At 49.4% G+C, this 144,179-nt stretch overlaps 1 protein-coding gene across 1 annotated transcript; it reads right to left on the bottom strand.

Annotated features, from left to right (window-relative positions):
• Positions 1-131,895: 131,895 nt before the first annotated feature.
• On the bottom strand, positions 131,896-132,816 carry LOC146808512 (vomeronasal type-2 receptor 26-like). Its single transcript, XM_085623967.1, has one exon. The coding sequence runs from the start codon at positions 132,814-132,816 to the stop codon at positions 131,896-131,898; it is 921 nt and encodes a 306-aa protein (XP_085480093.1).
• Positions 132,817-144,179: the final 11,363 nt, after the last annotated feature.

Raw genomic sequence — 144,179 nt, 5'->3', positions numbered from 1 at the left:
GTTTTCTCTGCCCTCTGTGCCCCATTTTCTCTGCCTTCTGTGACCCGGTTTTTTCCTTCTGTGCCCTGTTTTTTTCTGCCTTCTGTGCCCTGAACCTCACCACTCCCGATCCCTGCCGCTGCATCCCCTGCGACCCCGCTCCCCTCACTGACCATTCGCTGCTGCCCCTGCCTCCCGCCTCCCAGCGGCTCCTCCCTCCCACCTCCCCATATATGGCAGCCTAAGGCATGCCCGTCTGCACCCGTCCACGCCTGGACCGTGCCCAGCACCAGAACCCCTGGTCCTCACGCCCCCCGCGCCCACCACGGCGACCGCCACCATTACGATGACAGCACACTCCACGCACTCAACCCCGGACGGACCCACACCTGCTTCAAGGCCGCCCTAAAACGCACCCATGGCCCCTTCACCTGCAGGAACTGCAGCTACACCAGCCTCAGACCCATCGAAGCACCCACCAAGAAGGACCTCAACCACCTCCGATGCATCCTACTGAACACCCGCTCCACACGCAAACACGCCATTGAGCTCTGGGACCTGCTCGACACATCATCACCGGACGTCACCTTCCTGACAGAGACCAGGATGAACGACTCCTCCGCACCCGACATCGCCATAGCCATCCCAGACAGCTATAAGATCACCCGCAGAGACCGCACCAACGGAGTAGGAGGAGGAATCACCATCGTCCACAAGAACACCATCAGGGTCTCGACCAGCACCGATGACACTCTCTGCACCGCCGAACACTTGCAATTCCAGATCCACACGGACCCCAACACCACCTTTAGAGTCACCCTCGTCTACAGACCCCCCGGGCCCCGACCCCAGTTCAGCGACTCCATTGCTGACTTCATCAGCGCGCACCCCCTGACCTCCACCTACTACATCCTCCTCGGAGACCTGAATTTTCACCTGGAAGACAACAAAGACAGCAACTCCACCACTCTGATCGACAACCTCGCCAACCTCGGACTAAGACAGCTCGTCACAACGCCGACCCATTCAGCCGGCCACACGCTAGACCCCGTCTTCTTCTCAAGCTCCCACATCTCCTTCAGCCACACCACCGAACTCCCCTGGACCAACCACTGCTGCATCCACTTCACCTTCCAGAAACCCACAACACACCACCGCACCCAACAGATCCCACGCCGCTGTTGGAATAAAGTCCCCAAAGACCAACTACAGGCAAACCTCGCTCTCAGCCCACCCGCTGACCCCTCCAACACCGACGACGCTGCCCAAAACCTCAGACGATGGATAGACGACTGCGCCAACACCCTCGCCCCGCTGAAAAAATCCACCCACAGAGACACCAGCAAGAGAGCCAGCTGGTTCACCCCGGAACTCCTAGCACCCAAGCGTATCTGCCGGAAACTAGAGAAAAAATGGCACAGCGAAAAGATACCGGACAGCCACACAGCCCACAAAGACGCCGTCCGCAAACACCATCACCTCATCAGGTCCGCCAAGAGGATCTCCTTCAAAGACCGCCTTGACAACAACGCACACAACAGCAAGGAGCTCTTCGAAATCATGAAGGAACTCTCCAACACCAGCTCCAATAGCAACGACATCCCGCAGTCGCAAGCCCTGTGCGACTCCCTCGCCACCTTCTTCCACCGCAAGATCGTCGACATCCACGACAGCTTCAACACCTGGACAGTCCCAACAAACACCGACACACTGGACTCGCTGCCCACCATCGACCTTGACCCCCTGACAGCATGGACCAGCGTGAACATCGATGACACCATCAAGACCATGAGCACAATCCACTCCGGATCCCTGTCAGACCCTTTCCCGGAACACATCTTCAACAAAGCCAGCAACTCCATCGCTCCTCACCTACACAACGTCATCAACCTTTCCTTCGAGACCGCGACCTTCCCAGAGAGCTGGAAGCAAGCCGAGATCAACGCCCTACTCAAGAAACCCAAGGAGGACCCGAGGGACCTCAAGAACTTCCAGCCCATCTCCCTGCTCCCGTTCCCAGCCAAGGTCATCGAGAAGATCGTCAACAGAAAGATAACCCGATACCTCAAAGAAAACAGCATCCTGGACCCATACCAGTCAGGGTTACGCAGCAACCACAGCACAGAGACTGCCCTCATCGCGGCCACCGACGACATCAGGACCCTGATGGACAATGGCGAGACCGCAGCCCTCATCCTGCTGGACCTCTCCGCCGCCTTTGACACGGTCTGCTACCGTACCCTATGCACAGGCCTCCATGATGCAGGGATCCAAGACAAGGCCCTGGAATGGACTACCTCCTTCTTATCCGGCAGAACAAAGAGAGTCCTCCTCCCCCCATTCCAATCCGAAGCCGCCGAGATCATCTGCGGCGTACCCCAGGGTTCTTCCCTCAGCCCGACACTGTTCAACATTTACATGGCCCCGCTCGCACGCATCGCCCAACAGCACGAGCTCAACATAATCTCCTATGCCGACGACACTCAACTGATCCTCTCCCTCACCAAGGACCCCCTCACCGCCAAACCCAACCTCCACGAAGGAATGAAGGCCGTCGCCGACTGGATGAAGAGCAGCCGACTAAAACTGAACACAGACAAGACGGAGGTCCTCATCCTTGGCTCCAACCCATCAGCCTGGGACGACTCCTGGTGGCCAACGACACCGGGGGCAGCCTCGACACCCACCAACCACGCACGCAACCTAGGAGTCATCCTCAACTCAACGCTCTCCATGACCAAGCAAGGCAACGTTCGTCTCCTCCTGCTTCAACACCCTCTGCATGCTCCACAGGATCTACAGGTGGATCCCAACAGATACAAGAAGAACAGTCACCCAGGCCCTCGTCAGCAGCAAACTCGACTATGGAAACGCCCTCTACACGGGAGCCCCGGCCAAGCTCACCATACGACTGCAACGCATTCAAACGACTCTGCAAGCCTCATCCTGGACGTACCACTCTACAGCCACATCACCCCCACCTGAGAAGCCTGCACTGGCTCCCCGTCGACAGGAGAATCTCCTTCAAACTCCTCATCCACGCACACAAGGCATTTCACAAGACCGGCCCAGCCAACTTCAACAGACAACTCCTATTCTACGTCCCTAACCGCCAGCTCCGCTCCGCCAACCTCTCCCTCACCACCGTCCCGCGCATCTGAAGAACAACCACCGGCGGCAGATCCTTCTCCCACCTCGCCGCCAAGACCTGGAACACCCTACCACTCAGCCTGCGACAGACCCAAGACCTGCTGACCTTCAGGAGGCTACTCAAGACCTGGCTGTTCGACCAGTAGCGGCCCCCCCCCCCCATTTTTCTCCCCAGCGCCTTGAGACCCTCGCGAGTAAGTAGTGCGCTCTGCAAATTCTATTATTGGTTGATTCATGAAAAGTGTTGTATCGCTGTGACAAAACAGCGCTGCAACACTTTTCACTACGCCCTTCTTGCAACACCATGAATGCGTGGTATTCACTGTATCCTGACGTATCTTTTAGCGTGAAAGTTGCATGACACAACTCCTGCAATGCATGGGGCCAGCCTATCCCTGTGGCACTGTGTCACCCTTATGCATGCCATGAGACAGGCATAAGGTACTGACGCAGTGGTGTGCTACAATTGTTTGATTGAACTTGAATATCTGGCTCACAGACCAGAATATATTCAGTAGTAGAGGCAATTGGCAGCCAGGTGTGAACAAACTGGCCACCAAAGTTAAGATGCACTTAAACCCTTTGGAGGAACCAAAGAGCATCAAGAGCATCTTACTGTAGATTTTATCCAAATCTTTGATAAGCAGATCCGCAAAAGGAGCATGGTCACATTGGTTTCCATTGTAATGGCAAATGGAAATTGAAAACTGATTAGCTGTGAAGGGGATTGAGGCAATAAACGACATCACTTACCCTAGCAGTAGGGACAGTTACATGCTTGCTCTGGTGCACAGAACCTGAAGTTCAAACCCCTCAAACTTCCAAAGGGAAAACTTCCCAACTTTAAACCAATCTACAATGGTTCAGCACCCTAAGATATGCAAATCATGTCACTTATGTTAAATGAAAGTTCAACAAAATTGCTACAGATTTGGGTTGTGGGTTAACTGGGGTGTGAGCCCTAGTCAAGCAGCAACCAGAATCCTTGTCAGGTTGAGGCACAAGCCAGCCTTAAACCAACCTTTGCTCAACCCTCTGATAGCTTGGCAGAGAGCAGTCAGGCTCAACTTAGAGGTCATGTGTTAAGCATTTGTGCAATACTACAAACAGACGATAACGTGAAAACTAGTAGGACAATACATATGCAATTTTAAAGATTTTAGTGAAAATACCTCCAAAAAGAATAAAAAAACAACTGCGGGTCTGGTTGTGTCGTACTGGGACAAAGTCATAATTTCAGGCAGGCTGTAATGGAGTGTGGGGCTGCTACAGGGACTCAGGCATGCTGAACAAAGTACCTTAAATCCTGGTTTGTGGAACATTGTGAGGATCGTATTGAAGATGTATCTCACAGCCAAAGTGATGCGTCCGGCCCGAGATGCAGCGTGGTTGCAATGCGGGGGCCTGTGTGGTCATTGAGGATCCTGTTGATTAAATTTGACGTCGATGATGCAGCACGCAGTTGGGGTGATGCATCATTGGGACTGCCATGGCGGTTCTGATGGGCTGCTACAGCCATGCAAGTCTTTGTGACGGATCCAAACCATGCAGCAGCAGAGATTTGTCATTTCTTCTCGGGGTTGCTCTGACAGCAGAGAAGATTCATCAGTTCTGCTTGATCCACAGAGGATGGCTGAGCACCTTAAGCCCACTTCCAGTGGTCCAGGATTTGGGTGGCTCCCCTTGGCAGGGTAGACTCACAGATGGCAGAGTCCAGGTGCAGGGGCAAGGTTGTTGGGAGCCTGTTGTGCCCCAGAGGCTTCAGATCAGGAGGTCTAGCCCATGGAGTCAGTCTGGGGTTTGAGTCAAGAGATGCAGGTCCAGTCATTTTCACTAAGGCAAGAGGGCAGCAGGTAGCAAGTCAACGTAGCATAGAAGCAATGCTTCTGAGCAGCAGTCCAGCAGAGTGGTAGTCCTGGCAGAGTATCCACAGGTCCAGAAGTGTACTGAAGCGTTTGTATCTGAGGTCCAACATTTATACCCAGATGTGCCTTTGAAGTGGGGAGAAGCTTCTAAAGGCATGCCTTTGAAGTGCATAGGTACCCTACCTTTCTCACCCGGGATCCAGACTAGCTACAGGGGGTATACATCCCTTTGTGTGGAGACAGGACACTGTCTATTCAAGTGTAAGTGGGGCTGGGCCCAGCTCCTTCCTCTCATTCTCCCATTGATGGCCCATCCAGTCACACCTAAGCTCCCCACTGTGTGTGGCTGTCTAGGGGGAATTCACAAAGCCAATCTGTCAACTATCCCAGTCATGTGAGTCAGAGACAGGCTGTAGGCACCAAATGGCTAAGGCAAGTAAATGTCAAATAAAAGTAGCATTTTCAAAATTGTAATTTAAAATCTGACTTCACCATCAGTTAGGATTTTTCATTGCAAGTCCAGAGACACCTAACATGAACTGCTTACCTGTTTCCATTTGTAAAGTACACTTGCACCCTGACCTAGAGGTATCTTATATGTAATACAGGCCTGAGACTTGTTTAAGGTTCTCCTTAAGTGGGTGACACAAATTAGTGCTGAATGCCCACAAGTAACATTTAATTTACCCAGGGGTACCTGGGGCCGGAGATCACGCCCATCGACACCTGGAGGCGATATCAACGCGAGGACACTCTCGGCAGAGCGGGGGAAGTTTCCTGTGTCCGCTAGCCTGCCGGGGGACATTGCTTGACCTGGCTGCTGCACCGAGGGCTCCTGGCATTTGCCCCTACACCGCTTATCCCCCACACGCCGCCACATTCATCAGCTTTGCGGCCGCGTATTGAACGGGGACTACGTCTCCCAGTACCACCTGGGGTACCTGGGGCCGGAGATCACGCCCATCGACACCTGGAGGCGATATCAACGCGAGGACACTCTCGGCAGAGCGGGGGAAGTTTCCTGTGTCCGCTAGCCTGCCGGAGGACATTGCTTGACCTGGCTGCTGCACCGAGGGCTCCTGGCATTTGCCCCTACACCGCTTATCCACCACACGCCGCCGCATTCATCAGCTTTGCGGCCGCGTATTGAACGGGGACTACGTCTCCCAGTACCACCTGGGGTACCTGGGGCCGGAGATCACGCCCATCGACACCTGGAGGCGATATCAACGCGAGGACACTCTCGGCAGAGCGGGGGAAGTTTCCTGTGTCCGCTAGCCTGCCGGAGGACATTGCTTGACCTGGCTGCTGCACCGAGGGCTCCTGGCATTTGCCCCTACACCGCTTATCCCCCACATGCCGCCGCATTCATCAGCTTTGCGGCCGCGTATTGAACGGGGACTACGTCTCCCAGTACCACCTGGGGTACCTGGGGCAGGAGATCACGCCCATCGACACCTGGAGGCGATATCAACGCGAGGACACTCTCGGCAGAGCGGGGGAAGTTTCCTGTGTCCGCTAGCCTGCCGGAGGACATTGCTTGACCTGGCTGCTGCACCGAGGGCTCCTGGCATTTGCCCCTACACCGCTTATCCCCCACACGCCGCCACATTCATCAGCTTTGCGGCCGCATATTGAACGGGGACTACGTCTCCCAGTACCACCTGGGGTACCTGGGGCCGGAGATCACGCCCATCGACACCTGGAGGCGATATCAACGCGAGGACACTCTCGGCAGAGCGTGGGAAGTTTCCTGTGTCCGCTAGCCTGCCGGAGGACATTGCTTGACCTGGCTGCTGCACCGAGGGCTCCTGGCATTTGCCCCTACACCGCTTATCCCCCACACGCCGCCGCATTCATCAGCTTTGCGGCCGCGTATTGAACGGGGACTACGTCTCCCAGTACCACCTGGGGTACCTGGGGCCGGAGATCACGCCCATCGACACCTGGAGGCGATATCAACGCGAGGACACTCCCGCGTCGCGGGACGAGCGCGGGCGGCGCCGGGCTGAGCCCGGGCAGAGGGCGGGCCGTCTGTGGCCGTCAGGGGCTGCAGGAGGCTGGGCTGGGCCTCCCCCCTTGCATCGCCAGGCTGTACAGGTATTTATACAAACTATGGGGAAACGTACGATGAAGCCCACATCTGCCATTACTGCTATCCCTATCGAACAGCCCACATCGATTGATACATTATTGGATAATGCCCTTACTATGGTTACCAACGAGATTGCTGATACCGAACGCAGGATGTCCTTTGGATTTCCTACTACTACCCTGCTATGTTCCCAGTCTCCTAATGTTTTACCTACTTTGGGTCTCCCTCTCTCCCCTACAGTAACGGTCATCAAACCATCAGCCCAAGCTGACACTGTAACTCCCATTACTGACACAACCAGTTTGGTGACTGTACCTGTAACTGACCGACTAGTGGAATCCGCACTAGATAAAACACCATGTCCCAACACAACAACAAGGGAGAAACGTAAGAGAGGCCCAGTGAAATGTACCATAAACAAAAGGAAACAATCAAGACACTGTAGAAACCAACCTACCCCACAAAGTTTATGGAACAAAAACAAAGGAAATGACTGTGAAATAGTGATATCAGGTACCACTGAGGACTTATCATCGCAACTTTCACCATTGGATGAAGGAACGGGAAGACTCACTGTCTCTGTTTGTAGACCAGAGTCTTCAGCCCTGGATAAAGGTACTTGTGGGGTCCCTATATCATGTGATGAGAGTACTGACAATTCGGTCAGTACCCAGACTGAGCCCATTGACCGAAATATCCAACCCAAAGTCAATGGCAATTTGATTGAAACTATCGTTGATACCATTTTTAAGCAAGTTGAAATTCAAATAGCTAAACAATTTAATGTTGTTTTTAAGAGATTGGACAAAATTGAAAACCTTGTCAAAAAAGAGGAAATTAAAAGGAAAGGTATTATTAGTGTGGATGTAGCCCGGGGTGAAAAAATTATGAATAAGTTAGAATCATTATGTAATGGTCTGAGGGAGGGGGGTTTGGCCACTGCTGATGATTCTGGCTATAGTAACACTAAAAGCTTAACAGCTGTTAAAGCTGTCTCATCTAGCAGCACTTTAGCTAATACCCCACCCGCACTGACCATGGGCCCAAATCATGACTCTTTTGGAGTAGCAGGAAGAGCTACTACTAATATTGTGAGCTCGGATGCTAATCCCACTATTACTCCATCAGTAACCCTAAAAGATAGGACAGGCAACACATCGGATAGTGTAAGCACAAGCAGAGGTGCGTTAGTAAGAAATAGTACCACTAATAATTTAGGGCCATCACTTCACTTACCCCCAGAAGCCTGCCCATATGTTCTAGTGTTAGCAGGCGTACCAGCCCTTAATGAAAACCAAAGCGAGTCATGGCCACAATTGCATAACAAATGCATTGATTGGCTGACTAAACATAAAGGGGCAAGATGGAACATATCAAATGAGATTATATCAACCCGTCGGGTAAGCTGGGTGGGCCCACAACACAAAAATATTAGTGGGGACTGTATAGTGATCAACTTCCGACACCCGAGCTCTGTAAGATTCTTTTTAGACACACATAACACCTATGCCAGTACATCTACTGCCATAACTCTTCACCCATTGGGCCACTTTTACAGGCCCCCACACAGAATATTTAAAACGGCCTCTAATACCATTCCTTTATCCAACAGATTTTCTGCTCTATCCGAATTAGGAAGCCTAGATTGACCACTATTAACATCTACTATTACACTTGATAAGGTTATTAGCACAATGCCTTTGGAAATGGCAAAATCTATAAATACTCATAAGTCCTGTCCAGATGGATTAATTCCACCCTATGTAGCACGCCCCGACTCTTCCATTGCCCTTCCTTCTCCCACCACTATTCCACTAACTGATACTCTTAGTGTCATTAGTTGGAATATTGCTGGGCTTTCAAGTAAGATGAAAATTAAAGAATGGGTTACCTGGATAAGTAACTTTGATGTGGTAATGTTGCAGGAAACGTGGTGCACATGCGCCCAATTATTGGAGGGTTTTTTCTGTCATAATCTTACTGCTTTGCCCTCCGTTTCGGGGCGACCAAGTGGTGGTCTATCCATCTGGGCAAAAATCTCTAAGGACGTGAAAATTGAACCTTTACATGTGGTCAGTAAACATCTGATAGCCGTGAAATATGTTGCAAGGTTAAGAATTTGTCTCATAAACTTTTATAATAATGATTTTATTAACCATCCAAATCCTATCTTCTTGGAATTGTTCAATTTTATTGATGAAGTTGCGAATGGAGAAAAGTTTGGCCAATTTGATGGCATTTGTGTCGGCGGAGATTTTAATGCCCACATTCACTATACATCCCCGCCTTGTAGACGAGGTGCTGAATTATTGGATTTATTACATAGCAGGGATTTAGACGATGTAATGAGCTATTGTGGATCCCCTGAGGGAATTGAGCCGGCCCCTACTTACATTGGCCGTGGTAGTTCAACTACGATTGATTATATGTTTACCTCTTCCCTCCTTAGCGAAGTGTTACTTAGTTCCGAGGTTGTTAGTAGCTCATATAGCGATCATCTGCCCATAGTAATCCAACTTAAATCTATTAAAAAACCTATAGGCCCACATGAGACAGGGGCCCAAAATATTACTGTCTCCACAGACGGGCTCAGGATTGTCTGGAGAGGGATCGACAACCAAGAGATCCTATCTACTGTGATTAGGAATAATCCTCTGTTGATCTCTAAATGTTTAGCATTTGGTGGCCCCGATATAATTAAGTCTTTCTGTGATTTATGCATAGTTATAAAAAGGGCAATATCCAGACCGTCAAAAGAACATAATGTAACCAACCAAAGATGGTTCGACACTAATTGTTCGAGGGCCAATAGAGAACTTAGAAAGGCCTTGGCAGTTAAACCCCGAGATGTGTCCCTTGTCAGTTCACTACGCTCCAAATATAAACATGCACTAAAAGTTAGAACTGAGGAGCTTTTAATAAGTCACTGGGATAATCTCACGAAATCCGCTGCCTTAAAAGATTCAACTGGGTTTTGGAGAGATGTAAAGAACTTGAGAGCCCTGGGAAGTAACATCACCCCGATCAATTGCAACATCACAGGAGACTCATGGGTCACCCACTTCTCAAAACTTTATGCGGAAGTTGGAGATCACACCGAGGATAATTTCCCCGACAGTACCATAGTCATAACATTAGAGGAGGTAGAGGAAGCCATTGCAAATAGTGCTGGTAACAAGGCACCAGGCCCGGATGGCTTGTCTATTGACCAGATTAAATCCAACACAAGCTTCTGGGCCCCCTTACTCTGTAACCTTTTTAACAATCTGAGTAAGAAATCTATCCCCTCGACATGGTCCAGTAGTACCATCGTACCTATTTTCAAAAAGGGAAATAGGTTGGACCCGGGGTGTTATCGACCAATATCATTGATCGATAATACCCTGAAGGTCCTTGGTAGGGTCCTATTTGATAGAATTAGCACATGGGCAGATGATAATTCTATTATCCACCGTTGCCAGCTAGGCTTTATGAGCAAACTTGGCACGGTGGAACAATGTCTGAACCTCAACCTTATAATGGCTAAATACACAAGAGCCAAACAATCCCCTCTGTATTTTGGGTTTATGGACCTAAGCTCAGCATTTGATTTTGTTAACCGTTCTCGCTTATGGTCCATTCTTTTAAACTACGGTTTAGACGAACCACTAGTCCACTTTTTGGCCAACCTCCATCGCAACCTGAAGGCCCGCGTCCGAATAAATAATGAAGGCGAGGTCTCAAACGAAATTTTAATAGGCAAGGGGGTGAGACAGGGCTGCGTTCTGGCCCCCTTGCTTTTTATATTATACATCAATGAATTAACCCATTCTTTATGTAACTTGACAAAAGACGTCCCTATCATTAATAAGAAACCAATCCCGGCGCTACTCTACGCGGATGATGCGGTACTCATGGGCCGCACTCCGAATGCCCTGCGTATTTTAATATCGGGATTTGTTGATTACATGTCTGACTTAGGTTTTGCACTAATTTTAGTAAATCCTTTATAATGACCTGCGGCCCTAAAAATTATAAAATCCCAAAGATTGTGATAGGTCAAAATTCCTTAAAAAGCACTTGCACTTTCCCATATTTGGGTCTGCTATTTTCCAATAGCGGCTCGTGGCAACCCCACGTTGCAATGGGGAGAAATAAACTCTCCAAATCGATTAACTCTGTTACCTCTCTCCGTCAACCGCGCCAGGCGGACGTGGTTTCCAGTTTATTACAAATTTACCGGACCCAATGCCTCCCAACTGGTACATACGGTGCTGAAGTCTGGGGGTTCTCGAACTGTTCCGAATTACAGAGAGAAGAGAATAGATTTTGTCGGAAAATCTTGGGGGGAGTCATTAGTGCACCAACCACCGTATGCCATAACGAATTAAAACTACACTATGTTGAGGATTTTATAAGAGCCAGACCCGCATTGTTCTGGTTAAGGGTCTGGAAAAACCCGGCAGCTTCCTTGTCCCGTGAGATTATTATGGACTGTCTGAATAGTGAGAATGTCGGCTTAATTCCATGGATTAATGCGGTAGAAAAGAGCCTCGTGAGTGTTAACTATGGTCATCTTTTCACACACCCCGATCAGATCGATGGCTCCCACAAAAATTTAGTGAGAAGGGCACTCTATCAGCATTTCCACAAAGAGAGGGAAAGAGTAGATTCTGCGAAACAATCTACAACCAATTACTTACAAATCCAGGAACCATCCCCCGAATTCCCGATGTTACCACAGCCCTATTTACGTAAAAAACTGGGCAGGTGGAACAGGACCTTACTATTCAGATTTAGGGACCGGAGTATTGTAAATCTTATCTGCTTTCCACTGGGTTACATTAAAAATCTGGAAAAATTAAATTGCCCTTGTGACCATGGTGGAACCCAGAGTATGTTACACTTTATTTTTGGCTGTGGTTTCTACAAGAAATTTACAAGGCATTACTTAATCCCCTATTGTAGAAAGCACGACTTGACCGATCACAATTATGCTTATAGACACTTTTTAATGTTGGGATCAGATGAATTAATTTTTAGAGTCAGTAATTTTCTTAATGCTATCGTACGCTCACGCAGGTCTTTGAGAATTGATTAATTTTATATTGAGATATGCACTTTGCACTTTAATACACGATTTGCACTAACCTAATGTGTTGTAACGCATTTGTCTTGTTTTCATAATACCCATAGTTATCCTTTTTCTATATACTGCCATATATTGTATCTAAGGTGGTTTTGTGCACTGTATAGTATAAAGGTCATTTGAGTTTTCATTGTTGTTTTTTATAAATTATATTTGTAAATGATAAGTTGTGGCCCAAAACTGTAGTATTATATGTGTATTTTAAAATTCATTTTGTGCTTTTATGGATGGTTTTTGAAATCCGAATAAAGTCTATTTGAATTGAATTTGAATTGAATTTAAAAACAATGGGCACAGGTTATGCCACTTTACTAAGTACATTAAATATGGAAATTGAAGTATAAGCCAATTTAACATTTTTTAAGGAGAGAGAACAAGCGCTTAAGGAACAAAAAATGTGTGCTGAGTCCAAAGGCCAGCGAAAACTACACCAGCAAACACTGGAGGTCTCAAGGCAAAATATTAGGAGTACAGCGATCAGTTGGAGAACTTGATTTCTAAGCCTTCCGAATTTTAAGGATGCTAGATAAATCTACTGTGCAAGGAGTGGACAAGGTACCACCCATGCACCTTCCTCAACTTACCAGGACATAATGTGCATTGGGAATGTGCCAATGTCAGGGGCTGTGTAATAGTTGTTTAAGATATTTTGACACGAGTGTGCACACACAGGGAATCCATAAAGTTATTGTAAAAGGCTTTAGTTCAAGCCATTTATAATGAAGAATAAATTTAACTATTTAATTGCAGAAATGTAAAATATTGTAGCAAGGGCAAAGCACAGAAAGTAAATATTCAGAAAGCTCACAACATATCATACAGTGCATTTGTAAGGATCCCTACATGCCAAAATATTAAGCACTGACTTATGTCAGCTCCCCTGTGCCACCTAACTCTAAATGACCCCCTAAGTATCTCATAAATGCTGGCCATTGGAGGGTAAGTAAAATAACACATGAGGTTTTATTTAAAGGTGAGCAGAGCTCCCGGAGTTTCAGTTTGCAGAATTCCACAGAGTTACATAAAAACTCTGCGAGATTCTGCAGAGTTCCACAAGCAGACCGATTTTGGCAAGTTGTCCTGCTAGTGCTGACTTTTAGCACCAGGAACTTGTTCTGTGCTGTAAGATCAGCGCAAATGTCATCGTGTGGCACGCCAGAGGGCGCAGCTTCTTTCTGCTGCTCGAGTAGATGTTCTACTCAAGCCACAGTTTTCTCAAAATGAACATTCACGCCAGGAGGCGTTCTAGATCCAGAAAACTGAACTAGGGGACACTAATTCTGTCTCACATTCGCCAACTTAACACTGGTAAGCCATGCCCAAGAAAAAACTCTGCCGCACGGTACTTGGTGGAGATTTGCTGTAACTCAGCTGTACTCTCGTAGAGTAGAGTGGGCAAAACTCAGTGAACTCCGCCGGTGGAGCAGAATTTTCAGCGCACCCCTGTTTTTTATTAGGCCCAGGTGTAATTTTAAATACGCTGGAGTAAATAGAGTACTTTCACTAGTTCTGCGTTACTCTTTGACACGGAATTACCAGTAATATTGTGATTATTTTTGCTCCCGTAATTAAGAGGAATTGGGGGGGAGGGAACAATTCTACTCAAGAGCACATTTAGCAACTGTGAGTGACCGCTCACTGCTCGCTATTCATGGTGTGCTGTAGTTAGCTCCATTTCTTATTGCAAAAATCATTGCTCCGATTTTGTACATGGGAGGGGGGCATTATCCCAGAAGGACACCTAGCGAGTGCGTCCTCCCATTTTATATTTGTGTTCTGTTGAATATATTGCTATTTCTTAGCGCAAAATGTACTCTCGCGCCCATTCTGATGGGACAATCTGCTATTAAGAAATAGCCTTAAATGCAGTATTACTCTTCCCACATAATTATTCATAATCTCACCACATTTTGAAGTAATTCTGTGTGATTACGCTACACTGAACTATGCAAGTTACGCCCACCCCTAGATTTTACGTGATAGTTGTGTCCGTTGGTACTAACATATAACTCTAGGGCCCTCATTAATTAATGGTTACTGCCGACCCCCACGCAAAAACATATTTGCACAGGGGTCAGAATTACAAGTTGTGTGATAATTAACAAACACTCATAGTTCTCCCCAGATGAATTCCTGCAGTTAAAACCTTTTGAAGTTTGTTAGAAAAGGTAGACGGACCGGGAGGGTCGGCCGGGGTCAGGAGGAGAGGTCTCCGGGGAGAGCCGTCTCCAGCGATCGTACAGACAAGTAACTTCCCCCCCACAGACAGATATCACACAGTGTTATTTAAGGTACGGTTAAATGGTACAAGGAGGTCTGGACTCAGGGGTCCCCTCGATTAGAGTCTCGCAAGGTAGGGACGGGGGTAGCGGGACAGTCTATTTACCAATCAGGTAGTTCGGATGAGATGATGATGAGCTCACAATCCTCGAGCTTGGTGGTTAGGTGGTATGGGCCGCGGCAGCGCCAGCAGGTCCCGGTGAGGATGGTCGTTACAACGGGCCGCGGCAGCGCCAGCAGGTCCCAGGAAGATGAATGTTGCAGAAGGCCGCGGCAGCGCCAGCAGGCAGGACGATGGTTCACAAGAGCGGGCTACGGCAGCGCCAGTAGACCGTCAGGGTTGAGTTCACTCGGTGTCTCTCGACTCCAGGATACAACTGCCTTCCTGCTCCGGAGCTGCCTCAGTTATAGGGCTGGTGCCCTTTGATGTCCGGACCCTCGCACTGGGAGGTCGGGGGGTCCGGGATGAAGGTGTCCAGACACCCAGCAGGGGGTGGAGCCAGTGCCTGGGGGAGCTGGGGGCGATCGGCACCTGGCGGGGGAGAGCCCTTGACACTTCGGTCTCCCATTGACCTGCCAAGTGGTCCGCTCACCTCCTGGGTGGATGGTGGTGCCGGGATGTCGGGGCCGGCCAGGCCCGGGGTTAGGGTCGAGGGGAGGCCATGCGGCCGCGTGGTGCAGGGCCCAAGATGGCGGCTCGACCCGGCCGGGAGAGCCGGTGGGGTTGGACCCCGGGATGAGTAGGGGTCCGAGGGCAGAGGGTCCGTCGGGAGACGGAGTACAGGTGCTTGTCGCGGGGAAATGCCAGGTGGGCCGGAGTTCGGGCCCTGTCGAGCGGGGAGGGAGCGAGCCGTCTGTGAGGCCTGTCCAACATGCGTCCCCCCCAGCTGAAGGCGGGGAGAGTCACCCATCTCCTTGGGGACTCTCTTCGTCGAGGCGGAAAAAGCGGGACAGGCCATCCGCGTTGGCGTGGTCTTGGCCTGGTCGGTGCTCCACAGTGAAGTCCATTCCCTGCAGGGAAATGGACCAGCGCAAGAGTTTTGGGTTCTCCCCCCGCATCTGCATCAGCCATTGCAGGGGTCGATGGTCGGTTTGTACCCGGAAGTGGGTACCGAAGAGATAGGGTCGGAGCTTTTTGAGGGCCCACACTACTGCAAATGCCTCCCTCTCGATGGTGCTCCAACGCTGTTCTCGGGCCAGGAGACGTCGACCGATGAAGGCCACCGGCTGGTCATGACCTTCGGGGTTCAACTGAGAGAGGACGGCTCCGATGCCGTGGTCGGAGGCGTCGGTCTGCACCACAAATTCCCGACTGTAATCGGGGGCCTGGAGCACCGGGGCGGTGCACAGGGCGGCCTTCAGCTCCTCGAAGGCAGCTTGACAATCAGGAGTCCAGTTGACCCGCTTCGGCTGGTTCTTGGATGTGAGACCCGTGAGGGGCCCCACGATGCTGCCGTAGTCCTTCACGAACCGCCGGTAGTAGCCGGTGAGCCCCAAGAAGGCTCGGACCTCGGTCTGGGTGACGGGGGGCTGCCAGGACTGGATGGCAGCAATCTTAAGTTGTAGTGGGGCCACCAGCCCGCTCCCCACTTGGTGCCCAAGGTAGGTCACAGACCCTTGGCCAATCTGGCACTTGCCGGCCTTAATGGTGAGGCCGGCCCGCTGGAGGGCTTGTAGGACCTCTTGGAGGTGACGGAGGTGGTCGGACCAGTGGTGGCTGTATACAGCGATATCGTCCAGGTAGGCAGCGCTGAATTCTTCAAGCCCCGCCAAGACCTGGTTCACAAGGCGTTGGAACGTGGCGGGGGCATTCTTCATGCCAAAGGGCATGACCTTAAATTGATAGTGGCCATCGGGGGTAGAGAAGGCTGACCGTTCCTGAGCCCTGGGTGTGAGGCCGATCTGCCAGTAGCCCGCCGTTAGGTCGAAGATACTAAGGTAGCGGGCGGCCCCCAGCCGGTCGATCAGCTCGTCTGCTCGGGGGATGGGATGAGCGTCGGTCCGGGTGACAGCGTTCAAGCCCCGGTAGTCGACGCAGAATCTCAGTTCAGGGGCGGAGCCGGGGGCAGCGGCCTTGGGAACTAATACGACCGGACTGGCCCAGGGACTGTCCGAGGGCTCGATGACCCCGATCGTGAGCATCTTGGCCACTTCCTCCTGTATGCAGGCCCGTACCCGATCTGGTACGCGGTAGGCCCGGTGCCGGACAGGGGGACTGTCCCCGGTGTCTACGTCGTGCAAACACCAGGGGGTGACCCCGGGGGTGAGGGAGAACAGGGCAGCGAACTGCAGCAGGAGGTCCCGGCAGTCCTGGCGTTGCTCCGAAGTGAGGGCGTCATAGAGCCGGACCCCGTCCACGGAGCCGTCCTTCTCCTGAGTCTTCAGGAGATCCGGGAGGGGCTCGGAGTCTTCTTCTGTGCCACTGTCCGTAGCCATCAAGAGGCTTAGTTCGGAGCGCACAAAGTGCGGTTTGAGCCGGTTGGTGTGGAGGACCCGAAGGGGGTTCCGGGAGGACCCCATGTCGATGAGGTAAGTGACGGGGCTTTTGCGCTCGACCACTTTGAAGGGCCCCGTCCACTTATCTTGCAGGGCACATGGTTCGGTGGGGGACATCACCCATACTTGCTGCCCAGGTTCGAATTCAACGGAGGAGGCATTGTGATCATACCACCTCTTCATGTCCTCCTGGCTGGCCTCGAGGTTCGCCTTGGCCATCTCCCTGAAGCGCCGGGTCTGGTTTCGTAAGGCCAGGATGTATTTGAAGACGTCTGGAGGGGTCGTTAGGGGGGCCATCTCCCAACCTTCCTTGACTAGGCTGAGGGGCCCTCGCACAGGGTGTCCGTATAGGAGTTCAAAGGGGCTAAAACCGAGGGACTTCTGGGGAACTTCCCGGTAGGCGAAGAGAAGGCACGGGAGCAGTACATCCCACTGGCGACGGAGAGGCTCTTCCAATCCCCCAATCATCCCTTTGAGAGTGCGGTTAAAACGCTCCACCAGTCCGTTCCCTTGGGGGTGATAGGGGGTCGTGAATCTGTAGGTGACCCCGCATTGTTGCCAGAGGGACTTCATGTATTTTGATATGAAATTCGTACCTCGGTCGCTGACGACTTCTCGGGGGAAGCCTACTCGGGAGAAGATCCCCATCAGGGCCCGGCCAACCACTGGAGCGGTCACTGTCCGTAGGGGCACCGCCTCGGGGTAGCGGGTGGCATGGTCCACTAGTACCAAGATGAACCTGTGTCCTTGTGCCGTGCGGGGGTCCAGAGGTCCCACAATGTCTATCCCCACCCTCTCGAACGGGGTGGTGACCACCGGGAAGGGTTGTAGAGGGGCCTTCAGCTTCCGGCCACTCTTCCCGCTGGCTTGGCATGTGGGGCACGATCGGCAGTGGTTCAGGACGTCATTCCTCATTTTCGGCCAGAAAAAGTGGGTCACCAGGCGACTGTACGTTTTATCCTGGCCCAGGTGTCCAGCCAGGGGGACATCGTGGGCTAGGTTGAGCAGAAAGTCTCGGAAGCGGAGCGGTACCACCAGAACTCGACCGGCCCCTAGCTCGGCGATTCTTTGCTCGCTGTAGAGCAGGTCGTTATCCCAGTAGACCCAGTGGGTTCCGGTGGTGTCCCCGGCGTTTTGGGTGCTGGCTTGCTGGCGGAGTCCCTCGAGGGAGGGACAGGTCTTTTGTTCCTGGCGGAACTGTTCTTGGGTGGGCCCCCCTTCTTGCCGCCACTGAGCCAGATCCGGAAGGTCCTGGGGTTGCGCGTCTTCTTCGGTAGTCGGGTCCGGGAGGTCGGACTCGCCGTTATCCTCTACGGGGGCAACCGGGGGCGGAGGTGCTGGCCATTCGGTTTCTTCTGATCGGGGGGCGGCACGGGCGGCCATGGATCGGGTGGTTATGCAAGCCCAGTCCGGGAGGCCCAGCATCCCCAAGTGCTCTCTCCTCTCGACGGTGGCCCACGGGGAACTCTCGAGGTCATTCCCCAGGAGGCAGTCCACGGGGGCATCGTCCCGGACCGTCACCTTCAGTAGGCCGGAGACCCCTCCCCATTCAAACGGGACGCAGGCCATCTTACACATGCTTTCAGAGTTGTCTGCCGAGCGGACGGGGCAGAGAATGTTCGGCAGGATCTGCTCGGGCTTCACCAGGTGACAGCGGACGGCCGTCACGCTGGCGCCGGTGTCACGCAAGGCCTCGGCTCTCTGTCCATTAATGGTCACCCACTGACCGTATTTTCTGGTGTTGGCGGGTAGGGGAGCCCGCGGAACCATGTCTCTTCCCCCTAAGCATGCCAGGACCATGGCGGCCGGTTCCCACCCTTGCTGGTCCGGCTCATACTCCTCGGGTCCCCCCGATGACTGCTCTTCCCCCAGGGCAGCGGCAGCTACCTGGCGGGGCTTGGGTGTTTGGTTTAGCGGGCAGTTCGGATCGTTGGCGTAGTGGCCTAGTCGCTGGCACCGGTGGCACGTGACGTTGGCTCGGTACCCAGGTCGCAACGGGGGTTTGCCCCGGCCGGCCGGAGGCGGGGTGCTGGCCACGGGTGTTGCTGGTAAGGCGTCTCTCCCCCTCCCCTGGCCCCCTCCTCCTCCCCGAGGACGGTGCTGGCCTTGGTTGCTTCTGTTCTGGTCGTGTGGCCCCTTCCGGCCCACTCGGGTGCTTTCCCACCGGTCAGCTTCGGCGGCGAGCTGCCGGGGGTCAGTCAGCTTACTGTCGAGTAGGTGCTGCCTGAGCTCGACGAAACAGTTGTTTGACAGGTGCTCCCATACCATAAGGTTGAAGAGTTGTTCGTAGGTGGTGACCTGACTTCCCTTGATCCAACCCTCGAAGGCCCGGCTGAAATAGTTCACGTATTCCACCCAAGTTGTACCTGGGATCCGGGTGCAATCTCTGAACCTCTGGCGGTACATCTCGGGCGTGAGGCCGTAGCGGGTGAGGAGGGCAGCCTTCATGTGGTCGTAGGACGACATTTGGTGATCGGGGAGCTGCAGCAGGGCATCGCGACCCTCGTTGATAAATCTCCCCCAAAGTCCGGCCCCCCAATCACTCCGGTCGATCCGGTGGGAGGTCATTGCGATCTCATAGGCTTTAAACCACTGTTGTATGTCCTCTTCTCGGACATACTCGCGGACCACATCCTTGGGGATGTGAACTTTTTTCTCAATTGGCCCCGGGGTGTGTGGTCGCTCAGGCACCCCCAGTTCTTTATTCTGTTTGCGCAGTTCTATTTCCGCCAGTTGGCACTCGTGCTCGAGCGTTATTTTTTTCTCTTCCAGCTCTCTCTGTCTCTGCTTTTCTTCTCGTTCCTCTCGAAGCCGCATATGCTCGAGGTTGAGTTTCTGTTCAGCTAACTTGAGCTCCCCATCCATCTTGAGTCGTGCCATCTCTAATTCGTGTAGTCTGACTCTGTCTCTCTCTCGTATCTCCTCCTGTGAGAGGCCCGTTCCCCGCTCCTCGGGAGCCGTGGCGTTCCCCTCTGGTGTGATGCTGTTTTGGTCTGGTGTGACGCTGCTTTGGTCGGGGGGTCCTGCGACCCCAGTTTCTGTCCACGACTCAAGAGCGCGCTTCAGATCATCCTTGGTGCTCAGGCCGGTGGTAGCAATGCCAAGTTCTATGCAAAATTGTCTCAGTTCGCGGTGGTTGTATTCTTCTAATTTTTCCATTTGGAACTTCTCGGTGGAGCTGCTATCTTTGGTCGACATCGTGCTTTGTCGTGGGGTGAGCTACTCTCTGTACGATTACGCGTTGATTCGGATCGCGCCGCTGGCCACCAATGTTAGAAAAGGTAGACGGACCGGGAGGGTCGGCCGGGGTCAGGAGGAGAGGTCTCCGGGGAGAGCCGTCTCCAGCGATCGTACAGACAAGTAACTTCCCCCCCACAGACAGATATCACACACGGATAAGGTTCAGTGTTCTTTATAAGCACTTATTTAAGGTACGGTTAAATGGTACAAGGAGGTCTGGACTCAGGGGTCCCCTCGATTAGAGTCTCGCAAGGTAGGGACGGGGGTAGCGGGACAGTCTATTTACCAATCAGGTAGTTCGGATGAGATGATGATGAGCTCACAATCCTCGAGCTTGGTGGTTAGGTGGTATGGGCCGCGGCAGCGCCAGCAGGTCCCGGTGAGGATGGTCGTTACAACGGGCCGCGGCAGCGCCAGCAGGTCCCAGGAAGATGAATGTTGCAGAAGGCCGCGGCAGCGCCAGCAGGCAGGACGATGGTTCACAAGAGCGGGCTACGGCAGCGCCAGTAGACCGTCAGGGTTGAGTTCACTCGGTGTCTCTCGACTCCAGGATACAACTGCCTTCCTGCTCCGGAGCTGCCTCAGTTATAGGGCTGGTGCCCTTTGATGTCCAGACCCTCGCACTGGGAGGTCGGGGGGTCCGGGATGAAGGTGTCCAGACACCCAGCAGGGGGTGGAGCCAGTGCCTGGGGGAGCTGGGGGCGATCGGCACCTGGCGGGGGAGAGCCCTTGACACTTCGGTCTCCCATTGACCTGCCAAGTGGTCCGCTCACCTCCTGGGTGGATGGTGGTGCCGGGATGTCGGGGCCGGCCAGGCCCGGGGTTAGGGTCGAGGGGAGGCCATGCGGCCGCGTGGTGCAGGGCCCAAGATGGCGGCTCGACCCGGCCGGGAGAGCCGGTGGGGTTGGACCCCGGGATGAGTAGGGGTCCGAGGGCAGAGGGTCCGTCGGGAGACGGAGTACAGGTGCTTGTCGCGGGGAAATGCCAGGTGGGCCGGAGTTCGGGCCCTGTCGAGCGGGGAGGGAGCGAGCCGTCTGTGAGGCCTGTCCAACATGCGTCCCCCCCAGCTGAAGGCGGGGAGAGTCACCCATCTCCTTGGGGACTCTCTTCGTCGAGGCGGAAAAAGCGGGACAGGCCATCCGCGTTGGCGTGGTCTTGGCCTGGTCGGTGCTCCACAGTGAAGTCCATTCCCTGCAGGGAAATGGACCAGCGCAAGAGTTTTGGGTTCTCCCCCCGCATCTGCATCAGCCATTGCAGGGGTCGATGGTCGGTTTGTACCCGGAAGTGGGTACCGAAGAGATAGGGTCGGAGCTTTTTGAGGGCCCACACTACTGCAAATGCCTCCCTCTCGATGGTGCTCCAACGCTGTTCTCGGGCCAGGAGACGTCGACCGATGAAGGCCACCGGCTGGTCATGACCTTCGGGGTTCAACTGAGAGAGGACGGCTCCGATGCCGTGGTCGGAGGCGTCGGTCTGCACCACAAATTCCCGACTGTAATCGGGGGCCTGGAGCACCGGGGCGGTGCACAGGGCGGCCTTCAGCTCCTCGAAGGCAGCTTGACAATCAGGAGTCCAGTTGACCCGCTTCGGCTGGTTCTTGGATGTGAGACCCGTGAGGGGCCCCACGATGCTGCCGTAGTCCTTCACGAACCGCCGGTAGTAGCCGGTGAGCCCCAAGAAGGCTCGGACCTCGGTCTGGGTGACGGGGGGCTGCCAGGACTGGATGGCAGCAATCTTAAGTTGTAGTGGGGCCACCAGCCCGCTCCCCACTTGGTGCCCAAGGTAGGTCACAGACCCTTGGCCAATCTGGCACTTGCCAGCCTTAATGGTGAGGCCGGCCCGCTGGAGGGCTTGTAGGACCTCTTGGAGGTGACGGAGGTGGTCGGACCAGTGGTGGCTGTATACAGCGATATCGTCCAGGTAGGCAGCGCTGAATTCTTCAAGCCCCGCCAAGACCTGGTTCACAAGGCGTTGGAACGTGGCGGGGGCATTCTTCATGCCAAAGGGCATGACCTTAAATTGATAGTGGCCATCGGGGGTAGAGAAGGCTGACCGTTCCTGAGCCCTGGGTGTGAGGCCGATCTGCCAGTAGCCCGCCGTTAGGTCGAAGATACTAAGGTAGCGGGCGGCCCCCAGCCGGTCGATCAGCTCGTCTGCTCGGGGGATGGGATGAGCGTCGGTCCGGGTGACAGCGTTCAAGCCCCGGTAGTCGACGCAGAATCTCAGTTCAGGGGCGGAGCCGGGGCAGCGGACTTGGGAACTAATACGACCGGACTGGCCCAGGGACTGTCCGAGGGCTCGATGACCCCGATCGTGAGCATCTTGGCCACTTCCTCCTGTATGCAGGCCCGTACCCGATCTGGTACGCGGTAGGCCCGGTGCCGGACAGGGGGACTGTCCCCGGTGTCTACGTCGTGCAAACACCAGGGGGTGACCCCGGGGGTGAGGGAGAACAGGGCAGCGAACTGCAGCAGGAGGTCCCGGCAGTCCTGGCGTTGCTCCGAAGTGAGGGCGTCAGAGAGCCGGACCCCGTCCACGGAGCCGTCCTTCTCCTGAGTCTTCAGGAGATCCGGGAGGGGCTCGGAGTCTTCTTCTGTGCCACTGTCCGTAGCCATCAAGAGGCTTAGTTCGGAGCGCACAAAGTGCGGTTTGAGCCGGTTGGTGTGGAGGACCCGAAGGGGGTTCCGGGAGGACCCCATGTCGATGAGGTAAGTGACGGGGCTTTTGCGCTCGACCACTTTGAAGGGCCCCGTCCACTTATCTTGCAGGGCACATGGTTCGGTGGGGGACATCACCCATACTTGCTGCCCAGGTTCGAATTCAACGGAGGAGGCATTGTGATCATACCACCTCTTCATGTCCTCCTGGCTGGCCTCGAGGTTCGCCTTGGCCATCTCCCTGAAGCGCCGGGTCTGGTTTCGTAAGGCCAGGATGTATTTGAAGACGTCTGGAGGGGTCGTTAGGGGGGCCATCTCCCAACCTTCCTTGACTAGGCTGAGGGGCCCTCGCACAGGGTGTCCGTATAGGAGTTCAAAGGGGCTAAAACCGAGGGACTTCTGGGGAACTTCCCGGTAGGCGAAGAGAAGGCACGGGAGCAGTACATCCCACTGGCGACGGAGAGGCTCTTCCAATCCCCCAATCATCCCTTTGAGAGTGCGGTTAAAACGCTCCACCAGTCCGTTCCCTTGGGGGTGATAGGGGGTCGTGAATCTGTAGGTGACCCCGCATTGTTGCCAGAGGGACTTCATGTATTTTGATATGAAATTCGTACCTCGGTCGCTGAGGACTTCTCGGGGGAAGCCTACTCGGGAGAAGATCCCCATCAGGGCCCGGCCAACCACTGGAGCGGTCACTGTCCATAGGGGCACCGCCTCGGGGTAGCGGGTGGCATGGTCCACTAGTACCAAGATGAACCTGTGTCCTTGTGCCGTGCGGGGGTCCAGAGGTCCCACAATGTCTATCCCCACCCTCTCGAACGGGGTGGTGACCACCGGGAAGGGTTGTAGAGGGGCCTTCAGCTTCCGGCCACTCTTCCCGCTGGCTTGGCATGTGGGGCACGATCGGCAGTGGTTCAGGACGTCATTCCTCATTTTCGGCCAGAAAAAGTGGGTCACCAGGCGACTGTACGTTTTATCCTGGCCCAGGTGTCCAGCCAGGGGGACATCGTGGGCTAGGTTGAGCAGAAAGTCTCGGAAGCGGAGCGGTACCACCAGAACTCGACCGGCCCCTAGCTCGGCGATTCTTTGCTCGCTGTAGAGCAGGTCGTTATCCCAGTAGACCCAGTGGGTTCCGGTGGTGTCCCCGGCGTTTTGGGTGCTGGCTTGCTGGCGGAGTCCCTCGAGGGAGGGACAGGTCTTTTGTTCCTGGCGGAACTGTTCTTGGGTGGGCCCCCCTTCTTGCCGCCACTGAGCCAGATCCGGAAGGTCCTGGGGTTGCGCGTCTTCTTCGGTAGTCGGGTCCGGGAGGTCGGACTCGCCGTTATCCTCTACGGGGGCAACCGGGGGCGGAGGTGCTGGCCATTCGGTTTCTTCTGATCGGGGGGCGGCACGGGCGGCCATGGATCGGGTGGTTATGCAAGCCCAGTCCGGGAGGCCCAGCATCCCCAAGTGCTCTCTCCTCTCGACGGTGGCCCACGGGGAACTCTCGAGGTCATTCCCCAGGAGGCAGTCCACGGGGGCATCGTCCCGGACCGTCACCTTCAGTAGGCCGGAGACCCCTCCCCATTCAAACGGGACGCAGGCCATCTTACACATGCTTTCAGAGTTGTCTGCCGAGCGGACGGGGCAGAGAATGTTCGGCAGGATCTGCTCGGGCTTCACCAGGTGACAGCGGACGGCCGTCACGCTGGCGCCGGTGTCACGCAAGGCCTCGGCTCTCTGTCCATTAATGGTCACCCACTGACCGTATTTTCTGGTGTTGGCGGGTAGGGGAGCCCGCGGAACCATGTCTCTTCCCCCTAAGCATGCCAGGACCATGGCGGCCGGTTCCCACCCTTGCTGGTCCGGCTCATACTCCTCGGGTCCCCCCGATGACTGCTCTTCCCCCAGGGCAGCGGCAGCTACCTGGCGGGGCTTGGGTGTTTGGTTTAGCGGGCAGTTCGGATCGTTGGCGTAGTGGCCTAGTCGCTGGCACCGGTGGCACGTGACGTTGGCTCGGTACCCAGGTCGCAACGGGGGTTTGCCCCGGCCGGCCGGAGGCGGGGTGCTGGCCACGGGTGTTGCTGGTAAGGCGTCTCTCCCCCTCCCCTGGCCCCCTCCTCCTCCCCGAGGACGGTGCTGGCCTTGGTTGCTTCTGTTCTGGTCGTGTGGCCCCTTCCGGCCCACTCGGGTGCTTTCCCACCGGTCAGCTTCGGCGGCAAGCTGCCGGGGGTCAGTCAGCTTACTGTCGAGTAGGTGCTGCCTGAGCTCGACGAAACAGTTGTTTGACAGGTGCTCCCATACCATAAGGTTGAAGAGTTGTTCGTAGGTGGTGACCTGACTTCCCTTGATCCAACCCTCGAAGGCCCGGCTGAAATAGTTCACGTATTCCACCCAAGTTGTACCTGGGATCCGGGTGCAATCTCTGAACCTCTGGCGGTACATCTCGGGCGTGAGGCCGTAGCGGGTGAGGAGGGCAGCCTTCATGTGGTCGTAGGACGACATTTGGTGATCGGGGAGCTGCAGCAGGGCATCGCGACCCTCGTTGATAAATCTCCCCCAAAGTCCGGCCCCCCAATCACTCCGGTCGATCCGGTGGGAGGTCATTGCGATCTCATAGGCTTTAAACCACTGTTGTATGTCCTCTTCTCGGACATACTCGCGGACCACATCCTTGGGGATGTGAACTTTTTTCTCAATTGGCCCCGGGGTGTGTGGTCGCTCAGGCACCCCCAGTTCTTTATTCTGTTTGCGCAGTTCTATTTCCGCCAGTTGGCGCTCGTGCTCGAGCGTTATTTTTTTCTCTTCCAGCTCTCTCTGTCTCTGCTTTTCTTCTCGTTCCTCTCGAAGCCGCATATGCTCGAGGTTGAGTTTCTGTTCAGCTAACTTGAGCTCCCCATCCATCTTGAGTCGTGCCATCTCTAATTCGTGTAGTCTGACTCTGTCTCTCTCTCGTATCTCCTCCTGTGAGAGGCCCGTTCCCCGCTCCTCGGGAGCCGTGGCGTTCCCCTCTGGTGTGATGCTGTTTTGGTCTGGTGTGACGCTGCTTTGGTCGGGGGGTCCTGCGACCCCAGTTTCTGTCCACGACTCAAGAGCGCGCTTCAGATCATCCTTGGTGCTCAGGCCGGTGGTAGCAATGCCAAGTTCTATGCAAAATTGTCTCAGTTCGCGGTGGTTGTATTCTTCTAATTTTTCCATTTGGAACTTCTCGGTGGAGCTGCTATCTTTGGTCGACATCGTGCTTTGTCGTGGGGTGAGCTACTCTCTGTACGATTACGCGTTGATTCGGATCGCGCCGCTGGCCACCAATGTTAGAAAAGGTAGACGGACCGGGAGGGTCGGCCGGGGTCAGGAGGAGAGGTCTCCGGGGAGAGCCGTCTCCAGCGATCGTACAGACAAGTAACTTCCCCCCCACAGACAGATATCACACACGGATAAGGTTCAGTGTTCTTTATAAGCACTTATTTAAGGTACGGTTAAATGGTACAAGGAGGTCTGGACTCAGGGGTCCCCTCGATTAGAGTCTCGCAAGGTAGGGACGGGGGTAGCGGGACAGTCTATTTACCAATCAGGTAGTTCGGATGAGATGATGATGAGCTCACAATCCTCGAGCTTGGTGGTTAGGTGGTATGGGCCGCGGCAGCGCCAGCAGGTCCCGGTGAGGATGGTCGTTACAACGGGCCGCGGCAGCGCCAGCAGGTCCCAGGAAGATGAATGTTGCAGAAGGCCGCGGCAGCGCCAGCAGGCAGGACGATGGTTCACAAGAGCGGGCTACGGCAGCGCCAGTAGACCGTCAGGGTTGAGTTCACTCGGTGTCTCTCGACTCCAGGATACAACTGCCTTCCTGCTCCGGAGCTGCCTCAGTTATAGGGCTGGTGCCCTTTGATGTCCGGACCCTCGCACTGGGAGGTCGGGGGGTCCGGGATGAAGGTGTCCAGACACCCAGCAGGGGGTGGAGCCAGTGCCTGGGGGAGCTGGGGGCGATCGGCACCTGGCGGGGGAGAGCCCTTGACACTTCGGTCTCCCATTGACCTGCCAAGTGGTCCGCTCACCTCCTGGGTGGATGGTGGTGCCGGGATGTCGGGGCCGGCCAGGCCCGGGGTTAGGGTCGAGGGGAGGCCATGCGGCCGCGTGGTGCAGGGCCCAAGATGGCGGCTCGACCCGGCCGGGAGAGCCGGTGGGGTTGGACCCCGGGATGAGTAGGGGTCCGAGGGCAGAGGGTCCGTCGGGAGACGGAGTACAGGTGCTTGTCGCGGGGAAATGCCAGGTGGGCCGGAGTTCGGGCCCTGTCGAGCGGGGAGGGAGCGAGCCGTCTGTGAGGCCTGTCCAACAAAGTTTATCAAGGGAAAAGGCCCAGGAAAAGGGCAATATGTGCAGAATTTAGTGTGTTAAAAACTATTCCTAATATTGTGCACCATTTTCCTTCTACCAACAGGAAGCATTTACCACAAGTGGCAAATACCTCAACGTATTCAGAGAAACTCGTAATGAGGGCATCGGTAGGAGTCCCGCCTTACTATTCCCGGGTTCTGGAAATCTTTTGCCACATGTGCAACACAAGCCATCCACATGGTTGTTTTTAAATGCTCGAGCCAATTTCAGTGCAGAATACATGAGACAAAATAATTGCAGAAATCAATAATATCATAGTGAAAGTGCAGGCAAAGAAAATAAATATTATGAAAGCCGACAGCATAGTATATGCTGCATTTTTAAGGTTTCTTATATTGTATGCTTAATACATGGGCAACACCGCCCTTGATAGAATCAGCAGGCGTTTGTACCTAAACTTCATGTTTTTCTAGTTTGAGAGCTTGTCTGCAAGATGAGGGCAAGGTATGCTTCTACAGGAAAAGATGTTATGAGATCATTCTTGAGATAGTAACATTAGTACTTTTGTTGTGATCATTACATTAGCATATTTCTCTATAATTGAATTCTCTATGCCCTTTTTGTTTCTAGTCCATGTGCCTATTGATGGTGACTGAAAGAATTGTGTGTTTGCCAACTGCATGCAGGGGAAGCAAGGTCCAGCATCATCATGGGCATGCAACCCTCAAGGAGAGTTTGTAGACATCATGGAAGTTGTGGTGATGTAGAGTTCTTGTCTGAGAGCACTTAAAGAGCCTGTCGGTATAGGGCACCACACCAGTCACACAGGTCACCCACTCTGTATAACCTATGTGTGCGTGACCGAGTCTGCAATGTATCAAGGCTGTGAGGAAGGGGCTGTGAACGGTCAGCATCACTGTCATAGTGGGATGGAGACACAGGGCCTCTGGTCAAGCCTCATGCCTAAGAACAGGGACAATCCTTAGCAGTGGAGAAGTGACCATCAGTCAGGAACCCTGATTGAGTGCAAGAATGTGTCTTCACCCAAATATTAAAAGCTGTAACCATAAAGAAATAAGCACAAATGCATAAGTGTATAAAATAGAATACTTTTTGTTTCCTCAGGGATGTTTATACTTTACCAGTGGGTAGTGTAGAATCCCCAGAATCCGGGCCATTGGTACTGTTAAGGATGACATGGTCTCCCCGATGATTCCAGCCAGCAGCTGGTGGTTCAGGGACTTGTACCCAGGAATAGGATCCTTCCTCCTTGAAATTATCTCCAGGGTGCCCCTTATGGCTCTGATCTCAGACATGCAGGAATCAAATATTTGAAAGCCCAGGGTGATGTTGGGCAAAAAGCCTGGAATTTGGTTAATTTCTTCAATGGCATAAATCATCCCTAGGACGTCCCTGTAATAGCGAATTACAAACCTGCAAAATACATTGACACATATATTGGAAGTAGTGATCAGTTCTTCAGGTAGATATGTCCATAGTTCTGAATAGATATAATCAATACAGCTAGACCTACAACATAATATTGTACGTTATAGGACCAATCATTGTCTGTTATTTTAAGGCAGGTTGGACACAGATTTTATTACATGAGTCTAGGGTCTTAAGTGCATGTAAAAAAGGAAGGCGAGGGCAGCAGAAGTGGCCTCTCACCAGTGCATCTTGTGGTGCATTTTTCTTCTGGAAGGACCCTGCGGTTCTCCTCTCTGCTCTGCTGATTTTAGAAAACTACAGCATTCAACACCATGGTGAGCTGAACAAGGTGGGAGGAGTATTAGCAGTCATATATTGATCATAGAGCCCTGTTCCTTAAGTCATAAACAAACTTAAGATCATTTAAAATCCTTTCCAACCACTTGTTCTTGGTAGAACCTCAGACTGTCTCAGGCCATCTCATCCACTGACCTAAAGCAACATACCCACACTACCTCATTGCCATGTCTAACCTGTGTATGAAAGCTTCACCTCCTACACCATCTCCCTCTGCAGCTTCAACCTACCAAGGTACACCGCAGGCAGCACCAGGAAAACCTCCTTACATTCTAAGGTGAGGACTGCAAACATCACATAATATGTTACACTTCTGATATACACCAATGGACACACCCTGGGATTCATTTGTTATAACACTACTCACCTCTCATGCCAAGGTGCGACCCATCACTTTGATCTCAATCCAGCAGTGGGTCCTTACCAGGGACGAAGGGGTGTAGCACTCCTCCTGTGAGACACACTCTCTGCCCCTTGCCTCTGCTGCCAACAATTAAACTGAACTGCATTGCTGCCAGGTTTCCCAAGTCCATGTGATCCAGCGGTTCACCCACAACAAATACTCCACTACCATATACTCACCTGGGCTGATAAACTCTCAGTGGTAAAAATTGTTCGTCTGTTAAGGGGGTTTTCCATTTAATTTTCACAAACTGTTTATGGTTAGTTTATTGAATAACTTATGTTTCTCTCTAACTAACCCTTCACAGATCAACACGTTTTTTCCCCTGGTTGATGGACCATTACTTGAACTAGTTGATGGTGATAACCAACATAACTTTAACTTTCATTTTTTTAAAGTAAATAACCACAGACTCAGTAAGTTTTAAATCTTTATCTAAATTAAATGCATGTGAACAATTCAATACAGTGCAGTCACCTTCATTCATTGGAGAAAAATTCAATTCCTAATCACCATACATATATCTCGGACTCACACAATAATTAATACTCAGAGAGAGAGAAGAATATTCAGCGAATAACGAATAATTATAGATACCAAGGATGGTGTGGAAGACCAACCCCCTTGGCATAGGGCTGGTAAGTGTCCCCTGGGATAGGTCAGGAGACAAAGAATTTAGGACAGGAATCAGGACAGGATAGTTGACCTCTCTAGAATACCAATGGTTGCCTCTCACCCCTCTCTGACACTCTCTTCTTCCTCAAGATTCTTCCACAATCTTCGAATCTAACCCAAAGTTAATTAGTATAGAAAGTTCTGTTTCAGGTTTTCATCAACAACTCCCGCATCTCCTAACAGTCAGCTTCTCTCCCCCCGACAGCAAGGCTTCATTATCTGCATTCAGCAACTCTCCATCTCCATCTGCATCTCCAACTCCAACTATGGCTATCTTAGTTATACCTTTCGTTCCGCATGTTCCACCCACTAAAGTTTCAATATCGTAGAAATACGAAATCTGATTGGTCAGGCAAGGTGGGTTCTTCATCACACCATGCTTACATGTCACTAAAATCAGTTCAACTATTGTTCGCAAACCCATCCGCTTCTTCTGTATTCATGAATGTTATTCCTATATACTAAGAGTATCAACATGGAAACAATTTAAGTCGGTCATGAATGTCTCTCTTCATTGTTGAACTCTTCACCATGCTGTTCCCAGGATGTAGCATTTGTACTTTGGCTTCCTTTCAACAGCTTTGTAATGGCCTTCTTGGCTTCACACAGTGGGCATGCACAGATTTTGCGTCACTCCATTCAATCCGACTATGCAAGAGAGGCCCAAATACGCACTAATGATAAAAGTCAGAAAGCAGATGTTACTTTCCAAAATAAAGAGTTTACACAGTATACCACCCACCTCTACTCTATCCCAGTTTATTTATTAATATTGTTTCCCCGGATTGGCATTAGTAGAACAACTCGATTTAGTTCAAATAAGCAGATGCCATGCACGTGAGTCTTCAAGACTCCATTTTAGTATCTTCTGCTCATGCGCCAGAATTTCTCTCCAAGCGTTATTACGTCATGTAGATGTAGTTGATATATGCGCACAACGGAATCCCTGTTTAAAGTGGTATTAGTCCGTCTTTATTGCTATCCGTGTTAGTACACACATAAGCAAGCTTCATTAACCCGCGTGTTCATGTGGTTCATATTCGTTTTCACAAAACTTATTAATAACTTTGTTAGTGAGTTAAACAAGTGGGTTGCTTACGAGTAAGTTTCTTTTTCTACGAGTCCTTGCTCCATCAATCCCCTCTCTGATGGCATTTTGAGCCATCTCAAAATTATCCATCCCTTCCCAGATGCCAACGTTAGCAATTCCCAGTTTTCTCCTTCTTCTTTCTTCATTTCGTCAGTTGCTTCTTTTCCCTCTAAATCTTTCATCTTCTTGTATAGTTTATCTTTTATTTCTTCTAATTGAATCCCTTCATATTCCCTCTTCCGTTTCTTTCCTTCCTCTTCCCTTTCTTTATGTATCCTTTTTCCTTTGCTTCTGCAACACTTGCATATGATCATTACTATCAGTACTATTGTCATTATCACAACTACTGGTAATCTTATTTGTCCTAAGAAACTTTTTCCAAAATTAGTAAACCATTTCCCTATTGATGCTATGCTTTTTGTTAGTCTTTCCCATACACCGTCAACCTCCAGTTGGGTCAAATCTATATGAATTCTTGTATTATTTTCAATATACCCTTTAATTTCCTGACTTTTGTCAGGAATGTAAGTGCAGCAATGTTGAATTTTCAACATACCACAGACTCCGCCCTCTTTTGCCAATAAGATGTCAAGCGCACAGACCTTATAGCAACCATTTCTGTATTAATCATTAAGAATCCTCCAGCAGTATCAGTTGAAAGATGATCAACTACTGTTGACAATTGTCACATTTTCTGTGAATTTTGAATGACTCCAACTGCGGGTATCAATGCACCAAATATATCTCCCACTATTTCTAAAAAACTAGCTCTTCTTCTTCGTGTTAGTCCATTAGATATTTCACTGATTCTATTGATTCTGTTCACATGTTACATTTTTGGAAATACTATTCCAAAATAACAGCTCCCGTACCACTGTGCAGGCAACCTATAATAGGCATTATTCCTGCATACATAGTATACTCCTGGAAATACTGGATTGTTTTCCCCTTTTAGTCCCCATACCCCTAGAATTAAGAAGGTGTGTTCACATTCACTGGAACCAATGAAATTATTAATATAATTAGCCTTGCCCTTTTCATAACTTCCCTCTTTCTCGGCCCATGGAGGTAGATGGGATTTCTGTTCAGCAGCTTTCTTTGTTAAATGCTGTCATCTTTCTTCTAGTAAATTCAAAAACTCTTTTTCTCCTTCACGCAAAATACATGTTAAATTATCTCTGTGTGCCTGTACTATATCTATTGGGCACATTGTTAAGAAAAAGTCACCCATAGACTGTGCATCTTTACTACTAATTACTGGATTTATATCTTTCGAATAGGTAGTTCTGAAAACACTACATCTAAGTTTGAATAAAAATACTGAAGTTTCCTGGTTACATAAACTAAACTTGATAAAACACTACATGATACACCATATGTCACAGGTATATCGTGATAATTACCACTTCTGACACTGATTAGGGTAATTTCATACAGACATAACAGTCACTAATCTCCATTGTATTAACGTACTGAAATAACAATTTAGTAAACACATTTAAAAACGAATCACTATCTGATTCATTATGATTGTAGTTTATCTCATCTACTTTCCCTAATCCTATCTTAGTTGCTTTCACTGCATCTACTTTTTTATTTGTAACTGTATTATTCTTATTACTTGTTACGATTAATAAAGGCACCACCACTGTTAGAAATAACCATAGTAATGTTAATAATGAAATACTACATAAACAAACTCTAAGACATCTTTCTTTCAGATTTCGTTTCGGTTGTTCCGTCACTTTAACTTCTGCCATCTACAATCTAAGAAAAATTATTTTCTCTTTTCTTTCTTTGTCTAAGATTTCTTAAAATTCAGTCTTTTGTTTTCATCAATCTGTGCAACATGTACTCTCTCTGATTCTTCACGTAAATCTACATTTTCAAATTATTCAAGCATAACATAGGTCCACTCAGGGGCCTTGTATTTTCTGTTCAGACTTGTTCATCTTGGGCATCTTTGTATGAGTTTTACTAATGTTTGTTTAGATTGCGTCTGACTTGTCACTTCATTTGTTTGCTCTGGGTTCTTTTCTGACTTTCTTAGATAATATCTTTGGGGCATATTAACAAGGGCCGGCGATAAATATTGCAAAGCGCACTTAGCGCTTGCATATTTATTGCCGGCTATCTCTGGAATTTATCGCCCGGTTAGCGTGTTATCAACAACGCGCATCGCCGAGGCGATAAAATTCCAGAGATAGGTGGGATGTCGCCGTTTTCCATGGTGGAAAACGGCGATATCCCTAGATAATAGGGCCTGTGGTCTTAGCCACACAATCCACCCCCCATGTTAGGTATGCCTTAGTCAGGAATTTAACAGACGTTAAATTCGTGAGTTAAGGCATACTTAACGCGATTTTATTTATCGCTAACCCTCCTTGATAATATCGCGAAGCTTCCTTCGCGATATTATCCCATGTTGCTTTTCACAGCCCCGCCTCTTTTGCATCTCATTATCGATGCGAGGCGAGGCATGTGAAAAAGGGGCGATACATCAAGGAATCACGCGCTAGCGTGCCCTTGATGATAATGCGATAATATTATCGCCGCTTTGCGCCCGAATACGGGCTCTAAAGCGGCGATAATATTGTCATCGCCCCTTGATAATATGCCCCTTAGTCTTTTCACTCCACCTGACCAATTATCTCCTTTCCTAACACTTTTGACCTGAACTGCACTTTCACCTTCTCCGTCTTCTTCTGAAGTTCTTTTATTTTTACTTGGTCTGGGCACAATCTGCTCTTGTTCTTTTCCACTCTCTAATTGTCTTTGTTCTGTATTTTCTATATTGTTTTCTTCCTCTACCTGTGCCTGTTCAGGTCTTATCAACGTTATATCTTCTTCCGCCTAAACTTGTTCCTCTTCTTTCTGGTACTTTTCAGGTCTTATTTCAATTTGTTCATCTTCATATTTGCCTGAACCTGTTCTTCTACCTCTATCTGATCCTGTTCAGGTCTTATTATGATTTGCTCTACTTCTGCCTGAACTTGTTCTTCTACTTCTATCTGGCCCTGCTCAGGTTTCTGAATGTCTTGGTTCACTTTAACTTGAGTGTGTTCTTCTCTCCCTGTCTTTTCCTTTGTACCTTTATGTTCTCCTAATTTTATTCTTCTTCTTGTTTTACCAACAACTTCAGGTATTTCAATCATTGGTGTCCAATCCTCCTGACTTGTACTTGGCTGTTCGTCATATAGTTGTCCTTCAGAATCTGTCACTCTAGATTCTTCAACTTCACGATTTTCCATTTCTGACATCTCAACTTATTCAGTCAGTGGCTGATCTGGTCATTCAGATGGGCTCAGAACTCTTTTGGTATGACTAGCATGAATCGAATTAGATAAACCTGCACACTTCATTGCTGTGGTAGTGACTAGCATGTGGTTTATTCCACCTAGGTGCTAGACACGATTTCCTTGCATGTTTCTTCACTAACACCCAGTCTCCAGGATTCAAATCATGTGCCTGGTTTGGCTGCATTGCAGCTGCCTCTTCTCCAACCTGATGAGAGACAGAACGCACCAGGTCAGCCAATCCTTTGCAGTAGTCCAATACCAGATCATCAGTTATATTCATCAACTTATTTCCAGGAATATATGCTTGTCTCATTGCCCTTCCCATGAGTATCTCATGAGGACTCAATCCTGTTTTTCTGTCAGGAATGCTTCTGCGACCCATCAGTACCAGTGGCAATGCATCTGGACATTTTAGCATTGTGGATGCACACTCTTTCCTAATCTTGACTTGATTGTGCCGTTAAGCTGTTCAACTACTTCAGAAGCCTCTGGACAATAAGCATAGTGCAGTTTTTGTTCAATGATAAATGCAGCACAGATTAATTGAATTATCTCATTATTACAATGAGGTCCTCTATCTGATTCCAAAGTGAATGGAAAACCGAAACGAAGTATCAGCTCTCTCAACAGTAATTTAGCAACTGTGAGACTGTCATACCTTCTAGTGGGGTATGCCTCGACACAGTGCTTTTGAAGTGAAAGAACTTCAGTATTCTTCCACATTTTGTGTGAGAAAAGTTTGTTATTTCTCCTTTTGGATTTTGGCAGTCTGGAGATTTCCTAGAATCTCCATATGAGGTAAAAAAGGAGATTAATTTGCAGACACTGAGAGACTTCTAGTCTAGGCACAGGAGTGTGAAGTAGTGTTATTTCTTGAAGAGACATTTTGCGCAATTCAGTTAAAATAAAACAAGACCAGTTCACAAAGACCAGAAAGAGTAACGCCTTAAGGAAGAATATAAGAGAAAGACTTAAAAGACTATATACATAAAAAGTGACCAAGCTTTTGTAAATAAGAAAAGGTTAAAGCTGCGCATAGGTCTTTCCAAGGGTTCTTCCGATTAATTAGATGAAATAATATATATAGGCAAAACATTTAGGAGAGGAGCAATTCCTTAATAAGATGCAGGTAATGATTATATTGAAAAGAGATTACAGAATTAGCGCTGAAGTGTAAATAGGAGATGTGAATGTTTTACTTCTCTTGCAGGTATCTTCTCTTCTGCCCCCGTGAAGCATAGGAGAGCAAGCTTAAGAGAAGGACCAGTGTCTGGAAGCAGTCTCTCTTGTTTTGTCTTCCACTTCCCCTTTACCCCAAGCTGAAGTTAGAGGCAGCAGTTCAGTCTCTGTCTCTGGCATCGGTTGGAAGGATCTGGGGCATAGTCATCTGCTTCCGAGGGGATCGCCTTCAAAAGTAAAGAGAGTCTGACAGATTGAAGTGCCTACCTCTTCATTGAGGATTACAGATCCCCTCCCGGGCAGAATGACGGAAGGTTTTGATTTAACGTCTTTGACAACAATTTTGAGCAATATGCAGGAACAATTAAATACTGCATTAATAGAGAACAAATCTTTGAGGGAGGAAGTTAGGAGGTCTAGTCAAGAGTCCATCCAAACAAGACACAAATTAGATGAGTTGGTAGCATCAGGGTCAGTTTTCAAAGGACCTCAACCATTGTCTAGCAATTCATCTGCAGCGGATATTTCCACTCAAGTTATTCATGCTATTTCGCCAATTATTCCTTTGGCGCCCCAGAAAGATTTGGTGGAGATCCTCAAAGAGCACAAATATTTTTAACACAGTGCTCCTTACACTTTTTGTGTCGTCCTGTGATTTTTGCTGAGGATCAATCGAAGGTGGCATTTATTCTGTCGTATCTGAATGGCGATGCAGCAGCCTGGTCAATGTCTCTGATCACCAAAAATGATCCAGTTTTGTACAATTTTGAGAACTTTAAGATTGAATTTTTAAGAATATTTGATAGGCGATCTGCTTCTCAGGCGACTGACAAGGAGTTACTAGAGCTCAAACAAGGAACTAGAGATCTAGTAGGATATTTAGCCCAATTTAACAAATTAATTGTGGAAACAATTTGGCCGGAGGAAAAAAGAGCTGCCATTTTTTATCGAGGATTAAAGGACGAGCTTAAAGATGCCTTGGCTCAAATTCCTCGTAGACCCACAGAATTTTCAGAGCTAATTGATTTGGTGCTACAAATAGATCACAGATTAAGTGAACGTCGTAATGAGAGGAGAAAAGATTTTCGTCCTCCGCCTCCTCGTTTTGACCGAGTAAAATCTGAAGGTCATGAAACCACAGAGAGTGTTTCTACAGAAGAGCCAATGCAAATTGGTTCAGTCCGAGGCCCATTGACAAAAGATGAAAAAGAGAGTAGAAGAATGCCCAGCTATGTTTGTATTGTGGATCAGCCGGGCATTTTGTGAGAGAATGCCCCAAGAAGCCTAAATCCTCTCAGCAGGGAAAAGGTCGGCTTCACCCGTAGAAGGAGTTGCACGGGTGGAAGCAATTGTCAAGACAACTCCAGAGATCCAACAGATAGTAAACACCTTGCAATCTGCTGCACCTCATTTAGTGGTCTTCTTCACAGTAAGATTTCTTAGTATTGAAATAAGGAAGGTCTCTGTGATGATAGATTCTGGGGCCACCGGAGACTACTGTGATATCAAGTATGCACAGCAGATTGGAATAAAATTTGTTGAAAAGCAGTTCTTGGAGGCAGTGCGAGCTGTGGACGGAACTAATCTGTCTTCTGGGCTTATCACCCATGAGACTGAGTGGCTACAGTTGACGGGATTAAATGGTCACACTGAACAAATAACATTCAATCTAATTGATGCCCCACAGTTCCAGTTAATTTTGGGTCTCCCTTGGTTAACTGAACATAACCCACGTATAGATTGGAGTAGGAGAACAGTAGTCATGGATTCCCCTTTTTGTGTTGAGAATTGTTTTAAGGAAAGAACTGAAACAACTCAAGGTTCTCCGGTTCGAAATTTGGTACTCCATCATCCTGTTCAGATTTGTGCAGTGGAAACCAAGGAAATTCCGTTGGAATATCAGGATTTATCTTCAGTATTTGACAAAAAAGAAGCTGAAAAACTCCCACCTCATCGCCCTTACGACTGTAAAATAGAAATAGAGCCAGGAGCGGTTCTTCCTTGTAGTAGAATATATGCTCTCACAGAAAAGGAGAATCGATTTTTAAAGGCCTATCTAGATCAGTATCTATCGAATGGATTCATCCGTCCTTCTCAGTCTCCAGTTTCATCCCCCCTATTTTTCATTCCTAAGAAGGATGGTGATCTGCGTGCTTGCATAGACTATCGAGTACTAAATCAAGTAACAGTCAAGAATCGTTATCCACTTCCTTTGATCTCTGTGCTGTTGTATCAAGTCAAAGATGCCAAAGTGTATACCAAGTTGGATTTGCGTGGAGCATATCATTTGATCAGAGTGGCCCCTGGAGATGAGTGGAAGACAGCATTTCGAACTCGTTATGGTTTATTTGAGTACCAAGTAATGCCACATGGGTTGTACAATGCTCCAGCTGCCTTCCAGCATTTTGTGAATGACGTTCTAGGAGAGATTTTGGATAGAGTGGCGGTTGTCTACATAGACGACATTTTGATTTTTTTCAAAAGACATAAGTGAACATGTGCAGCATGTAAGAGCTATTCTCATGAAGTTGCTTGAGAATCATCTTTACGTCAAGTTGGAAAAATGTGCATTTCATGTTGAAAGAGTTGAATTTCTGGGATTTGTGCTTTCACCCGAAGGAGTCAGCATGGATACTACTAAGGTGAAGGCTGTGCAAGATTGGCCATCTCCCACAAATGTGAAAGAGATTCAAAGTTTTCTTGGGTTTTCAAACTTCTATAGGAGATTCATTCCAGATTTCACTCACAAGGTGACCCCCATTACTTGTCTTTTAAAGAAGGGAGTGAAGTTCCTTTGGAGCTCAGAGGCTGGAGAGGCTTTTCGATTTTTGAAGGAATCTTTTACTCGGGCTCCGGTCCTTTTGCACCCAAGAACTGAAGATCCATTCTATGTCGAAGCAGATGCCTCAGATGTTGCAATTGGAGGAATTTTATCACAACGTCATCCGAACACTGGTCAGTTGCATCCGGTGGCTTATTATTCCAGGAAATTGACCCCTCCAGAGTGTAATTATCCAATTGCAGATAAAGAGTTGTTAGCTGTCAAAAGTGCATTTTTGGAATGGCGACATTATTTGTTGGGGGCCAAACACAAAGTCACAGTGTTCACAGACCATCGAAATTTGCAGTTCCTGAAGTCTGATCGCACATTAACAGCCAGACAATTGCGTTGGTCGTTGTTTTTTGCTGATTTTAATTTTGTAATCACTTTTCGCCCTGGAGCAAGTAACGCTAGAGCAGATGCACTCTCCAGAATCAATTCAAACTCCCAAGAAAGAGTTCAAGAGTTCCAACCTATCATACCTGAGGATAAGATAATATCTGTAGCGAGTTATTCAGACCTTTCAGCTGCGATTCAAGAGGCAATGACTAGTCAAGAGATGATTCAATGGGCTCAAGAAGAGAAGGGCAGAGAAATCAAGAAAGGTCTACCTTATTTAGGCAATCGTCTATTTCTTCCCACAAAGACACTTCAAGAAAAAGCTTTGAAGATTTGCCATGATGATTTGCTTGCAGGTCACAAAGGAATTCGTAAAACCACAGAGTTAGTGGAAAGAAATTTTTGGTGGCCAGGAATGAGACCTCAGATACGACAGTTCGTCTCCACTTGTGAGCGATGCCTTAGGGGAAAATCAGTCCGAATGGCCCCACAAGGGTTATTAATGCCAATGCCCACTCCACCGTATCCTTGGCATACAGTTTCCATGGATCTGATTGTTGATCTCCCCCCAAGTCAAGGATTTAATACCATTCTAGTAATGGTAGATGTTTTTTCCAAGATGGCACATTTTGTTCCACTCAAAAGAATTCCAAAAGCACCTCACTTGGCTCAGCTGTTTTCCCAGCACATTGTAAGGTTACATGGAATTCCAAAAGTTTTGATTTCAGACCGTGGCTCCCAATTTATTTCACACTTTTGGAGGGCCTTCACAAAAAAGTTAGGAATAGATTCTCGGTATTCCACTAGTTTTCATCCAGAGACGGATGGCCAGACAGAGAGGGTCAACCAAGAATTGGAGCAGTATCTTCGACTTTATCTACTAGATCAAAAGGCAGAGTGGTCAGAGTTAGTGTGGGCAGCAGAGTTCGCTTATAATAACGCTGAACATTCCTCCACGGGGAATTCCCCTTTCTATTTAAACTATGGGAGACACCCAAGTTTGATTTTAGAGAAAGAGGAGATCCCAGTCCCGGCAGTAGAAGAATATGTAAAAGAAGCACAGAAGTCCTTAATACAAGTTAAAAAGAATTTAGCTAAGGCAAAGACTTCATACAAAATCCAAGCTGATAAAAAGAGAAGGGTTGTCCCAGTTTTTTGCCCAGGGGACAAGGTATGGCTTTCTACTAAAAATCTCAGATTACAAGAGAGTAGAACATTTCAGCCTCGGTTTATTGGTCCCTTTCAGGTAGACAAGGTGTTAAATCAAGTGACAGTAAAAATTCATTTGCCACCTTATTTAAAAGTGCATCCTACATTCCATGTTTCTTTACTAAAGGAGAGTCCATCTAATTTAAGAACTCAGGCACCACCAAAACCAGTTTTAGTTGATGCTACTGAAGAATTTGAGGTACACAAGATTTTAGATTCAACCTTTAGAAAAGGTAGATTGTATTATCTGATTGATTGGAAGAACTTTGGTCCTGAAGAGAGATCATGGGAACCGTACACTAACGTTCATGCTCCAAGACTCATTCGAGAATTCCACAAAGCTAACCCAACGAAACCAAGGTTGGGGGAGCGTTTTTTGGTGGGGGGTACTGTCAGGATCCCCTTTGCCCGCTTTAGTATTCCTCACAGGCATTATCCTTGTTGGAGAAAATCGAATCCAGGTTGGAGAGCGGTTTTGTATGTTATTCTGCATGAACTGAAGCATTCAGTAAGAAATGACGGATTCCCGACCGCCCTCACTTCCTAGTTGAGGTTGCGGTCTAGTTGTTTTGATGAAGAGTTTTTGAAGCGTTTATTGCGCATGTGCGAGAATCGCGCTGCGCACTTCAACCGAAGAGAAATCCTGTCAGGAGCGTTTCCTCACGCTCCGTAATAATAACTGAGGAGAATCTTGTTTCCCGTCTGTTGGCCTCCACTTTTGTATTAAGGGAAGTCTATAAGGCTATTGCTTGTTTTCATTCCTTGAATGTTTATTAATCCAGGTACGAATTTCTTCAGCAGGAGGGAATTCGTCAGCGCTTCAGTGTCGGAGCATTGGTTGCCGGGAGTCACAGAGACTGGTGAAGAAGAGAAGTTCGTAAGCGTTTTAAGGCTTTCGAGGAAGCTGCTTCTGTGAAGAGAAGCGCTTTGAACTCAAGTAAGCGTATTTTGAGCAGTGCTTTTGAAGTGAAAGAACTTCAGTATTCTTCCACATTTTGTGTGAGAAAAGTTTGTTTTTTCTCCTTTTGGATTTTGGCAGTCTGGAGATTTCCTAGAATCTCCATATGAGGTAAAAAAGGAGATTAATTTGCAGACACTGAGAGACTTCTAGTCTAGGCACAGGAGTGTCAAGTAGTGTTATTTCTTGAAGATACATTTTGCGCAATTCAGTTAAAATAAAACAAGAACAGTTCACAAAGACCAGAAAGAGTAACGCCTTAAGGAAGAATATAAGAGAAAGACTTAAAAGTCTATATACATAAAAACTGACCAAGCTTTTGTAAATAAGGAAAGGTTAAAACTGCGCATAGGTCTTTCCAAGGGTTCTTCCAATTAATTATATGAAACAATAGATATAGGCAAAACATTTAGGAGAGGAGCAATTCCTTAATAAGATGAAGGTAATGATTATATTGAAAAGAGATTACAGAATTAGCGCTGAAGTGTAAATAGGAGATGTGAATGTTTTACTTCTCTTGCAGGTATCTTCTCTTCTGCCCCCGTGAAGCATAGGAGAGCAAGCTTAAGAGAAGAACCAGTGTCTGGAAGCAAAGTAAAGAGTGTCTGACATGTATTATCCTTCTTTATTGTTATCCGTGTTAGTACACACATAAGCAAGCTTCGCTAACCCACGTATTCATGTGGTGCGTATTAGTTTTCACGAAACGTATTAATAACTTTGTTAGTGAGTTAAACGAGTGGATTGATTCCGAGCAAGTCTCTTTTTCTTCGAGTCCTTGCTCCATTACATGCATGATGAACTGCTCCAGTTCAGGTTTTTTGCTTTAAATTGTGGGATTTGCAGTCCTGTTTTATAATGCAATAAACAAGACTAAAATTCCTAGAACTTAATACAAAACCCAGACTGGAGCACCACAACATACATAGACCTGGGAAACTTGGCTGAGCTGGAACAGCATTAGTGAAAACACTGTCAGTGTTCAGGTAAGCCCTCTCAGTCTCATTTCCAGGCTCCTGATGACAGGAGGTGGAGGGGGCGCTGAAGCACGATCTTTCCACACAGTGCTGTTTCAAAATACAGCAGTCTTTAGCAGGTTGTCTGGATTGGGTATGTCTAAGGGGCATAGTTTAATTATGTAAGAAGTTGGTTTACTGCTTAACAGAAGCAGCAACCACAATCCTTGTCAGAGTGAGGCACACACCAACACTAAATTAACCTGTGTTCAACCCTCTGGTAGCTTGGCACAGAGCAATCAGGCTTACCTTAGAGGCAGCAGTACAAGCAGTAATAAAGTGAAAACACCACACACAAAGGATCCCACAGCAAGTTAGAACAATAGTGGAATTTTTAACAAGCAAAACAAGACCAAAAGGACAAAAATCCAATAAGTACAACGGGAGATATGAAATTTTGAAGATTTCAGTGAAAATAGTGCCAAAAAAACACAAAATGCCAATTGTCCAACTGTGGATATCTAGTTTGTAAACTGTAAAAAACTTACAAATTCAGGTTGACAGTGTAGGAGCGTGGGCCAGCTACCCAATTAGGCTTGCTAAAAAAATGACCTTCAATCCTGGTTTGTGAATCATTGTGTGGGTCAGGATCAAAGATGGTTGCGCACCTGAAGCAATGCGTCAGTTCCGAGATGTGGTAAGGATACGATGTGAGGTCCTGCATCATCGTTCAGGAGCCCGTTGACAGGGACTTGCTAAACCTTACATCAAGGATGCATCAAGCAATCAGGGCGACGTGCTGATTCCGAGGAGCTGCAAGGCTGCAATGTGGAGTCTGGCGTCCTCATTGGAGCTGTTGTTGATGAGGGATGCAAGGGCCTAAAACGAGGATGCCTTGCACAGCAGCAGTTCTGAAGAGGTGGGGGTTGTGGTGCGGGTCTTAGCGACGGGAAAGAGCTATGCAGTGGTGTTGATCCATCAGTTTTGCTCAGAGTTGCGCCACACACCACAGAAGATGCACCAGATTCACAGATGATGGCAGAGTACCTCAGGCCCACTTTCAAGGGCCCAGGACTGTGGTGACACCTCTTGGCAGGGTAGACTGATAGATGGCAGAGTCCAGGTGCTGGGGTCAAGGTTGTTGGAGCCTTCTGCCTCTGAGGCCCAAGACAGGAGGCTAGTCAAATTAGCACCTTGGAGTCACTCAAGTATCTTGGGTTCCACAGATGCAGGTATAGGCCTTCTCACCCAAACAAGAGAGCAACAGGGAGCAGGTCAGCACAGCAGGAAAGCAGTGATTTCGAGCAGAATTCCAGCAGAGTGGAAGTCCTTCCAGCTGCACAGAGGTTCCTCTTCCTTGCAGAGTATCCACAGGTCAAGAACTATACAGAGGAGTTGGTGTCTGAGGTCAAATATGTATACCTATTTGTACCTTTGATGTGGGGGAAGTTCCAAGAGGCAGGCCTTTGAAGTGCACAGGTGCCCTGCCTTCCTCATCCTGACTCCAGACTAACTACAGGGAGTAAACAGTCCTTTGTGTGGAGGCAGGCCACAGCCTATGCAAGTACAAGTGGGGCTGTGCCCAGCTCCTCCCTCCCATCCTGATAGCAATGGGCTATCCAGGTGAACTTAAGCTACCCATTGTGTGTGGCTGTCTAAGAGTAATACACCAATTCCACCCAGTTATGTGATCCAGGTACAGACTACAAGCACCAAATGTCTAAGGCAGGGAAATGCAAACTTTCTGAAAGTAAAAGACACACACTTGATGGACGAAATGCAGAAAAAATCAAAACATTCACCCCCAGTCAAGGGAATGTTCTGAATTCTGTCCATCAATTGTTCTTTTTGCATTTGTCACCCTGAGTGGGGCAGCTATGCCCAGACATGGTTCCCGTGCTCTTCATGCCACTGGATTCAAGCTATCCTGGCCGATGAGGTGATAAACCCCGAAACCGGTCCTAGGATGCTTGTTTCCAATCCAGGGAGTACCTGACCTGGCAGTTAGGGCTGGACTGTACCCATTGGCAGCAGGGTCAAGACCGATTTCATATGGCTGGGTTCAAACTGGAATGGCCTGGGGAGCAAAAAAACAATGGATTTAGGCCTAGGTCTCTCTACGGGGGTGAATGTATGACATTGTTCTGCATTCTGTCCATTAATTGTTCTTTTTGCATTTGTCACCCCGAGTGGAACGGGTAAGCCCAGACGTGGGTCCCGTGCTCTGCATGCCACTGGAGTCAAGCTATCCTGGCTGATGATGGGTGAAACCCCGAAACCGTTCCTAGTATGCTTGTTTCCAGTCCACGGAGGACCTGGCCTGAAAGTTCAGTCTGGATTGTTCCCATCGGGTGCAGAGTCAAGACTGATTTGCATATGGCTGAATTCAAACTGGAATGGCATAGGGAGCAACAAAATTATGGATTTAGGCCCAGATCTTGGGATTGGGTGAAGGTATTACATTGTTTTGCATTTTCCATCAATTGTTCTTTTTGCAACTTTCTGAAAGTGGCATTATCAAAACTTTGACTTAAAATCTGACTTTACCATAAGTTAGAATCGGTCATTACAATTCCAAAGACACCAAACATAAACTGGTTATGCTCCAATTTGGAATTACAGCTGATTGGATGTGATTAGGTAACTCCAATGTTATCCTATAGGAGGGAGAGTCCTTACAGTAGTAAATAACACATTTTAGAGTTTTTCACTACCATGACATGTAAAACATAAGAGGGCATGTCTTACTTTTTAAATACATTGCACCCGGCACTCTGGGCTGTCCAGGGCCTTCCCTAGAGGTGACACATGTATTAAAAAAGGAAAGTTTGAGATTGACAAAAAGGTTTATTTTGTCAGGTCAGTATGGCAATTTAAAACTGCACACCCAAGCTGCACTGGCAGTCCTGAGACATGTTTCAAGTGCTACTTAAATGGGTAGCACAATCAGTGCTGCAGGCCCACTAGTAGCATTCAAATTACAGATCCTGGGCACAGGTAGTACCACTTTACTAGGGACTCACAAGTAATTTAAATATGCCAATTTGGTATAAGCCAATTCTACCATGTTTAAAGGAGGGAGCACAAGTACTTTAGCACTAGCTAGTAGTAGTAAAGTGTGTAGAGTCCTAAAGCCTGCAAAAACAAGAGGGTAGAAGGCAAAAAGTTAGGGGGAAACCACGCCAAGGATGCCAAGTCTAACAATCTATGATCCTCTCACACAGGCACACTCCATTTTATTTAGAAGACATACTGTGCATACCTCAGGGAGCACAGGATGTCTGCTAAAATGTGGCTCTCAGTGTGCACATAAGTGCATCCCTGAGTCCAATGAGAAACCACACAGAGCAGCAGGGTCCCCAGAACTATCCCAGTTTCTTGTAGAGCTGTGCGTCCAGTCCTATCAAGAATTGGGAGTGAGCTTGAGCTGGGGACTCCTCTGGAACCTGCCCTTGCTCCTCTGTCTGTCTCTTGGTGTCTTGTTCCAAGGACCAGCACCAGGTTCATGCCCTGATGCTGCCTTAGAGTCTCCGAGTTGCCATCCAAGGAAGCAAAGTATGGTAAAAAAAACTGTTTTGTGTGTGTGTGTGTGTTTGTGAGTGATTGACAATGACTGAAGTTGAGTTAGAGTTTGTTTGAATCTGTTTGTGAGTGTCAATGAGAGTAAACGTGAGAGGATATTTGAGGTTGAGAAAGCACATGAATAAGTGTAAGTGAGTGTAAGGGGGTAGATGAATGCGAGTGAGTGTGTTATAATGAGTGACTGATTGGAGATTGTTAGTTGGACTGGAATGACATTAAGTGTCAAACTATCAATGGTGCAGCAGGGGCAGTTGGTCAGTGTGTGTATTTGAAAGTGAAAGTGAGAACCAGTACGTATGAGTATGTTTGTGTGTGAGTAACTGATTAGATGTGAATATGAGTGAGGGAGTGAATGAGTAAAAAGGAGAGAGGGGAAGTGAGTGGTTGTGACAATGAGAGAGTGTAAGAGTGTGTTTGTTTGCATGTTTATGATTGTGAGTCCGCCGCTGGCCATGGCATGTTCAATCTAATTCTGGGCTTATAGCAGCACCCAAGGTGACATGTTACTGCTGACATATTGGGGATAAATCTTGCCACTTGAAAGGACATTCATGGCCAAATGCAGGCCCTGACATACTAGAAGCAATGCTTGGCATGGCTGCTCTGGACAAAAATCTGGTGCTTGAATACTGGGGGAAATTATTGGCATGGGATCCCTCGTGGGAAAATGCTTTCACTTGGTCTGTGGAGGTAATTCTGGGCAAAAGGGAGGGCACCCAAGGCAAAATGCAGACCCTGAAATAGTGGAAGAAATACTTGACATAAAGCAGTACCTATGCTGGTCCTGGCATACTGAAAACAATTCTTTGCCTTGGAAGTTGTAGTCATAGCATATTAGGGCTGAGGCAGGGGCTGGGGGGAGCAAACCATGATAAAATGCTGCCTCTGGATTACTGGAGATAATTTTTGGCACACAGGCTATTGAAGGTACATGGGCAACATTCTGGCGCAGGGATGTATTTATGTATTGTAATTCTTGGCGTAGGGGATATCCATATCAAGTCCAATTTAGAAAACAAATGAGAAAACAAAAGCTGCCAATGAAACACAGAGGCTAGGGTTTGTGCCCCATTGCAGAACAGTTTTACAATTTACTGATAAAGAAACACAATTGCACCATGAGGGGTTATTCCAGACCACCTACCAAGGAAGCATCACAGAGGGTCCTGGCAAATTTAGTTCTATTTTATGACTGTATGACTATGACTATTTTATTGCAGGACTGTCAGAGACAAGAACAAAAATGGAGGTAAAACTACGATGTGGATGAGAAAACTATATAAAAAACTAAATTAGCCAAACCCAAAAAAAATATAACTGAAGCAAAAACGGAATAGTACTCGGGGCACATGAAAGCTGCATCTGATGCAAATAAGAGTCTTTTCTCAGTGATAAATAAACTAATAACACCAGCGAGGTCAAATAATGCAGAAACAAGAATTCTGCGATACACTTGCAGGCTTTTTTCAGGAGAAAGTCGCAAATATCTTGGACAATTTTACCACACATAGAGCAGGCAATTATCGCGAGGAACATGTTCCAACTGGACTGCCAAATAAAGTTAGCCTCTCCTCTTTTAAGGTGCCATCAGAAGAACAACTTATAAAGTCTATCGGACTCATCAAATCAGGTGCGCCACAAGATTTGTGCCCCCCCAACATCATGCATATGATCCCTGCTCAAGTAGCACAAAATCTAGGGCACATTTTTGAGAATATGTTTGCAAAAGGATATTTTCCATCTGTCTGGCATAAAGCCTCGATTCTCCCCCTACTAAAAAAAGATAATTTGAGCGCTCAAGACCCAAATAACTACCGTCCAATATCTAGTCTTCCTTTCTCCGCCAAGATGGTAGAAAAAATAATGAACCAACAACTTTCGGAATGTTTGGAGGAACATTCCTGGCTAGATGACACTCAACATGGGTTTCGAAAGCATCCCAGTACAGAGTCGGCTCTGGTGAGAGCAACAGAGGAAATATGAGCAGTACTGGATCGGGGTGGGACAGCTGCGTTGATCCATTTGGATCTTTCTGCAGCTTTAGATACAGTCAGCCATGAGGTTTTGGCTGACTGTATGTGTAGGCTATCTTCCTGGCAAACAGACAAAATAATGTGAAGATGGGACAGTTCATCTCCAGATCTTTTTCCTTGCCCTCTGGAGTTCCCCAGGGCTCAGCACTGAGCCCAACTCTGCTTAATCTTTATGTTACTCCACTTGCTTCTATTATCAAAAAAGCCAGCTTCTCCCTGGTCTCTTACGCCGATGATACCCAAATTGTGATATCATTGACTATCTCTGAAACTAATTTGTGCGGGGATTTTCAGCTCCTGTATCAGTAAGGTGAGCAACTGGATGGACTTTAACTGTAAATTGAATTCCAATAAAACGGAGGTTATCATTTTCGGTAACAACCTCTCCTTCTGGACACCGGACTGGTGGTCACTGGAGATGGACTCTTTACAAGAACCCTCAAACAAAGTTAGAAACTTAGGATTCGTGGTAGATAAGGAACTTAAATTTAGGGACCAAGTTAACAAAATAACCTCAGGTGCCTTTTGCTCCCTAAGGGTAATAAAAAATAGAAACATTTCTGTAGATTTGAATTACCTCCATCATAGCATCCCCTGTGCCTGCATGTGTGCCTCATTGGTGCAACGAGTCATATCCCTCACCATCTACAGTCATTGCAACCAAGAGCACATCCACCTTAAAGAGCCCAGACCTATTGTTTTTATCAGTGCTTGGTCAGAGGATGGTGTGGGGTTGGGGCTAAGGCTCACAGTGAGATAAACAGACCCCGCACAGCACAGACATGCTTTTAAAATCTGAACAAGCAAAAACCTGACCACCTGCTGTCCGCCTCGAGCTGAGCTGCATTCAAAGATGGCGACTGCAGTGTCAGGCATCCAGGTATAATGTCCCGAAATACCAGGCCTGGTAAGAAACAAGAAGTGAATATTTTGGGGGGCAGTGCCCAAAGTAATGAACCAACATTAAAGAGAGGCACTGAGGCTGGATTCTCGCCCAATATTGGACTGGGAAAATGGTACATTGATGCTTTCATCTTTATTCATGATATTCTCAAGGAAGGAAGGGGTGGAAATGTTTCTAAAAATCACATATTTTAAAACATACGTGACCAATACTTCTGTTTACTAAGCAGGAGAGTTTAAAGTGACACAGTCGACTATTCACAGCTTTGCATATTTTTTGTCTGTTATGCAAGCTTTATAGAAAGTGTGAAGATGTGACAACTGGTTGATATTTTGAATATTTTGATAAAAAAAGACAGATAGCGAATGTATTAAAACATTTTTTGGGAAGAAACAGCCTCAGAAATAGGCCCCCATTGAAAGCTGAGGGTTAAATTAGAAGTTTGCACACGGATAGGAAGTAAGGGCCAGATGTACAAAGAAGCTTAGTGGTTGTGATTACTAATTTTTGCGACTCGCTATTTGGTGATTGCAAACACTAATGTACGAAAGTGTGCTTTACACTTTATGAGATTCCCAGTGGGTGGCAAACAGACCTACCTTATGAATATTAATGAGGTAGCTCTCAGTTTCCGACCCACTGGGAATCACAAAAATCACAGAGAAGGGGGCTTGCTGGGGCCACAGACCACCATGTTTCTGATTGCTTTTAAGTAAATAATATTCTTTTTTTTTTTTAAATGCAGCTTGTTATCCTAGGAAAACGAAATGAGTTTAGAAAAAAAGGTTTTCTGTTTCATTTTTTAAGACTAGGCCGTGGTCTCTGAAACCACTACTTACTCCTAAAAAAATATTTTTATTTTCATTCTCAAAAGGGACGGGTTCCCATAGAGACACAGGTTAAAAGCCCTGTTCACACTACCGATCAGCATTACACAAACAGAGTATGCTGCTACCACTACACTTGTGCTACTTAGCTCTTGGTAAGGCAGTAGCCTTTTTACCACTGCGAAGATAGAAGTGCTTTGGGTGCCCTTCCTAGTTTAACAAGACCGCAATCCACAAATCAAGTCTATGTCTCGGCACACACGCATGATCCGTGTTCACTCATGACCAAAAACCAGCACCAGAGATCTGGATATCAATGCAACTGGGGAACCTAGGGCAGTGGTGCACATCTATCACCATGCAAGTGACTTTTCCATGCCAACACATACAAAATTGTGGGGCATATTCACAAGGCAATATCACCGTGTTAGTTTCACTTTTCTGCTGATAAAGCGGCAATATTTTTATTGCTCAATTCGCAAGCTGTTGCTAACAGCCGTTAGCGACAGCTTTCTGCCGTTAGCAACCGCTTCCAACATCGTCTAGCATGTCAGCGCTAATGATATGCTATGTAGGTGTTCCCGTGCAAAAACTCACGCAAACACCACATCGCCCTATTCACAACGATGGCCCGAACCGGCGATGTGATAAAAAAACTGCCTCTAAGGGCCGTTAGCTCCAGAAAAAAGGAGGTCTTAAAAATGGTGAAAAGGTGCTGTACATAAGGGAGACTAGCCCAGAGCCTCATCTGAACATCCACTGATGCCATGGAGGCACTAATCATGCAGCTTGGAGCACCAAGAAGGCCACAACAACCACCGCCACTGCCACCTTCCCCAGAACCACAGCCGAGGCTGCGCATAACAAGACAGCGGGTCCATCGCCGATGCCTCTGCCACACAGACCTAACGCCAGATGATGTCATTGCCCACTACAGGCTGAAAAGGACAGCCATCCTCCGCATCCTGGCACAGATAGCCCACAGGCTGAAGGCATCAACACAGCGGATAACCAACATCCCTCCGCAAACAAAGCTGCTGGCTGTGCTGCACCTGTTGGCCTTTGGTACCTTCCAACCAACAACTGCTAGAGTAAGATGAGTCTAATAGCCAGCCCTATCAAAGTGCCTCACAACTGTTTTGGATGGCATCATCAGCTGATACCCCAGCACCTTCACTTCCCCAATACTGCGCATGAATAGCTGGAGATCAAGCAAGGGTTCTACTCCATAGCTGACTTCCCGCATGTGTTGAGGGAAATTGACTGCACACATGTCCTAATTGTTCCTCCTGCCAACACTGCAGACATATACCGCAACAGAAAGCACACAAATTCCATCAATGTGCAGTCAATAGTGGATCACTGGGGCCTGTTCACCAATGTCGTAGCCAAGTTCCCAGGCAGTGTGCATGACTCATACATTTTCCACCAGTCCATCATAAATCAGCGGTTTGAGGATGGCACATATAGAAATGCACTGCTCGTTGGTAAGTACTAACTGAACACAACACACACCTCAACTCCAAAATCATGGACCTCACAACTGTGACAATGCACATGTTGCAAACTCACATACAACATGCCAATCTACATGCCCACCTACCAGACACTACAACACAAGTAACTGTGGAAAGCCACATATACAGACCATCCCCAAAGTAACCCTTGGCGAAGGACTACGCTACGCTCGCGTAGTTAGCGTAGTTTGCGCAACTATGCGCTACGCAAATTGCACGTAGCACAGTGCAAAAACACGTAGAGTAGCATAGCGGGCATTTTTGCTTGCTGCGGTCCTCAAAGTCAAGTTGGCGACCACGAGCATGCAAAATAAAATTTCCTCGTTCGCGATCAGAAACATCAAGTTGCCGATCACGAGCATGGAAAATAAACCTCCCGGCGAAATTCTCAATGTGGGGAGGTCAGGGTTCTCATTGCAAGTGGAAGCTACCAGGCCTCGTTGCGAAAGCTACCGCTCAAGTACAAATTACTCGAGCGGCAGAAATCGACAGCCTCCACTGTGCAAGAAGCTGTTTGCAATCATTGCACAGTGCGGACATGCATCTGGCACTGTGCAATCAGTGCGAACAGCATTTTGCGCAGTGCACTACGCAGTTCGCGTAGCTTGCGTACTGCGAAGTGCACTTCGCGTAGCTACACGTAGCGCTACTACGCAAACTACACCCAGGATTACCCCAAAGGCATACGCCCCCAGCCACACATCAGCAAATGTGGTGAGAGGTGGCAACCAAGTATGTGCAATGTAGGCACTTGACCTACAAAGAAAGAATGAGCACAAAGTAGAGCGTGGCAGTGGTATGCTGGACAGTCTTGATTGTGCAGAGCACAGACATGTTCATATAGCGCATTTTCGTTGTTCAGCCTGATGGCAATAACATCGTAGTTGACTGTCCTTCCTGACGGGGGTGGGAACCATGTGAAGGCAGCATGTAGGATGCAGAGCCTGTGGAAGCAGCTGCTGGCCAATGCGTAGACCTGTATGTACAAGGAGAGGGAAGAGTTGAGTACGATGTCTAGGTATCTAGACTAGTTGTGTGTTGGGCAGGCAAAGGTGGTGGTACACCAGGTGTTGCCACATGCTGATGGTGTGGTCAGGAAGATGGGAACTAATGTCCCCTCTTTGTAGAACACCCTTTAGCTATTAAACATCCATGTTGCAACGTGCTGCAATCCTCCCTAGAACCCCAGTCTGGTTAGCAGGGGTGCCTTGTTGAGGGAGAGTCTGAGCTAGGGATCCTTTTACGTGGTGATGTCCAATGTTTCCCTACATGTAGCTCAGGCTCTACTCCAGACATCTGGCAATGCATCTGTCATCTTTGATGTTGCATGCGGACGATGTGGCATTCATAGCACGCTGTATGTTGGAGTTGCATATTGGGTCAAGTGTGTATGTGCAGTTGGCGATACATGGTTGAAAAATCTGGCCTGCACTCTTGACGTTGCCTGCAGTGGTGTGGGTGTTGCTGTTGATGGTGGAATGTACCAGATCCTTGTTGACTCAGCTCCTGTAAGTCTGTATGGTGCCTGCTATGGGTTTGTGTGTCATGGGGTTTCATGAAGAGGAACTGTATGCTTTGCTGGTCACACCATGGGCGTTGAGTGGTGTTGTTGAAGTGGACGCAATTTCCACATGTGAAAATGGAGTTAAATGTGTGCCCTGCCTTGTGGACCAGTGTCGAGAAGAGTTGGCTCAGTTCGATGTTAGCAAGCATCTGCCAGAGGGTAATGGATTTTGAGTAATTGTGGTATGTGAGGTGGAGTTTCTGATCACGGCTGAGTACATAGCCCATGGAGTATATGACATTGTGTGTGATTATGTTGATGGTGAATGCTAAGTGTTCCTCACCCTCAGTGGGCCCTGCAGATGAGGGTGCCGCTGATTGGACCAGAAACTGCAGGTTTTGGGGGGTGAGGAATGTCTAGCAGCAGCGGCAACAGCTGAACACAACATGATCCGTGTCTGGCATGGCACATTGGCACCTAAACGTTCTCCTGGCATTGACTGCGAGTATTGCAGATGGGGGGCAGCGTTAGATGTAATGAGAGCCAGGGACCCGGCTTGTGTAGGTGTCAGGCTTGTGGACATGTGCAGACAGGCCTGACATTGGTGCACCTTTGGAGTACTAGTAATGCAACCGTGCAGCGCACACAAATGAATCTGCTTAGGGGGGAGGTACAAGCACCTGTGAGGCAATGTAATTTGAATCTATGCTGGTCACTTGGCCAGAAGCAACAAATGGCAAACATTAATCACAAAGTAGCACCAATCACACACCACAAAACTATTAACAGTGCCCACACAGCATGCATTATAACTAATGGACACATCTCTCCATCACATGTTACAGGTGATCAAGGATATGCACTCACCCCATGGATGATGACACCCCTGCAAGCCACCAACACCCAGGCCCAGAGGCAGAATAATTCTGCCCAGGTACGCACCAGGGGCATTGTGGAGTGCACATTTGGCATGCTAAAGTCACGTTTCCAGTGCCTCAACATCACAGGTGGAAGACTGTTGTACAGCCCAGAAATAGTGTGCAAGATAATCATAGCATGTTGAGTATTGCACAATAGATGTGTACTCACCAATGCCCCATGGATCCAAGTGCCCGATGCACCTGGCGATACTCTGGATGATAAGGAAGATGAGGCAGGTGGAGCACACCCCACAGCTTCTGCAGCAGGATCAGCACGAAGGAGCAGGATCGTAGACAATTTCTTTGCATGAGCATGTCACATTGTGACTGTCCTTACCAATCATATATCTGTTCCAAATGACCACAAGCACAGTATATATAAAAAAACATCTCACACATACCCTGTGTACATGTTTGTCATCTGCATGAGTACATCACTCTGACACGTGTAAATGTGTAACATTAAGTGGTCACAATATCTAAATTACAAAATTATGGTGGATCTGTCACCTCTGAACAAAGATGCTGTTCAGTGTGACATTGGTTCTAGACTAGACATGTTAGGGTGTCAAATGTGTTTTTAAAATCTTCTGTTCAGCATGTCATATGGGGATTCTAATATAGGATGTCAATAGTGGTCAACTATGATTATCAGGGTGTCAATTGGGTTAAAATATGAAATTTAGGGTGTCATTTGGGATAAATTATGAAGTTTAGGGTGTCATTTGGGGTAAATTGTGAAATGTAGGGTGTCATTTGGGGTAAAATATGCAATTTAGGGTGTCATTTGGGGTAAAACATGAAATTTAGGGTGTCATTTGCGGTAAAATATGAAATTTAGGGTGCCATTTTTTGTAAATTATTACGTTTAGGGTGTCATTTGGGGTCCAGACCAAATTAACATGTTATAACTATTTAAAAAAAAAAAAAAAATTCATTAAACAAAGTTCATCTGTGTAAGAAGCTGCACTTAGCGTGCAAAACTGCATGCTTTCCGAAAATGCGATGTATTGCTCATACTAGCGATAGAAAATACATCGCTAAACACATTGATATATAAGAAATGTCACCCCAAAGGCTTTGTGCATGCAGAATTTCATTGTAAAGTCAAAAAATGGGCCGCATTTACCCAGGAAGTGATGTCAGAATGCTTACTGTTTACTGGAGGAGTGCTGTGCACTTTCATTTTCTTTTTTGAGCACATTGCTGGTGATTCTGGAGTGTTTGAGGTGTTTGCTGGTGTGTGCTGCAGATTTGAGAGTTTGAGACTGTCGCTGTGTCCTGTGTCCTATCGATTGTGTCTCTGTGAAGTGTGATGTCCTTGTATTTACCGTTTTTATTGTCTCCTGTCCTAAATCTTGTTGGGTGTTTGTCTTGGGATAGTTAAATTTGATTCTACTTGTTGGGGATATTAACTAGGGCTTCTTTATTTTTTACGGTGGTGTTAGGTGTGTGCAGGGAGATGGTGGGTGTGGGCAGGGAGGGCAAGATGTCCAAAAGGGCTCTGGGGGGTTTCCTGTGGCTGATAAAGTTTTTCCTGCCCTTGATGGTGGAGAGGAGAGGCCGTATCCTCGCCGGATACCCAGTTAGTGTGCGCAAGAAGTGGTGGGAGCATGTGCGTGCGCAGATGCTGCGCGTATTTGGAGTGGACCGCACTGTGCTCCAGTGGAAGCACCGCTGGCAGGGTAGCCTGGCCCGTGAGGGTGACCTCCTGGACTATGTGGGACTCATAGGTGGCCTAGAGTGTGGTAATTTTCAAATTTAAATTTATTAATGAATACTGTAACAAAAATCAAAATATGCTAAGGGTGGGACACACTGTTGTCCAAGTGCAAAAATGTTGTAACGAGAGACGGGAGACGCAATGCGTTCACGCTTAATGTTGGCACATCAGAGACACAAGGCGATATCTTATTGACAATCATAGGGTGCAAGTTTGTGTTACCCACTGCGCTGGAGCAACACTTAGCAGTGTTGTGCCAAAGCTGGCACTACTGTGCAAAAATGGGTGCAGAATAAATATTATTTGTGTACAGGAAGGGTGACTGTACATGAATAATCCAAAACATTGTTTCTGTGACCTGTGTGCTGGACAAAATGAAGTGTAAAACTACTGTCATCATAAACTGTGGTAAGTCAGCCATGCTGCCCTTGTACATAGTCTCTGTGTGACAATCTATGCGATCAGAACAAATGCTCATATAAAATAAGGGATCTCCAGAGTGACTTACACCACCAACGTCTGTGAAACTGACGTGTGCGATCTGCAGCAATGTATTTGTACACAGATCATGTATTGAATCATGTTGTGTGTAGAAATGGGGCCTTGTGAATGTGTTACACAACTAGTATATGCATGTTTGCTAGCATTATTGTCTTGTTTGGCCAGACTTAGCATTCACAGGTCTGGTGTGAATGGCAGGCAACGTAGACCCTATCACGTAGTCAGCATAAAACGCAACACTACAGTTATGTAGCATTTTATGTTTTGTTGATGATTTGTCAGATACTAACACAAATTCCTTTTGTTGTCTCACAGCTGGATGACCTATCATCACACAGGGAGACATTGACAGATTCCAGGACCCACACGCCACAGGTGAGCTTGGACATAATATATTGGCACAGGGTGGCGTGATGAATGTCTGCCTCAAATGATCTACGTTGTAGTATGGGTGTGTATCACATGTTCCATGACTACAGTGTGATGATGTTATGTGTGAATCAGAAGTGTGTACACATCTGTAAGTGAAGGTGGAGCAATGCATTTGTCTCCCAGTTGTAACTTTGCAAATCCCCAGTCAGTGATACACATGGAAATAAGGTCTATGGATTTGTCACAACAGCACATGCATGTGGAGTATAGAGCGCACTGATAGGAGAGGAGATATGTAAATGGTGTAGTCGATCAGTATTATTAGATATTGAAAACATGTACATCCTTGACTGAGATGACTGTGCAAGTGTGCCCCATCATGCACAAGAAGGCAGTGGTTTTCATGCCGTGCGTGCTCAGACACAGGTCTGCACTGTGTTTTCGTAGGTATGCTGCATACCAGCTTCACAGACGTGGCAGGTTTGAGCCAAGCAGATCAATGGCATGTTCCACTAACACCTAGCAAAGATGGCCCTATGAATCTCATTGGCATGTTTGACCACTGCAATGGTGTTGTCAAGCTGTCTCCGTGGGGTCATCCCCAGATCAACTCGGGATCAGGTGTACAAGCTCCTCTGTCACAATTGTTGACATTACTCTGCATGTGTTTACCCTGCATGTTTTAGCTCAGCATGTATTGCTGTGCCATATTTGTATAAAAGCAGGCCTCAAGAACGCTATCTTTGAGAAAGGATTACCCATAACAACAACATAACCATCATGATTCCAGGGTGCCGTTGCAATGGTGAATGCATTGTAACAGTTAGCATTGTGAAGGGCTACATATTTGGCTTTACTATTGAGTGATATTAGTGGATCCAAGACATGCATGAGTGACAATTTAGAGGAAAGGGTGGTTCCCCCTTTCTAGCTGCAACGTGTCACCTATTGTGAAGTAGTGGTGGAGAGAGGGGCAGCACATCATGTACAAGTCAGTGTTCAGCCACCCAACCTGTTTACATGTGTGCTGTATTATGCGTCACAGATGAAAGTGTGAGTAGGGTTGTCCCAGGATTGCTCCTGTGCAGGTAGGGTAACCTTCCTATATTTTAACAAGCCCCCCTGAACACAGACACCCTTGCACTCTTGTGCAAGAGTGCCTGGCCGAGATGAGGCGGGAAATGGCTGAGCAGACAAGGCACCTTGAGGACATTAAAAAACACCTGGGACTACCATGATGGCTGGACATGTTGTGCCCCATCCCCCTCTTCTACCTTCCCCCAATGTTTGCACTTGTTTTTTAGGTAGTGTTAGATATGTTATTTTAGTGTTAGATAGTGTAGTTGAAGTGTAGGTATAGATAGTGTTAGATTTTGAGGTAGTTTTAGTGTTTTATATTGTATAGTATTTAGGGGATAAGTTTCCTTTTCCTTTGGGTGGGGGGTTGATGTCTTTTTTAATAATATATATATATATACATATATATATATATATATATTCCAACTGAAAACGCCCAACGATTGAGGTGCCTCACATAAGCGTGTTTCAAGCCGTCTTTAATGGTAAGTTGCAGGGAAAACAGCTTCGCCCCCACAGTCAATTGCACCAAACATGTTTCGAGCTTCAACGCCCTTGATCTCTGGTATCCCACAGAAGGCACAGCTGCAATGTCTTGCGCCGCACTCGCGGCTTCTAATTATTGTTCCGCCCAGTGGGCGTGCCTCACAGCAGCAGAATCCCTGCTAATATCATGTCATGAGTGATGTAATATGTGACGTCATCAGCAGTGCATTGCGGGTGCGCGAGTTATAGTTAGATGAACTAACTATAACGGGGGAATTTCAATGGTTTTGTACGAGTGAAAAGTCCAGCTAACTATAACACCCCTGAAACCTATGGTTTTTTCAGTGAATTTCTAAGGTTTTTTAAATGCTAATTCCTAACTATAACGTGCCTGAAACCTATGGTTTTTTCAGTGAATTTCAAAGGTTTTTTTAAATGCTAATTTCTAACTATGCCTACAGAGATAGGACATGTGAAGAAAGAAGAAATAACGCACAGAAAGAAAAAAAAGAAATGCAGAAAGAAGCAACAGAAGTCCTCAAAGACGAAGAAAAGTGCAGGAAGAAGGATAACGTGCAGAAAGAACAAACAGAAGAGCAGAAAGAAGCCTTGTTGCAAAATCATCCTGTACCCTCAACTTTTTCAGACGGATACTGGTGGTAACTGAGTCTGACTAACCAGTCCTAGAGCCAGTGCTATGTTAAAAGACACTCAGAATACAATGAAAACACCTACATACACTAGGGAACACTATGCGTTGGGGTCCCCCTGTGATCAGCATGACCTCCTCTGTAAGCCCCTAGTATATAATAGGGCAGGGGATTAAAACTACCTCTTAAAACGTGCCACAGGGCGTGTTTGCACATGTCACATCAGGCCCCGACCCCTCACTTCCCCACTGTGTAAACACGCCCTGTGGCCATTTTAAGTTGGGAGATTAAGTCCCCTTGAATCCTGAGGGTCCCTAGGGTCCAACTAGACCACTAGGTACCTCCAGTAAGCGCCACAGAGCTGCGTTGCAGAGAGGTGTAAAAAGTGGCAACGCCTGGACCACCTCTCTGCAATGCAGCTCAGTGGCGCTTACTGGAAGCACCTGGCTAGTTAGCCCCCAGGGGCCCTCAGGATTGAAGGGGAATTATTTCCCCAACTTAAAACGCGCCATAGGGCGTGTTTGCACACGTCACCTCAGGCCCCGTCCCCTTCCTTCCCCACTGTGTAAACATGCCCTGTGGCTGTTTTTTAAGTTGGGAGATTAAGTCCCCTTGAATCCTGAGGATCCCTAGGGGCAAAATAGCCCACTAGGTATGTCCAGTAAGCGCCATTGCAGAGAGGTGTAAAAAGGGGCACGGTCTGCACCACCTCTCTGCAACGCAGAGCAGTGGCACTTACTGGAAGCACCTGGTGGGCTAGTTGGCCCCCAGGGTCCCTCAGGATTGAAAGGGAATTATTTCCTCAACTTAAAACGCGCCACAGGGCGTGTTTGCACACGTCACCTCAGGCCCCGTCCCCTCCCTTCCCCACTGTGTAAACGCGCCCTGTGGCCGTTCTAAGTTGAGAGATTAAGTTCCCTTGAATCCTAAGGGTCCCTAGGGTCAAACTAGCCCACTAGGTACCTCCAGTAAGCGCCACAGAGCTGCGTTGCATAGAGGTGTAAAAAGGGGCATGGCCTCAGAACACCTGTCTGCAACGCAGCTCCCTGGCGCACACTGGAGATACCTGTTGGGCTAGTTGGCCCTCAGGGACCCTCAGTATTGAAGGGGAATTAATTCCCCAACTTACAACTGGCCAGGGGGCGCGTTTGCAGAGTCCTGCAAGGAGGGGGCGTGGCCTCCAGCGCGATGCCGGTCTTTTATTTATTTTATTTTTTTAAGAAGGAGGGCTGTGTGGCCCCCTTCTTTTTCTAATTTACTGGCCCTGGGGACCACATCCCCCAGGGCCTGCACCCTAATTTTTTTTGTTGAAAAAAATAAATTTGGCCCTCCCAAGGCCTTAATCGGCCCCGGGGACCCCAACCCCGGGTCATGGCCTTTTTTTTATTTAAATTCTTTAGGAGGGGGCTGCATTACCCCCTCCTCAGGACACTTATGGCTCCGGGGACCCCATCCCCCGGGGCCAGCCTTTGTTTTTTATTATTTAAAAAATATATTTATTTATAGAAACACCTAGGACATGCTGGACAAACCATATGTACCTATCACCATGACGATTTGCGTGATATTCATTAAAAGGCGACTATGCATAGAATGAATCCACATGGAATGTATTTACACCGCTAGTGAAGCTCTGACATGTCTGAAGCCCTACCGTGCCTAATCCCGGCACCCCCGCCGGTGGGTACTCTCCAAGTAGACACCCTTGTCGTTTATTTATACAAACATGGGTAGCTATTGACGGGCACATTTAATATGCATGCACACCAAGCCACTCAAAGGGGATTCGACAAAAATTCGACCAAACTATGCAAGAAACCCCCCTCACGATTAATAAAAAACGCATCCACCGCCGGATGTGTAATACTTCTTATTTTACTCTCTGGAAAGGAGACGAACCTCACTTGAGAGTCACAGCGTGCTCCTGGCTGAGCCCAATGCTGTGTTACACCCACCAGTGCCCGCCGATTGCCTCACACCTCTGTGTTGTATTCCACCAGCTAGTGCGTATGCTATGACACTCTCTAGCCCATGTGCACTGTAACACAACCCCGTGAATATGTCATGCCACACTTGCCTTCGCACGGGTTATATTGCCTCATCTAACGTGCCTTCCTCGATGTGTATGTTATAACACACAGCGCTATGCCATACATATTACAATCTGGGATCCATATCTTTGTCACAGTGCATATGCAACGTTACACTCCCCAGCACATATTTTATATTACAACTTTAGATACTAGTTATGTTACACAACACTGCCCTGTGCATATTACACTCCAAAGTGCATATCGCATAGCACGCGCTAGTGCCTGTGCTATCTCGCGCTCTCCAATGAATCTGTCATTGCGCACAATGAATTGCATGTTATATTTCACGCCCCGGTTCATCTTATATCACACTTTTTGGTGCATAGTTTATACCATATACTACATCTAGTTTTAATTTTCAATCGTGCTCTCAGGACTATGTTCTATATAACACTGCGTCCACCTACCCTTTTCACGGGCATTACATTTTGCGATGGGGGTGGAGGGTCAGGGGGTGTTTCTGCCAAGTGAGCCCGGAGTCACAGTCACAAACGTCCTCTTCTTCGTGAATAAAAGTGAGATTATGCTGCATACTTGTTCATATTTTAAGGAGTTCGCACAGACACACATTTTAAAAACAATAAAGTTCCTAATACCCACCTTCTCTGAACAGTTAGCTTGCTGCCCCATCCACCTCCTCCCTATCCTCTGTTGTCTGAATCCATGGACTAGCCTCCTCCCTCCTGCCATGCATGGTCTGATGTGCTGCCACTGCCCTCCATTTAGCATGATGTACCAGTCCACTCCTCCTGCCCTCCATTGCCCAATTCTATGGCCCATCATTGACCTCCTGCTTAGCCTCTGTGCTTAGCTTGATGTCCCTATTCTCCTTCCCCCTGCCCTCCGATGTCTTTGTGCATGCCCCTGCTCCATCCTTTTTGCCCACTATGTTCCATGGACCTGCCACTCCTATCTACTCTGAGTGTTCTGTTGAGCTGCCACTCCCCTCCCACCTGCCTAGCATTGTCAGATGACTGTAACCTGTCCCTGCCACCTCCACCCTGCCTGTCCACATGCCATGCCCCTATCCCCTTCCTCCTGTCCTCCATGGTCCATTTTACTGCCACACCCTTCTGCCCTCCCTGATCTGTTGTGCTGCAACTGCTCCTCCTGCCTGCCCCGCGCGGTCTGTTGTGAGGCCCCTTCCCCTGACATCTCTTGTCTGTGCCCATGTCCTGACCCTCCCTTCTATCCTCCATGGTCCGTTGTGCATGCCCCTGCACCCTCCTTCTTGCCCATCATAGCCATTGTGCTGCCACTAACCCTCCGCTTGCCATGCATGGTCTTCTGTGCTGCCATGGCCCCTCCCACCTTCCCTGTGTGGTCAGCTAGCTGCCCCTGACCCCCTCCCACCTTCCCTCCATGGTCTGCGTGTATGCCACCATAGTCTCATTGTTGCTCTCCATGGTGTGTCTTGTTTCTAGTGCCCATCCTGTTGCAGGGATTCTGCTTATGCACAGAACTATGCGCAGGAAACCAGGACCTCAGAGAATTGTGGTGTACCAGAAACTCCCCTCAGAACCAAGAACCCCATATCCGACTAGCTTAGTGTCCCATTCGTTAGCCTAGATCTAGCTAGGCGGTCCCAATGTATAGACAACCCAGAACATGCAACTTAGATATTTCTCAGGAGTGGTGGGAATCCGAAATACCTGTTTGTACTTATTTAGTAGTCCACAACAGAATAATACAGACACGGGAAAGTTTAAAGAGTTTATTTTATAAACCTCGTGTCCTAAGATGCAGTACTTTGGCGAACACTAGCAGACAAATGGTTAAGATCAGAACCATCAGGATTGTTACAATACCATACACAATGAAAAGAGCAATCATAATAATAATGACAGTGGTAAACAGCCACACTCCTTTCTCTAGTAACTAATAGGTTTATTATACTAATAGAAGGTCTCTTAGGCTAACAGGGGGAACCCCATACCGTATAGGTCTGCTTAGTAGAATCACATCACAAGATCAGCTGGGCTCTCTCATGCATCAGCTCTTCTGTTTGAATGAATCTAAAACATTCTGTCTTGTAATATTAAAGGCACTTGTCCTTCAGATATTGGCAGCTGCATGCATGATATGTCTAAAAAGTGGTACGATCAATCTGAACACAACACTCTGCACCGTCTAGTGTCCTAGACTTGTTTTTTACATGATGTACAGACGAAGGTCGCAGCACACTGTTAAGAATGTTAAACAATACACTGTTATCCTGTAAGGCAAAGTCGAGTAAGCATTTCTAAAATGAATAACATATAACAACAGTGTCGCGTGCAAAGCAGCAGAAACGGCAAGCTGGCTTTCTAACAGTTGTCTCGGTTATGCTAACTTAGTGTTGTAAATAGGGAGTGGCCAACCCATACTACACCCCCCCTTGATCGAATCACTAACCACTAGGGGCGCACTTATCAAGAACGCAGAGTTCAAGTGATATAGAACAGAACCAAGGGCATGAACTATAAGTCCATATAAGGTAAGTGTAAAGTTCGAGAAAAAAAGAAGAAAAAATTTGTGTAAAAAATAAAAACGATGTCCCAGAGAAAAAAACCATTAAAAAAATTTTCGATAAAAAAATTGACATCTATGGATGCATCCTGTCTTGACTACGTGAAACAGTCAATCCATCAAGGTATATGCACCATAAGTTGCAACAGCTTCCAAGAGGAAATCATTGGAGCGTTCCGCAAAAGTATCTGCCATCCAATTTAGTAAGGGAAAGGAACACACGTGTTCTTCAATTATCGGAGCATCCAACACCATAACAGGACAACTGTCAGCATCCTCGAGATAACTTCGTTCAAGGAATTCAATAGCGGCCTCTCTGATATCCAAGTTACCAAGGACTCCTTGTGTAGCACCCAAAGCCATGAACCCAATTCCAGAACAAGCAAACTCATGATCCAGTAATGGGCACATTAGTTCATCAAAATCCGGGTCAGGTGACACCAAGTTTGACAGACACAAGTCCAGAGCCCATTGGAAGGGACAATCTAGGCAATGAAAGACGGGCTGCACACAGGTAAAATAAGCAAACCGGAATGACAATCCATACTTGACGCTTAAGGTCGCCAGAGGTAAAGTGCCGTAGTAATCAAGCATCTGGCTACGAAGATGGAGCAGGCGGAGCATTCTGTCTTGCAACCCCAGGCGTGCAGCCATAACGTAATGCGCAGATCAACAAAAGGATCCCGGCCCCAAGAGCGAAGAGCAAGGAAAACCCTCCGAAGACACTTGAAAAAATAGAATGTAAAAACGCGGGGATCACACCAAAAATATTTTGGAAAGATGTCACGAGGCCTGAGCCGACAATTTTAAAAAAATGAACAAGGCCAGTCGTAGACGAAGCATTAAAGATAGTCTGTATCAACGTTCCAAAATGTAGGGGGAGGTCGTATTTAAAAGAGCTCGTACTCCAGTGCGTGTGTTTGCTATGTGAAGAAGAAATGTTTCACGGGACGAAGTCAAAGAAACTTCTTTTTGAGACAAAAGAGCCCTTATTCTACTCATCCTGTTGAACTCTGCGTTCAAGGTTGGAATCGCTGGCCAGATAGATACATCGAGCCTGCCGTGCGGGGGTGGGAAAAGGACGTTATTACAGCAAACCACCCTTTGTGAAACGGTGACTATGTAAGGAATACCCACTAGCATCCCACAGCAAGCTTCATTATTTAAAAGCAAATAACTACCGTTGTCAAGCAGCTTAAATGAAGACGTTATAACTGGCATCGGAATAGCTTTTATGACACAAGCTAAATTAGGAGCGTGTATATTGCAAGCGCCATGTAATTGTATAGGTCTACAAACCACAGAATGATCAGGAGCGGAAGTGCACTCTTCACCTTTTAAGTAAACTTCCTTGCCATCTCTCACGCATCTATATGAGGTGACCAAACTTCGTGCAGGAAGGCATCACCAAGCTGTTCATATCTGCCTATGGCATAATGCTTCATGCACGAACTGAACTTAAACCGGGAAAAAGGCAACGTGATCACTCCGTGTACGAGCCACACAGCCGAATTCAACTCAGCAATAGAAAAAGGTAAAGGTTCTAGTTTTTCAATATGCAGTAATGCGTAAGTAGCGTCTTTCATGGACATAAACTGCTGTTTATCGGTCAAATTAAAAGGAAGGAATAACGAAGACGTATTCATGTAATCCCAAGGGACTTTCCCAGCTTTTAACGTTTGCAAGGTCCATGCAAACTGCATAATTGAACGCAACGGATTTTGACCATGGTATAACACAGACACATCATCTTGTACAATGTCTACGACAGATGAAACAATATTATCTAATGTATAAATTCTAGAAGACAAGGTGTTAATACTATTATCTATAACAGCCAATACTTTCTCCATATTGGCCTGGTCAATAGCACGTAGCCTGGAAGCCGCTTCAATTTGTGATAACTTCCAAACTTCATTGTAAATAGCATAAACCCATCTCTTGGACCTGCCAGTCGCAGGACCTTTAATAAAATCATTTAAATCTATTTTGTCATTTAACCATGATAAATGAAGCCTAACTGAAGCTAATGTGGAATGTTGCAACCATGACTGGCATAACTTACCTACCGAGTAGGTAGTTACCATGTGTGACGATGGAAAACGAGGGTCTACTCTAAGCTGTGTATACCCTGGTGTCAAATCCAGAAACCGTCGTTGACAGGAATCCGAACTCGTCTGCCATACCAACCATCCTTCGGGATCTATTGCTGAAATATTGAAGGTGGTGTTGGAGACGAGGGACTGCAACATAGTAAGGGACAGATCTGTGTGATTCGTCCAATTAGGATAAGCACCCAGATCCGAGATTGTGGGTGAATTCAATTTTTTAGATATAGCCAATCCAAAACAGGTGGTCTGAAAAATAGTTGAATTAAAAAATAACATATGATTTGGGATAAGACAGGCACGATGCAAAGCTTCTGTTCCTTGTACCTGCCACGGTTTAGTTCCCCAAACTGATTTAAAATCGATAGTAGCTTTCCAGAGGTCATAACCTCCAATAGCCAATTCATCCATAAAGGATTTGGAATATAATAATTTGGTGTGTGTCAGTCTAATTTTAGAAGCTGATTCTACCACCACCTTAAAATAAAAAGAGTCAGGGTGAGACACACTAAAATCCGAAAAGTATGTGGATTTTTTCACTAAAGTGGCAGAACTGCCAGGCATAGGGACAGGACAATGTTCCCACTGAGTGAAATTAACAAAATTCCGAAACGTATTTGCCCTGTGTAAGAAATGTGTGCCATAATGTTGATAGCAAAATTGTTCATCGTAATTTGCATTCTTTAAATATAAATCCTCAGCATCAAATGCAGCATAATATTTCAAATCAGAAAACAGTGTTTCTATCGCGTGCACATCCCAATCATCCGATCGGATGTTCTGTTTAACTACATCACCCACAGAAACACGAAAAACAGTTGGTACATGAATGACTTCGGTGGGACCATGAATTTGAAAGTTCACAGCATCCCAAGCAATTCCATCACGTACAGGCCAGGCGGTGATGTTCACAAAAGTCTGGTCCCTTTTCATGATGTGTGATGAGGAATGGGGGGCTAAAGTTCCATCAATTAAGCGAATTGTAGATTCATTCAGGTAGTGTCCATTGATCAATTTAAAAAACACTACCACAAAGCCAATGGACATGAACAAAAAATACTTATTAGCACCAGCCAGATGTAAGTCCAAGGTGCAACCAAAAAATGTCTCTTGAACCAGGCAAAAAATTTAGAAATTTTGTAAGGGGCAGTGGAAGTCAATGATTCAGTTTCAAAGGAAGAATGTGACTGGGCAATTGTTGTTGAATGTAATAGAGGCAAAGGTACTTCTGTTGGATTAGCATACTCAGGATCATCAGCTAAACCACCAGCATTAGATGGCATAGAAGGACCAGTAACTGCAAGCATCTCAATGGAAACTTCAGGCAAGATGTTAGAGGGTGGCACCACAACAGAGTTTCTCAGCACTGAAGGGCAAGAAACTGTAGGTGTCATACTATGGAGAATCGGCCACCCGCTGTAGCTTGATATTGTCAATCGAGATGTACCTGTTATCATTGCGACCAGGAAGTGGAGGTAAAACAACTGTACGCGTACCCAGGACTCCAAGCACCGGGACCGGTGCACGATAAGAGGGGCCAAACTCCTTCTTGTTCTCCACCTTCTCACGGACCAGGTCACCAACTCAAGGTAGCCAGCCGACTACCGGAATCTGGAGCGCAGCTTCAGATGTAGAGGGTACGTGTCCTTTCGCTAGAGTGTCTCTGGCTTCTTGTAGATTCTGCAATACAGCACAGTGGTCATCTAGGTCAAAAGGGGCGGCAGCTGCCGCCATGTCTAGACCATCAAGGTCCGGGACAAACATTCTCATTCCAAAGAGCATCATGTACGGGGTCCTCCCACCCAGAGACCTTCTAGGGATATTATTAAGTGCACGTTGTACGTCATACAAGTGGGAGAGCCAGTTCCGGCCTGTACCTAACACCCTCGCTGTCAAAGATTGCTTTAGGTCACGGTTCATCCGCTCCACAACACTGTTGCCCTCAGGCAGGTATGGAGACGAAAATTTGACTTGGACCCCCAGTTCCCTCATGGCCTCCTTGTACGCCCTTGAGGCGAACGCAGGACCCTGATCAGAATGAAGGGTACCACATGCAAAACTCCCTATAAAGACACGCAAATCCTTGATGACAGTTCTGGCATCAGCACTCCTTTGTGGCCATACCCACAGGAAACGTGTGCACGAATCAACTGCAACCAAGATATATTTGTACGCAGTATCAGAGGTAATAGGACCGCAGTGATCTAAATAAACGCACGCAAGTGGTTGATTAGATATATGCAACTGCGTTTGTGGTGGACGCGCTGCAGAGGAAGGTTTAATCTGTTGGCAAATGTCACAATTAAGAACGTATGCCCGTGCTTGTTTGTACAAACCGTACCACCAGTAACGTTGTTGCAAAAGAGATATAGTTGCCGACACTCCGGCATGCGCAGACGCAACACCCTCGTGGGCAGCTGATATCAAAGATGGTCTGCAGTCTGCGTTGGGAATCAATCTGTCACCAACGTCGTTAATCCTCACTAACGGGACGTTATCAGGACTTAAGCGATAATGGTAGCGAGAAGGGAATCCTTTCGGAAAGGTTTTCCCTTGCTCTGAAGCAGCAATAGCCGCCAAGATGTCATCATCGATCTTACTTTTTGATCTTGTAACTGCTGCTACTAGATATGTCGCCACTGCTGTTTTTGCTGCCTCGTCAGCCAGACTGTTACCGACAGCATGGACGCCAACTCGTTGGTGACCAAGAGTGTGAATTACATTCACGAGAGGCAGCAGTTCTTTAAGTGCTGCCACTCGAACCCATAAGCGTTTTATGCTTTATTGTGCTACCTTTGGAATCATGGAAATCATTCTGAATCCAAAAATGTAGATTGTCATTGTAAGATTGAACACAATAGAACGAATCACACACCACTAGAGTGGGGATTCGAAGATCAGCGTACTCCAGTGCAAGCACCAGAGCACGAACTTCAGCCAACTGCGCGGTACAATCACCCAATGTCTGTGTATGCACAGCCTCAGATTGGAACTCTCCATTCACGAAAGTACCCACTACAATTGCGCAGGCAGCTGAATAGGCGTGCTTCGATCCAGTAGCGGGTTGCGCAGACCCATCAGTGTAAATGACACAACGGTACTCCTCAAGTGGGCGCAACGTCGAAGGAGTCGGATGAACGAATTCATAATCCAAGAACTCCTGAGACTGCAACGCCGCGTCAAAGATATATGTGACGTCGTGCGAAGCTAAGGAAGTTGCCCATTGTATCCACCTTGGATGCAAAGCCTTAGAATTTGGTACACTAGCTTTAGTGACTGCCTCCAGGGCAGGGTATGGTGTTACCACCAGCATGTGCTTTCCTTGTGATAGCGCTCGTTCTTTCAGGATCGCCATCTGAACTGCTGTCAGTACTTTTTCGACAGCGGAAAAGCGCAGCTCAGCTGAAGTGTATAGATGAGATTTGTAAGCAATGGGAACGGTGTCGCCCTCATTGAAAGTTAAGTACGTGAAACCCACTGCGCCTGGTACAATTCTAATGACCAGGTTAGTGTGGTTATCACGAGTTTGTAAGTATTTTGAAGCAAGAAGATCCGACTGCAAAGTTTGTAATGCAGCTGGGTGCTCTGGCAGCCAGCATGATTTGGTAAAAGTAGGTTGTACCAAGGCATAAAGTGTCTTGATACGCTGGGCATAATCAGGAATGTAGGTAAAACCGAAATTCAGAAAACCCAGCAATGATTGTAATTTCTTCAGCGTTGTAGGAGTACAAAGGCGTGCGCACTTCTCAAGGAAGTGCGGAGCCAAGCCGCGACCCTCATCGTTGAGTTCGTACCCCAAGAACAACACGTGAGCTCGGCAATGTGGCACTTCGCAAAATTGAATTTGTATCCGAAGTCTGCAAACATAGTAATTATGCTATCCACGCGAGCAAGCTGTGGAAGCAACTCGTCGTCTGTTAGATAAATGTCATCAACATACGAGTATGCATCCGGGTCCATATACTCTAAGAGCGAGACCACTCGAGCAGCAAAGACCCCAGGGCTGTTCTTATAGCCCATAGGCACCCTATTAAACTTTCTTTGTTTACCGCCCGAGGTAAAAGCCGTCCACTCACTACTTTGAGGGGACAGGTTATGGCTGTAAAAGCCATTGGAAATGTCAAGTGTGGTTTTAAACCGTTTTCTCACAAGACTATCGACGAGAGCCGACCCGTGAGTATTCTGTACCGCGCACGTCCGGCAGTGATAGATTAAGTGCCGGTAATCCAAAACTAGGCGGTAAGACCCGTCAGGCTTCGTCACAGTGAATAAAGGGTTATTCATAGGTGACACACAAGTTTCAATTACTTCCTGATATTCCAATTGTGCAAGGATAGTCGCGACGTGAGATCTAGCCTCGCGACACATGGGATAATGGGGTTGAGGCTGGGGATCGGACCGCAATGGAATCGCATGGTCAGGAGAAATTTTATCCCAGCCCACTTGATTGCGATACAACGCAGGCGCTTGCACCTGCGCCCACTCTCCGGCCAACCTGTTAGCATGTTCCATAGGCACTGTGTGCCCAAAGGCGGGGAGGATCACCACCTCCCCTCTAGGAACATCTAAAATGAAAGCCGGAGGCCAATCCTCCTCCGCTAACAGAATGTCATAAGTGGAGGACAAATTATCCCAAAAAACTACTCTAATTCTACGATGTATGTCACCCTCTATTTTAAGGATTATGTCAAACATCCGTTCAGGGGGGGCTACGCGAGTATCAGCAGTTTCAACACTCACATATGTATCAGTTGCTGTCACCTCCAGATACGGATGCAGTGCTTGCCGCACTACTGTAACTTCCGCCGCGCTGTCTAACACCGTTAGAGCCCATGTCCGGTTCTGAAGCAGTGTCCGTACCATCTGAGGCATATCTCGCAGTTAGAGCAGCAACTTTCTTTTTCTGAAACGGAGGTCTTTGACGCGCAGCGTCGTCCTGCTTGCCTTTTACGTCAGTCTGGCGGGGTTGCTCAAGACCTTGGGCACCCCTTCCTCTTCCACGGTCTCCGCCACCGGATTGTGAAGCCGATGTTTCCTGTGAAGAACGAGGAGAGCGTTCAGAAACCTGAAATCTATCAGGTGACTTAATATTAGAACGATCGCGCAAATCATATTTACGTTCAGTTGACGACTGAACTGGCGAAGCAGAACGCGATCTACGCTTCTGTTGCTGTTTTCCCTGTTTTTTGCTTCGCCAACTTTCCTTCGGAAACTTGGGCTTCTCGTCTTTTGTAGACAAACTCACCTTAGTCTGCTGTACTACATCAGGAATCTTAACGGTGGGTTTCACGCCTAGGGCGCTACGTCCCACCATTCTGTAGGCTTTCGCAATAATTTTCGCAAATTCCCTGGACCTGTCGGCAGGATCCACAAGTTCCAGCATATTGCCTACTTGGAACTGCATGGCATTTCCTTTTAGGTTTCCCATCACCATGGAACTAACCACATCGAAGCTGTCGACAAGCCTCATTCCCAATTCAATGGCCGCCTCTGCACCATGATTTTCCTGAACTTTCTTGATGACAGAGGGTAGTACTGACATAGACGGAGTGCCATAGCACTTCGAATAGGTCGCAGCAAAGACCTTGCCCCAATTGTTACAATCAGCAATATCAGGTACTAGATCTTTCGGCAAAGTAATGGTGAGTGTTTGGGAATACAGCTTCCAGTTGATCAAATTTTTCAGCAAGCCAGTAAGGAAATTCATCCTTACTTTGGGGGCGCTTGCCTACAACCGCATTAACCATCACAGGACTAATGACCACGGCTCGGTGTTCATTCGTGTGACCCGCAACCGCAGGTTCCCCCACCTGCACGTTGCGAGACACGTACTGCACTAAAGCCCTATAGACCGTAATCAGGGCAGTGTGTAGTACCCGTAAGTCTGCCACCCCAAGCGTCAAGTAGTTGGGATGGGGTGTAAAACCGGCCAGCACCGGCCAATCAGCCCCTGCAATGGACAAAGGGCCCAGTCTTGGCGGTGCCACCATATGGGGAAGGGCGCCATTAAACCAAATGGTATGCTGCCAGGCAGAAATAGGTATTTCCAGTGTCCTATACGGAGCATAAGCTGCAGGTACTTGTGTGGCAGTGTAGGTGTGGAACGTATCATCGTCCACATTCACCTCTGGAAAAGTCACCCAAGAGTAGAACAACTCATAAGGGTGTGCTGCGTCAGCAGCAACCACAAAGACCACAGCCAGCCCGTCATCAGGCACTCCATACGTCCTCAAATGCTGACGTAGAGGAACCCGACTATGCGCGGCTATATCGACCGACATTAGGACACACTAAAGAATAACGACAAGTTCTACAGTAGCACTCGGGTTCAGTAAAAAACGAATCTTTTTAATTGTCAAGCTTGAACAAACCTTTAGTCGAAACCCAGGTAGATTAAGCCGTCACTCCTGTTATCCGGAAACCAGAGTGAGGGCGTTGTGGACTAATAAAAGTACTAGTAAGGCGTATCAGAACTTAACCACGTTGGGAGCCATGTTGCAGGCATTCTGCTTATGCACAGACCTATGCGCAGGAAACCAGGACCTCAGAGAATTGTGGTGTACCAGAAACTCCTCTCAGAACCAAGAACCCCATATCCGACTAGCTTAGTGTCCCATTCGTTAGCCTAGGTCTAGCTAGGCGGACCCAATGTATAGACAACCAAGAACATGCGACTTAGATATTTCTCAGGAGTGGTGGGAATCCGAAATACCTGTTTGTACTTATTTAGTAGTCCACAACAGAATAATACAGACACGGTAAAGTTTAAAGAGTTTATTTTATAAACCTCGTGTCCTAAGATGCAGTACTTTGGCTAACACTAGCAGACAAATGGTTAAGATCAGAACCATCAGCATTGTTACAATACCATACACAATGAAAGGAGCAATCATAATAATAATGACAGTGGTAAACAGCCACACTCCTTTCTCTAGTAACTAATAGGTTTATTATACTAATAGAAGGTCTCTTAGGCTAACAGGGGGAACCCCATACCGTATAGATCTGCTTAGTAGAATCACATCACAAGATCAGCTGGGCTCTCTCATGCATCAGCTCTTCTGTTCGAATGAATCTAAAACATTCTGTCTTGTAATATTAAAGGCACTTGTCCTTCAGATATTGGCAGCTGCATGCATGATATGTCTAAAAAGTGGTACGATCAATCTGAACACAACACTCTGCACCGTCTAGTGTCCTAGACTTGTTCTTTACATGATGTACAGACGAAGGTCGCAGCACACTGTTAAGAATGTTAAACAATAAACTGTTATCCTGTAAGGCAAAGTCGAGTAAGCATTTCTAAAATGAATAACATATAACAACAGTGTCGCGTGCAAAGCAGCAGAAACGGCAAGCTGGCTTTCTAACAGTTGTCTCGGTTATGCTAACTTAGTGTTGTAAATAGGGAGTGGCCAACCCATACTACAATCCTGCCTGACCTCCATGGTCATCTTGCTGCTCCTGCCCTGCCACCTTGCCCCCAGCCCTCTGTTTCCATGTGCAGACCCCCTATTCCCTCCCTCCTGGTTTGTCTGTTCCATTGTAATACCCCTGATCCGTCCCTCCTGCCCTTTATGGTCTGTTATGCTGCAGCTTTCTCTCCTGTCTGTCCATTATGGTCAGCTAGCTACCATTGCCTCTTTCCCATCTGTTCTCTGTTGTCCATGTGCATGGTCCTGTCCCCTCCCTATTGCTTTCTATGGATTGTTGTGCTGCACTCCCGTCCCGCATGCGCTGTGTGGTGTATTGTGCTGCTGCAAACCCTGATGCCTGCCCTGTAGGGTCAGTTTGGTGCACCTCTCCATGTCCCTCCTGTCCTCTGTTATCCGAGTCCATGTCCCTACCCCAATTCCTCCTGCCTACCATGATTCAATGAACCATACATGCGAACATTTTGAACTTGGTAAGAGGGAGATTTTGAAAAAAAACTGGGGTATTGATTTTCCCCTTTGAGTTACATTGAAAAAGAGGAGATTGTAGACAGGAGACAGATCAAATAAAGCCCATTTGAGCTTAAAAACATTGGACGTTTCCTGGCTGAAACGGGTCTGTTGGCATGTATGGTTGTACTACCACTGCCTCTTCCTTCTGCCCACAATGGTCTATTATATTGCCACTGCCTCTCTTGCCAGTCCTGTATTGTTGGTTTGTTGCGGTACAAAAGGGGGTGGTGATGGACGGAGCATCAGAACCAATCAAACACCCACACCCAGTCAACAGATCTGGGTTTGATCCATCACCGTTCTTCAGCCCACTCTGCCACCCCAGTTCAGACATGGCCATATGCAAATCAGTCTGACCCTGTGCCTCATGGGAACAGTCCAGCCCAAACTGCCAAGCCATGCCTTCCCTGGACCGGAAACAAGCTTCCTAGAACCGGTTTCTGGCATTTCAGCCGTCTTCAGCCAGGCTTGCTTGAATCCAGTGGCAAAGTGAGCAAGGGACTCACGTCTGAGCATACCCTGCCAACTTATGGCGAACAAAGCGGTACAAAAGGGGGTGGTGATGGACGGAGCATCAGAACCAATCAAACACCCACACCCAGTCAACAGATCTAGGTTTGATCCATCACCGTTCTTTAGCCCACTCTGCCACCCCAGTTCAGACATGGCCATATGCAAATCAGTCTGACCCTGTGCCTCATGGGAACAGTCCAGCCCAAACTGCCAAGCCATGCCTTCCCTGGACAGGAAACAAGTTTCCTAGGACCGGTTTCTGGCATTTCAGCCGTCTTCAGCCAGGCTTGCTTGAATCCAGTGGCAAAGTGAGCAAGGGACTCACGTCTGAGCATACCCTGCCAACTTATGGCGAACAAAGCGGTACAAAAGGGGGTGGTGATGGACGGAGCATCAGAACCAATCAAAAACCCACACCCAGTCAACAGATCTGGGTTTGATCCATCACCGTTCTTTAGCCCACTCTGCCACCCCAGTTCAGACATGGCCATATGCAGATCAGTCTGACCCTGTGCCTCATGGGAACAGTCCAGCCCAAACTGCCAAGCCATGCCTTCCCTGGACAGGAAACAAGTTTCCTAGGACCGGTTTCTGGCATTTCAGCCGTCTTCAGCCAGGCTTGCTTGAATCCAGTGGCAAAGTGAGCAAGGGACTCACGTCTGAGCATACCCTGCCAACTTATGGCAAACAAAGCGGTACAAAAGGGGGTGGTGATGGACGGAGCATCAGAACCAATCAAAAACCCACACCCAGTCAACAGATCTGGGTTTGATCCATCACCGTTCTTTAGCCCACTCTGCCACCCCAGTTCAGACATGGCCATATGCAGATCAGTCTGACCCTGTGCCTCATGGGAACAGTCCAGCCCAAACTGCCAAGCCATGCCTTCCCTGTTGGTTTGTTGCCCCTGCCCCCCTTTCCACTGCCCTCCATAGTCTGTTGTGCTGCCACTGCCCTTTCTGCCTGCCCAGTGTGGTCAAATTCTTGCCTCTGCACTCTCCTACCTGCCTTCAATTTTCAGAGTCCGTGCCCCTGGCCTCTGCCTCTCAACAGTATCCCAATGAACAACTAGATTGCTAACATTATATATTTATTACAAAAGTGTGGAACGCCTGACGTCATCTTGATGTAATCAAAACTGTAATACCTAGAGTATTTCCTTTAGAAATTACATATATGAGAGGATCTTATTTGCATCAAAATTATGGTTAGTGCTCTAAAAAACTAAAATGAGGACATATTTTCTGAGTTTTCAAATAGCGACAAAGAACTTTTAAATTATTTGTAATCTTTATGTTTTTTTATCCAGTTGACCACTTGATTAAATGTTGCACCTTGGCGAGAGGATGTGGTGTTACTTCCAGAGCTGCAGACTTTGCAACTGGGGAACCAGGTTGGAGTTTCTGCTTCAGCTCAACATTCTGTGATTGTGGTCAAATCACTTAATCTCCCCATGTCTACAACCAAAATGAATTTGATCTTGTGTGATGTAACCAATCCTCATGTAAAGCACTCCAATACCTGACAAGTCTGCACTATATAAAACTGCAAATATACAAAAAAAATTGTGTAGGTTAAATGTGTGGTTCGTTCATGTATAGCTTAGATGTCTTTGTCTTGTCTCGTGATGTGCCTTAAGGGTGGGAGGGGGGTGATGTGTTATATATGTTTTTCGTGTTTAGGATTAGTTAGGGTAGATAGTTTAGGTACTTTTTCTCCTAATTCAAGGTAGTTTATTTTAAATTAGTAGTAGTAATGATTATAGTTAGTGTAGGATAGGTGAACATTTTTCAATAAAAGGTTAAATGGGTGATGTGATTGAGTGTGTATTTTTACCTTGAATGCATCTCATATCATCAATGGACTCTCCGTGGAATGTGTAAGTGTGGTCATGACATGTAACTTAGCAGGATGGATGTGTCAGGATACCTTAGATGTGAGCATAGTAAACATGCATGGTTAACAGGGTGGCAAGTAGGATTTGCTGCCTAGTCTAGGGTCAGTTGTTTGGGAAGTTATACATCTTAAGTGTGACTCAAAGAGTTGGTCAGCACATTGGTGTGCATTTATAACACAGGTTCGGGACATGGCATTAATAGGATATTGTAGTAGCTACTGTTATCCATCATGGAGATGGATGTATGCGCCGGGTATCACAGTTTGCATCATAGCCCTGCATCTCACATGCTCCTTGCGCAGAGTCCATCTACATTGCACAGACCTTGGCACACTTACTGTGTCGTGCAAGTGTGTCAGATTCTTTTGATTTATATGTTCCTGTGCATGGAGGCAGAACCTCCGTGCCATGCCAGTTGTAGTCTTTCTGTGTGTCAAGTGGGAAATGCATCTGGCAGAACAGTGGTCCAAATTCACCAAGAAGTCATATGAGAGTCATGAGTTTAAGTTTTCCGGTATTCACAACAGGCATTTAGGAGTAGTACAGTTAGATGTACTGACTTCACTTCTCCTATGTGCCTTTTGTGAATCACTGATGTTGTGAAGTCATGATTTTGTCACCTTTCACGTTTTATGGCATGCACACAGTTCTACTGGCCACAAAGAGTGAAATGTTGCATCGCTCCCTCGTGTGCCAGTGTCATGGTATATTCCCACAGCTGTTACCTTTTGGCTCATAGTGATGCCACCCTTGAAATGGTTCCACTGCTTCTTACGATATGCTCAGTGCAGAGCACCACGCATCCCTTGCCACATTACCCTACCCGCAGGTCACACCATGTGAGGGTTCCAAAGTCAGTAAGCATTGTTTGTCCACAGGAAGGGGCTGACTGACGCCTTACACTTTGGGGTGAGTCTCTATTGCCAACTCTACTTCACTGAGGCAGACATTGTGGTTCAATTAGTGGCTGGTAGACATGTACCCTGACGTCTATTAATCAATGTGTATATGGTGTGCACCATCTTGGGATGTGAGATGCCATGTACACATTCATAGGCTTCGTACAGCCTGGAGGGTGTGTGAGTTGATATGCCATGAGCTTTTCTTTCAGCAATTGTAAATGCTGATACTACTTGTGGCGTGCAACAGACTTTGCCTTTTTTTAAACAATCCAATTTCCTTAATGGATGTGGGGCTAGGTTGGGATATTGCTCGATTGGTGGATTGGAGCAATGGGGGCACAGCTGGTCCACACATACCCGGTCCTCTCACTGACTATCAGGATCAGAGTAAAACATTGGCATTTGAATTATTTCCCTGGGTGTACATTTTGGGGGATTCACTGCTCCTACATTTTACGAGACTGCTATACTGGATTGATCATGGACAACAGACATCTGTGTGATTGATAGATAATTATACCCATTTCTGTTGACATAGTTAGAGACTGGACCAGTACTTGGCCATGCAATCCCCACATTAGATTGATGCCCAGTGGAGGGCCATACAGAGTCCTTTAGAGTTGACAAATCCAAAGGATGAGGAAGAGTTCAGCCAGCAGTCTGATTGCAGTGTCATCGGTAACCAAACAAAATATGGCAGTCCATGTCGAGGTCCAAGGTGAGTGTCACAGAGTGTATTGGGGGACAGTGGAAGGTTATATTCCGTGGCATGATGCTCAGGCCAGAACCAAGTAGAAACTGGCCATTTGGCCTAGATGAATGCTACCGCTTCCTTCTTTGCAACAAGGCAGACTCATCCTCATGTTCGTGCTCTGATGTGTCATGTACCGCACATGTGGGAGGTGGTAGATTGGCTGTAGCACGTGAGGCACTGACACATCAGGGGGCGGAGATGTGGACGTAGAAGCAGCAGCAGCAGCAGTCATCTGCGCCAGACCTTGCTGCAGCAATGCAGTGATGATGATCTGCAGGACATGGAGGATTTCAGCTACATCTCGCTGGTGTGCGGCCGTGGCAGCCATTTGTTCCGCCTGCATCCGCTCCATGTTCTCCATTATCCTTTGCATATGGCCCAACTCCTGACTGCTGTGGCTGGAGCCACTCTCACTGGACAGCAGTTCCTGTCTCTGAGTCATGACTCCAGCAAAGTCAGCCAAGGAGCGTTGGAGAGCATTGAGCGGACTGTGGGTGTCCGTGATGTTTTGAACATGGTCTCGGATGGAACTCAGACACCCACAAACGGAATCAAGTTTGGCCGCACTGTAGTGAAGACAGGGTTTTGCCTGTACACAGTGCTATGTTAGCATAAGCGTTTTTAGAAGTAAACGCCATCTTGCCACTTTGCTGCTTTTGCACACGACACTACAGGTAGCTGTTAATATAAGTAAAACTGCTTGCTTGCTTTTTCTTCACATGAGAACGGTCTGTTTTTCACATCCCTAGACGTGCACCGCGCACTTAGTCTGAACCCTGTGTGAAAAAACCGTCAAGGTCAAATAACAATGTATGCTGTTGAATTCAGGATGAAAGGCCCACGCTCTAGACACAACAAGCACACAGCTGCAAATATCTGAAACTTGGGTGCCTTTAATATTGCATTGGATGTATGATGCTGACACACTTGGAGAAAACCTTTCCAGACACAGAGAGCAGTACAGATCCTGTGATGTGATTCACCTGAGCTGATCTTGGAGGTATGGGGTTCCCCATTCAAACCTAGAGACCTTCTATTATTATAATAAAACTAGCTTATTAGCCAGGGGAGGGTGGTACACAAGGTATTATAGGACCTGTTTCCACTATCATTGTAATATGATTTCTCCCTTTATTTTTTATGGAATTGTAACAATGCTGATGGTTTTATTTCTAATCATTTGTTTGCTTATGTTAGCCAAAGTACTGCATCTTAGAGCATGTAGTTAAAAATAAACATTTTAAACTTTTCTGTGTCTCTGATTACTCACGTTGTGGACTGATATGAGAATAACAACGAAAAGGTGTTCTTGTTCCCACCATTCTTGAGAGCATTCTAAGTCGCTTGTTCTGGGTTGTCTAATCAGTGGTAGCCTCGAAATGATACGGAGAACGAATGAGACACGGATGCTAGTCGGATGGGGTTCTAGCTACTGAGGTGAGTTTTTTGGTACACCACAAGTCACTGAGGTCCTGGTTTCATGCGCATAGTTCTGTGCATGAGCAGAATCCCTGCAACAGCACCTGATGAGCCATCTCCTGCTGGACACATGGAGTTGGAATTCAAGATTTTGGTCCGGGAGGTCCTGGGAGACAGTCCTGGTGGTAGGTGCTTGCTGCTCTGTGGTTTGTGCAGGGGATCTGATTTGCACGATGCAGCTGGGTTGCCCTGCTCCTGGAGGTGGGGTGCTGATGGAGTCTAACAGCTGTTGGAGGGTGTCCGTGTAGATGGTGGGGAATTAATCCTCTTCATCAGTGAAGAGCAGTGCCTCCTGCTGTTCAGGAGGTGATGTATATCCCTCTGTAATGTAAAGGGGAGAAACATTTTAACTGTGTGTTTCATGTTTCAGGGATGATCATGCATTTTTACAGGCCGATTTCATGACAATGTACATTGTGCCTGTTTGCCTATTTCTTGCTGGATGTTGGCTTTTTGGGCTACATCACAGGTATGAGGTTGTAGTTGTCCATTCTCATGTCACAGTTTACAGCTATGACTAATGTGATTGGGCAGTTCATACACGCACACACAGCACTAGTTGTGTCCAGTGTTCAGTTGTGAAGGTGATGCAGTTTGTCCCACATTGTAGTCAATGTGGTTGTACTCTTAATTGTATGTGTGTGCGCTGCATTGTGGTATAGTCGCCCATGCAGCTTTTGTTTTTTCTGCCCCTTATCCCTTTCAGGCAGTGGGCCTCCACTTTTGTGCATTTCCAATGCAGGGGTGTTGCAAGCCGGGCTAAATATGTCTCATGGTCAGAGTTGTAACACTTGTGCATTGTTTTCAAGAAGAGGTCTTGGTTATGTCAGGGGTTTTATGTACACATGGATGTGTCAGAGTGTGACCTGCTCCTTTGAGGATGTGGGCCACACCATGTGGAGATGTCTGGGTTACAGGCATGGTATTCATCATGCATTGTCACTTGCATTGTCAGTGTGGCTCACAGACCCGCACCTTTTCTGTGTACTGCACATGTGCATCACTTGATTGCAAGATTAGTTATGTGTGAGGAGGGCCCCCTTTAGACGCGTTGGCTACTTAGGCCTACTTGCTGTTGCAATGTGTGCTGCACTGTGCTGTATACATGTGCATCCAGGTAGCTTAGTCTATTGAGATTTGTCTTATGTGCATAGCTTATTACCCTCCTGTTGGCTTACCTGTTGTGAGTATGGTGCTGTGTGAGTTTCTATTGTTGCTGGCTGGACAAACATTGTCAACAATAGCCCTCTACGTTGACCCCATGTGTGATGTGTAAGTGGGCCGGGATTAGACGTATATTGAATTCCATGGCATATTTGTGGTGCTCAGGCCTTGTCACCACCACCCTGCCAACAGTGGCTAATGGCAGGGTAATGTGTGTTTGTGTATGTGACACACAGCTGGTTACATGGATGATACATGCTGTCCTTGTTACGGATATTCAATGCATGGATTTGCGTGTGGCTGATAACAACCATGACTGCATATTTGGTCACTGACAGAGTTGACTTAGCAAACAGCTAGGTTTACATGCACATAATGGTGTCATGGGCAACTGACACCAGGACTGATGTGAAATTGTGTTTTCTTCATGGCAGATAGGTACACTTGGGAGTGGAGAAGTGCAATTCAACCTAAGGTGTGTGTGTGCCATTTTGCTACTTGTCTTCATTTGTTGCTACTTTGCTATTCTTGCTTGTTGTCATGCTTTGGTTGTCTTACTTCTTTACAGAGACATTGTAGTTCTGTGAGTCTGGCACACAGACAAGTAATGCAGTACACATTTGTTTGACACATTTCTGATATGCATTGTCCCCGCCTTGTGGTGTTGTAGGCATAGCCACCCTCCTCATTGTATTACATCACCTTTTGAGTGAAGTCTGCTGTTTGAGTGCATTGAGGGATATGCAATTTGAGCCATTTGGCTGCATGATCACTTTGTTGTAACATTGTGGAGCATATTCACAGGCCCCTATCGCCAACACAACGTCATTTTCTGTGATGTTGTTGTGGGGATAGGGGCCTCACCTTAATCACAAGGCAGTGTTAAGCCACTTAACATGGCTTAAAACTGTCTTGTGAAGGCCCCCTTTCATGGTGTTTAGCGTGAAAGGGGCGTGTGTGCAGTGGGTGTTGTGTTAGATGTTCCCCCGCAACACACATTGATATTTGTGTACCCTATTCACAAAGGCAGCCTACATAGGAGCCAACACAACCCTTAAGACCAGGGAAATCCTTGTCTCACGTTAGCAATCAGAGGTGAACTGCTTAATATTTCCTTGTTTTTGCATTGTCCATGTGCATAGGCTTGTGCAGCACACATGGGAAAAGCTAAATGCCATGGTTTGTTTATGTACAGGAAGGAACAGCTTCCTGTACATTAAGGAAACCTCCCTGCTTGCAGACACCCTTGCACTCTGGTGCAAGGGTGCCTATGTTGGCGCTAAGTTGTGAGACTTAGCACCATCGCAGGTGGAAAAGCAAGGCTGCACTATGACCTTGTGGATATGGTGTAGCCTTGCTTTTCCAAGGTGACGGAGAGAGGCGTTAAGCCAAGAAGGCTAACGCCTCTCTCTGCCACTTCCTTGTGAATATAACCCTGCATGTGTTTCTGGTATGCAGACTCACTAGATGGTTTCCCATTCGGTGTACACACACTGACGGCTCGCAGTGGGAGTTCTGCAGGGTGGTAGTGCATGGTGCTAGTGCAGGGCAGGTGAGGGGCAGGATGGGGGTAGCGGAGTTGGAGACACGACGTGCTTGAGTTAGGTAAGTAGTTAATGAATCCTACTATTTAACTTGCACTTGCTGCAAGTTAAATAGTAACTGGTAATTGGTAGGATGTATTTTTTACTTACCTAACTCCAGCACGTCGTATCTCCAACTCCACTCCCCCCATCCTGCCGCCCAAACAGCACGACTGCCATGCACCATCGGCCCCACAGGGCTCACGCTGTGAGCCGTTAATGTGTACACAGGACTGCATCTCATGGACATGCAGGGGAACACATTTACTGAAGATGTGGCAGGATGTCTACATGGCCCCCTTGCCTCAACATCACAAATTTTCAAATTTTCTACACAGGGCCCCTTCTCTCTGATACTTGGCATGTGGATGCACTGTGTGTGTGTCTGATCATGTGCATGAGTGCCATTGGGCCCATCTGCATCCATCCCCCAGTCCCTGGTTGGTACTCACCCTGTTGCTGTTGTATCTGGTTGTGTTGAGCAGTATCCTGTCCCGGAACTCCTGCCAACGTCTCCTCACTGATGACTTGGGAAACCCGGTCCTCCAACAGATCCAGCTCCTCCTGTGGCGCTCGACTCCCACCTCGGTCTGCATTGCTGCTTTCAGGTTGGCTGCAAGTTTGGTCTTGTGCTTGGCCTCATGCCAGTGCTTCTTGCAGTCGTCCACTGTCCTCCTGACCTCTCTGACAGCATTCACCCTGGCCATTATGGACTGCCATATTGTGTTTTTGGTTGCGAATGTCACAGTGGAGTTGACAAAAAGTTGTTGTTGGTGTTCTGTCACCTCCGCAATCAGACCTGGTTTTCCTGCTGACTGAACTGCGTCTTCCTCTTCCTCTTCTCATTGGCCTTCCCCTGGGTCTCTGGCTGGTCCTCCAGGGTGCTTGTGGGGTTGTTGTTGGTCTCTGTGCTGGGTCCAGGCTCCTCCATGCTTCTTCTGATATGTTTCCTAATTTTTTTTTTGTTTGGGCTGCATAGCGAGCGTTTTATGGTGGTTTTGCGCGCCAAACTTGAAAAAAGGTGCACTGACGCTGATTAGCATGCCGTTCTTGGTTGCTTATTGGGCCATCGCCACTTTTTTCACATTTGCGTCAGGATTTTTATTGTTGTGACGCTAACCTTAATGCCGGACATTTGACCCGGTATTGGAAATTATCGCCTGTTAGCGGCATATTGGGAATACACCGCTAACACGGCGATAAATTTCCACGGTACACTGCAATAAAAAAACTAACGCTAACTGAGGTTAGCATTAGTTTACGTTGAATGTTGTGAATATTCCCTGGTGTATTTAGCATTTTGTTTACAGGACTTTCCCTTCAATAATGTTTGACAGGTTTGAGCTGCCATAGTCTATCAAGGGAACCTGTGAGGATGCGATCATTATCACACAACTCTGAGGGCCAGATGTATAAAGCTTTTTTGCATTCCCAAATGCACAAACGCATTTTCAAACATACAATGCCCAAATTGTGATTTGGTAATCTGTTTCTTAAAATGGAAAGGGTCCCTGGGGAACTCCTTCCCATTTGAGAATGAAAAAATCTCATTATTTTTTAAGAGCAGGCAGTGGCCCCATGAACCACTGCCTACTTTAAAAGATCAAACAGCAAACTTTTCTAAACAATTTTAAACGCTTAGGGGCCGAGTCACAAAACTAATCTAAGATAAAATCCTAAACTTACTACTTTTGGTATTCACAGAATGCATTTGGTAGTAGTAAAGTTAGGACACCTAACTTTACTACTACTAAACTGGGACAGAATCCTAACATTACGGCTTTTGGTATTCACAAAAGGCATTTAGTAGTAGTTTCAATTTTTTAAATCAGTCTACAGGAAATGTTACATAAGACAAAGAGGACTACGAGGTGCAGGCGTCACATGTCACCGATACTAGTGAGCAGTATATTTTAGAATGTTTGGAGAAGCACAAACTCAGGCTTTACTATTAGGAATGTATTTCTACACAAATGAACCCTTTTTAGCAACATCAGAATAATTAAAGACTGGCATACCATTCTTACCTATACCATGCAGTTTGCATGCTGCACTTTGGTGAGAGTTCATAGCTCACTGTGCTATATTAGGGTTCTAACTTATGAACTGCAAGTAACAAAAGCAATGCTGTGACAATAGCAATACTCCACTGAGCTAGTCTCATAAAATACAAATGTATGCTCTGCATGGTAAGAATGTTTGGTTTGGAGAAGCACAAACTCAGGATTTAAAACGAACCGCAGTAGTCGACTGGACTAATAATAATGTATGTCTACCCAAATCAACCCTTTTTAGCAACATCAGAATTGTGAAAGACTGGAAAAAATATGTAACATTCTAACCTATAGCATGCAGTTTGCTAGCCTCATAAAATACTAATCAGTGCTTTGCATGCTATACATTGTTAGCAGCAGGCATATTAACCCTGTGCTCTTGTTTATTATGAGTGGAAATAGCCATTAGACAAAACTCTGATCTCTCTCTATCAAGCGCAATAATCACCAGTTATCTTCACATATTTATTGTTGCATGAAAACTGCTGGACACACAAGGGGCTCTGCAGCATGTGCTTGTTAAACCCATGTTATTTCTAAACACGGCACCTCCCAACGTTAGTGTCAGCTGTGGCTGCACAAGTCACATCACCCTAGAGCCTGCCCTGTTCACATATATATACCTTGACAACGTACATGTTTAAGGTAAGAAGATGCAGAGTTAAAAATAGTAAATCGATACTCGTCTATTCATAGTTACCTTCACGATGTTTTGATTGTCAATATTTTGGTAGCATTATTTTTGTTGCACAATATTTTTGTAGCCGAGAGTCTGACACACAACCCACAGAATATGAGCTGTGCCACTTCTATTCATGCTGTAATAAACTGGTCATGCTCCTCACAGGATATCAGTTGTGACACTTCTATACATATTGTAATAAAGTGTTCCTACCCTCACAGGATATGAACTGTGACGCTTCTATATATACTATGATGAGCTATTCTTACCCCGTATGGAATATCAGCAGTGGTACTGCTATACATACTGTAATAAAGTGTTCTTACTCCTCACAGGATATCAGCTGTGACACTTTTCTATACATACTTTATTAAACTGGTCTTACCCACCACGGTACATCAGCTGTGACACTTCTCTACATGCTGTAATAAAGTGTTCTTACCTCCCACAGGTTATGAGGTGTGACACTTCTATATCTACAATGATAAGCTGTTCTTACCCCTCAGGCAAGTGACACTTCTGTACATATACCAGTAAGTTGTTCTTACCCCTGACATGATAATGCCTCCGGTTCTTCCTGAAATGTTGGTTCAGGGGATGAAGGTTTGGAACGAATGACAAATGATCCCCCGATGATAATGTCCCCATCTCTGGAATAGGATTCTTGCTTCCAGACCTGGAGTCTGCACGCCGCCGGCAGCGACCCCTCCCCGACAGGCAAGAGCAGTAGAAGAAACACAAGGACTAAAGGAATCATTGATGGTGCTCTGCTGGGAATTTGCTTTAGAAAAAGATGTAAATTTTCACAAGGATCAATGAGAGTGAATTCCAATCAAACATCAATATCAACTTTCTGAATCATAGATGCAGTGAGGCACAATTAGAAAGCTGGTCTCTCCCAAAGGCATTGCTGATACTGTAAAGTGAGGATCTCTTCCGATGTGGTACCCGAGTGCGACTCCGTTGCTCCGAAGGCACCAGCTTTTTAAAGGAATTATCTAAAGGCCACTGGTGCACGGATGCGTCCCAGCGGATGTTTGGATCTGTACGTGTGCCTATTATACTAGTACCTCAATGTAATTATAAGTGCTTCCTTTTCTGTGATCATGATTATTATGAACAAATTGTGTCCCAAGGGATGTGTTAAGCAAAAACCACACATTGTAGCTAATAAGGAGTGAACTTTGCACCTTCTTAAGTCTGTTATAGAATCCTCCATGCCTTGTGGACAATGTTTAGGTGCTTTAAACAATCATGTAACACTAGTGTGGTTTGAAACCAGTGGCACAAAGACACTGTTTTCAACATTGGGAGGTCTTACAAAATCAAAACACTTTACTGAAAGAAGAACAGGCAACCGCTAGACTGCTGGACAAAATGTAGGGTTCTCTATCCATCCCTACAGCACATTGAGGCATAGGCTCACAGTACCTCCTTATGCCCTAACCATTTTTTAAACACCCGCTCTTCTGATTAACCAAAGATCTTTCGAGAACTTGTAAAATCAAGTCATATCACTGGAAGTACAAGGCCAGATGATGAAACACCATCTTGACAATGGGATCATAATTCTGTCAATGTGCTCCATGGCCCACTTCTGCTTCATCATCCTTGTCCGCTTGTGGTGTCACATGGCTGTGGGGGACATTGTTGACATCACTAAGTTGGCATGAGACTTGCAGCCAATATGCTGCTTTGCGCATGTTACTAGGTGGCTTTATTTTTGCAAAAGCCTTTGTTCATGCCTTTCACATGAGAACTTTCTGTTAGGTTCGTTATCTACCTATTCCTGGAGTTTAATCTGAACATTGTGAGCAAGGTCGATAAACAATGCCCCTTGTTATTTAGTTCTGGTCAGGCCCTAGCACCTAGACAAAACATACCAATGCAGCTGTTGTTGTAAACTCGTGATTTGATATTATGGGGATAAATGCATAGGGAGCACACACGTGGAGAGGGACCTTTTCAGGGAGAAGAGCGAGACAGTTCCTATGATGTAGGTCTACCATATATACTCTAACACATGGGCTCTGCAGATAAAGCCCAGAGATCTTCTAATATATAATAATACTTCTTCTTAGCAAGGTGAGGGAGGTTAGGCTCTATAGTCTTTTCTCTATTGTCTTTTCATTATGACATCTCCCTTCATGATTTATGGACTAGCTGCTATGCTGACTGTATTTGTATTATGCATTTTTCTGCTTGTTGTGGCACGTATGCTGCATGTTAGGATACGTTAGTTAAAATGAATATTTTAAACTGTTTTCGTGTCTCTGTCTGATCTTATTGTGGACAGGTACAAGAGTGAGAGCGAAAGGGTGTGTCTTGTTACCACGATTCCCGAGAGATCTGGGAGTGTTGTGTTTGGGGGTGTCTAATCACTTGTTTCTCTGTGTGTGAGTAGGAGAGCAAGTGAGACACTATAGCTGGTCAATCCTGGGCTTATGGGTACTCAGGTGGAAGGATGACTCAGTCCCTACTCACTGAGGTCCCATAATCCTACGCATAGTTCTGATCTTGGGCAATATCCCTGCAACAGTGGGGCAAAATAGCAAGCTCTTTCAAAATCCCATTATTGGCCGAAAATCAATCGAAGATTCCTGGGTATAATAAAAATAATTATAATAATAAATGAGTTTCTAAAGCGCTTGGTTATACTAACTAGTATGTCCCTGCGCTGCAGCTAGCCCCCCCAAATTGTATTGGTGAAAAGATACACTTGCATAAGTTAATGGCACTACATACGAAAGAGCCAGGTTTTTAGTTTCTTCCGGAAGGTCCCTTCCAGCGGTTCTGACCTAAGTGACTGTGGGAGGTCGTTCCAGTATTTAGCGGCAAGCCATCGGAAAGATCTTCCTCCCATTCTTCCTCTTTTGAATACAGGTACTTTCACCCATCCTGTCCCCAAAGATCTTAAAGCCGTGTAGAGGTGTAGGGGTCCAGTAAACTGTGTAGATAACTTGGTCCCTTACCCTGCAGGATATGGTGGCTACTACATAGTGTTTTAAAAAGAATTCTTTCCCTCACCGGGAGCCAGTGTAGAACTGCGAGGGCATTCCTGGACGGAGTTTTCCTGGGCAATAACAGAACGATGCGGGCTGCCGGGTTTTGAATGCAATGCAGTCTTTGTACACATTTCCCATTGACTCCTTCATATAGAGCATTCCCATAATCCAGACCAGATGTTACCAACGCATGTACCAGGGTTTTCCTGGCAGGTACGGGGAGCACATCTAGCGTCTTCCGCATGCCTTTCAATATTCCAAAACATTTTGCGGCAATAATCTTGGTGTGGTGGTCAAAGGAGAGCTTTGAGTCCAGCCACATCCCAAAGTTCTTAACCTGTTCATTGGGGGAAGGAGTGGGGCCCAGAGACTGTGGCCACCAAGCCGAGGACCAGATGGAGGGAGCCTTGCCTACTATTAAGACCTCCGTCTTACTGCCATTCAATTTGAGACAATTACTTGCCATCCTGATGGCTAGTTCTTGTAAGCAGGTGGAGAAGTTGATGGCAGCTTTCTCATGTGATTGTGATAGTGATACCACTAGCTGCGTGTTATCCGCATATGATACAACACTAATGTTGTATTTTGCAATCAGGTCCGCTAGATCGGCCATGTACAGATTAAAAAGGGTGGGACTGAGGATAGAGCCCTGGGGGAACCCTTGTGCCAGCCTAATGCTTTTAGAGTAGTATGGACTCTGTGACACTTGAAAGCTTCGATCCTGTAAAAAGGATCTCATCCATTCCAATGCCAGTTCGTCCAGTCCTCCTCTTTTAAGGCGTTGTAGAAGCAGTGGGTGGGCAACGGTGTCGAAAGCGGCGCTGAGGTCCAACAGCCCCAGCGCCACCGTCTGGCCGTCGCCCACGTGTCTGCGGATTGTTTCGGTCGATAGGAGCAATGCTGACTCCGTAGAAAAAGTTGCCCGAAAACCTGATTGTGTGGGGTGTAGTAGATTGTGCTTGTTAATGTGCGTGGTTAGCTGACTGTTGACCACCTTTTCTGCAATTTTAGCAAAATATGGCAGGGGCGAGACTGGTCTGTAGTTGTCCAACTGGCTCGCACTCATCCCCAGCTTTTTCTTAATGGGGATGACAACCGCCTCCTTCCAACGCTTTGGCATTATCCCTGAGTAAAAGGAGAGCTTAAGGAGGTGACCCACATAGAGTATCACGATCTCCATGCTATCTCTCAGGGTCTTAGGTTTCGTGGGGTCCTTTGGTGACCCGGACTTTATGCCCAAGGCCGTGTTTTTTAAGTACGTCATAAGATGGGGCGACAAATCTGGAGAGGCGCTGTGACTTCTCCAGACCGTGCTCCCCAGCTCCCTCTCCCCCTCCGTTTCGAGCCTCGTCTGGGAAGATGGAGTAGATTTTTGCTACTTTTTCTGCAAAAAACTCAGCGATCAGGTGGCAGGACTCTACTGAGCAGCTGTTGGGTGCCATAGTTCTAGTAAGTGACGATCTGTCCTTAAAAATTACAAACAGCTCTCGGGATGAGTTTCAGCCTGCTCAATCCTAGTATTATAATAGGTGGCTCGAGTCTTCCTTATTAGTGAGTGATACTCTTTGAGACTTATTTTATATTCATACTTTTTCTGCTCGGAGAAGTCTCTCCTCCAGATCCGTTCCAATCGTTTACACGCGGACTTTGCTCTCCTCAGTTCATCATTGAACCATGGGGCAGATTTTGACTGCCTTGTAGGGGCACTAACCGACCAAGGGGCAACTAAATCAAGTGCCTCGGTAATCCTTTTGTCTAGCGCGCTGCATGCCGTTTCGATATCCTTGCCTCCCGGTGGCCCTCCCAGCTGAAGGGCGTGGTTGAAGTTGGCAGCAGAAAATGTTGCCCATTTCCTCTGCATATTCTCCTTCTTACAAGGTGGGGGGTTGGATATCATCGCACTGAAAGGGATCAGATAGTGATCAGTCCATGGTATCGCGGTGGGTCTTTCAATTGTTTGTCACCCCAGTTTGGAAAAATTGGGTCCAGTAAGTGGCCCTGTTGGTGGGTAGGGAGGGAGGATTGCAACCCCAGCTGTAGAGCAGCCAGTTCCTGGCAGAGCCCGTGCGCTGTGGGATTCAGCATATCATCAAATTGTTTGTTCATGTCCCCTAACACCAACAATTTGGAGTACTGGAGTGCTGGTTGTATGACTTGTTCCCTGAGGCTAGACGCAAACAGGGTGCTCGGTCCTGGTGGTCTATAGATTAGGTAGCCGCTGATTACATAGCTCTTATCCGCCCTAATTGTAAAGAAGCCTGCCTCGCTGGCTTAGATTTTCGCTGGTTCTAAGGAGCAATGTATCTCTAATTTATGGACTATGGCAATCCCTCTCCCTTTGTTTGTTTTATGATCTAATCTGATAATCCTATAATTCGTGGGAAGAGCCTCAAGGATTTCAGGCGCAGAGTCCTCATTCAGCCAAGTTTCGGTGAGAAACATAATATCCGGCTGAGAATCTACTTCATACCTGCATGTACAGCATTATAAAGTAAGGATGTTTAGGACATAGTCTTTTATTCTCTATAGTCCTTTCTCCTATTTGACACAAGGGGATATTTTTTAAGATATTGCATCCCCTGGGAATCTTCAAGACAGATCCTCATAGTTCTGCAGAAGTAACAAGGGGACCCCCAATGTTCCTAGCCAAGGCTTCCATAATCCTTCTCCCCTTTGGTATTGTTATATTCCCAGGTTAGGTCCATGTAGCGATGCACCTAATTTCTTACATTGTCCTCACAATAACATTTCCGCTGTGAACTTTTGCACATATTTGCGCTCACGACAATGTTGGATTAGTTTTCCCAAAAGTAAACTTGTTTACAACACTAGGTTTTCCCAACATTATCACAATGCCCTGATCATCATGTACAAGGTCTCTTTTCGCACTACGTACAAATGTCATCTCTATCTTCATCCATGGGATGACAGGGCTATCTACATATCCATTACATTGCTTTCTATTATTAAAGATGAGTATCCCAATAGATTGTGAGAGGAGGCACTTCAGCTGACACCCAGGGTCCCTGCATGCTGAGACTTCACCACACAGCAGTCTGATATCTTGTGCAAAGTGTCCAGTTCATGACCAAGACGTGGTTCTTCATTCTCTCCCATCAGGTAATTGGGTTGAATCGTCCCTTGGGGGATTCTTGGCTCTCCACCTGCGCACACTCTAGGCAGGAGTGGCCCCTGTAGGAAAGAGCGGTGGGGCGGTGGGGCCGGGTTGGGGGAGGATTTGACAGACGACCATGAGGGGAAATGAAATAAATAATTAATTTCCCCTTGTCATTGTCTGTCAAAACCCCCCCACTCGGACCAATTGCTCTTAACTGCACGGGCCACGGCTGACTCTAGGTACACTTAGAGTAGGGTTTGCATCGTACGAGTACACTCGATCACTGTCTTGTTTTATATGCCTGCATATATACACTGTTTTAGCTCCATGATAAAACTATAGCTAATATTTATGAATTTGGTGCCTGTAATCACGTTTCTCTGCTTCTGTCTATTACTCATTGCAGAACATGTATTTTATACAAGAAGAGCGTTGGTTCAATAAACGTATTGAAAACGTCCCACTGTGTACTCTCTGTATACTTCTCTGAGAGTAAGTAAGCACAATGACTGAACAAAAGGTTCTGTACTGTTTCCACGATCACTGAGGGGTCAAGGTTGTCATGTTCAATGGTTGCCAGAAACCATTTCCTCCCTGATAAGGTTAGGGGGGCTAACGGTGGCACTGTGAGCTAGCTGGTCTATAGGCTGATATATCCTGCGGGGGTGTCTGGAATCATTCTAGATGCCAAGCCCCTAGTTTATGTTGTCAAACAAATGTGCACATCCTACGGATTAGTAGGAACTATACAACAGTGTGAGAAACCCACCAAATTGCCTCCTATGGCCTGTTCTTTCCCTCTACATATACTCGTGGTGACACTCCTTTGAGTGGGCCCCTGACGGAGATTGATCCGCAATCCTAGTGCCACAATCTCTGCCATCCACCCGACAATCAGATTTATTTATACTCCAGAAATGAGGTTCTGATCCCCATCCCATTTAAAAGCCAGCTCCACCTGCCTTCCCTTGCATGAAAACACCCTGGTGGTTTTGTTGTTCGAGTGGCTTCCTTGCTGCTGGGCTTGCAGGCCTTGTTATTTAGTTCTGGTCAGGCCCTAGCACCTAGACAAAACATACCAATGCAGCTGTTGTTGTAAACTCGTGATTTGATATTATGGGGATAAATGCATAGGGAGCACACACGTGGAGAGGGACCTTTTCAGGGAGAAGAGCGAGACAGTTCCTATGATGTAGGTCTACCATATATACTCTAACACATGGGCTCTGCAGATAAAGCCCAGAGATTTTCTAATATATAATAATACTTCTTCTTAGCAAGGTGAGGGAGGTTAGGCTCTATAGTCTTTTCTCTATTGTCTTTTCATTATGACATCTCCCTTCATGATTTATGGACTAGCTGCTATGCTGACTGTATTTGTATTATGCATTTTTCTGCTTGTTGTGGCACGTATGCTGCATGTTAGGATACGTTAGTTAAAATGAATATTTTAAACTGTTTTCGTGTCTCTGTCTGATCTTATTGTGGACAGGTACAAGAGTGAGAGCGAAAGGGTGTGTCTTGTTACCACGATTCCCGAGAGATCTGGGAGTGTTGTGTTTGGGGGTGTCTAATCACTTGTTTCTCTGTGTGTGAGTAGGAGAGCAAGTGAGACACTATAGCTGGTCAATCCTGGGCTTATGGGTACTCAGGTGGAAGGATGACTCAGTCCCTACTCACTGAGGTCCCATAATCCTACGCATAGTTCTGATCTTGGGCAATATCCCTGCAACAGTGGGGCAAAATAGCAAGCTCTTTCAAAATCCCATTATTGGCCGAAAATCAATCGAAGATTCCTGGGTATAATAAAAATAATTATAATAATAAATGAGTTTCTAAAGCGCTTGGTTATACTAACTAGTATGTCCCTGCGCTGCAGCTAGCCCCCCCAAATTGTATTGGTGAAAAGATACACTTGCATAAATTAATGGCACTACATACGAAAGAGCCAGGTTTTTAGTTTCTTCCGGAAGGTCCCTTCCAGCGGTTCTGACCTAAGTGACTGTGGAAGGTCGTTCCAGTATTTAGCGGCAAGCCATCGGAAAGATCTTCCTCCCATTCTTCCTCTTTTGAATACAGGTACTTTCACCCATCCTGTCCCCAAAGATCTTAAAGCCGTGTAGAGGTGTAGGGGTCCAGTAAACTGTGTAGATAACTTGGTCCCTTACCCTGCAGGATATGGTGGCTACTACATAGTGTTTTAAAAAGAATTCTTTCCCTCACCGGGAGCCAGTGTAGAACTGCGAGGGCATTCCTGGACGGAGTTTTCCTGGGCAATAACAGAACGATGCGGGCTGCCGGGTTTTGAATGCAATGCAGTCTTTGTACACATTTCCCATTGACTCCTTCATATAGAGCATTCCCATAATCCAGACCAGATGTTACCAACGCATGTACCAGGGTTTTCCTGGCAGGTACGGGGAGCACATCTAGCGTCTTCCGCATGCCTTTCAATATTCCAAAACATTTTGCGGCAATAATCTTGGTGTGGTGGTCAAAGGAGAGCTTTGAGTCCAGCCACATCCCAAAGTTCTTAACCTGTTCATTGGGGGAAGGAGTGGGGCCCAGAGACTGTGGCCACCAAGCCGAGGACCAGATGGAGGGAGCCTTGCCTACTATTAAGACCTCCGTCTTACTGCCATTCAATTTGAGACAATTACTTGCCATCCTGATGGCTAGTTCTTGTAAGCAGGTGGAGAAGTTGATGGCAGCTTTCTCATGTGATTGTGATAGTGATACCACTAGCTGCGTGTTATCTGCATATGATACAACACTAATGTTGTATTTTGCAATCAGGTCCGCTAGATCGGCCATGTACAGATTAAAAAGGGTGGGACTGAGGATAGAGCCCTGGGGGAACCCTTGCGCCAGCCTAATGCTTTTAGAGAAGTATGGACTCTGTGACACTTGAAAGCTTCGATCCTGTAAAAAGGATCTCATCCATTCCAATGCCAGTTCGTCCAGTCCTCCTCTTTTAAGGCGTTGTAGAAGCAGTGGGTGGGCAACGGTGTCGAAAGCGGCGCTGAGGTCCAACAGCCCCAGCGCCACCGTCTGGCCGTCGCCCACGTGTCTGCGGATTGTTTCGGTCGATAGGAGCAATGCTGACTCCGTAGAAAAAGTTGCCCGAAAACCTGATTGTGTGGGGTGTAGTAGATTGTGCTTGTTAATGTGCGTGGTTAGCTGACTGTTGACCACCTTTTCTGCAATTTTAGCAAAATATGGCAGGGGCGAGACTGGTCTGTAGTTGTCCAACTGGCTCGCACTCATCCCCAGCTTTTTCTTAATGGGGATGACAACCGCCTCCTTCCAACGCTTTGGCATTATCCCTGAGTAAAAGGAGAGCTTAAGGAGGTGACCCACATAGAGTATCACGATCTCCATGCTATCTCTCAGGGTCTTAGGTTTCGTGGGGTCCTTTGGTGACCCGGACTTTATGCCCAAGGCCGTGTTTTTTAAGTACGTCATAAGATGGGGCGACAAATCTGGAGAGGCGCTGTGACTTCTCCAGACCGTGCTCCCCAGCTCCCTCTCCCCCTCCGTTTCGAGCCTCGTCTGGGAAGATGGAGTAGATTTTTGCTACTTTTTCTGCAAAAAACTCAGCGATCAGGTGGCAGGACTCTACTGAGCAGCTGTTGGGTGCCATAGTTCTAGTAAGTGACGATCTGTCCTTAAAAATTACAAACAGCTCTCGGGATGAGTTTCAGCCTGCTCAATCCTAGTATTATAATAGGTGGCTCGAGTCTTCCTTATTAGTGAGTGATACTCTTTGAGACTTATTTTATATTCATACTTTTTCTGCTCGGAGAAGTCTCTCCTCCAGATCCGTTCCAATCGTTTACACGCGGACTTTGCTCTCCTCAGTTCATCATTGAACCATGGGGCAGATTTTGACTGCCTTGTAGGGGCACTAACCGACCAAGGGGCAACTAAATCAAGTGCCTCGGTAATCCTTTTGTCTAGCGCGCTGCATGCCGTTTCGATATCCTTGCCTCCCGGTGGCCCTCCCAGCTGAAGGGCGTGGTTGAAGTTGGCAGCAGAAAATGTTGCCCATTTCCTCTGCATATTCTCCTTCTTACAAGGTGGGGGGTTGGATATCATCGCACTGAAGGGGATCAGATAGTAATCAGTCCATGGTATCGCGGTGGGTCTTTCAATTGTTTGTCACCCCAGTTTGCAAAAATTGGGTCCAGTAAGTGGCCCTGTTGGTGGGTAGGGAGGGAGGATTGCAACCCCAGCTGTAGAGCAGCCAGTTCCTGGCAGAGCCCGTGCGCTGTGGGATTCAGCATATCATCAAAGTGTTTGTTCATGTCCCCTAACACCAACAATTTGGAGTACTGGAGTGCTGGTTGTATGACTTGTTCCCTGAGGCTAGACGCAAACAGGGTGCTCGGTCCTGGTGGTCTATAGATTAGGTAGCCGCTGATTACATAGCTCTTATCCGCCCTAATTGTAAAGAAGCCTGCCTCGCTGGCTTAGATTTTCGCTGGTTCTAAGGAGCAATGTATCTCTAATTTATGGACTATGGCAATCCCTCTCCCTTTGTTTGTTTTATGATCTAATCTGATAATCCTATAATTCGTGGGAAGAGCCTCAAGGATTTCAGGCGCAGAGTCCTCATTCAGCCAAGTTTCGGTGAGAAACATAATATCCGGCTGAGAATCTACTTCATACCTGCATGTACAGCATTGTAAAGTAAGGATGTTTAGGACATAGTCTTTTATTCTCTATAGTCCGTTCTCCTATTTGACACAAGGGGATATTTTTTAAGATATTGCATCCCCTGGGAATCTTCAAGACAGATCCTCATAGTTCTGCAGAAGTAACAAGGGGACCCCCAATGTTCCTAGCCAAGGCTTCCATAATCCTTCTCCCCTTTGGTATTGTTATATTCCCAGGTTAGGCCCATGTAGCGATGCACCTAATTTCTTACATTGTCCTCACAATAACATTTCCGCTGTGAACTTTTGCACATATTTGCGCTTACGACAATGTTGGATTAGTTTCCCCAAAAGTAAATTTGTTTACAACACTAGGTTTTCCCAACATTATCACAATGCCCTGATCATCATGTACAAGGTCTCTTTTCGCACTACGTACAAATGTCATCTCTATCTTCATCCATGGGATGACAGGGCTATCTACATATCCATTACATTGCTTTCTATTATTAAAGATGAGTATCCCAATAGATTGTGAGAGGAGGCACTTCAGCTGACACCCAGGGTCCCTGCATGCTGAGACTTCACCACACAGCAGTCTGATATCTTGTGCAAAGTGTCCAGTTCATGACCAAGACGTGGTTCTTCATTCTCTCCCATCAGGTAATTGGGTTGAATCGTCCCTTGGGGGATTCTTGGCTCTCCACCTGCGCACACTCTAGGCAGGAGTGGCCCCTGTAGGAAAGAGCGGTGGGGCGGTGGGGCCGGGTTGGGGGAGGATTTGACAGACGACCATGAGGGGAAATGAAATAAATAATTAATTTCCCCTTGTCATTGTCTGTCAAAACCCCCCCACTCGGACCAATTGCTCTTAACTGCACGGGCCACGGCTGACTCTAGGTACACTTAGAGTAGGGTTTGCATCGTACGAGTACACTCGATCACTGTCTTGTTTTATATGCCTGCATATATACACTGTTTTAGCTCCATGATAAAACTATAGCTAATATTTATGAATTTGGTGCCTGTAATCACGTTTCTCTGCTTCTGTCTATTACTCATTGCAGAACATGTATTTTATACAAGAAGAGCGTTGGTTCAATAAACGTATTGAAAACGTCCCACTGTGTACTCTCTGTATACTTCTCTGAGAGTAAGTAAGCACAATGACTGAACAAATGGTTCTGTACTGTTTCCACGATCACTGAGGGGTCAAGGTTGTCATGTTCAATGGTTGCCAGAAACCATTTCCTCCCTGATAAGGTTAGGGGGGCTAACGGTGGCACTGTGAGCTAGCTGGTCTATAGGCTGATATATCCTGCGGGGGTGTCTGGAATCATTCTAGATGCCAAGCCCCTAGTTTATGTTGTCAAACAAATGTGGACATCCTACGGATTAGTAGGAACTATACAACAGTGTGAGAAACCCACCAAATTGCCTCCTATGGCCTGTTCTTTCCCTCTACATATACTCGTGGTGACACTCCTTTGAGTGGGCCCCTGACGGAGATTGATCCGCAATCCTAGTGCCACAATCTCTGCCATCCACCCGACAATCAGATTTATTTATACTCCAGAAATGAGGTTCTGATCCCCATCCCATTTAAAAGCCAGCTCCACCTGCCTTCCCTTGCATGAAAACACCCTGGTGGTTTTGTTGTTCGAGTGGCTTCCTTGCTGCTGGGCTTGCAGGCCTGGTTGGTCACTTAGTAAATGGAACAAGGCTGCCATGGCTCCCATCAGCAGCATCAACACACACAAAGCCCTGAAGGCAGACTGCACCACAAGTTACTCTCTGACTTCCACATCTCTGATAAGAGTAGGAAGCTCAGAGCATTGTAGGGAACTCAGCTGTCCTTCCTGCTGGTCCAGTTGGTCCGCCTTGTGAGCTTCCAATCCTCGGTGGGTGGCTGTCTTGCTCTGGAACCCTTCTCTGCTGCTGGTCTCTACTTCAACTTGTCACAGTGCTCTTGCTAAAATGTATGTTAAGTTTCTTCTCATTAGACACTGGCACACAAAACCTTTAGCATTGTTGTGCTTCATGCAACCTATTTCCATCATGCAACGCACCTGTTTTACATTAGTGCACCCCCAGAGTATATAGATCGGACAGCATTGAAGCCAATCTGTGTTATATGTCCACGTGCAAAATGATCTTTGATGTTCAACACACACTCATGAAATATAAGCAGTTGGTAAAGTGTTTCACTGCATGAAAGCAAACCCCAAAACCTAAGCAATTCACTAAATGTTAAGTCGCTTGGACTCAGCCTGAACGCTGACCTCACCCTCAAGGAAATCAATGCCAAAAAACCCCAGCTCTCTCTTCTAAAGAAAGTCAAACCATTTCTTCCAGAAAGTGACTTCAGAAATGCTGTCCAAGCCTGCATGCTATCATATTCAGATGCTGGTAACACCTTACTCCACAGCCTCACAGAGTCTACGTTGCCACCCCTTAAGGAGATCCAGCATGCCGCAGCACGTCAAATCCTGGGCCTGAGAACATGATAGCACATCACCCCCTTCCCGATGAAACTCCATTGTCATCCCAGGCTGCAAAATCTTTCAAACCCAATTGCTTCATTTATGAAGCCATCAAGACCAGCACCCCTCTATTCTTTCATGGAAGCTCACCAACCCTGGTGGTTCTTTGCACTCCCCAGCCAGGACAACATCAGACTGCAGATTAAGGGGCATATTTATGAGGTTCTGAAAGAGCACTGCGCAGCAAGTCACCTTGCTGTACCAGAGGAAAAGGGGAGGAATGTGCTGTATTTAAGAAATACAGTGCATTCCTGTCCTTTCTCCTTGTGCAGACGCTGTTTTGGCAGCCTAGCGTCAATGCAGGCACCCTTTCACCAGGGTGCCTGTGTTCTAGGTAGGATTGTTTTTGAGCAGGATGGGGCCCCTTCCTGCACACAAACAATCCTAAGGGGCGTTTTCTTCTTTCTATGTGTGCTGCATTCTGCAGCACACATAGAAACAGGAAAAACATGGAGAAATAAAGATATTTCTGTAATCCCAGGTTTACTGGGTTTGGTGAATCTGGGAATGTGTCAAAAACCATGGGATTTGCATGGGAACACCGACTGCAACGCCCATGGAACACCTCCCTTGCGCAGAGTAACACAACACAGCAATTTGCGCTGTGTTGCCTTACTCCAGATTTATTAAGTTTTTCAAAGCCATGTAATGTGTCTTTGCGTGGCTTCATAAATCTGAGTCACAGACTTGCGTCATGCATGCACCAGTGTGTATGGTGCAAGTGTGATACAAGCCTCTCGTAAGTATGCACCTAAGTGTAAAAAAGGAAAAACAAGGCAGCAGGGGATTGCTCTAATACTGCTCCAATATGGAAGTGTTTAAGATGTGTTTATGATGCACCTCTATAGAACACACAGTGCATAAGCAGTCCACAAACCACTTACCTCTTCTATTTCGCCTTAACTGCACTCTGGATATTGACACTGTACGGCACTCCGTTGCCTTTCGGCTGGGCTCACCCTATTGAATCACTACATGTATGCATACATGACATCAAACATCTATGATGACTATCTGCAGCTGACAACCTGGTGGAAGGGATTTTCACCCTCACCATGCAGCCACATGCTGTGCTGTTGATGTGTCACTGCTGTGTTCAGACTGCAGCTACTTCTCAGGATCGTGGAGTGATGACTTGAACTCAGCATCCTTGCATGGCAAAGGTTAAGAGGAAAATGTTCTGCACCATCTGGATAGAGTGTGATGCATTCTGCACTATCAGATGACTTACTTGTGGAGGTCCAAGTGGGATGTGCACAGAGTCTGTAACACCCATCCCATTCTGGAGACATGCTAAACCCTTCATCCTTCACTACCTTAAGGGGCAATTTTTCAGGCCCCTAGCACCGCCAGAGCATCACTTTCTGCAGCACACACAGACGAGGAAAACACCTCTCGTGACTGTATCTGTGCAGTTATGCCAAAAAATAAGGCACAATTCCACCATGGTGCAAGGGTGCCTGCATTGACACTAGGCGGCTGAAACGGTGCCAGCGCAGGGGAAAAAGTGCATAAATACAGTGCATTCCTGCCCTTTCACTTTGGCATAGGGCAGTACAGCAAGCTGACTTGCTGCATTGCCCTAAGTAAAAATCATATAAATGAGGATCTTACTGTCTATGGTGACCACATCTAAAACATAAAACTCACCATCACATGCATCTGACGGCGGCTTTTATTACTAACTCTTGTTTACTGAAGAATTTCTTCGCATATGGCTTCTTTAGGGTAGGTATGTTAGTCCTGAACATTACAGAAACAGTTCATACAGCATCCGGACAAGAGCTGCTACAACTCTAAAGTGCTAAAATGATTTTATTTGTGAGGAAGTGAAATTAAATTATATCCTCTTGTCTCTGGTCCTGATTTTGAGAGAAATTGGGCGTATCCTGTTCACAACATATACTATGCCTCATTGATGCAAAGCTTCACAAGGCCCACCTGGTGGTGCACTGTAGGAGAAGTCAAAGATTACACAATGGGAAGTGACCCTAAAAAGAGACGCCGGGAGCACGTTTCCTGGCAGCTTTTTGAGACCATGTAAAAAACTTTTTTCTCAAATTTAGTTTCCTATTGTCACATTTAGTTAGCCATTACTCGATAGCAATACATCGGATATTGCTGTTTTGAGGTCCCTGCTGGGACTTTCAGGTAGGTGAATCCAGTTTGATCTAGTTGGGCCGGGGCGCAGTGTGACCATACTTTGATTGTGGAGAGAAATAAATGCACGCTGTAAATGATATATTACTCCACAGCGAGTGGATTCAGGGAGTCCCTGGATATATCTCCTTGTTTGATATGGGTTTTACTTTACCTTTAAACATATAGACAGTTTAATCTGTGTCGTTCTCCTCCATAGTAAGACCTTCGATCCTCGGTCTAGGTCCACTCTCTCCGCAACACTGCTGTGCTGTCTCTTGCCTCCAGACCCCGACCTCCTCCTTGGAAGGTTCGAGGCTGCTGCCCGCTCCTGCGCCTGCTGCCCACTCCAACTGGGACCAGACTGCCTGCAACCACCATAACCTTTCTCAGTCGTTTTTTTCTTCTTAATTTTTCCCTGTTTTGCCACTGTTATTGTGCCCATCTGTGTCTTGCTCTAATTCCACCACTGTTTTCATTTTCTCGTGCCTGCCTGTTCCTTTCGCCATTCGCCGCTGCTGTCCTTGCGGCCCTCCACCCTCGGAATTCCTCCGTGGAATTCCCCCACTCCCACCTCCCAGCCTCACCTCCCTACCACCTCCCCTACTTAATGGCGGCCACTGCGCAGTCGCACAGCGGATGCGCGTAGTGGGCACGTCGAAGGCAAGCTCTTCTGCACCCATCCGCGACCCGACCACGGCCAGTGCCAGGAACCCTGGACCTCCCACTACCCATCGCTACGACACCACCACCCTCCTCACACTCAACCCTGGAAGACTTAGAGAATGCTAACAGGCCTCGCTGAACATGACCCATGGCCAGTTCTCCTGCCTCCACTGCCGCCAGACCCTCACCGCCATCCCGGCCTCCAACCACGCCGATGCCTGCACCGGCGACACCCTAAAATAAATGCATCTTCCTCAACGTACGCTCCGTACACTAACACACCATGGAAATCTGGAACCTACTCGACTCTCTCTCGCCCCGACATTGCCTTTTTCACAGAGATCTGGACCAACGCATCCTCCACCCCCGACATCAGCACCGCCATACCAGACAGATATAAGATCCAGAGGAAAGAAAGCCCCAACCACCCAGGAGGGGACCTCGCCATCACCCACAAGAGCTCCCTCTGCCTCACCACCTCCAGCGAAACCTTCTCCTCTGCCGAACACCTGCACTTCCAGATCCAGACCAAACCCAAAGCCACACTCTGAGGAACCCTCGTCTACAGACCCCCGAACACCCTTCGCCACCACCATCACCGACTTCATCGCACCCCACGCCATCGCCTCAAAAAACTACATACTCATTAGAGACCTGAACTTCTACCTCGACAACACCAGTGACCCCAACTCCACTATCCTTTGTGACAACCTCATCTGCATCGGACTTAAACAACTCGTCAACACACCGACCCACAGAGCAGGATACACCCTCGACCCCATATTCGCGGCAGGAAACAGCGTCCAATTTAGCCACACAATGTAGCCGTCATGGACCGCCCACCACTGTGTACACTTCACCATCAACAAACCCGCGGCTGCCAAACCAGCCCCTCGCCCACCACTAGGGAACTGGAGCAAGGTTACCGACGAGCAAATTAACTCCACCCTCACCCGAGACAACCACACCTGGGCACCCAACGCAAACGACGTAGCCAGAGAACTCCACACCTGGATCTCCAACTGCGCAGACGAGATCGCCCCACTACGCAACCCCAACAGACAATGCCCCAGTGTTAGACCCGGCCCTCGTAACATAGTCAGACCTGACCCCTGCACCACACCACCAGCCCCGAGCCCCTGGCCTGGCCGATCCTTCCCACCAGAACACACACACCCGACCCGGACTTCCCCCGTCCGTAGGCCTTCCTCCTTCGGCCACACCGGGCCCGCGTGCCCACTTCATGCACCAAGATGGCCACCCGGCCCCAGCGCGACCCTAGCCTACAGGCGCCACTCCGGCTGGAGGACATCGCGCTCCCCTTGGGATGAGAGAGGGAGGAGCAGTTTTCATCACACCTCTGCGCTTCCCTGGGAAGGTGGGTTTCGATCGACCTGCCGGCCTCCCCGAGGGCTGGCTCCACGCCTGCTGGGTGTCTGGGGCTCCTCCCGACCCGGCCCTGAAAGGATCAAAGGACAATAGCAGGAAACCCCCAACAAGCGACCCCCAGGTGACAAGACCCCTGCCTGCACAGACTCCGGACATCAAAGAGGAGTCACCCTATAACAAGGGGTGCCCTGGGACTGTCCGGCAGATTCGCCTTGGAAACACCTGAGCCCTGCTGAGTGACTCGCGGCTCCCTGAAGATCGTAAGACCTCCGAACTTGTGCTTGAGCTCTGCTGAGTGACTCGCGGCTCCCTGAAGATCGTAAGACCTCCGAACTTGTGCTTGAGCCCTGCTGAGTGACTCGCGGCTCCCTGAAGATCGCAAGACCTCCGAACTTGTGCTTGAGCCCTGCTGAGTGACTCGCGGCTCCCTGAAGATCGTAAGACCTCCGAACTTGTGCTTGAGCCCTGCTGAGTGACTCGCAGCTCCCTGAAGATCGTAAGACCTCCGAACTTGTACTCGAGCCTGCTGAGTATCTCGCAGCGCCCCCAGACTCCCTTGGTCCCGCCGGACCCCACTACGACAAGCGTAACCCCCAGCTCGAGGATTGTGAGCTGTGCGCCGGACACGCTCCTGCAGTTGATCCATTCCCCCAAAGACTCTCCCGCTACCTCCTAACCCCCCTCCAAGACTTTGTGAGCCCGTGCTCTACTTGTATATATATTGCCTTGCTGATCATAAAGATCATACCACTCCGATCTGATAAAGATTTGCTCTTAAGAACTCTCAGTGTGGTGTCTCTTTGTCGTGTGGTGCCGAGTGTACGATCCTAGATACGAGATTCCTCCCCTGAGGAGTCTCCCGCCAGTGCCCGGCTACGATACCTCGAGGGTTGGTCTCAGGACAGTCAGGGCTCCCTCCGGGCCCCTCTGAGGTCGCCTTCTAACATTGGTGGCAAGTGACGGGATTCGGGCCCATAATCTAGAGATCGTACCGTGAACGGCTGATGCACTACCGACAAAGATGGCAGAAGGAAACACTGTGGTTCTCGTAGAAGACGACGCCAGTACCATGTTCCAGGTGGAACAGTTGGAAGAGTACACTCACAGGGAACTAAAGCAATTCTGTAAGGAACTCAGAATCGCTACCACTGGTCTCAACACCAAAGAAGATATGCAAAAGGCACTGAAAGCTTGGGTGGATTCAGGAGCCCCCCGCCCAGAAGGAGCGGTGGAGCCCCACGACGAAGCAGGACCCTCCCAAGGAGAACGCAGCAGCAACCAGGTGCGAGGCTTCGTACCAGACGGGGGCCTATCCCCGGAGGAACTCGCAGTCAGAGAAAAAAGTCGCCATCATGAGCTCGAATTAGCCAAACTCAAAATCGAGGGCGAGTTGAAATTAGCCGAGAAAAAGCTAGCAGTAGAACAGTTGCGAGTGCAAGGAGAACTGGAAGAGAAGAAACTCCAACGAGAACACGAGGGAAGGAGACTTCAACTAGAACATGAACGCAGTTTGAAGGAAATAGAACTGAAAGCAAGAAGCGAAGAAGCGCGGCCCCCGGGGAACCGGGAGGCGGCCGCCCCGACGGAACAGAAGGTCCACATCCCCAAGGATGTGGTCAAGGAATATTACAAGAATGATGACATTCAGCAGTGGTTTCGGGCCTACGAGGTCGCCATGACCTCCCACCGGGTCCCGCAGAAGGATTGGGGGGCTGGGTTATGGGGACGGTTCCTGAGCGAAGGAAGGGACACCCTGCTCGACCTACCCACCTCCATGCAGACCTCATATGAACACATGAAAGCGGCCCTCCTCACAAGGTACGGCCTCACCCTGGAGATGTACCGCCAGCGGTTCCGGGACTGCCGGAAGATCCCGGGTACCACCTGGGTGGAATATGTGAATTTCTTCAGCCGTGCCTTCGATGGGTGGATCAAGGGCAGCAATGTAACCACCCTGGAAGAACTAACTGACCTTATGTTATGGGAACACCTGGCTTCTAACTGCTTTGTAGAACTACGCCAGCATCTGCTCGACAGCAAGCTCACGGACCCGAGAAAGCTGGCTGTCGAGGCGGATCGCTGGACCAACACCCGGGTCTCCCGGGGCCCTGTAGGAGAGTACCCCCGAGCCAGTCAGGGACCACCCCGCCAGAGAGGGGGGGGGAAACCAGGGAGGGCAGAGAGAGCCCCAGACTAGCCCCCCGAAGTCCCAACCTCCGCCTTTCCCGGCACCCCCACCAGCTGTATCCGGCCCCCCCCCTGAGACGGGGGCACCGGGTAACCATCACTTGTTTCCGTTGCCAGAAGCCCGGGCATTACGCCAACGACCCTGAATGCCCCATGGCCCCACGCACCAACCAGGCAGCACCCCCCGCTAGACAGATAGCCAATGTAGCCCTGGGGGAGGAGGTTGAGGAGGCCGAGGAGTGGGAACCCGCCGCTATGGCCCTAGTGTCCTTAGGAGATAGAGAGATGGTCCCTGGGAGCCTCCTGCCCTCTAACACAAAGAAATATGGGCAGCTCGTCACGATCAATGGCCACCAAGTAGAAGCCCTCCGTGACACCGGGGCCAGTATCACCGGTGTCCTCAGCCATTTAGTCCACGAGGACCAGGTCCTCCCCAACGTATTTTGCCCTGTCATTTCAGCCGACAACACAGAAAGCATATGTAAGGTAGCCCTGGTACCTTTCGAGTGGGGAGGGGTGGTCGGTAAACTGAAGGTCGCAGTGAGAACATCCCAGCCCGTCGACTGTCTCCTGGGGAACGACCTAGAAAGTTCCCCCTGGGGACAAGTTGAGCGCAAGACCCACCTAGGGATGATGGGCCTCCCTGAGTGGGTGTGCGCCACCACTCGATCCATGGCGGCTCGACTGACCCCCCTGAGGGACGTCGACGACGCCCCGACCCCTGAAGATGGGATGGTCCCGGCCAAGGGCCCCCACATCCCCCCACCAGAAGAGTCGCTCGCCAGTGACGAACCACCGCCTTCCGACTCCACCCCAGACACCGAGTTAGGCGATCTGCCCGAATTAGCACAATGGTGCCATGAAGGGGGCCCCTCCCGAGAGGAGTTCTGCCGAGAGCAGGCTACCTGTCCCTCCCTGGTCGGGCCCCGGCAACAGGCCGAGGCCCAGGCCACAGGCGACCAGACGGGGACACACCGGGTCTATTGGGAGAATGACCTTCTGTACAGCGAACAGAAGTCGGTGGAGCTAGGGTCCGGCCGAGTGCTGGTGGTACCCCTACGCTTCCGAGACCTCCTCCTGGGCTTGGCCCACGACGTCCCCCTCGCAGGCCACTTGGGTCAGGACAAAACATACAGTCGCCTCGTGACTCACTTCTACTGGCCCAGAATGAAAGCGGATGTAGAAGCCCACTGCAAGTCCTGTCCCATGTGCCAGGCCAGTGGGAAGAGTGGAGGAAAGCGCAAGGCTCCCCTCCAGCCCTTCCCTGTCGTCAGTACCCCTTTTGAGCGGGTCGGGATCGACATTGTAGGACCTCTGGACCCCCCAACTTCCCAGGGGCACCGGTTCATCCTCGTCCTGGTGGACCATGCCACCCGTTACCCTGAGGCCATCCCCCTGCGCACCGTCACGGCCCCCGTGGTGGGCCGGGTGCTGATGGGGATCTTCTCCCGCATGGGTTTTCCCCGCGAGGTCGTGAGCGACCGCGGTACCAACTTTATCTCCCGATACATGAGGTCCTTATGGCAGCAGTGCGGGGTGTCCTACAAGTTCACCACCCCGTACCACCCCCAAGGAAACGGCCTGGTAGAGCGGTTTAACCGGACTCTGAAGGGGATGATCGCGGGCCTGGAAGAGCCCCTCCGGCGTAAGTGGGACCTCCTGCTCCCCTGCCTCCTATTCGCATACCGCGAAGTTCCCCAGAAATCCTTGGGTTTCAGCCCCCTCGAGCTACTCTACGGGCACCCCGTCAGGGGGCCCCTCAGCCTGGTCAAGGAAGAGTGGGAGGCGGCGCCCCGAGGCACCCCCCGAGACGTGTTCCGTTACGTCCTGACCCTCCGCAATCAGACTAGGAGGTTCCGGGAGATGGCAGAGGCCAATCTGGAGGCGAGTCAGGAGGAGATGAAGCGCTGGTATGACCAGAATGCCGCGCTAGTCGAGTTTCAGCCGGGCCAGCTGGTGTGGGTCATGGCCCCCGTGAAACCCTGCGCTCTCCAGGATAAATGGACCGGGCCCTTCAAAGTAGTTGAGCGAAAGAGCCCGGTCACGTACTTGGTAGACGTCCAGTCCCCCCGGGACCCCCTCCGGGTCCTCCACGTGAACCGCCTCAAGCCCCACTTTGTGCGGACAGAGCTGAGCCTCCTACTGGCCACTGACGACGGGTCCGAAGAAGAGTCAGATACTCTCCCTGATCTTCTGTGCACCAAGGAGAAGGACGGCTCCGTAGAAGGAGTGAACCTCTCCCCGTCTCTCACTCCCCAGCAACGTGAGGATTGCCGCCAGCTCCTAGGGCAGTTTCCGGACCTTTTCTCCCTGGTCCCCAAGGTCACCGACTGGTGTGTCCATGATGTGGATACCGGGGACAGCCCACCAGTAAGACACCGAGCCTACCGAGTCCCCGACCGGGTCCGGTCCTGTATCCAAGCCGAAGTCTCGAAAATGTTGACCCTAGGCGTGATCGAACCCTCAGACAGCCCCTGGGCCAGCCCCGTGGTCCTGGTCCCAAAAGCAGCCGCCCCCGGGGTCGCCCCGGAACTCCGCTTTTGCGTGGACTACCGGGGACTCAATGAGGTCACCCGAGCCGATGCCCACCCCATTCCCCGAGCCGACGAGCTCATTGACCGTCTCGGAGCGGCACGGTTCCTCAGCACCTTCGATCTCACCTGCGGTTACTGGCAAATTGCGCTCACAGAGGGAGCCAAGGAGCGGTCCGCCTTCTCCACCCCGGATGGGCACTATCGCTTTCACGTAATGCCCTTCGGGATGAAAAATGCCCCGGCCACCTTCCAGCGACTGGTAAATAGAGTCCTGGCCGGGCTGGAAAAATTCAGCGCTGCATGTCTCGACGATATCGCAGTTTTTAGTTCCGAATGGAGCGAGCACCTCCAACACCTCCGGAGGGTGCTAACCGCCCTACGCCAGGCGGGCCTCACCGTGAAAGCCAGCAAATGCCAGATTGGGCAAGGTTCGGTAACCTACCTGGGGCACCAGGTCGGAAGCGGGCAGGTCGCCCCTCTACAGCCCAAAATCGACGCCATTCTAGCCTGGGACCCTCCCACTACCCAAACAGAGGTCCGAGCCTTTCTGGGCCTCACGGGCTACTATCGGCGATTCATCCGGAATTACGGCAGCCTGGTCGGTCCCCTCACGGGGCTCACGTCCAAAAAGCAGCCCAAGAAGGTACAATGGTCCCCTGCCTGCCAAGAGGCGTTCAATGCCCTGAAAACGGCCATGTGTACGGCGCCTGTCCTCCAGGCCCCCGACTACTCCAAAGAGTTTGTGGTACAAACTGATGCCTCCGAGCATGGCATCGGGGCCGTCCTCTCCCAAGTAAATGACCAGGGTCTGGACCAGCCCGTGGCCTTCCTCAGCCGAAGGCTGTTGCCCCGGGAACAGAGATGGAGTACCATCGAGCGCGAGGCGTTCGCAGTGGTCTGGGCCCTCAAGAAACCACGCCCTTACCTGTTTGGCACCCATTTCAGGGTCCAGACCGACCATCGCCCCTTGCGATGGCTCATGCAGATGCGAGGAGAAAACCCCAAGCTTCTGCGGTGGTCAATCTCCCTCCAGGGGATGGATTTCACCGTGGAACATCACCCTGGTACGGACCACGCCAACGCCGATGGCCTCTCCCGATTCTTCCGCCTCAGCGAAGAGAACCCCCAAGAAGATGGGTAGTTCTCTCCGGCTTTCAGCTGGGGGGGACGCGTGTTAGACCCGGCCCTCGTAACATAGTCAGACCTGACCCCTGCACCTCACACCAGCCCCGAGCCCCTGGCCTGGCTGATCCTTCCCACCAGAACACACACACCCGACCCGGACTTCCCCCGTCCGTAGGCCTTCCTCCTTCGGCCACACCGGGCCCGCGTGCCCACTTCATGCACCAAGATGGCCGCCCGGCCCCAGCGCGACCCTAGCCTACAGGCGCCACTCCGGCTGGAGGACATCGGGCTCCCCTTGGGATGAGAGAGGGAGGAGCAGTTTTCATCACACCTCTGCGCTTCCCTGGGAAGGTGGGTTTCGACCGACCCGCCGGCCTCCCCGAGGGCTGGCTCCACGCCTGCTGGGTGTCTGGGGCTCCTCCCGACCCGGCCCTGAAAGGATCAAAGGACAATAGCAGGAAACCCCCAACAAGCGACCCCCAGGTGACAAGACCCCTGCCTGCACAGACTCCGGACATCAAAGAGGAGTCGCCCTATAACAAGGGGTGCCCTGGGACTGTCCGGCAGATTCGCCTTGGAAACACCTGAGCCCTGCTGAGTGACTCGCGGCTCCCTGAAGATCGTAAGACCTCCGAACTTGTGCTTGAGCCCTGCTGAGTGACTCGCGGCTCCCTGAAGATCGTAAGACCTCCGAACTTGTGCTTGAGCCCTGCTGAGTGACTCGCGGCTCCCTGAAGATCGTAAGACCTCCGAACTTGTGCTTGAGCCCTGCTGAGTGACTCGCAGCTCCCTGAAGATCGTAAGACCTCCGAACTTGTACTCGAGCCTGCTGAGTATCTCGCAGCGCCCCCAGACTCCCTTGGTCCCGCCGGACCCCACGACGACAAGCGTAACCCCCAGCTCGAGGATTGTGAGCTGTGCGCCGGACACGGTCCTGCAGTTGATCCATTCCCCCAAAGACTGTCCCGCTACCTCCTAACCCCCCCTCCAAGACTTTGTGAGCCCGCGCTCTACTTTTATATACATTGCCTTGCTGATCATAAAGATCATACCACTCCGATCTGATAAAGATTTGCTCTTAAGAACTCTCGGTGTGGTGTCTCTTTGTCGTGTGGTGCCGAGTGTACGATCCTAGATACGAGATTCCTCCCCTGAGGAGTCTCCCGCCAGTGCCCAGCTACGATACCTCGAGGGTTGGTCTCAGGACAGTCAGGGCCCCCTCCGGGCCCCTCTGAGGTCGCCTTCTAACACCCAGGAAAGCCGCCTGGTTCACCACCGCTCTCCAAGAAGCCAGACACACCTGCAGACGCCTTGAGAACTGGAGAAACACCAAGACAACCGAAAATCACACCACCTACAAGGACGCCATAACAGACTACCACAACCAGATAAGAGCAACCAAGAGGAACTTCATCCCCAACTAAATCCTGGCCAACACCACTAACTCCAAGGCACTTTTCAGTGTCATTCAAGAATTCACCAACCCACGCACTGAAGCCACAGACATCACCCCATCCCGAGACCTCTGCTAAAAGCTTTGAAGCTATTTCCACCTCAAGATCAAAAACCTCTACGAAAACTTCATCGACCATCCACCAGGGGCCACAGACGGCCACCTGCTCCCCGAAACACCAGCCAGCCCACCATCTCCAACTGGACACCGATCATGGCCAAAGACACCACCTCGACCATGAAAAGCATCCACTTGGGGGCCCCCATTGACCCCTGCCTCCCTCACATCTACCACAGAGCCGTGGCTGCCATTGCACCCGAACTACAACACACCATCAACACCACCTACAAAACAGGCACCTTCCCAGATGACTGGAAGCGTGCAGAAGTCAGATCCCTGCTCAAGAAGCCCATAGCTGACCCCTACGACCTCAAGAACTATCGGCCCATCTCACTCCTCCCCTTCGCAGCCAAAGATGCAGAGAAAACAGTCAACAGGAAACTGACACGATTCATTGAAGAGAACGCCATCCTCGACCCGTCCCAATCCAGATTCCGAAGCAATCACAGCACAGAGACCATCCTACTCGCCGCCACAGATGACATCTGCACCCTACTGGACCAAGGCTACACCGCAGCCTTCATCCTACTTGACCTATCACAATCAGCGGCCTTTGACACCGTCTCCCACCGCACACTAGTCACCAGACTACACGACACAGGCATACAAGAAACAGCCCTGGACTGGATCCGATCATTCCTCACTGGAAGAAGCCAAAGGATCAGACTCCCACCCTTCCTCACCGACCCCACGAAAATCACATGCGGAGTACCACATGGTTCATCCCTGAGCCCCACCCTCTTCAACATTTACATGGCCCCCCTTGTAGCCATCGTCCGACAACACGGCCTCAACATCGTATCCTACGCTGACGACACCCAGCTCATCCTCTCCCTCACCGAATACCCCACCACTGCCAAACTCAACTTCCCGAAAGGAATGCAAGATGTCGTAGTCTGGATGACCAACAGCTGCCTGAAGCTCAACACTGAGAGGACAGAAGTCCTTGTCCTCGGTACCACCCTTTCTGCATGGGACAGCACCTGGTGGCAGACTGTCCTCAGAAGCTCACCTACACCCTCAGACCATGCAAAGAACCTCGGCATTGTACTCGACTCATCACTCACCATGAACCGACAGGTCAACGCCGTCACCTCCAGCTGCTTCAACACCCTCCGCATCCGCATCCGCATCCTCCACAAGACCTTCAAGTCGATCCCCCCTGAGTCAATGAAGACAGTCACCCACACACTCATCACCAGGAGAGTGGAGTATGGAAACGCACTCTACGCCGGCATCAACCAGCCCCTACTCCTCAAACTCCAGACAACACAGAACACCGACGCCAGACTCGTCCTTGGCATCCCCCGACATGAACACATCAGCCAACACCTACAAAGGTGCCGATTACGATCCTGTAAAAAAATTCCCCGTACGACTCGTATCCGGTCTTTTTACCGTACGAATCGTACAAGTGCCGTACAAACTGCCAAGTACGATTCGCATGGGAAAAAGTCCATACGAATCGCATTGGGAATTATTCCCCACACGTCCTCGGGTCGGAAAATGTGTCCGACACGTCCTCGGACGATTTACCGTACCGTACCGTACAAATGTGAAAAGTGAAGTCCAACTGCGCAAGTACGATCCATCCCGTGCGTCCGATGTTACAACCGGATGGAAAAAACACCGTCCGCACCTAACTCCCATAGCAACCATGGAGACATGTGCCCGCATACGCGCCCAACACTCCCCCCAGCCCTCCTATGTACGAGTCAAATCCCCACCCGTGTATGTACACCCGTGTATGTACGAGTCAAACCCCCACTCGTGTATGTACACCCGTGTTCGTACGAGTCGAACCCCCACCCGTGTATGTACACCCGTGTATGTACACCCGTGTATGTACGAGACGTACCCCCACCCGTGTATGTATGGAGCGTACCCCCACCCCAACCATGTATGTACAACCCGTACCCCCACCCGTTTATGTACGGAGCGTACCCCCACCCCAACCGTGTATGGACGGCCCATACCCCCACCCCCGTATGCATGGAGCATACCCCCCATCCCAACAGTGTATGTACTGCCCGTACCCCCACCCCCGTATGCATGGAGCGTACCCCCATCCCAACAGTGTATGTACGGCCCGTACCCCTACCCCCGTATGCATGGAGCGTACCCCCATCCCAACAGTGTACGTACGGACCGTACCCCCACCCCAACCGTGCATGTCCGGCCCGAACCCTCACCCACGTATGTATGGAGCGTACCCCCACCCCAACCGTGTATGTACGACCCGTACCCCCACCCGTGTATGTACGGAGCGTACCCCCACCCCAACCGTGTATGTAAGGCCCGTACCCCCACCCCCGTATGCATGGAGCGTACCCCCATCCCAACAGTGTATGTACGGCCCGTACCCCCACCCCCGTATTCATGGAGCGTACCCCCCATCCCAACAGTGTATGTACGGCCCGTACCCCCACCCCCGTATGCATGGAGCGTACCCCCCATCCCAACAGTGTACGTACGGACCGTACCCCCACCCCAACCGTGCATGTCCGTCCCGAACCCTCACCCGCGTATGTATGGAGCGTACCCCCACCCCAACCGTATATGTACGACCCGTACCCCCACCCGTGTATGTACGGAGCGTACCCCCACCCCAACCGTGTATGTACGGCCCGTACCCCCACCTCCGTATGCATGGATCGTACCCCCCATCCCAACAGTGTACGTACGGACCGTACCCCCACCTCAACCGTGCATGTCCGGCCCGAACCCTCACCCACGTATGTATGGAGCGTACCCCCACCCCAACCGTGTATGTACGACCCGTACCCCCACCCGTGTATGTATGGAGCATACCCCCACCCCAACCGTGTATGTACGGCCCATACCCCCACCCCCGTATGCATGGAGCGTACCCCCCATCACAACAGTGTATGTACGGCCTGTACCCCCACCCCCGTATGCATGGAGCGTACCCCCATCCCAACAGTGTATGTACGGCCCGTACCCCCACCCCCGTATGCATGGAGCGTACCCCCCATCCCAACAGTGTACGTACGGACCGTACCCCCACCCCAACCGTGCACGTCCGGCCCGAACCCTCACCCGCGTATGTATGGAGCGTACCCCCACCCCAACCGTGTATGTACGACCCGTACCCTCACCCGCGTATGTATGGAGCGTACCCCCACCCCAACAGTGTATGTACGACCTGTACCCCCACCCGTGTATGTACGGAGCGAACACACACCCCACCAGTCTAAGTACGGAGCGCACCCCAGGCCCCAACACCAGCACCTTCACCCAACATCGCGCATGTACGAGTCGTACCAAGCCAGAGACAAGGACAGCACTGTACAACAAAATGGCCCATGTACACACCGTACACACGCTAAAAACACACTTACACAACCAGGACAAAGCAAAACAACACAAGAAGTCTCTATTCGAATCGCACAAAGCCAGAAAACATGTCCAACAAGCACAAATACAACACATTCACTGACCTGCAACTGCCAAACACCCAAACAGAGGCCCAAAACACAACCACTCCTTATAACACACCCACCCAAAGTTCAAACACAGCCACACCCACCAATGGACCAATAAAAAGGGCCCACAGACACAAACCATGAGCCTTTGCAACTGACTCACTGCTGCCAGACCCCACAGACAACCCACAGCACCATACTTGAACCTTTACTACACCTTACACTTGCACACCTTCACACAACCACCTTCACAAACACCCCCTCATCACATTCACACACACACCTGCACAACTACACCCACACACCCACAACCATCCACACCCACCCCCCCCACAACCATCCACACCCACACCCCTCACCATGCCCGCTAACAAGAATCCAAAGTTCACTAGCCAAGAGTTGGAGGTCCTTGTCGACGAAATCCTCAGAGTCGAGCCACACCTCTTTGGAACATTGGTCAGACAGACCAGCATTTCCGAAAAAACAGCCATGTGGCAGACGATTGTCGATGCTGTGAATGCTGTTGCGTCCACCAGAAGGACCAGGCATGAATGCCAAGCCAGGTGGTACGATCTGCGGAGGAGGGTCCGAGCCAAAATGACCGACGACCACAACCAGGCCAACATCACTGGAGGAGGGCCGCCCCGCAGATGCGTACAATACCATCCCTGGGAGGAGAGGGTGATGGCCATACTGCCGGTGGTGGCAGTGGACGGAGTAGAAGGACTCTGAGAGCCGGGTGAGTACACAAACAACTCACCTCACATGGGGGGAACGTCATCCACAACCAAACTCACAATCATGCACGCAACCACCCCAAGCTATCGCATGACTCAACCACACTCCATGAACACGCACATGCCACTAGCGCCACCATGCCCCATGCACCCAGCTGGACAATGCCAAGTCACAGGCCACAGAAAACACCAACACAAGACACGGTAAGCCGGATGGCGGGAGTGTGGGCCCCAAAAATCACATAGTGCAACTCAGAAGCAGACAACAATGCCCTCTGCCCATATGGCCTAGGTCACAGCCAGACAAACAGTGTGTCCCCACACAGGAAAGACTTGCCAGCAAATGGCGGACGCCTTGCATTAAGACATGAGGGTGAAGGCACGTTTTGCACATGACAGCAGCTAATGAACAGCCAACACTGTGAAAGAGTGGCAGCACACACCACCACAGCAGCAGCGCACACACAGACACTACACCCAATGGCTGCCTGGAGATCAGAAACAAACTCACATGAACAAGCCAAGGGCCATTCAAAGATCTGCAAAAAGTGTGTGCCTAGGAAGCTGGGCTGAGGTGACAGAGGGTGACACACAGAGGGAGGGAGAGGGGGAGAGAGAGGGAGGGAGACACCGGGAGACGGACAGAGGGAGGAGGCTGACACAGGGAGGGAGGGAGAGGGGGACAGAGAGGGAGTGAGAAAGGGAGACACAGGGAGACCAATTCAGCCTTGGGTGGTGTGGGAATGTCTGCTCGTCAGCAGGTGGACTGCGTGCATGTAGAAAAGGGTGGCCAGTGCCTGAATCCCCCTCTCTTCTCCATGGCAAAACACTGGGCCATGTCTCAACCTGTGCACCAGCACAACGCCAGCTACCTGCATTATAAAAGTGTGTGGAACAACTCTATGTGCCAACGTACAGTGCAACACGGATGGCGCCAATGCATGGCTCGCCACACCTGCTCACTCCACTGCTGACTGCAGTCACAATTGACGCAGCAAGTAAGACTGTGTCACACATAGGTAAAGTCTCAAAAGCTGTGGCCAAGGGACATACCCATGCACAAGTGCACTGTGAGTGGAATGCAAGACATATCCAAATACCCAGAGAAAATGTGCCAACTTAGAAACGAATGAAACATGGATGTTGCATGGAACATAAATAACATTGTCTCTCTCACACACAGGTCAACGTCGTGGATCACCCCCCAACACTGGGGGGGAAGACTCACAGGACCCGGCTCTGCGGGATGCCGATCCCACCGGCAGCGACGACTCTCACCACTCTGTGGACGACCCGACCAACCTGGCCCCTCTGGTGTCCAACCACCTGCAGCACCTGCGTCAGGTACAACTGGGCCAACCACCACCCCCACTCCTGCCACATCCCAGGAGACACCCAGGATCCCTGCCCCACCACCACAATGCAGCCAGGCCCACCAGGAGGGACACGGTGTAAGGGCACCCAGGAGGAGGCAGGCGACAAAACTAATGCCACCCCTCAGGGGTCCCGGAGACCCGATGTGCCCACAAGGGCGGGCCAGGTGCAAGTGAGCAGGGGTGGTGGGAGTGGAGGACGGCGGAGGCGCGAGCCTGACCAGTTGGCTGCGGAACTGGTATATTCCCATGTCAGAAACATCCTGGACACATACCGGCAGGACACCACGGGCCAGGTTGTGTCCACCCTCAACGAGATGAAGGGGACCCTCGAGGAGATCAAGACCCAGCAGGCCCAGCAACATGCGGAGCAACATGCCTGTCTACTGCGACACCAAGGGCGGATGGAGGACAGACCGGCTGAGCTCGTGACGGTGTTCACGGGAATTTACCGTACACTCTGTCGGATGGCCGACAACATGGGCAACCCTCCCTGTGCCACCAGGCCAAGAACATCACCACCCACAGGGAGGGATCAGGAGGAGGAGGAGACATCTGACGGAGCATCCCCAACATCGTCACGGCCTGCTTCTGAGGGTTCCCGCAGGAGGGTGGGTCATCCACGGAAAAGACCGTGAGGGTCGGCGCAACAGCACCATCTCCCAGGACACCTGGCCTGGCACCTGGCCCACTGGACCAACAGCAGCACATCAGCAAAAGACATTCTCTGCCACATGGACTTGCTGGTCACTGTCTGACCAATGTTGACAAAGACTGTGGCATGGACTCTGATGATTTCCAATGGCAAGGACACCAACTCCCCCAGTGAACTTTGGATTCCACACACCCAGAAAGCCCCTCTTGTCATACCCCCCCGTACCCCAACACAAATAAAAAGTTACACGATAAAGAGATGATGCCTACATTTTGCATTATTACCTTACATGTGTCTTGTAAAGTCTAACCATGCCTGAGTTCTCATATGACTTCAACCATCCATACCCTGGGGCCTGAGTCTGGCACAGAACACACATGGGTCACAATATATTAGGCAAGACAGACATGGAGCACCATACACACCCGTGATGGGCCCAACCAGCTGAGGGGGTGGCCGCACATCCGTGCCGACAGACACATTGAGTAAAGCAACAGTCATGCGCAGAGGTCAGGGATCATGTGGAGTGTCCTGGGGGTGCACCCAGGTATGTGTAGAGAGGTGGCAGAACCATGTCCAGCAAGCTTGAGTCAGGTGGATGCAGAGAATGGTGGCCTGGCCAACGTTGGATGCATGGGGATGGCACATGTCACAATACCCACACAGTCATGGACATCATGCACAATACAGAGTCTAATCCCACACAAGCAGCTTGCATCTTGCTACTCTACACATAGAACATAGCCACTATCACGGAAAACCATGCCAGACATGCCGTATGCCCCGTGGCAACACACCAGCATTGACTGAGAAGAGGCACCTTGGAGGCAGAGGGACACCTTTATTAGTCATGTATTCGGGAATGCAGAGGCAACTCGGAGTACACATACACAGGTCATGTTGAGTAACATGTGGGTCCAACACTGGAACCCCCCTTCTGCTGCACAAATGCGTGATAGCCATGGAACTGGCACACAAGTGTCGGGTAACAGCTAAACACCCCCTGCTGCTCACGGAGAGGCTGCCATACACCATTGATCCTCTGATGTGGAAGTCCCACACCATGTCAAGCCAATGCAAACCGTATGTGTCCGAGGGCAGTGTTACACACATTGATGCCATCATCACAATCCACTATCCCATCACAGATGACTGTCAACAAGTCTGATCATCTATTCAGGTGTACCCAGCTACATGTCATGTGTCCCATGGTGATGCGACATGTCTGCAGAGGAACCAAACATCGACAGGGGCAGTGTGCACACATCGTAAACAACTGCCACACCCAATACACCCCTGATGCATCCCTTACCCTAAGGAGACTTCCAAATTTGTCCGTGCCTGTAACGCTGAGTCAGCACACGATGACGTGTCCATGAGGAATAGCAGTGCCACAACAATGCAACCAGCAGACGGCATGCGCAAGTACCTGGGGATGAGAGACACACAAGAAGTCAGCCACAAAAAGCACAGCCACTTGCATGTGCATGTACTCGACACATGTAAGGATGACAACATGCTAGGTCACAATTATGACTGGGGAAATACACTCATCACTGGCACCATCACTCGAGTGACACATCCACACACACCTCTGACTCACGTGGCATACATGCAGATGGACAGACACATCGCAACACATGCCACACGGGGACCAATGCGTGCACACTCAGACACTGGTACTCACCACTAAGCAAAGAAGTCGCGTATGAGCCGACTCCGAATGTCCTCTTGTGGAACCACATCCTCCACATCACTAGCCCCATTGCCAAGCCCTTCGTCCTCCACGGGTGGATGGTCCTGATCATCTTGATCCAGGATGAGTGGCACAGCTTTCTCAACTGCCATGTTGTGCAGCATGCAGCAGACCATGAAGATTTTGCAGACCTTCGCCGGGGCATATGGGAGGGCGCCGCCGGTCTTGTGGAGGCATCGGAATCGGCTCTTCAGGAGGCCAAATGTCCTCTCTATCACTCGCCTTGTCCGGCCATGGGCGGTGTTGCAGCGGAGCTGGGCCGGCGTGCTGGGGTTGCGGAGAGGTGTGATCAGCCATGGCATGTTGGGATAGCCAGCGTCCCCTACATGGAAACCACATGGACATAAGTAGGACAGGAGTAGCGGTCGTGCTGGAAGTCTACGCAAAATACAGACAGAGTTTACCCACCAACAACACATGCTAGTTCATTGCGCAGCTGCGTCATCATTTCAGGCACCCTGCTACGCCTCATGATGTAGGCATCGTGTGCTGATCCTGGAAAACGAGCACAGACATGTGAAATCACCATGTTGGACAGACAAACCACAAGGGCATTGATGGAGTGGTAGTGTTTGCGATTCCTGTACGCCACCTCCTGTGCCTGTGGTGGTACCAAAGCCACATGTGTCCCATCTATGGACCCAATGACATGGGGCATCCCTCCCAGGGCATAGAATCCACGCTTGACGCCAGTCAACTGTTCAGGATTTGGGAAATGGATGAACTCATCCAGGTGAAGCAACATGGCCTCTAAGAAATCATGCAGCACACGGCTGAACAGGCTCTGGGACATGCCACCAACATGAGCTATGGTATATTGAAAGGTACCCGTGGCAAGAAAATGTAGGGCTGCCATTACCTTCAGCTTGGGTGTCAGTGCCGTAGGATACCTGTGCAGCGATTGCAGGTGTGGTGCCAGCCTTGCCGTCAACTCCTCAATCAACGGTTGTGGGAAGCGGTAGCAGCGTATACAGTCATTCTCCCGCATGTCAGCCAAGTCCGAAATTGGTCGGGGAAGAGGCGGCGCTCTGCAGTAATTTGGAAGTGACAAGGAAGAGTGAGTGCACTACAACAACAATTTATATGTACTGAGCAGCACATGTTCATCTGTCAATACACATATGCTACATAGGGAGTCAGGTATGTGCTACATGCCCTGGACACGTATGGCTGCCAGGTGACACTCCTACCAAGACCCAGCTACACACGGAGATTGTGAACCTCCACATGCCATGGCATGGGACTAGCTGTGTCCCAGTGTGAGTGAACAGCCAGGCGCAACACAGGAGTGACATACATCAACACATCAGCAGAAGTAGGATGTCGATTGCAGAGACACGTAGCGGAACACTAGAGCCACAGGTCACATGACATTACACTAGGACAGCCCACACACCTTGCCATTAAGGTGTACATGTCATGACTCACCACACATACATTGAGAGGATGCAGACAGGTCCTTGTTACACTACTCCGTGTCCCATGCATACCTACACACCTCACATCCGATACCACATGTGGCCTGGTGTGCGTAACAGTGTGCCATGTCCATCTACACACAAACACATGTTGGTTGCTGCAACAGCTGATGCTTTTGAGGGAACACCAACCTCAAGCTAATGGGAACACACCACACATACATGACATAGACACATCGTGCACCGTGGGTAGTCACATGTCTGGTGTGGTAACCCCTGTAGCGGGCATCAGGGGACACTTACGTGTGTTGTTGACTGTGCCATGCCAGTGACGCTCATCCCAAGTGTGCAGTACGACATGCACACATGTCAAAGGAGTGAAGGGCATGCCTGGCACATATTGCACCGTCACACATAACATCTGTACACATCTCATCATACATCTATTGCCTTCTCGACTCAGGAGTAATGTGCCACATCACAGCCTTTCACACCTGTGCCCCACACATGTAGTACTGGCCAGACAATGCCTTGATGTCCATCCATGGACAAGTATGTCAGCTCTATTCCTTCCTGTGTGCTGCCTGTCACCACTGTGATGTGTGAAAGGCACCGTACATTCGCTCTGAGGGTGTGTGTACGTTCCCTACCACTATGGGAGTGCAGCCGTAGGCCTACCCATAGTGATAGTGAGCGTACAGGCGCGTGTACGGTCCGTATCACTATGGGTACGCATACGCCAGCACACCCATAGTGATAGTGAGCGTACAGGTGCGTGTACGGTCCGTATCACTATGGGTACGCATACACCAGCACACCCATAGTGATAGTGAGCGTAGGCACGCGTGTACTGTCCGTATCACTATGGGTGTGCTCGCGTATGCGCACCCATAGTGATACGAACCGTACACGCGCGCCTACGCTCACTATCACTATGGGTGTGCTGGCGTATGCGTACCCATAGGGATACGGACCGTACACGCGCCTGTACGCTCACTATCACTATGGGTGTGCTGGCGTATGCGTAGCCATAGTGATACGGACCGTACACGCGCCTGTACGCTCACTATCACTATGGGTGTGCTCGCGTATGAGTACCCATAGTGATACGGACCGTACACGCGCCTGTACGCTCACTATCACTATGGGTGTGCTCGCCTATGCGTACCCATAGTGATATGGACCGTACACGCGCCTGTACGCTCACTATCACTATGGGTGTGCTCGCGTATGCGTACCCATAGTGATACGGACCGTACACGCGCCTGTACGCTCACTATCACTATGGGTGTGCTCGCGTATGCGTACCCATAGTGATACGGACCGTACACGCGCCTGTACGCTCACTATCACTATGGGTGTGCTCGCGTATGCGTACCCATAGTGATATGGACCGTACACACGCCTGTACGGGCCGTTGCTATGCATTTGGGGTGCCCTAGGGCCCCGGAACGCACCGTACCTGTGTGTGAATCTCCAAATTACATAGGGGACACATGAGGGACAAGTATAAAGGCCTACATGCATGCTGGTTGTCATGGAGACCAAGTTTAAAGTATGAATTTTTTTCAGCAGGTACACAGCAAAAGTCAGTTTGAATGAATCTACTTTGTTGCAATGTGGTTCTGGAATTGACATCATGCTCAAGAAAAAAACAAAATTAAAACCCACTGACTGTGCTAGGTTTGAAGGGATTGGAGGAAGCATAGAATGCAAATGTGAGTGACCAATCACTCTGTACTCCTGTGCATGAAACAGGCCAGCAAGGCAGATATAAGGCAGCCAGGTCCCATGAGAGAGCACTTGCCTGCACATCTTTGGATTCTACGACCCAGCTGCTGCTCCTGATTCCCTGGAACCATGTCAAGGTCTGTGGAGAGGGCACAGCCTTTCACCCTGGAGGAGAACCTGGCATTGCTGGATGTGATCCTCCCACAGTACCCCCTGCTGTATGGGCGACCAGGGTATCAGGTGAGTGCAGAGTCCACTAGCACAGACTGTGTCCCTTTTTCGTGACTGTGACTTCTGCCATTGTGTCCAGGTGTGACACACATGCAATGTACTGTAGGGGGGGTCCCGGGGGGGGGAATGCCTGATGTCTCCCAGCCAGAGCATGCCGTGGTGCATGTCTGCCGTCCTCACTTGCATTGTGTTTACTGTGACAATCACTGCATGGTGCATGCCACATTCTGCTTGTCTTATCCTCCTGGGAATGTAGCCTCTACAGTCCTCATGTGATTCTGTGGCCAGCCCAGTGTGACAGGTGACTGTACCCACAGATGTGTGTTAGTTCTGTGTACCTGTGCTGAGAGTGTCCACATGATGTGTTCGTACCCTGGACATCGGTGTGTGTGTAAGTACCCTGTCATGTGGGTTGGTGCATATGTGGAGTGTAGCACCCAAGCTGCATGAGGGATGGATATACCCTGCCCATGTGATGTGAGCAGGGAGCAGTGCTGTGTGTCTGACGTGCAGAGCCAGCCCCACACCTGTGAGCCCCCGTCTAGTGGCACATGTGCAGAGTGAGGTTTGTAGCTGCATTTGGCAATGGCAGGTGAATGTCCTGTGCCTGTGTGTGTCTGTGTACTCTGCTGAGGTAGCGTCAGTGGCCTGTGGCATGTGACTGCTTTGAGGTGCTGCACATAATCCTGGTGTAGCTTGTGATGCACAGTGTGAGCCTGGATCATTGATTGTGTCGTTGCCCTCATTCCACCTGTGTACTTTAAATGGCACGTACTGCTTTTGCCCTTCCCCAGAGGATCATGTCCCTATGACAAAGGTGCAATGCGTTGGATGCATACTATGCCTTGTTGTAAACAGCAAAATTGTTCTAATATGTGTCTCTGTGACATCTGCCAGGTGTATTGATGTAGTGTCACTTGTTCCTCCTCACAGGTAGGCGCCTCTGCCAAGAAGCAGATCTGGATGAACGCCGTCAGTGCCATGAGGAGGACGGAGGGTCGCAAGCGGCGCCTGGCCCAGGTGAGAAAACGCTGGCAGGATATCCGGTGCTGGACGCGGAGGATCGCACGGGTCCTGCTGGGGGACTCACCTGAGAGCCATAAGAACCGCGGGCGCCGCCGTCTGACCCACATCCACAAGCGTGTGCTGGCGGTGGTCTTTCCAGACTTGGACAGGCGCTTACAGGAGAAGCAGCAGCAGGAAGGGGGAGGTACATGTGTGTTTTGTTGTGTGTCACCAGCATTTGTAAGTGCACAGTTGCATGGATACACTGCCAGGGTTTAAAGGTGCTGTGCAGATCCTGTTACCCACAGTATAGTGGTGCTCTCCTGCCTCCCTTCCCCTCCTTGCAATGTGTTCCCTGGTCTGTGTGTAGTCACTCCTTCACAAGGTTATCTAGGCTGGCACTTTATCCACGTGAACAATGCCTGTAGCATCATGTGTGGGGGTGGTGTGTGACAGGTTTTGGGACCTTGCCTGTACCTTGGCCAGTTCAGTACTTGTGGGTTCCATGTCAGTTGGCACTGATGCTGAGTCCAGACATGGGAGTTAGTCTCTCAAGTGTCATGCCTTACAGCACGCATGTCCTATGTTGTGGCCTGTGACATGATGTGCATGAGTGTGCGATACGCATAGTGCAGGGATGGTGGCGTGTGTTGCAGTCATTCCCATTCAGGACCATGGAGTTGTGTGGCCACTACTGTCCCCTGGGGCATATTTTCCTAGGTGTCATGTGTGTCATCACAAAATGTGGACACTCTCAGTGTCTACAGCATAGGTTGTGTTCTGTGCCATTGTCCCCTGGCACCATGTATATTGTCGTAATATGTAGTACAAGTGTCCACTGTACAGCCTGACCTGATTTTCCTTGTTCATACTCACGGTGGCCAGTGCCTGTGTGTCTTGTTACAATCATCTGATGATGACCATTTGTACATGATTATTTGGACAGGCGCACCTTGGGTATTTTGTGTCCAATCTTGCATTTATCCAGCCGATGTGTATTTCACCCAGACTAAGAGATGTAAGTGCTTCCTGTGTCTCAACAAATTGTCTCATGTAGGGGGTGGTTGGTGCGGGCAAAGCCTACATGTCAAAACCTGATATCTCCTTGCTAGGTCTGGCCAGTGTGTGATGTTTGTCTAGACATACACTCAAGGTGCAGTCAGCCAGTCATGGTGGGCATGTTTTCAGTATTACCTATGCAGCATGTGCCTAAAGTTCATGGATATGGTCCCTGCTCATCCCTATTTTCGGCAACGCTGTGTGGTGCAGATGCAGTGCTGGATTGTCCCCAGAGCCTGGCTCCTCTGTCAAAATCCATTTCATGTCATTTGCTATTGTGTCATGCTCTCCAAAGTTTTTCAGTGGCATGGTGGGTCAACCAACTGTGTGTTGCAGGGCCTACATATGTACCTTGTTTTGTAGATGTTACTCATCTTTCTTTTCAGGCTATGCACTGTAACCTATGTAGATTGGACTCATGTGACATATGTATACAGGTGTATGATTAATTGCTGTCTCTTCACCTTGCCCACACATCGTCGGGGGACACGGAGGGAGACATCAGCACAGACGGAGCGGAGGGACCGAGCACCAGTGCCAGCGGTGACATCTTGGCTGGCACATCGAGTGGAACTGAGGCGGAGGGGAGTGAGGCCGAGGACCTGTCCACTGCCACCACAGAATATGAAGCTGACGGGTCCGAGGATGATCTCTCCGAGTGGGCGGAGGCTGCACCAGCAGCTGGTAGCGGCACAACATCTCTCCCCGCCCCCTCCATTGCCATCAGCCGCCTCCCACTTGCTTGTGTCCCTTCCCAGCGTGCCCAGTCACCACATGTCTCCTTCCTGCCAGGCACCGCACCCCCTGCCTCCACTGCTGCCGCCAATGCCGAGTCTGTGGACATCCAGCGGCAGTTGCAGGTTGGTCAGGCAGCGATGCTTAATGTCCTCCATGGCCACAGCCAAGTGCTGAACAACATGGAGGCATACTTGGAGGGCATTTTCTCATCGCAGGCTGACCAACGCAACTTGCTGAGGTCCATTGACTCGACACTGAAAGCAGCAGTGGGTCTCCTGCAGCGCTTTATCCAACCCCCTACCCCTGACCCATCCACACTTCCCACTCCCATGCCTGTCCCACGTACACCCAGTCGTCAGCATGCACCCACCACAACAGACACAGGCACCACACCAGCAGGGAAGGTCAAACGCACACCTCCTGGCACGCACACACAGGGTGAAGTAGGCACACCCACTGGGTCGGGGGGCAAACGTAAGACACACAGCCAGAGTGGGAGTCTGCATTCCACTAAATCCACTCCTTCCTTAATCCCCTCCCCTCAGCTCTCCTGGCCACAAATCCAGCAAAGACTCCTTCATGGCCGCTCTGTCCCTGAGCCCCACAGTGACACCACCCCGCAAGCGGTCAAAGGAGTCCCCGGTCAGGGTGGTTGAGTCCCCCCCCTGTCCACACCCTCCCCCAGTGGCGCTGCGACCTATCCCTCCGACCCCCCCCCCCTCCTTGGGGCCTGTGGTTCCTTCGGGTGCAGGGGAGTCGCTGGAGGACCTTGCTAAGGTGTGCAGCACCATCCTGGCCTCCGCCTTTGGCGCTGCCCCACCCCCTGTGGTGGAGTCCTCCGTCCCTGCACCCACGACGCCTACCCTTCGCTCTCATGTCCCTGCGGTGCCTGGTCCTTCCCCCCCACATGATGCCCCCCCCCCCTGTGGAAGACAAAGGAGTCTGACTGTGCAGGCAAGCTAGGGGACACGCGTCCCACTGTGTCCCCCACCTGGATTTGAACTTTGGATTGCCCTATGGGCATTGTACATTTTGAACTTTCAAGGGACAAACCGATTTTTGGATGCTGAATAAAGCTATTTCTTTTTCCTTAGTACACTACTGTCTGTCTGGTATTGCTGTTGGTGGACCTGCTCCATTATTTTGGGTGGGGATGATGTGTTGGGTGTGTGGGAATTGTAGTCTTGTGCTGGTCATAGGGTGGACCCTGGTGTGCCATCACAAGCTGTTGGCTACATAACTTTGTTCATGTAAGCAGTTACTGCATGGTGACATCGTCCCAAGGTGTGTTCCTTCCTCTGTGTGACCTGACATCTTCCCTGCAGGGTCATTCCAATATGTGGTGCTGAGCTGTGTCTACATTGGCTGGGTGTGTGACGGACTCGTTAGACTTGGGCCATGCATGCTGAGCGATGTCTCCACCTGCATCATTCGTGGCGTCCTTGGTGGTCACTGTATTTGTGTATGTAGACTGTTGTCATGACTTCATGTGGACATGTTTTCTTTTCGGCGCTATGCATGTGTATACTCCCAGCCTCGCACACATGTGGTACATGTACTGCAGGATCTTTGTGCACCTGACTGATATTTGTGGGCATTGGATCTGTGGGTACTCCCCCTTTTCTTTGCAGGGGCACTGCTGTGAGTGTTAGGCACCCACCCCTCCTGTGTCTGGGCACTGCTGGGAGTGATAGGCACACACCCCTCTTATGACTGGGCACTGCTGGGAGTGATAGGCACACACCCCTCCTGTGTCTGGGCACTGCTGGGAGGACTCTGCACACACCCCTCTTATGACTGGGCACTGCTGGGAGTGATAGGCACATACCCCTCCTGTGTCTGGGCACTGCTGGGAGGACTCTGCACACACCCCTCTTATGACTGGGCACTGCTGGGAGTGATAGGCACACACCCCTCCTGTGTCTGGGCACTGCTGGGAGGACTCTGCACCCACCCCTCCTTTGTCTGGGCACTGCTGGGAGGACTCTGCACACACCCCTCTTATGACTGGGCACTGCTGGGAGTGATAGGCACACACCCCTCCTATGTCTGGGCACTGCTGGGAGTGATAGGCACACACCCCTCCTGTGTCTGGGCACTGCTGGGAGGACTCTGCACACACCCCTCTTATGACTGGGCACTGCTGGGAGGACTCTGCACCCACCCCTCCTGTGTCTGGGCACTGCCGGGGGGACTCTGCACCCACCCCTCCTGCGTCTGGGCACTGCTGGGAGGACTCTGCACCCACCCCTCCTGTGTCTGGGCACTGCTGGGAGGACTCTGCACACACCCCTCTGATGACTGGGCACTGCTGGGAGTGATAGGCACACACCCCTCCTGTGTCTGGGCACTGCTGGGAGGACTCTGTACCCACCCCTCCTGTGTCTGGGCACTGCTGGGAGGACTCTGCACACACCCCTCCTATGTCTGGGCACTGCTGGGAGTGATAGGCACACACCCCTCCTATGTCTGGGCACTGCTGGGAGTGATAGGCACACACCCCTCCTGTGTCTGGGCACTGTTGGGAGGACTCTGCACACACCCCTCTTATGACTGGCCACTGCTGGGAGTGATAGGCACACACCCCTCCTGTGTCTGGGCACTGCTGGGAGGACTCTGCACACACCCCTCTTATGACTGGCCACTGCTGGGAGTGAAAAGCACACACCCCTCCTGTGTCTGGGCACTGCTGGGAGGACTCTGCACACACCCCTCTTATGACTGGGCACTGCTGGGAGGACTCTGCACCCACCCCTCCTGTGTCTGGGCACTGCTGGGAGGACTCTGCACCCACCCCTCCTGCATCTGGGCACTGCTGGGAGGACTCTGCACCCACCCCTCCTGCGTCTGGGCACTGCTGGGAGGACTCTGCACCCACCCCTCCTGTGTCTGGGCACTGCTGGGAGGACTCTGCACCCACCCCTCTTATGACTGGGCACTGCTGGGAGGACTCTGCACCCACCCCTCCTGTGTCTAGGCACTGCTGGGAGGACTCTGCACCCACCCCTCCTGCGTCTGGGCACTGCTGGGAGGACTCTGCACCCACCCCTCCTGCGTCTGGGCACTGCTGGGAGGACTCTGCCCACACCCCTCCTGTGTCTGGGCACTGCTGGGAGGACTCTGCACCCACCCCTCCTGCGTCTGGGCACTGCTGGGAGGACTCTGCACCCACCCCTCCTGTGTCTGGGCACTGCTGGGAGTGATAGGCACACACCCCTCCTATGTCTGGGCACTGCTGGGAGTGATAGGCACACACCCCTCCTGTGTCTGGGCACTGCTGGGAGGACTCTGCACACACCCCTCTTATGACTGGCCACTGTTGGGAGTGATAGGCACATACCCCTCCTGTGTCTGGGCACTGCTGGGAGGACTCTGCACACACCCCTCTTATGACTGGGCACTGCTGGGAGGACTCTGCACCCACCCCTCCTGTGTCTGGGCACTGCTGGGAGGACTCTGCGCCCACCCCTCCTGCATCTGGGCACTGCTGGGAGGACTCTGCACGCACCCCTCCTGTGTCTGGGCACTGCTGGGAGTGATAGGCACACGCCCCTCCTATGTCTGGGCACTGCTGGGAGTGATAGGCACACACCCCTCCTGTGTCTGGGCACTGCTGGGAGGACTCTGCACACACCCCTCTTATGACTGGCCACTGCTGGGAGTGATAGGCACACACCCCTCCTGTGTCTGGGCACTGCTGGGAGGACTCTGCACACACCCCTCTTATGACTGGGCACTGCTGGGAGGACTCTGCACCCACCCCTCCTGTGTCTGGGCACTGCTGGGAAGACTCTGCACCCACCCCTCCTGCGTCTGGGCACTGCTGGGCGACTCTGCACCCACCCCTCCTGCGTCTGGGCACTGCTGGGAGGACTCTGCACCCACCCCTCCTGTGTCTGGGCACTGCTGGGAGGACTCTGCACACACCCCTCTTATGACTGGGCACTGCTGGGACTGATAGGCACACACCCCTCCTGTGTCTGGGCACTGCTGGGAGGACTCTGCACACACCCCTCTTATGACTGGGCACTGCTGGGAGGACTCTGCACCCAACCCTCCTATTTCAGGATCTGTATGCTTAGAACATACACGGGTGTGGGTTCGCTCCATGCATACGCAGGTGGGGGTGCGGTCCGTACGTACACTGTTGGGGTGGGGGTACGCTCCATACATATGCGGGTGTTGGTACGGGTCGTACATACACGTTGGGGTGGGGGTATGCTCCATGCATACGGGAGTGGGGGTACGGGCCGTACGTACACTGTTGGGATGGGGGGTGCGCTCCATGCATACAGGGGTGGGGGTACGGTCCGTACGTACACTGTTGGGATGGGGGTGCGCTCCATGCATACGTGGGTGGGGGTACGGTTCGTACATACACTGTTGGGGTGGGGGTACGCTCCATACATACGCGGGTGAGGGTACGGGTCGTACATACACTGTTGGGGTGGGGGTACGCTCCATACATACGTGGGTGAGGGTACGGGTCGTACATACACTGTTGGGGTGGGGGTCCGCTCCATACATACGCGGGTGAGGGTACGGGTCGTACATACACGGTTGGGCTGGGGGTACGCTCCATACATACGGGGTGGGGGTACGGGTCGTACGTACACTGTTGGCATGGGGGGTACGCTCAATGCATATGGGGGTGGGGGTACGGTCCGTACATACACTGTTGGGATGGGGGGTGCGCTCCATGCATACGGGGGTGGGGGTACGGTCCGTAGATATCCGTACCCATGCTGTGGAATGCTTGTGCGGGCCGTACCCAGGCCTTTGCCACGTGGGTACAGCCATCCCGCCATTGTTGGGGTGACGTAGGTGTGGGCGTGTACGACTCGTACCCACGCTCTTAAGGCGTGGGTACGGGATGTACCTGTATTGTTGTGTTACCGGTTCGCGTCGTCAACCACTTCCGTTGTGGCGGACGCTGGCTTTGCTGGACACGCCCCCACCCCCTCGTAGTGACCAGGGCCTGGGGGTCAGGTATGTCCAGGGCATGTGTGCTGTGTGACTTGGGTGGGGGTTTTGTGGCCTGCCCCTGCTCCTGCCCCCCCCTTTCCCTCCTCCCTTTGTTGTTCGGACCTTCTTCGGCGTCTGCGTCCAAACCTGTAGAGGAGGTCGACTGCTATGAGGGCCGGGATGACATGTAGGTTCAGGTCCATGTCTGTCCGTCGCGTGCAGGTACTCCTTGTTCGCGTCGTCCTGAATTCCCGGCAGTTTTTGGCTGGCGGAAAATATTATCCGTGCGGGATGACGTCGGTGCGGATCGTACTTCGTGGTTCGTGAATGGCAGGCTGCGTGCGTCCCGACGTCACATCGCCGCATTCCCGGATCACATTTGCATGTATATTTTCGTCGGTCGGTGTTTTGTACGAATCGTACGGAAATAGTATTTCCGTGCGAATCGTACTTCCATGTTTGTATCTTGTTCCGACCGGGTACGCGTCGGACGGAGAATATGCTCCGTCCGACGGTTCGTACCTGGTTTTTACAGGATCGTAATCAGCACCAAAGTCTCCACTGGCTCCCCGTGGAGAAAAGAGTCACTTTCAAACTCCTCACTCACGCCTACAAATGCCTACACAACAATGGACCCAAATACCTCAACGACAGAATCAACTTCCACATACCCAAAAGAATCCACCGATCTCACACTGGTCGAAACCCCGCACATCCACAGAGCCAGAGCAGGTGGAAGATCCTTCTCTCACATGGCAGCGAAGACCTGGAACGAGCTACCGGCAGATATCAGATGCGCCCCCTCCCTGAACACCTTCAGGAAGATCCTCAAGACCTCGCTCTTTGGCTAAACAGATCTGCGGACCCCTCCCTCAGGGCCTTGAGACCCTCATGGGTGAGTAGCGCGCTTACAATTCTCTGATTGATTGATTGACTGACTAATAGTAGTGGATTTGATCCAGTTCAACTTTGAAAGGCAAGGGTTTTTATCACCTTATCATATATTTTCCGTTATCTGCATACGTTGTGTGTGTTTGCTGACACTCAGGTGTTTATGTTGTTGATGTCTGCAGTGAAAGAGCAGGCTTCCTCATAATGTTGCTATGTTATCACTTGCCTCCCTCCACAGTGGATGAGAGAAACACGAGGTCATTCTGTCAACATTTATTGCAAAGCTAATTTCTACATTAAGGTTCCCTGGAAGGTACAATATATGCAGGCAGAGCAGCAAAGTATCTAATTAAAAGTCCTTCTGCTCTTCTTATTTAGGTGACAATACTCCAGGATCTGTCAGTGTTTCAGTGTTGTCCTCACCCAAGCAGCATTGTGAATCACTCAAGCAGAACTGTGCATCACCCAAGCAGCACTGTGCATCACCCAAGCACCACTGTGCATCACACAAGCAGCACTGTTCATCACCCAACTAGCACTGTGCATCACTCAAGCAGCACTGTGCATCACTCAACCAGCGCTGTGCATCACTCAAGCAGCACTGTGTATCACCCAAGAAGCACTGTGCATCACTCAAGCAGCACTGTGCATTACCCAAGCAGCACTGTGCATCACTCAAGCAGCACTGTGCATCACTCAAACAGCACTGTGCATCACCCAAGCAGCACTGTGCATTACCCAAGCAGCACTGTGCATCACTCAAGCAGCACTGTGCATCACCCAAGCAGCACTGTGCATCACTCAAGCAGCACTGAACATCACTCAAGCAGAGCCAGGTTCTGCATCCATGAATGGCTCATAATATGAATTCTGTAATGAAGGTAATCCCCCATGACATCAGTGCAGGTGGATTCTCAATGGACCCACCAGCAACTTTACATCCGTAGATTGGACAAATTGTTTTATCAGGCATAAATCTATTGCACACTCGAAGCTGCATATTATGCAGTGGAACAATGGCTGTACACAATGTGACCATATAGATCAATACTTGTTCAGTTCCTGAAGCAAAGGTGGGAAAAAATACTGTATCATTTTACCCCAACACAGCAGCACATGTGGAAGTGGCATACTTATTTGGCCACAAGGTTGAACACCCATTGCTGATCAGCAAAAATAGAACCAAAATGCTAACAATCAGAAATAGGAAAACAGGGTGTATAAAAGATAAGATGAAATTAGCTAGTCTGTAACATACTGACCCAATTGCTTTAAATAAATGTACTTCTCCCTCAGTATCAAATATGCAGTGTACAAGTTCTCCAAAATGTTGTGGTAGGTTGGTGTATAGTAGCAACTGTATTTTGGCAACTTGGAGATCTCATTGGCTTGCAAATTAACACCCGAACCTCTACAAGATTCACACCTTTTACCAGTAGGTGGGTAAACAAAATACATTTATTAAATACTGCTTTGGCTATTGAGAGATTATCTTTGTAGTGCATTTTAATATGAAATGGTGCTCCCAAGAAGACCCAGACTCATCAAATCCCTCAGTCTTCCTGGACAACCATAACGTCTTGCAACACACGACAGTCGCACAACAAAGGAAAACACTGGTACTTGTGTTTTTCCACAAAAGACAATGGGAGTGTAAATTAAGGCATGCCTAAAGAAGATACAGACATTTGAGATTGAACGGCATCAAAACAGAATTTATCTGTTCCTCACCAACCAAAAAATAAATGAAAACTTGATGACAAATGACTTAAAACCTTTCACAAAAACAACTTGTGTTCCCTAGCAGTTAACTTGGCTTCTCAGGGTATACTTGATGAGAGCCCCATTCTGAAGTCTCTGTGCCTTTTACCAACTACAAGGGTTTTTCACGGTTTGGTGATCCAGGACATACACTAAACATTGGCATATACAATGACTACCCAATTTATGGAGACACATTCTAGGTAGTGCTGAAGGAGCATATATTTTAAATAAGGCAGATTACCCTCTTAGTTGTAAAAGGAACAATCCCTGATTATCCCTAGATTGGAATATGGACTGGTAACCCTCGCTGGAATGCCCAAAGCTAGCTTGGCCCCACTCAGAGCTACCTCGAATGCATCAGCTAGACTTATAACGGGCTCGAGAAAATATGATCGCATTTCCCCCGACCTCCTGCAACTAAATTGGGTATCTATTGAAGCTAGATTCGAACTTAAGATAGCTTGTCTGGCTCATAAAGCCATACACTACAATACCCCGTACTACCTTGCAAATAAGCTCGAGCTATCAGGCTCCAGCCGGAACCTCAGAAGTACATTCACCCTTCTTTTGAAACCCCCAAGATTCAAGAACAAAAGATATTACAACCGTGCTTTCAACGGTCTTGCTCCTAGAATCTGGAACTCCTTGCCATCCGAGATCAGAACCAATCCTTCCACAACTTCCTTTAAAAAACTGGTCAAATTACTACTAATGAACAAACGTTAACTCCCTATTCCTATGATCATGCTCCTGTGTTTTATAATAACCTAAATCATGTAGTATTACACTGATCCCTTATTGTGTATTTTTACCTCTCTTTGATCCAGTCCTATGGCTATCATAGGAAGCATATCATCCTCCCAGACAACACATCTGACAGCAGTACAATTATACACCGCCATGCCTCGCTGAAATAACAGCAGCTCTCCACTGGCACACAAAGTCTTAGAGTCAAAGGCACCCTCAAGCTAGATATCTTGTGGTTGAAGGAAAAAATAACCTCATAATATGGAATGTCCTGTTGACACAAACAAAACTGGTGCCACCTCTGCTCCTTTTGAAAGACTTACTGAAGGACAGATTAATATTCATAAACATGGATATAACAACCCCTTCACTTAAGTGTCATACTATCTGTGTTTAAGTTACTTTCCTGTTACTTTTCAATCTAAATGTCACGTTTAGCCCCAGACCTATTTTCCTTACCACACCATGTCAGTCTGTGTTGTTCCTTGCATTGCCTAGTGCTTCATTATTACTGCATACCCTTTGTGGAGTCTGTCTTTGCAATATTGGCAGCTACATTGATCAGCAGGAGTTCTTCTTTACCATGCCTTAAAAAGAGTCTTGCTCATAGGCTTGGTCTCACTATGCATGCAAGAATAGGGAATATATTTAAATTCCTGTTTTTTGAATGTACAGTGCACCTCCATTTTCTTCTCTTGTAGTACCTCCAATGAATGTATAAACAAATGCAACTAATGAGTTACTCTCATTCAATCCTTTTATTACCAAAGTGGACTTTGCCAACAACACACTGTTTGGAATTCATATTAGGCTTTAACAGAACGATATAGCACTTGGGAAAAAATATACACCCCAGAAGTCCAGCACTGGAGCACAAGATGGCAAACACCTCCACGGCCACCATGTACTTCCCTCGTGTGCTCAGGTATGCCGGGATGAAGGATATCCACACACTGACAAACACCAGCATACTGAAGGTGATCAGCTTGGCCTCGTTGAAGCTTCCAGGCAGATTCCTTGAGAGAAAGGCAACTACAAAGCTGACTGTGGCCAGGAGGCCCATGTATCCCAGCATGCAGTAGAAGAAAATGGTGTTTCCTTCATTACACTCAAAAATTACCTTGTTGACATAAGACAATTTGTTCAGTTCTGGGTAAGGGGGGGAAATAATTATCCACACAACACAGATTAAAGTTTGTACCAATGAGCAGAATAAGACAATAAAGCTTGGAGTCTTTAAACCTAACAACTTTCTTGCAGAGCTTCTTGGGTTTGTTGCCATAAAGGCAAGAAAAACAATCACAGTTTTTGCCAGAATACAGGAGACGCTTATGGAAAAAATGACCCCAAAAACTGTCTGCCTCAGTATGCAGGTGAGTTTTCTTGGGCGGCCGATGAAGATGAGGGAGCAGAGAAAGCAGAGCATGAGGGCGATGAGGAGCAGGTAACTGAGCCCGCGGTTGTTGGCCTTGACAATGGGAGTATTTTGGTACTTCACGAAAACTAGAAGCACAGAAGCTGTGAGGAAAGTCATTGAGGAGGCAGAGATTGTGAGTGTTAGACCCAGAGGCTCCTCAAATGTCAGGAATTCCAAAACCTTTTCAATGCATTGATCTCGTCCTTCATTGGACCACTCGCCGTCCGAACATTTTGTGCAGGAGATCATATCTGAGAAAAATGAAAACTAGCTTAGACATGTTTTGATAAAAACAATTCAAAGCAATCTTCATTGGTGGCTGGGAAGGTGAGGCCAGGCTTTTATCTGGTTTTGCCTGCAGACCATTTTTCAGTCACAATTAGAGGCTCAACTTCCAGAAGAGTTTTCAGTATCTTACTATCAGTGTCAATATATTTGTTTATTTGAGGCCTTGTCTCTTAAACAATACATAATTAAACCTTAATATGTAATTGCATACATTGGAAAATAATTCAAAAGCAAATAATTTATACAGCACTTATACTAAAACACGGCTAAAAGCACACATAGGTTAGAATAGCAAATAATTCAGCAGCCAGAAGAGTTCACGTCTTCGACCACCCCCTGGGCAGAAACGGAAATGTATTCAAATATTCTTGGACTCCTCTGAGATCTTCCTCCTAGGGGATTTAACCAGAAATGGAGCTCCCAAGAGGAGCCAGCCTCATCAAATCAGTCAGTGCTCCTGTACAACGTTGACCTCTCACAAAAACAAGTGCATAAGACAGGTCCCCCTATGAAGCAGGGGGTCTCCCAATCCTTGAGGGGGACCCCAAACCATTCAGGGACCCCCATTCTACCCAAAGCCTAAGAACATTTGCGAGACATTGGAGATTCAGGGGCCCTTCACACTTTATGTACAGGAGCCCAAACATTTTGCATTATGCCACTGCACAAAACCGGAAGGTCAAACACAACAAAGGAGGACTCTTCAACCTCCACAGAAGAAAATGTACAGTGAGGCATGTCCAAATAAGAAATAGGCATTGAAGATTGAATGACACCAAAAAGAATTGCTCTTCTCCTCACAAACAAGGAATTCAAACTCGAGGATGGATTGGTTAATGCCCTTTACAAGCGCGATTTCAACCCCAAGTGGAGAGCTCATCTCCTTGCGCTTTGCGCTTGACAAGAGCCTCAACCAGAACTCCCAGAATAGAATGTTGAGAGCTTTGTTGAAATCTATGGAGAGGCAGCGAGCTATAAGCACTGCTTCAGACCTGCTGCCATCAGCATCACAATATCCTAATCCACAGCCTCCTATCAGCCTCTACCCCTGGTATGTGGAGTGTTGGTGTTGCTTTGAGAGAGGCAGAAGCTGTGATGTTAGCAGGAGCACTCCCCCTCCTCCTTCAGGGCCTACTACAGGCAGCATCAGCTGGGAGAGGAGGGACCCTCTCCAGATCCACTCTCTTCCACTGCCTCATCAAAAGGAACAAAGATGTTTGTCAACAAGAGACAAGAGAGAGGCGTGGATTTTGGAGGCTTTGCTGCATCTTGCCTTCTGTGACATTGGTCCAGTCCATGAATGTCAGTTATTGCCAGGGACATGACATGACATGGCATGGCAGTGTGCGTGGTCCAGGCAGTAACGTGCATGATTTGTCTGTATAGATGCCACAGAAAAGAGGGGAGGTTTTACACCATGTGGGTGTGTCTTGATTATAAGCTTTTTTGAATGAGGACTTTCTGCCTTGGTAGGGTGAAATGTTGTTAGACCCGGCCCTCGTAACATAGACAGACCTGACCCCTGCACCTCACACCAGCCCCGAGCCCACGGCCTAGCCGATCCTTCCCACCAGAACACACACACCCGACCCGGACTTCCCCCGTCCGTGGCCTTCCTCCTTCGGCCACCCCGGGCCCGCGTGCCCACTTCATGCACCAAGATGGCCGCCCGGCCCCAGCACGACCCTAGCCTATAGGCGCCACTCCGGCTGGAGGACATCGCGCTCCCCTTGGGATGAGAAAGGGAGGAGCAGTTTCCTTCACACCTCTGCGCTTCCCTGGGAAGGTGGGTTTCGATCGACCCGCCGGCCTCCCCGAGGGCTGGCTCCACGCCTGCTGGGTGTCTGGGGCTCCTCCCGACCCGGCCCTGAAAGGATCAAAGGACAATGGCAGGAAACCCCCAACAAGCGACCCCCAGGTGACAAGACCCCTGCCTGCACAGACTCCGGACATCAAAGAGGAGTCGCCCTATAACAAGGGGTGCTCTGGGACTATCCGGCAGATTCGCCTTGGAAACACCTGAGCCCTGCTGAGTGACTCGCGGCTCCCTGAAGATCGTAAGACCCCCGACTTTGTGCTTGAGCCCTGCTGAGTGACTCGCGGCTCCCTGAAGATCGTAAGACCTCCGAACTTGTGCTTGAGCCCTGCTGAGTGACTCGCGGCTCCCTGAAGATCGTAAGACCTCCGAACTTGTGCTCGAGCCCTGCTGAGTATCTCGCAGTGCCCACAGACTCTCTTGGTCCCGCCGGACCCCACGACGACAAGCGTATCCCCCAGCTCGAGGATTGTGAGCTGTGCGCCGGGTACGCTCCTGCATTTGATCCATATCCCCAAAGACTGTCCCGCTACCTCCTTACCCCCCTCCAAGACTTTGCAAGCCCGCGCTCTACTTGTATATATTTTGCCTTGCTGATCATAAAGATCCTACCACTCCGATCTGATAAAGATTTGCTCTTAAGAACTCCTTGTGCGGTGTCTCTCTGTCGTGTGGTGCCGAGTGTGCGATCCTAGATACGAGGTTCCTCCCCTGAGGAGTCTCCCGCCAGTGCCCGGCTACGATACCTCGAGGGTGGGTCTCAGGGCAGTCAGGGCCCCCTCCGGGCCCCTCTGAGGTCGCCTTCTAACATTGGTGGCAAGCGACGGGATTCGGGCCCATAATCTAGAGATCGTACCGTGAACGGCTGACGCACTACCGACAAAGATGGCAGAAGGAAACGCTGTGGTTCTCATAGAAAACGACACCAGTACCGTGTTCCAGGTGGAACAGCTGGAAGAGTACACTCATAAAGAACTAAAGCAATTTTGTAAGGAACTCAGAATCGCTACCACTGGTCTCAACACCAAAGAAGATATGCAAAAGGCATTAAAAACTTGGGTGGACTCTGGAGCCTCCCGCCCAGAAGGAGCGGGGGAGCCCCACGACGAAGCTGGACCCTCCCAAGGAGAACGCAGCAACAACCAGGTGCGAGGCTTCGTACCAGACGGGGGCCTATCCCCGGAGGAACTCGCAGACAGAGAAAAAAGTCGCCATCACGAGCTCGAATTAGCCAAACTCAAAATTGAGGGCGAGTTGAAATTAGCAGAGAAAAAACTAGCAGTAGAACAGTTGCGAGTACAAGTAGAACTAGAAGAGAAGAAACTCCAACGAGAACACGAGGGAAGGAGACTTCAACTGGAACATGAACGCAGCCTGAAGGAAATAGAACTAAAAGCAAGAAGCGAAGAAACGCGGCCCCCGGGGAACCGGGAGGCGGCCGCCCCGACGGAGCAGAAGGTCCACATCCCCAAGGATGTGGTCAAAGAATATTACAAAAATGATGACATTCAGCAGTGGTTCCGGGCCTACGAGGTCGCCATGACCTCCCATCGGGTCCCGCAGAAGGATTGGGGGGCTGGGTTATGAGGACGATTCCTGAGCGAAGGAAGAGACACCCTGCTCGACCTACCCACCTCCATGCAGACCTCCTATGAACACATGAAAGCGGCCCTCCTCACAAGGTACGGCCTCACCCCGGAGATGTACCGTCAGCGGTTCCGGGACTGCAGGAAGATCCCGGGTACCACCTGGGTGGAATATGTGAATTTCTTCAGCCGCGCCTTCGATGGGTGGATCAAGGGCAGCAAGGTAACCACCCTGGAAGAACTAACCGACCTTATGTTGTGGGAACACCTGGCTGCCAACTGCTTTGTGGAACTACGCCAGCATCTGCTCGACAGCAAGCTCACGGACCCAAGAAAGCTGGCTGTCGAGGCGGATCGCTGGACCAACACCCAGGTCTCCCGGGGCCCTGTAGGAGTGTACCCCCGAGCCAGTCAGGGACCACCCCGCCAGAGAGGGGGGGGAAACCAGGGAGGGCAGAGAGAGTCCCAGGCTAGTCCCCCGAAGTCCCAACCTCCACCTTTCCCGGCACCCCCACCAGCTGTATCCGGCTCCCCCCTGAGACGGGGGCACTGGGTAACCATCACTTGTTTCCGTTGCCAGAAGCCCGGGCATTACGCCAACGACCCTGAATGCCCCATGGCCCTACGCACCACCCAGGCAGCACCCCCTGCTAGACAGATAGCCAATGTAGCCCGGGGGGAGGAGGTTGAGGAGGCCGAGGAGTGGGAACCCGCCGCTATGGCCCTAGTATCCTTAGGAGATAGAGAGATGGTCCCGGGGAGCCTCCTGCCCTCTAACACAAAGAAATATGGGCAGCTCGTAACGATCAATGGCCACCAAGTAGAAGCCCTCCGTGACACCGGGGCCAGCATCACCGGTGTCCTCAGCCATTTAGTCCACGAAGACCAGGTCCTCCCCAACGTATTTTGCCCTGTCATTTCAGCCGACAACACAGAAAGCCTATGTAAGGTAGCCCTGGTGCCCTTTGAGTGGGGAGGGGTGGTCGGTAGACTGAAGGTCGCAGTGAGAACCTCCCAGCCCGTCGACTGTCTCCTGGGGAACGACCTGGAAAGTTCCCCCTGGGGAAAAGTTGAGCGCAAGACCCACCTAGGGATGATGGGCCTCCCTGAGTGGGTGTGCGCCACCACTCGATCCATTGCGGCTCGACTGACCCCCCTGAGGGAAGTCGACGACGCCCGACCCCTGAAGATTGGATGGTCCCGGCCGAGGGTCCCCACATTCCCCCACCAGAAGAGTCGATCGCCAGTGACGAACCCCCGCCTTCCGACTCCACCCCAGTCACCGAGTTAGGCGATCTGCCCGAATTAGCCCAGTGGCGCCACGAGGGGGGCCCCTCCCGAGAGGAGTTCTGCCGGGAGCAGGCTACCTGTCCCTCCCTGGTCGGGCCCCGGCAGCAGGCAGAGGCCCAGGCCGCAGGCGACCAGACGGGGACGCACCGGGTGTATTGGGAGAATGACCTTTTGTACAGCGAACAGAAGTCGGTGGCGCTAGGGTCCGGCCGGGTGCTGGTGGTACCCCTACGCTTCCGAAAACTCCTCCTGGGCTTGGCCCACGACGTTCCCCTCGCAGGCCACTTGGGTCAGGACAAAACATACAGTCACCTCGTGACTCACTTCTACTGGCCCAGAATGAAAGCGGATGTGGAAGCCCACTGCAAGTCCTGTCCCACGTGCCAAGCCAGTGGGAAGAGTGGAGGGAAGCGCAAGGCTCCCCTCCAACCCTTCCCTGTCGTCAGTACCCCTTTTGAGCGGGTCGGGATCGACATTGTAGGACCTCTGGACCCCCAAACTTCCCAGGGGGATCCGGTTCATCCTCGTCCTGGTGGACCATGCCACCCGTTACCCCGAGGCCATCCCCCTGCGCACCGTCACGGCCCCCGTGGTAGGCCGGGCGTTGATGGGGATCTTTTCCCACATGGGTTTTCCCCGCGAGGTCGTGAGCGATCGCGGTACCAACTTTATCTCCCGATACATGAGGTCCCTATGGCAACAGTGTGGGGTGTCCTATAAGTTCACCACCCCGTACCACCCCCAAGGAAACGGCCTGGTAGAGCGGTTTAACCGGACTCTGAAGGGGATGATCGCGGGCCTGGAAGAGCCCCTCCGGCGTAAGTGGGACATCCTGCTCCCCTGCCTCCTATTCGCATACCGAGAAGTTCCCCAGAAATCCTAGGGTTTCAGCCCCTTTGAGTTACTCTACGGGCACCCCGTCAGGGGGCCCCTCAGCCTGGTCAAGGAAGAGTGGGAGGCGGCGCCCCGAGGCCCCCCCCGAGATGTGTTCCGTTACGTCCTGACCCTACGAAATCAGACTAGGAGATTCCAGGAGATGGCAGAGGCCAACCTGGAGGCGAGTCAGGAGGAGATGAAGCGCTGGTACGACCAGAACGCCGCGCTGGTCGAGTTTCAGCCGGGCCAGCGTGTGTGGGTCATGGCCCCCGTGAAACCCTGCGCTCTCCAGGATAAATGGACCGGGCCCTTCAAAGTAGTTGAGCGGAAGAGCCCGGTCACGTACTTGGTAGACGTCCAGTCACCCCGGGACCCCCTCCGGGTCCTCCACGTGAACCGCCTCAAGCCCCACTTTGTGCGGCCCGAGCTGAGCCTCCTACTGGCCACTGATGACGGGTCCGAAGAAGAGTCAGATCCTCTCCCTGATCTTCTGTGCACCAAGGAGAAGGACGGCTCCGTAGAGGGAGTCAACCTCTCCCCGTCTCTCACTCCCCAGCAACGTGAGGATTGCCGCCAGCTCCTAGGGCAGTTTCCGGACCTTTTCTCCCTGGTCCCCAAGGTCACCGACTGGTGTCTCCATGATGTGGATACCGGGGACAGCCCGCCAGTGAGACACCGAGCCTACCGAGTCCCTGATCGGGTCCGGTCCTGTATCCAAGCCGTAGTCTGGGCCCTCAAGGAACTACGCCGTTACCTGTTCGGCACCCACTTCAGGGTCCAAACCGACCATCGCCCCTTGCGATGGCTCATGCAGATGCGAGGAGAAAACCCCAAGCTTCTGCGGTGGTCAATCTCCCTCCAGGGGATGGATTTCACCGTGGAACATCGCCCTGGTACGGACCACGCCAACGCCGATGGCCTCTCCCGGTTCTTCCGCCTCAGCGAAGAGAACCCCCAAGAAGATGGGTAGTTCTCTCCGGCTTTCAGCTGGGGGGGACGCGTGTTAGACCCGGCCCTCGTAACATAGACAGACCTGACCCCTGCACCTCACACCAGCCCCGAGCCCACGGCCTAGCCGATCTTTTCCACCAGAACACACACACCCGACCCGGACTTCCCCCGTCCGTGGCCTTCCTCCTTCGGCCACCCCGGGCCCGCGTGCCCACTTCATGCACCAAGATGGCCGCCCGGCCCCAGCGCAACCCTAGCCTATAGGCGCCACTCCGGCTGGAGGACATCACGCTCCCCTTGGGATGAGAAAGGGAGGAGCAGTTTCCTTCACACCTCTGCGCTTCCCTGGGAAGGTGGGTTTCGATCGACCCGCCGGCCTCCCCGAGGGCTGGCTCCACGCCTGCTGGGTGTCTGGGGCTCCTCCCGACCCGGCCCTGAAAGGATCAAAGGACAATGGCAGGAAACCCCCAACAAGCGACCCCCAGGTGACAAGACCCCTGCCTGCACAGACTCCGGACATCAAAGAGGAGTCGCCCTATAACAAGGGGTGCTCTGGGACTATCCGGCAGATTCGCCTTGGAAACACCTGAGCCCTGCTGAGTGACTTGCGGCTCCCTGAAGATTGTCAGACCTCCGAACGTGTACCTGAGTCCTGCTGAGTGACTCGCGGCTCCCTGAAGATCGTAAGACTCCCGACTTTGTGCTTGAGCCCTGCTGAGTGACTCGCGGCTCCCTGAAGATCGTAAGACCTCCGAACTTGTGCTTGAGCCCTGCTGAGTGACTCGCGGCTCCCTGAAGATCGTAAGACCTCCGAACTTGTGCTCGAGCCTTGCTGAGTATCTCGCAGTGCCCACAGACTCTCTTGGTCCCGCCGGACCCCACGACGACAAGCGTATCCCCCAGCTCGAGGATTGTGAGCTGTGCGCCGGGTACGCTCCTGCATTTGATCCATATCCCCAAAGACTGTCCCGCTACCTCCTAACCCCCCTCCAAGACTTTGCGAGCCCGCGCTCTACTTGTATATATTTTGCCTTGCTGATCATAAAGATCCTACCACGCCGATCTGATAAAGATTTGCTCTTAAGAACTCCTTGTGTGGTGTCTCTCTGTCGTGTGGTGCCGAGTGTGCGATCCTAGATACGAGGTTCCTCCCCTGAGGAGTCTCCCGCCAGTGCCCGGCTACGATACCTCGAGGGTGGGTCTCAGGGCAGTCAGGGCCCCCTCCGGGCCCCTCTGAGGTCGCCTTCTAACAAATGTTCTGATGGAGTCATAGCCCCCTGCAGTAGGCTGTATGCAAATCAAAATCCAGCTCTCTTGTTATTGGCCCTCACCTTCAGCTCAGGTCAATAATACTGATGCAGACCTTTAAAGACTAAGGGACTGATTCACAACTGAGATTAAAGTCTAACTTTACGACTTTCGTTATTCAGAGAAGGCATTTACGAATAGTAAATTTAGACTTTTGTCTCAGTTTACCTTTGTGAATAGGGCCCTATATTTACAAACGATCATAGTGTATTGCACTACAGCACTTTCTTTGTGCTTCATAGCACTGCATTTGCACCAAAACACTGCCCTGACCACATGCACTATTTGGGGTATTGTACCCTTTCTTCTGTGTCAGGACCAGTGAATATACCCTGATGGTGCCTTTCTTGTATTGTTTTTCTTTACTAAGTTTGATCCTATTTGATGATCATTCAATTTATTAGTCCAAAGATTGTCTTCCTGATTCTCAATGTCATAGACTTCTGTCGATGACCATCCATACATTTCAATCAGAAAAGGACTGAAAGAATCCATGCTGGACTTACAAGAGCCCTAGGTGTCCATGTCTTTTGGAAAGTTCACATCCTGCTCTTTACACCATGAAATGAACATATATGAAAACCAGCAGTCATGATTTCTGAAATGACTGAGATTTGCATCAAGAACCTGTTCACATTCATACATTGCAGAAGTCAGAAAAGTCTGTTCTGACCAAAGTATGCCAGAATTTCTACTTCAGGTTTTCTGCAACAGTGAATGAACATGGAGTGATTCTACACCCCGGTGGTGAGTGGATTCATGCTATATAAGAAGGGCCTTCATCAGGACTGAGTATGGAACAACCAAAGGGTCAGGGAAGTTCCCTTAAACATCAGGTAATAGAGTCCACTGGGGGGTCAAACATTGGCATCTCATATACGGATCCACTATAGTGAGATCACCAATGCGCATAGATTAGTTATGAGTTTGTCGCATCAAAATGCAATTCACTCTCACTGTATCTGCTTCCACTTGCCCCTGAGCGAACCACCGATAATTCTAGGGGTTGCCTGCAATTGTAATTTCTCCTTTTTTGACAACTATGGACATGGGACTTTTTAGCCACTGAGGAGAGAATGTAAATTGGGATACAACGGGCGGGCTTACTATAAGAATTTGAAATTGCTTCTTTACACATATGCCTGGTCACTTTTGATGTACTGCAGGAGCACCCTTTTCACTCAGCACCTATGGAGCACCTGATTCTTGGACTTAATGATTTATTGTCATGAAAATGACTACGAATAGATGGGATTTATTTAATAATTGCTATGTCTGGGTCTACATGTTTTCGGATACATCTCCAGGCTCAAGTTTAATTTATGAGCATTTGTGCAATTTCAGATTTTGTTCTTTTTGTGTGCATTTTTATCCGAAAGAACCATTGTTCTATGCACCATTTCTTATACGTAAGTACGCTAATCGATTTATGTTGTTATGTAGTGATTGATCGTCCTGCTAACAATATCAATTTTGATTGACTTTTGATAAGCCTAATAATGTTCAAAGTCAATTGTGGGGTCCTATTTATGGTTTGACTAGACTATGATCTCAGTCCGTTGGATTGAAAAGCTCAAGAATCCAACCCTATAGTTCTTCAGGCGCAGCCAAGTCTAATACATGTAAAGTTGAATCAGCAGTGAGAAATGCCATCCACTTGGAGCAGCAGTAAGATATACCATCCACCTGGAGCAGCAGTAAGATATACCATCCACCTGGAGCAGCAGTAAGATACACCATCCACCTGGAGCAGCAGTAAGATACACCATCCACCTGGAGCAGCAGTAAGATACACCATCCACCTGGAGCAGCAGTAAGATACACCATCCACCTGGAGCAGCAGTAAGATACACCATCCACCTGGAGCAGAGCAGCAGTAAGATACACCATCCACCTGGAGCAGCAGTAAGATACACCATCCACTTAGAGCAGCAGTAAGATATACCATCCACCTGGAGCAGCAGTAAGATACACCATCCACCTGGAGCAGCAGTAAGATACACCATCCACTTAGAGCAGCAGTAAGATACACCATCCACTTAGAGCAGCAGTAAGATATACCATCCACTTGGAGCAGCAGTAAGATATACCATCCACCTGGAGCAGCAGTAAGATACACAATCCACTTGGAGCAGCAGTAAGATACACAATCCACCTGGAGCAGCAGTAAGATATACCATCCACCTGGAGCAGCAGTAAGATACACCATCCACCTGGAGCAGCAGTAAGATACACCATCCACTTAGAGCAGCAGTAAGATATACCATCCACCTGGAGCAGCAGTAAGATATACCATCCACCTGGAGCAGCAGTAAGATACACCATCCACCTGGAGCAGCAGTAAGATACACCATCCACCTGGAGCAGCAGTAAGATACACCATCCACCTGGAGCAGCAGTAAGATACACCATCCACCTGGAGCAGCAGTAAGATACACCATCCACTTAGAGCAGCAGTAAGATATACCATCCACCTGGAGCAGCAGTAAGATACACCATCCACCTGGAGCAGCAGTAAGATACACCATCCACTTAGAGCAGCAGTAAGATACACCATCCACTTAGAGCAGCAGTAAGATATACCATCCACTTGGAGCAGCAGTAAGATACACAATCCACTTGGAGCAGCAGTAAGATACACAATCCACCTGGAGCAGCAGTAAGATATACCATCCACCTGGAGCAGCAGTAAGATACACCATCCACCTGGAGCAGCAGTAAGATACACCATCCACTTAGAGCAGCAGTAAGATATACCATCCACCTGGAGCAGCAGTAAGATATACCATCCACCTGGAGCAGCAGTAAGATACACCATCCACTTAGAGCAGCAGTAAGATACACCATCCACCTGGAGCAGCAGTAAGATACACCATCCACCTGGAGCAGCAGTAAGATACACCATCCACTTAGAGCAGCAGTAAGATATACCATACGGTTCAGTGACTAAATATCGAGGGACAAAATATCGACTATACAAAAAATCGACACTAAAATATCGAGGGACAGAATATCGACTCCCTATCTACAAACAGGTAAGTACTAAAATATCGATTCCAAAATATAGACTGTCAAAATATAGTTAGCCAAAATATCGAATTTTTTAAATGTATTAAAAATAATATAAAATTAATTAAATATAAAAAAAAAAAAACATACATAATATAATATAAAATAGCTTAAAATGTAAACATAATATAAGTAATTTAAAAAAGTCGAGATTTTGTTGGATACTGAGAGCGTAAAAATTACTATTCCCACTCCAGTGAGTGCAACATTAGGGAAAGCGTTGGATAGCGTAGGGGTAAAAATTACTTTTCCCACTCCAGTGAGTGCAACAGTAGGGAAAACGTTGGATAGCGTAGGGGTAAAAATTACTATTCCCACTCCAGAGAGTGCAACAGTAGGGAAAGCGTTGGATAGCGTAGAGGTAAAAATTACTATTCCCACTCCAGTGAGTGCAACAGTAGGGAAAACGTTGGATAGCGTAGGGGTAA

The sequence above is a fragment of the Triturus cristatus genome, chromosome 8, assembly GCF_964204655.1.
Source record: "Triturus cristatus chromosome 8, aTriCri1.1, whole genome shotgun sequence".
Lineage (NCBI taxonomy): Eukaryota > Metazoa > Chordata > Amphibia > Caudata > Salamandridae > Triturus > Triturus cristatus.
Note: the sequence above shows the minus strand (reverse complement) of the source record. Positions and strands in the feature narration are given on the sequence as shown.

Coding starts and splice junctions, on each gene's coding strand:
- LOC146808512 (XM_085623967.1), bottom strand. CDS start 132,816: ATGATCTCCTGCACAAAATGTTCGGACGGCGAGTGGTCCAATGAAGGA.